We start from the raw sequence: 113,857 nt of genomic DNA, 5'->3' as shown, positions 1-113,857 counted from the left end.
ACAAGTATACAGGGGACATTATACAGGAGGTCAGTATACAGGAGATCAGTATACAGGAGATCAGTATACAGGGGGTCAGTATACAGGAGGTCAGTATACAGGGGATCAGTATACAGGGGCTCAGTATACAGAGATCAGTATACAGGGGATCAGTATACAGGAGATCAGTATACAGGGGGACATTATACAGGAGGTCAGTATACAGGAGATCAGTATACAGGGGGTCATTATACAGGAGGTCAGTATACAGAAGATCGGTATACAGGGCATCAGTATACAGGGCACAAGTATACAGGGGGACATTATACAGGAGGTCAGTATACAGAGGATCAGTATACAGGAGATCAGTATACAGGGGGTCATTATACAGGAGGTCAGTATACAGGGGATCAGTATACAGGAGATCAGTATACAGGGGGTCATTATACAGGAGGTCAGTATACAGAGGATCAGTATACAGGAGATCAGTATACAGGGGGTCATTATACAGGAGGTCAGTATACAGGGCATCAGTATACAGGGCACCAGTATACAGGGGGACATTATACAGGAGGTCAGTATACAGGAGATCAGTATACAGGGGGTCAGTATACAGGTGATCAGTATACATGGGCTCCGTATACAGGGGCTCAGTATACAGAGATCAGTATACAGGGGATCAGTATAGTGGAGATCAGTATACATGAGGTCATTATACAGGAGGTCAGTATACAGGGGATCAGTATACAGGGGCTCAGTATACAGGGGATCAGTATACAGGAGATCAGTATACAGGGGATCAGCATACAGGAGAACAGTATACAAGAGACCAGTATACAGGAGATCAATATACACAGGATCAGTATACAGGAGATCAGTCTACAGGAAAGCAGTATACAGGGGGTCATTATATAGGAGATAAGTATACAGGAGATCAGTAAACAGGGGATCAGTATACACAGGATCAGTATACAGGGGGTCAGTATACACAGGATCAGTATACAGGGGATCAGTATACAGGGGCTCAGTATACAGGGGATCAGCATACAGGAGATCCGTATACAGGAGACCAGTATACAGGAGATCAGTATACAGAAAATCAGTATACACCGGATCAGTATACAGGAGATAAGTATACAGGAGATCAGTATACAGGAGATCAGTATACACAGGATCAGTATACAGGGGGTCAGTATACAAGGGATCAGTATACAGGGGATCAGTATACAGAGGTTAGTATACAAGGGATCAGTATACAGGAGATGAGTATACAGGGGATCAGTATACAGGAGACCAGTATACAGGGATCAGTATACAGGAGATCAGTATACAGGAGACCAGTATACAGGGGATCAGTATACAGGAGATCAGTATACACAGGATTAGTATACAGGGGATGAGTATACAGGAGACCAGTATACAGGGGATCAGTATATAGGAGATCAGTATACAGGAGATCAGTATACAGGGGATCAGTATACAGGGGATCAGTATACAGAGGGTCAGTATCCAGGGGGTCATTATATAGGAGATAAGTATACAGGAGATCAGTATACAGAGGATCAGTATACAGGAAAGCAGTATACAGGAGATCAGTATACAGCAAATTAGTATACAAGGGATCGGTATACAGAGGGTCAGAAGCCAGCAAATCAGTATACAAGGGTCAGTATACAAGGGGTCATTATACAAGGGGTCAGTATACAGGGGATCAGTATACAGGCAATCAGTATACAGGGGATTAGTATACATGAGATCAGTATACAGGGGATTAGTATACAGGAGATCAGTAAACAGGGGATAAGTATGTAGAAGTATCAGTATCCAGGGGTCTATAATGTATAGTGTATGATCAACATTGTATCAAACCAATCCAGTAAAGAAGGATGTGACTTTATGTGGTGGAAATTGTAAAAGTTCTGGTCATAAGAGGCTGAAGACATAAGGTAACACAATCTGTAACCTTCCCTGATGTGACAGTATTGTCATCATTTGGAAAGGTGCAAGTTGAGTCTACAACAAATTAGTAAAAAATTAACACACAGTTTAATGATTTGTAATAAATCATTATTACTTAGTGTAGTTGAGAGCCAACAGCTCCTCATGGTCAGGAATAACTACTACTGTATAATACTTCCCTTATGTACAAGAATATAACTATTATAATACTGCCTCTATGTACAAGAATGTAACTGCTATAATACTGCCTCCTATGTACAAGAATATAACTACTATAATACTGCCCCCTATGTACAAGAATATAACTACTATAATACTGCCCCCTATGTACAAGAATATAACTACTATAATACTGCCCCTATGTACAAGAATATAACTACTATAATACTGTCTCCTATGTACAAGAATATAACTACTATAATACTGCCTCTATGTACAAGAATATAACTACTATAATACTGCCTCTATGTACAAGAATATAACTACTATAATACTGCCCCCTATGTACAAGAATATAACTACTATAACACTGCCCCTATGTACAAGAATATAACTACTATAATACTGTCTCCTATGTACAAGAATATAACTACTATAATACTGCCTCTATGTACAAGAATATAACTACTATAATACTGCCTCTATGTACAAGAATATAACTACTATAATACTGCTCCCTATGTACAAGAATATAACTACTATAATACTGTCCCCTATGTACAAGAATATAACTACTATAATACTGCCCCTATGTATAATAATATACTACTATAATACTGCCCCCAAAGTATAAGAATATAGCTGCTATAATACTGCCCCCTATGTACAAGAATATAACTACTATAATACTGCCCCCTATGTACAAGAATATAACTACTATAATACTGCCGCCTATGTACAAGAATATAACTACTATAACACTGCCCCTATGTACAAGAATATAACTACTATAATACTGTCTCCTATGTACAAGAATATAACTACTATAATACTGTCCCCTATGTACAAGAATATAACTACTATAATACTGCCCCTATGTATAATAATATACTACTATAATACTGCCCCCAAAGTATAAGAATATAGCTGCTATAATACTGCCCCCTATGTACAAGAATATAACTACTATAATACTGCCCCCTATGTACAAGAATATAACTACTATAATACTGCCGCCTATGTACAAGAATATAACTACTATAACACTGCCCCTATGTACAAGAATATAACTACTATAATACTGTCTCCTATGTACAAGAATATAACTACTATAATACTGTCCCCTATGTACAAGAATATAACTACTATAATACTGCCTCTATGTATAATAATATACTACTATAATACTGCCCCCAAAGTATAAGAATATAGCTGCTATAATACTGCCCCCTATGTACAAGAATATAACTACTATAATACTGCCCCCTATGTACAAGAATATAACTACTATAATACTGCCGCCTATGTACAAGAATATAACTACTATAATACTGTCCCCTATGTACAAGAATATAACTACTATAATACTGCCCCTATGTATAATAATATACTACTATAATACTGCCCCCAAAGTATAAGAATATAGCTACTATAATACTGCCCACTATGTACAAGAATATAACTACTTTAATACTACCCCTATGAGCAATAATATAACTAGTATAATACTGCCCCTATGTACAAAAATATAAGTACTATAATACTGCCCCCAATTTATAAGAATATAACTACTATAATACTGCCCGCTATGTACAAGAATATAACTACTATACTACTGCCCCCTATGTATAATAATATAACTACTAAAATGCTGCCCCCAATGTACAAGAATATAACTACTATAATATTGCCCCTATGTACAAAAATATAACTACTATAATACTGCCCCTATGTACAAAAATATAACTACTATAATACTGCCCCCAATATACAAGAATATAATTACTAGAATACTGCCCCTATGTACAAGAATATAACTACTAGAATACTGCCCCTATGTACAAGAATATAACTACTATAATACTGCCTCTATGTACAAGAATATAACTACTCTAATACTGCCCCCTATGTACAAGAATATAACTACTATAATACTTCCCCCAATGTATAAGAATATAACTACTATAATACTTCCCCTATGTATAATATAACTACTAAAATGCTGCCCCCAATTGTACAAGAATATAACTGCTATAATACTGCCCCCTATGTACAAGAATATAAATACTATACTACTGCCCCCATGTATAATAATATAACTACTAAAATGCTGCCCCCAATGTACAAGAATATAACTACTATAATATTGCCCCTATGTACAAAAATATAACTGCTATAATACTGCCCCTATGTACAAAAATATAACTGCTATAATACTGCCCCCTATGTACAAGAATATAACTACTATAATACTGCCTCTATGTTCAATAATATAACTACTATAATACTGCCCCTATGAACAAGAATATACTATAATACTGCCCCCTATGTACAAGAATATAACTACTATAATACTGCCTCTATGTACAAAAATATAACTACTATAATACTGCCCCAATGTACAAGAATATAACTACTATAATACTGTCCCTAAGTACAAGAATATAACTATTATAATACTACCCCAATGTACAAGAATATAGCTACTAGAATACTGCCTCCTATGTATAAAAATATAACTATTATAATGCTGCCCCTATGTACAAGAATATAAGTACTATAATACTGTCCCATGTATACAAGAATATAACTACTATAATACTACCCCCTATTTACAAGAATATAACTATTATAATACTGCCCCCTATATACAAGAATATAACTACCAGGGCCGCCATCAGGGCATTACTGCCCTTACTGGCATTCGGGGCCCGGTGAGCAGTGGGGCTCCAGTGGCAGGATTCTGCCGGTTCAGTTATCTGTGAACACACGCTCGCTTAAAATCTATTGCCACATGGGAAGCTTCACACATGGCAATAGCTAACAGCCGCCAGCCAATCACAGGCCGGCAGCTGACGGCAGCACGCACGTTGCTGGTGTGTGTCATCACTGTCATGCGCCAGTGCTGCCGGTGATGGGACAGCCCGGCGCTACTGGGGTGCTGCAAGGTAAGAAGATTTTTTTTTTTTTAAGGCCGCACTATTGGGGCAAGATGGGGAGACGTGGGGGGAAGAATGGAAACATGGGGGCAGAATGGAGAGACATTGGGGGCAGAATGGGAGACATTGGGGGCAGAATGGAAACATGGGGGCAGAATGGGAGACATTGGGAGCAGAATGGAAACATGGGGGCATGATAGAGAGACATGGGGGGCAGGATGGAGAGACATTGGGGGCAGAATGGAAACATAGAGGCAAAATGGGAGACATTGGGGCAGAATGGGAGACATTAGCGGGAGAATGGGAGACATTGCGGGCAGAATGGAAACATGGGGGCATGATAGAGAGACATAGGGGCAGGATGGAGAGACACTGGGGGCAGAATGTAAACATAGAGGCAGAATGGGAGACATTGGGGGCAGGATGGAGACATTGGGGGCAGAAGGGAGACAAATTGAGACATTGGGGCAGAATGGAGACATGGGGCAGGTCGGAGACAAATGGAGGCAGAATAGAGACATTGGGGGCAGAATGGAGACATTGGGGCAGAATAGACACATCGGGACAGAATGGGGGCAGGATGGAGACATGGGGGCAGGGTGTGGGACATTATTAGTGTATGGGCTTACTAAAGGATATTATAACTGCTGTTATGTATTTTATTTTTGAGGATACTGTTTTCAGTGAGGGGGGTCTGTTACTGTGCAGGGCGGCACTATGCTGCTCATTTTTCTTCATCTAGTGTAGTGTAGAAGTTAGGGAAAAATTGGGGAATGTGCTCTGGAAGCGGAGCTCTAGATAACTGTGTTATTTTATGCAGAGACAAGTCCTGGCTGGAAGAAGTGATGGCGGTCTGTGCTGGATGAACAAGAAAAGCGAAGATGCAGGACTTCAACTAGAGACGTCACCGGTGAGTCAGTGTGTTACCTGTACACTGACACTATACACTGTATACTATGTACAGAGATCCTGTGTATAATGGCACTTATGGTTATATTGGTATTCTTTTTTTATTATCAGTATCGAAGTATTCGGACACTATGTGGTGGTAATATGTGATCTGGTCACGGTGTGGCGGTATTTGTCCCTTGTATGTGGTATTATTCGGTCACTATGTGGTGGTAATATGTGATCTGGTCACGGTGTGGTGGTATTTGCCCTGTATGTGGTATTATTCAGTCACTATGTGGTGGTAATATGTGATCTGGTCACGGTGTGGTGCTATTTGTTCCTTATATGTGATATTATTGTTTATTTTAAAAAATGTATGTGACACATTCCCACAAATAAAAATATCCCTAAAAAGAGTATTGGGTATTATAAGAAATGTTTAATAGGTTAGAGTAGAGTAGGGTCCGGCCAAAAGAGTCTACCTTGTTGTGGTGGCGGCTTAAAAAATCTTTTGGCCAAGACAAAAGCTGCTGGCTGTGTATGTGATATGGTGTTCGATGGGAGTGTGATTGGTGAAGACGTGGTGCAGAAAGTTTTTCCAAGAGTGGGCAGTGGGACAGTGAAAGGTTTGAGAGCGATGGAGGCGGAGCTGGGGTGGAGCCTAGGTGGAGTGTTAAGGGGGTCCAGTATGGGGACCCGAAATTCCTGGTGGCAGCCCTGATAACTACTATAATACTGCACTTATGTACAAGAATATAACTATTATAATACTGCCCTCTATGCACAAGAATATAACTACTATAATGCTCCCTCTATGTACAAGAATATAACTACTATAATGCATCCCCTATGTATAATAATATAACTACTATAATACTTCCCCCAATGTACAAGAAAATAACTATTATAATACTGCCCTCTATGAACAAGAATATACTATACTACCCACTATGTACAAGAATATAACTACTATAATGCAACCTCTATGTACAAAAATATAACTACTATAATATTGCCCTATTTACAAGAATATAACTACTATAATACTGTCCCTAAGTACAAGAATATAACTAGTATAACACTGCCCCCTAAGTACAAGAATATAACTACTATAATACTGCCCCCATGTACAAGAATATAACTATTATAATACTACCCCAATGTACAAGAATATAACTACTAGAATAATGCCTCCTATGTACAAAAATATAATTATTATAATACTGTCCCTAAGTACAAGAATATAACTATTATAATACTGCCCCCTAAATGCAAGAATATAACTACCAGGGCCGCCATCAGGGCATTACTGCCCTTACTGGTGTACGGGGCCCGGTGAGCAGAGGGACCTCAGCGGCAGGATTCTGCCGGTTTAGTTATCTATGAACACACGCTCACTTGGAAATCTATTGCCACGCGGGAAGCTTTACTCAGGGCAATAGTTAACAGCTGCCAGCCGATCACAGGCCAGCAGCTGACGTCAGCGCGGACTTTCCTGGCGTATGTCATCACTGTCATGCGCCAGCGACCAGTGATGGGACAGCCCGGCGCCGCTGGAGCGCTACAAGGTAAGGAGAAACTTTTTTTTTTTAAAGCCACATTATGGGGGCAAGATGGGGAGATGTGGGGGCAGAATGGAGAGACATTGGGGGCAGAATGGGAGACATTGGAGGCAGAGTGGAAACATGGGGGCAGAATGGGAGACATTGGGGGCAGAATGGGAAACATAGGGGCAGAATGGAAACATGGAGGCAGGATGGAGAGACATAGTGGGCAAGATGGAGAGACATCGGGAGCAGGATGGAAACATAGGGGCAAGATAGAGAGACATGGGGGGCAGGATGGAGAGACTTTGGGGGCAGAATGGAAACATAGAGGCAGAATGGGAGACATTGGGGGCAGAATGGAAACAGGGAGGCAGGATGGAGAGACATAGGGGGCAAGATGAAGAGACATGGGGAGCAGGATGGAGAGACATTGGGGGCAGGATGGAAAGACATTGGGGGCAGAATGCAAACATGGGGGCAAGATAGAGAGACATGGGGGCAGGATGGAGAGACATTGTGGGCAGAATAGAAACATAGAGGCAGAAGGGGAGACATTGAGGGCAGAATGGAGACATTGGGGGCAGAATGGGAAACATTGGGGCAGAATGGAAACATGGAGGCAGAATGGGAGACATGGGGGCAGGATGGAGAGACATGGGGGGCAGGATGGAGAGACATGGGGCAGGATGGAGAGACATGGGGGGCAGGATAGAGAGACATGAGGGGCAGGATGGAGAGACATTGGGGGCAGAGAAAACATGGGGGCAGGATGGAGAGACATGGGGGCAGGATGGAGAGACAAGGGGGCAGTATGGAGAGACATGCGGTGCAGGATAGAGAGACATGGGGGGCAGGATGGAGAGACATTGGGGCAGAATGGAAACATAGAGGCAGAATGGGAGACATTGGTGGCAGAATGGAGACATTGGGGCAGAATGGGAGACATTAGTGGCAGAATGGAAATATGGAGGCAGAATGGGAGACATGGGGACAGGATGGAGCGATATGGGGGGCAGGATGGAGAGACATGGGGGGCAGGATAGAGAGACATGGGGGGAAAGATGGAGAGACATTGGGGGGCAGAGAAAAACATGGAGGCAGAATTGGAGACATTGGGGGCAGAATGGAAACATGGGGGCAGGATGGAGAGACATTGGGAGCAGGATATAGAGATATTGGGAGTAGAATGGAAACATGGAGGCAGAATGGAGACATGGGGGCCGGATGGAGAGACATAGGGTTCCGGAGCAGAATGGAGACATTGGGGGCAGGGTGGAGACATTGGGGGCAGAATGGAGACAAATTGAGACATTGGTGCAGAATGGAGACAAATGGAGACATGGGGCTGAAAGGAGGCAAATTGGGGCAGGATGAAGACAATTGGAGACATGGGGGCAGAATGGAGACAGAATGGAGACATTGGGGGCAGAATGGGAGACATTGGGGGCAGAATGGAAACATGGAGGCAGAATAGGAGACATTAGGGGCAGAATGGAAACATGGGGGCAGGATGGAGAGACATAGGGGGCAGGATGGAGACATTGGGAGCAGAATGGAGACATTGGGGGCAGAATGGAGATATTGGGGCAGAATGGAGACAAATTGAGACATTGGGGGCAGAATGGAGATAAATGGAGACATGGGGCAGGATAGAGGCAAATGGGGGCAGGCTGGAGACAAATGGAGACATGGGGGAAGAATGGAGCCAAATTGAGGCAGATTGGAGATATTAGGGGCAGAATGGAGACTTTGGGGGCAGAATGGAGACATTGGAGCAGAATGGGGGCAGGATGTGGGACATTATTACTGTAGGAGCTAATTAAAGGATATAATTACTCCTGTGATGTATTTTATTTTTGAGGATACTGTTTTCAGTGATATGGGTGTCCTGTTACTGTGCAGGGCGGCACTATGTCGCTCTTTTTTATTCATCTGGTGTAGTGTAGAAGTTGGGGAAAAATTTGAGAATGTGCTCTGGAAGCGGAGCTCTAGATAACTGAGTTATTTTATGCAGGGACGAGTTCTGGCTGGAAGAAGTGATGGCGGTCTGCCCTGGATAAAGAAGAAAAGCGAAGATGCAGGATTTCAACTAGAGACGTCATCGTTGAGTCAGTGTGTTACCTGTACACTGACACTATACACTGTATACTATGTACAGAGATCCTGTGTATAATGGCGCTTATGGTAATATTAGTACTGTTTTTTATTACTGATCAGTATTGTAGTATTCGGTCACTATGTGGTGGTAATGTGTGATCTGGTTACGGTGTGGCGGTATTTTTCCCTTGTATGTGGTATTATTCAGTCACTATGTGGTGGTAATATGTGATCTGGTCACGGTGTGGCAGTATTTGTCCCTTGTATGTGGTATTATTCAGTCACTATGTGGTGGTAATATGTGATCTGGTCACGGTGTGGCGGTATTTGTCCCTTGTATGTGGTATTATTCGGTCACTATGTGGTGGTATTATGTGATCTGGTCATGGTGTGGTGGTATTTGTCCCTTGTATGTGGTATTATTGGTCATTTTAAAAAATGTATGTGACACATTCTCATAAATAAAAATATACATAAAAAGGTATTGGGTATTATAAAAAATGTTTAATAGATTAGTGTGAGTAGGGCTCGGCCAAAAGAGTCTACCTTGTTGGTGGTGGCAGCTTAAAAAATCTTTTGGCCAAAACAAAAGCTGCTGGCTATGTATGTGATAATGTGTGATTGATGAAGACGTGGTGCAGAAAGTAGAGTTTTTCCAAGAGTGGGCGGTGGAACTGTGGAAGGTACGAGGGATGGAGGCGGAGCTGGGGTGGAGCCTGGGAAGAGTCTCAAGGGGGACCTAAAATTTTTCCTGTATGGGGACCCAAAATTCCTGGTGGCAGCCCTGATAACTACTATAATACTGCACTTATGTACAAGAATATAGCTATTATAATACTGCCCTCTATGCACAAGAATATAACTACTATAATACTGCCCCTATGTACAAGAATATAACTACTATAATACTGCTCCCTATGTATAAGAAAATAACTACTATAATACTGCCACCTGTGTACAAGAATATAACTACTATAATACTGCCCCTATGTACAAGAATATAACTACTATAATACTGCCCTCTATGCACAAGAATATAACTACTATAATACTGCCCCTATGTACAAGAATATAACTACTATAATACTGCCCCAATGTACAAGAATATAACTACTATAATACTGCCTCCTATGTACAGCAATATAACTACTATAATACTGCCCCCTATATACAGGAATATAACTACTATAATACTGCCCCTATATGCAAGAATATAACTGCTATAATGCTGCCTCCTATGTACAAGAATATAACTACTATAATACTGCCCCCTATGTATAAGAATATAACTACAATAATACTGCCTCCTATGTACAAGAATATAACTACTATAATACTGCCCATATGTACAAGAATATAACTACTATAATACTGTCTCCTATGTACAAGAATATAACTACTATAATACTGCTCTCTATGTACAAGAATATAACTACTATAATACTGCTCCTATGTACAAGAATATAACTACTATAATACTGCCCTCTATGTACAAGAATATAACTACTATAATACTGCTCCTATGTACAAGAATATAACTACTATAATACTGCCTCCTATGTACAAGAATATAACTACTATAATACTGCCCCCTATGTACAAGAATATAACTACTATAATACTGCCTCCGATGTATAAGAATATAACTACTATAATACTTCCCTTTATAAAAGAATATAACTACCATAATACTGCCCCCTATATACTGGAATATAACTACTATAATACTGCCCCCTATATACAGGAATATAACTACTATAATACTGTTCCCTATATACAGGAATATAACTACTACAGTGGGTACAGAAAGTATTCAGACCCCTTTACATTTTTCACTCTTTGTTTCATTGCAGCCATTTGGTAAATTCTAAAAAGTTCATTTTTTTTCTCATTAAAGTACACTCTGCACCCCATCTTGATAGAAAAAAAAAACAGAAATGTAGAAATTTTTGCAAATTTATTAAAAAAGAAAAACTGAAATATCACATGGTCATAAGTATTCCGACCCTTTGCTCAGACACTCATATTTAAGTCACATGCTGTCCATTTCCTTGTGATCCTCCTTGAGATGGTTCTACTCCTTCATTGGAGTCCAGCTGTGTTTAATTAAACTGATAGGACTTGATTTGGAAAGGCACACACCTGTCTATATAAGACCACACAGCTCACAGTGCATGTCAGACCAAATGAGAATCATGAGCTCAAAGGAACTGCCCAAGAAGCTCAGAGACATAATTGTGGCAAGGCACAGATCTGGCCAAGGTTACAAAAGAATTTCTGCATTACTCAAGGTTCCTAAGAGCACAGTGGCCTCCATAATCCTTACATGGAAGAAGTTTGGGACCACCAGAAGTCTTCCTAGACCTGACCGTCCAGCCAAACTGAGCAATCGTGGGAGAAGAGCCTTGGTGAGAGAGGTAAAGAAGAACCCCAAGATCACTGTGGCTGAGCTCCAGAGATGCAGTAGTGAGATGGGAGAAAGTTCCACAAAGTCAACTATCACTGCAGCCCTCCACCAGTCGGGCCTTTATGGCAGAGTAGCCCGACGGAAGCCTCTCCTCAGTGCAAGACATATGAAAGCCCACATAGAGTTTGCTCAAAAACACATGAAGGACTCCCAGACTATGAGAAATAAGATTCTCTGATGAGACGAAGATAGAACTTTTTGGTGATAATTCTAAACGGTATGTGTGGAGAAAACCAGGCACTGCTCATCACCTGCCCAATACAATCCCAACAGTGAAACATGGTGGTGGCAGCATCATGCTATGGGGGTGTTTTTCAGCTGTAGGGACAGGACGACTGGTTGCAATTGAAGGAAACATGAATGTGGCCAAGTACAGAGATATCCTGGATGAAAACCTGTTCCAGAGTTCTCTGGACCTCAGACTTGGCTGAAGGTTCACCTTCCAACAAGACAATGATCCTAAGCACACAGCTAAAATAACAAAGGAGTGGCTTCAGAATAACTCTGTTGACTGGCCCAGGCAGAGCCCTGACCTAAACACTATTGAGCATCTCTGGAGAGACCTGAAAATGGCTGTCCACCAACGTTCACCATCCAACCTGACGGAACTGGAGAGGATCTGCAAGGAAGAATGGCAGCGGATCCCCAAATCCAGGTGTGAAAAACTTGTTGCATCATTCCCAAGAAGACTCATGGCTCTACTAGCTCAAAAGGGGGCTTCTACTCAATACTGAGCAGAGGGTCTGAATACTTATGACCATGTGATATTTCAGTTTTAAAAAATTTGCAAAAATTTCTACATTCCTGTTTTTTTCAGTCAACATGGGGTGCAGAGTGCACTTTAATGAGAAAAAAATGAACTTTTTAGAATTTACCAAATGGCTGCAATGAAACAAAGAGTGAAATATTTAAAGGGGTCTGAATACTTTCTGTACCCACTATATATAACTTTTCTTTCTGGCTTTCAGTACCTTGGACAGTGACCACTCTTCATCTAAGTAAATTTCTCCTGATTATGTAAATTTTCTTATTTAAAGGGAAGTGCCATTTCCACAGTCATAAGTTGGGTTCTCCAAAAGCTAATTACCGAGTAATTTGTTCATCTTTCTAACTAATGCTAATTTCCCCAGATGTTGCATTTCCCTAATTTCCCTCAGTGCTGTGGTGGGGGGATCCTACTTTGTTTCCCCCAATATTTCCAATTAATGTTGTTTTGGATCGAAAGCACTTAATATAGAATGTATAATGTCCCAAAGGAGGAAGCAAAATATCTAGCTCTATATCTTTATGGTGAACTTGATATGGCAATGGCGCTTTTATTGTATTTATTTGTTGCTGTAATTGTATCCAGTCTTTTCAATTCTTTCTCCCCTAACCACATCAGTAGCCCAATATCTCTCCTGTCCTGATTATTTCCCACATTGGATCAGTGCAGGGGAAATATGAAATGTTTCACAGTCTGGAAACAATTGTAGCAAACTCTCAGATGTAAGAAGTATTAGGTCTATATGGAAAGTGTTCATCCTCTTTATTAAAATAAAATGTTACCATGTACTCACAGAATGCAGAGATCTTCAAGAATATAAACAAGCAAAACACAAAGTATATTATATTTATTGCCTTTATTTATACAATATGGACTATATTATATTATGACACATAAAAAATGTCTTAAAATGTAAACTTCTAGAAAGATTTATTCATTTTACAACAGAGCTCCATCTGCTGGTCAAGGCTTATTATTACACCTACATGATGCCATATGTCTGACTGCACTTCCTAAATCTTACCACAAGGTGGCAGCATCTTCTTGTACTTTATGGAGTTTTTATTCTTAGGGGATACCCATGGAAGAAGTGTTAATATCCTAAAAACGGCTGAACATTTTTATCAAGCAGTAAATTGCAAAATTCAAATGAGCTTTATTGGCAGGACCAAATACACAATCACCCCATTGGCAACTTTTGGACCTGGGGACTCCCTACACCTCACCAACTTGTGCTCAGATACCAGAGCTATGCAGCCCCCTTTAAGCCTCCATGTATTAATAATAATAACCCCTTCTGTGTCTCCATGTAATAATAATCCAGTCGGTGTCTCAATGTAATATTGTTCCTTACGGTGCCTCCCTATAAGCATAAATCTCTGCCTGGCTCCATATGATAATAATGCCCCCTTTGTACTTCCATATATTAATAGAGCCCAATTCTGTGCCTGCACATATTAATAATGGCCCCCATCTGTGCCTTCATGTATTAATAATGCGCCCCATCTGTGCCTCCATATTTTAATAATGTTCTCCTTTTATGCCTCTATATGTTAATAATGACCCTGCTGTGCCTCCACGAACACCTGACCTTTAGTAGCCCACAAGCCTAAATCAGTTTGTGACTTTCTTGAGTAAGTGACAGGAGAGGGAGATAATGGTGTCCTTTGTACGCATATACATGTTGAGGGCAGGGCCTGCCTGAAAATCTGGGCAAGCCCCCTTTTCTTCCGAGTCGTAGTCGCATCTTCTGAAACTGTGTTCATTACACCACGAGATAGAGAGAGAGAAGTCTACACCCCCCTTAAAAAGCCATGTTTTTGTCATGTAAAAAAATCATGCCAAAAAGAATAATTTCAGAACTTTTTCCACCTTTAATGTCACCCATAATCTGCACAAATCCATTGAGAAACAAACTGAAATCATTTGAGGTGGGGAAATAAAAATAGCAACGCTAAAATATTGTGGTTGCATAAGGTTGAACACCCGCTTATCATTGGGCATGTGGTTGTGGTCAGAATTATCCAATCACATTTAAACTCATGTTATATAGTAGTCAGAACACAGCTGCAATCATTTACGGTGATTCGGACTAACCCCATATAAAGTTTAGCTGTTTCTAGTAGGATTTTCCTGACATTTTCTTAGTTGCATTCAACAGCAAAAGCCATGTTCCGTAAACAGCTTACAACCCAGCAAAGGGATCTCCTTGCTGAAAGTTATCAGTCAGGAAAAGGGTACAAAAAAAACTTCTAACGCATTATGGGACATGGCTGGGGTGTCGCTGGTGGTCAAAGATCTGGGGTTCTGGCCCCGAACATCAGCCAGAGCCCCGGATCTCCTGCCAGACGGCAGTGGGGGAGACAGCCAGTCAGGTGAAAGTTATTTTGTCTGTACACTGACCGCTTCCGCCCCACTGTCATGATCCCTACCTCTCAGGCCTGTGGTTTACCTTATCTCGCTGTGGGGGAGAGGTGCCTGGCTACTCTGAAGAGAGGAGGATGCCTTGTGTGCATTGCAGCCTCCTGTGTCAGTGATCACAGCAGCCTCTAGTGTTGGCTCAGTAGGAGGAGGGTGGAAGTCACAGGACAGGGGAGAGCAGAGGGAATACTGCAGGATGACACAGGAGGCTGTGATCTGACCAGTGTGACAGGTCTGATTTAGGAGGTGAGAGTTTGTGTAACTTTGAGTGTGTTTTTCTGTGTATGCGTGTGTTTCTATGTGTAAGTGTGTAGATTTATGGTAGGGAGACCCCACTACGTTTTTTTAAATTATTAATTTCAATAATTTAAAAAAAAACAGCAAAGGGACCCATCTATCTTTGATAACCAGCCAATATAAACCAGACAGCTGTCAGCTTTACCTGCGCTTGTTATCAAAACTAGGAGACCGCACGTCTTTTTTTTTTTTTTTTACATATTGCGCCGGCCAATTACCCAATCACAGCCATGCCAATACTTAACATGGCTGTGGTGGGGCCGGAAGTGTCCACACCAGAAAAGCGTGTTGATTGGCTGCGCTGCAACCTTTCAACAAGTTTTGCTTGTGCTGCCGAACCAAAACAGTAACACGGACTTCCGGGAGAAGTCCTCGTTCAGGTTACCTGAACGGACACTAGGTGTTCGGTACGGACCCTGAACTTTACCGTTCGGGTTCGCCCATTGCTAGTTCTAAGCTCTATGTAGAAACAGAAGGTCAGTTTTCCCTGTATGACTTATGAGTCACTGCAAAAGTCCCTGGCGGGGGAGGGGAGAAGCTGGGTAAGGAGTTGAATGGAATGACAAATGTAGGGACAAGAGACATCCTGTTTCTACATAGAGCAGAGAAAAGAGAAGAATTATCTGGGTAGAAAGGCAAAATGAGCAATTGTAAGTACGCATTGCTTAATAATATAATGACTGCAATATATTAAGAGGATAAAAGCTTTGATGGGAGGAGGACTGCTTCTTTAACTCATTCATTGGCCAGCAATAGATAATGCAACAAAGCGACTATAGGAGGCAAAATGTTGAATGACACCCAGTTGCAACAATAATTTTTAGCCCAAAATACGTGAATTTAAAGTGTTGTTCTCAAGTTGTCTCTTGAGCAGCTCATGGCTCTGCAGTCTCCTTACTTCCTGGTTTCTGGGATTGGCTCTCCTCCTTGAGTGACAGTTCTGGTGATTAGCTCAGCAAAAGTTCTGCTGTAAAACATTCAGTGGTTTGTTCTCATTCTACCCTCTTATCACTGTCCTTGCATATAGAGATAACAGAGCATTTGAACAAGCACACGGCAGGGGATAGTGAGAACCATAATGCTGGGTGCCAGGGATTGTGATTCTACAGGATTTTTCAAGAGCTGAGAGGAAGGGGAGCAGCTAACTGCTGTATAGAAATCAGTGGGCTGGTTGAAAAGAGCTGACTTGAATGTTAGGAGTTAATTCCTCTCTAGGAATGTAACTACTGGGCATGCACTGGTAATCAAGTTCCATGGAAACCAACTGTACACTATGAAAGATAAAAGCTGTCACAGCAGGTGAATGTCAGCAGCTAGAAAAAGCTAGTAAATTCATAACTTGCTTATTTTCATGCTGTCTAACTAATCAAAGCAATGTAATAACTTGAGAAAACTCATTTAAGAAAAAAAAGGAAAATTGTTCTCAAAGGTGACAACCCCTTTAAATGTCAGTTGTGAGCATGTGAATGTTAACTTGACAAAAAGGACTTTTATGCTCAGAAATGCATTGGTTTATTAAGTTTTAAAACTGTACAAGACAAGAGGATTTCTGTTATTTTTGGATTACTGTGCCACTGAGGGTCTTCTTTATTGGGGGTCTCCAAACTCGGTGACCGTCTTCTCTGCATTCCGTCCCTAGCAAGGTCAAGTCTAAAGGGATCAGAGTACAGGCAGCATTATCCTCTTAGACCTTATTTAATAGTGTTGTGCCATCCGCAGCAAAAACGATCAAGGTGAGCAGCGAGGAAAAACATGTGGCGCCTTTGTTCTTCTTCCTTCCTTTTTTCCTTTATATCTTTTCTTGTCCTCCTGTGTATCCTCGTACAGATTAAGGAAGGAGCTGCGGACTGAGGGGGAGGTTTCAAAGAAGGAGAGAGTTAAACATGGATAGGTTCGCTTTAAAAAAAGGGAGAAGAAATGGGTTGGAAGGGTATAGGGTTTTTAAGAGAACCTGACAGATACATGCTGCCGTGCCATAGACATGTATCAGATACTGGTGGTATGATTTCTGCCATGTCTATTTGACTCTTAAACGCTGCAGCGTTTCAGAGAAAGACATACTTTAACAGGTGTCTGCTTCACCCCGCCTCCACCCCTTGACTGACGGGTCTCTCCCTGCATGTGTGAATAGGGAGAGACCTGTCAGTCACTGGCAGTGAGAAGTCGCAGGGGATCCGCCTTTCCAACTAGTCTCCTGGGTGGCTCGGTACCCTGCAGCCTTTAAAGCATATTCTTCTCTGAAGTGCCGCAGCATAGTATGTATCACCTGTCAGAAGACACAAGACACTCACCTTCAGGCAGCTTGAATTGAAATGTAGCGGACATCCTCAAAGGTAGCCAGAACCTAGCAGCTCATCTTCTGTCATGTTCACACTTTCAGCACTTCTGTAAGCTTTATCCATCAGCAGATGTAGAGGAAGCCTGGTGATCTTATGGGATCTGGTGGGGAAGCTCTTGTGCGGTGGATTCAGAATTCGGCGGCTGGTAGCACATGGAGGTGCCATGGTAATGGTCAGGCTGAGTGGTTAGTTGGTGCCGGGGGGAGAGTTAGCAGCAATGAAGGGATATTTTTAAAGGGCACTTCTGATTTCCTAGTTTGGTTATGTTCCTCTCGGTGACTCGGCAAGTACGGTTCACAAATCCTTGTCTGCTTCATATTTTTTTGTTACAGGGGACCTTACTAAACATTTTGTGGTAAGACAGACACTAAAAGGTTGATGGAAGGAGAGAGCCGTGTTAGACTCCAGACGTCCTACACCAGGGGTCCTCAAACTACGGCCCGCGGGCCACATGCGGCCCGCGGAGGATTTTTATCCGGCCCGCCGGGCTGTGGGCGGAGGAGAGCGGTCTCAGCGCCCGCTCCCTCCCGCTTGCTCAGGGCCTCGGCTGCCGGATACTTACCTCTCCCCGTGCCTCTGCAGATCCGCTGTCTTCCTGCTGTGCGCTCCCTGTGAAGTCTCAGGTCAGAGGGTGCGGTGACGTCTTTCCACCGCGCGCTCCCCTGAGCCGTCACAGGCAGCGCAGAGCGGGAAGACTCCGGCGACGCTGGAGTGCGGACCCGAGCAGCGGCAGCATTTGAGGAGGAGTGAGGTGAGTATTTATTTTTTTTTAATGTATGGAGGCATAATATTAGGGGTGATATCCTGCATGGGGCATAATATGGGGCGGTGACATCCTGCATTGGGCATTATATGGGGGAGTGACATGCTGCATGGGGCATTATATGGGGGAGTGACATGCTGCATGGGGCATTATAAAGAGAGGGGGGTGATATCCTGCATGGTGCATTATAATGACAGGGGAGTGATATCCTGCATGGGGCATTATATGGGGGGGTGACATCCTGAATGAGGCATTATAACGACAGGGGAGTGATATCCTGCATGGGGCATTATATGGGGGGGTGACATCCTGAATGGGGCATTATATGGGGGGATGACATGCTGCATGGGGCATTATATGGGGGGTGACATCCAGCATGGGGCATTATATGGGGGGAGGGTGACATCCTGAATGGGGCATTATAAAGACAGGGGAGTGATATCCTGCATGGGGGATTATATGGGGGGGTGACATCCAGCATGGGGCATTATATGGGGGGGGGGTGACATCCTGAATGGGGCATTATAAAGACAGGGGAGTGATATCCTGCATGGGGCATTATATGAGGGGGTGACATCCTGCATGGGGCATTATATGGGGGGTGACACTCCCTCATGGGGCATTATATGGGGGGGGGTGACATCCTGCACGGGGCATTATAAAAACAGGGGAGTGATATCTTGCATGGGGCATTATATGGTGGGAGAAAGGACATCCTGCATGGGGCATTATATGGGTGGTGACATCCTGCATGGGGCATTATAAGGGGGGAACAGCCTGCATAGGGCATTATAAGGGGGAAACAGCCTGCCTATTGAGGACCTATGATGCCTATTGGGGACATTTACCTGCCCATTGAGGACCTATGCTGCCTATTGGGGACATTTACCTCCCCATTGAGGACCTATGCTGCCTATTGGGGACATTTACCTGCCTATTGGGGACATTTACCTGCCTATTGGGGACCTATGCTGCCTATTGGGGACATTTATCTGCCTATTGGGAACCTATGCTGCCTATTGGGGACGTTTACCTGCCTATTGGGGACCTATGCTGCCTATAGGGGATATTTACCTGCCTATTGGGGACATTTACCTGCCTATTGGGGATATTTACCTGCCTATTGAGGACCGATGCTGCCTATTGGGGACATTTACCTGCCTATTGGGGATATTTACTTGCCTATTGAGGACCGATGCTGCCTATTGGGGACATTTACCTGCCTATTGAGGACCGATGCTGCCTATTGGGGACATTTACCTGCCTATTGAGGACCGATGCTGCCTATTGGGGACATTTACCTGCCTATTGAGGACCGATGCTGCCTATTGGGGATATTTACCTGCCTATTGGGGACCTTTGTTGCCTATTGGGTACAATTACCTACCTATTGAAATACCGGTTGATTTAACTTTACTTGTTCTTCATTTTAAATATTGTATTTGTTCCTGTATTGTTTTTTTACCTCAAAATAAGATATGTGCAGTGTGCATAGGAATTTGTTCATAGTTTTTAAAAAAAAATTATATTCCGGCCCTCTAATGGTCTGAGGGACAGTGAACTGGCCCCCTGTTTAAAAAGTTTGAGGACCCCTGTCCTATATCCTTCCTATCGCGGTTACGTCTGATAAACTGGTGGTGGATTGTGCGGATTCTTAGGAAGTCAGGTTCCTCAGAGCGGCTTTTTCAGTTGCTTTCAATGTTACGACATTGGTGAAGTGGTGGCACCAGGCAGTGGGGGATTGATGTTAAGGGATGTGGTCGGTTTGGAGAATTTAGTAAAGATCTGCAAAAAAAAAAAAGTGTAAGTCAGATTCGAGCATATTCGGCAGTGGTACGGGGTTGTGGGCACAATCTCTGGAGTAGCAGTGGTGCCGGGTACGTCTAGTGAGGGATATTGTACGGTGAGAGGAGAAAGGGGCCCTTTTACTTACACATCTGGGTTGTCCTTGCCTAGATTCAAGTTTATGGCTCTCCTGAAAGCCTCATTAAGGAGTTAGGGATGAATGAGTCAACGTTTGGGTCCCAGTCTTTCTGCAGGGCCTTCTTGGATTCTTGGATATTCGGTCTTCTTCTTGGTATTGTACAGTAGATGAGAAGGGTAAACAGGCTCGTTGTCGATCAGCGTGGGGTCTGTTCCGGATGCGGTCCATCGTGGGTATAGGTTGCCATTTAGCCCAGTCTTACTCAGTGATCTCAGGGCGGAAGCAGCACAACAGTCCTGCACACGAGTCCTCCCACAATTCGTCAGTGTTACAGGAGGGAAATGTAAGTGATAACTGCAGGAGTGTGAATGACCTTCTACAGCTGTCAGTAATAGAGGGGGTTCCTGATGGGAGACCCCTGCTGTTACCTCTATTTGTGCTAATACAGCAGGAATAAAAGGGATCATGCAAAGCTTTGTTTTTACCTTGGTGGTTTTATGCCTCCTCTGCTGCTTCTGCTCCGGGAGAAAGACTTATTAATAAATTCACTATGTGAGAAAAAGTAGAGGCAATTCTAGACAACAACTCCCCCCATCCTCCTTCACACTTGGAGCACTTTAGGATAACACAGATAATTAGGATCCTTCTTTCTGTCGCCACTAGAGGGCGCTCACTGCAAACTGATTTACTATACAGTGCAATGGGAGCTGTACATATCCCTCTGCAGTGAGCATCCTCTAGTGGCAGATAAGCCGTCACATGTACTGCTCCTTGTGTCTCAGACACTTTGGTGTCCACCACCTGCGTCTTTTCCTAAGAGAGAAATTCAGGTAGATGAGATTAGTGATGAGCGGAGGACATTCCCCAGGATCAGTCCTTACAATACTCTGGGATCGTGTCATGTTCAGTGGCCAATGATTGGTGCAAAAGGAAAGTATGTGACCCCCGGGACTCCAGCAGTGTAATAGACATTTGACCTCATGTCCCAACGTCTAAGCTCTGACATCACTGCGTGGACGGTGATCCTATCACTTTTTATCCCGATGTAGCAAATGTTAGATACAATGAGAAACGTTCCATCAGCAGGTCAGGAATATTCTCATCATATACATGATATAATCTGACATCGCTCCATGTATTCATGGTAACGGCCAATCAGACTTCTGGGTTTATTAATGGGATTGTTTAAGTGTGTGGCCCAGTAATGATATAAAGGTGCAAGGAGGCAGAGTAGAGGGTCAGAGACATCTCCATAATCAGTATTGCTCCTAATCACAGGGAGATTATTAGAGCATTATATAAGATATAATATGGGGGGACAGGGACAAAAGTGCAGAACAAACACTACGATCGCTGCTCTCATTATTCTAAAATCAATTGGAACATTGTACATTGTTCAAATTAATGTATACAAATTCTCAGTGATATCCATCTCTTTCTCCACCACCTCCTTCTCTTCCTCAATGTTATCCATCTCTTTCTCCACCACCTCCTTCTCTTCCTTGATGTTATCCATCTTTCTCCACCACCTCCTTGTCTTCCTCGATGTTATCCATCTCTTTCTCCACCACCTCCTTCTCTTCCTCGTTGTTATCCTCCTCTTTGTGCTCCACCTCCTCCTCAAAGTCATCCATCTCTTTCTCTACCTCCTCCACCTCAATGTTATCCCCCTCTTTTTCCTCCACGTTCTCCTCGTCAGTGTTATCCTCATCTTTCTCCTCAGCCTCCTTCTCCGCCCCAATGTTATCCTCCTCTTTGTCCTTCACCTCCTTCTCCTCCTCAGTGTTATCTGGCTCTTTCTCCACAGGCTCCACTTCAATGTTATGCTCCTCTTTCTCTTCCACATCCCTTTCTGTCTCATTGTTATCCTCCTCTTTCTCCTCCACCTCCTTCTCCTCTTCGATGTTATCCTCCTCTTTTTCCTCCTTCTCCTCCTCAATGTTCTCCTCCTCTTTCTCTTCCACATCCTTTTCCGCCTTGATGTTATCATCCTCTTTGTCCTTCACCACCTTCTCCTCCTCAATGTTATCCTCCTCTTTGTCCTCCACCTCCTCTTTGATGTTATCCTCCTCTTTTTCCTCCATCTCCTTCTGCTCCTTGATGTTATACTCTTCTATATTCTCCACCTCCTCCTCAATGTTATCCTCCTCTTTGTCCTCCACCTCCTTCTCCTCCTCGATGTTATCTTCCTCTTTTTCCTCCACCTGCTTCTGCTACTTGATGTTGTACTCCTCTATATTCTCTGCGTCCTCCTCAATGTTATCTTCCTCTATGTCCGCCACCTTTTCCTTGATGTTATCTTCCGCTTTCTCCTCCACCTCCTCCTCGATGTTTTCCTTCTCTGATTCCTCCAACTCCTTCTCCTCTCCGATGTTATTCTCCTCCACCTCACATGCTCCATATTTCCAATAAAAGAAAAGCAATGCAGGCACCACGGCTGGAGAGAAGAAAACATGATAGAAGAGAATGAAGGACACAACAATAGGTGAACATAGCACAAAACTATACTCCACCATATAACTGGAGATGTGTTTTTCTGCCTGAAGCCTCCGGTGCCTTCGCAGTGTGGCGCCGGAGTCAGCGCATGCACACACCCCACTATAGTGCTATTTTATTGAAGACTCTGTGTGCGCGAATTCGCAGACGCACTGTCTTCAAGAAAATGGCATCGGACATCGCGGGATGTGCACGCGTTGACTCTGGTGCCATTTTATTAAAGAATTCAAATACATTGCTTTTCCAAATGTACCTGTGAGCGGCGCTATCGCTGTCCGCTCATCCCTACCACGTGACCCCTAGCTGCTGCCACCAAGGTATTTGAAGAAAGCCTTATTACCAAGGTTTAAATCGATCTGCTCACTACACATTGTAGTGGACAAACTCTATTAGCTAAAAATGGTACTGGAGTTAGTGAGAACACATACCCGTGCTATCTGCTGTAATTTTTTTAAGACACTGTGTCTGCGAATTTGCATATACAGTGTCTTCAATAAAATGGCGCTGGATATCGCGGTATGCGCATGTGCTGACTCCGACGCAATTTTATTGAAGTAATGTACTATAACGTCAACATAGCAGTGCACATGCACCAGACTTCGCCATTATCTATAGCTGATGCATACGCTCTGCTATGTTGATGTTGTAGTAGAATTTTAAAAAAAAATGGCACTGGAGTCAACGTGTGCGCATCCCGCGACATCTGGCGCCACCTATTATCCTGAAAAACCTGGTCCTGAGTGTCCGGAGGCCACTCGTAGAAGGGGGAGTACTATCACGGGTGTGTCAGATGTAACAGACAGTCACTCTGGATCTGGCTGCAGAAAGTCAGTGCGTTTGGCATTGCAGACACCCTCTTAATCCTTCTGACTTTTGGACCCAGCGGCAACCTCCCTCCTGCTCTAATTGACACACCCTAGTTTGGGTGTTTATAAACTCTCAGCTTCAGGGAATCGCCGGTGATATTCTCATTTTCCCTTGTGAAGGCTTGGAGCAACTGCAGTCGGATAAAATTCCTCTCTGGTGCCCTTGGAGGACGTTTAGTGTTATCTCTCTGGTGTTTGTGCAAGCTAAGTTTTCCCCCCTTTGTTTGTCTCCCTTTTTGTCTTTAGTTTATTCTGGGGACTGGCCAGTGCTCACCACCCCCCCCCCTCCCCCGCATCTAGGACCTAGCTCTAGGGATATACAGGGATTAGGTTTCCTGTTCGGCGATAGGTGCGGAACCTATATAGGGAAGGTAGGACAGGAAGGGTGATATTAGATCTACCTAGGGGTCTCCACTCCCCCTTTCCCTAGCGTTTGGGCTACCCTCCCCTCATCCCTTCGTGTTGTACTTAGTCTTTCCAACACTTTGCGTGACATATACACTATATATACAGCATGAGCCCCCACATAGCCCCCTATATACAGTATGAGCCCCCACATAACCCCCTATATACAGTATGAGCCCCCACATAGCCTCTCTGTATACAATGTGAGCACGCACATAGCCCCCTATATACAGTATGAGCCCCCTCCTATATACAGGCACACATCACATTATATATATATATATATATATATATATATATATATACACATATACTAATTCTATATATATACTAATACACACTCACCTCGCTCCCGTTCCCCTGGCGCTTTGTCCCGGTATCCAGTGCACTGACTCTCCACACAGCAGACACGGTGTAGTGATGTCATCGCCTCTGTTGTCTCAGTCGCACATGCTGATTGGTGGAAGAAGGAGCCGCCAGCACTGTCCTCAACCAATGTATTCACTGCTGTCTGCATGTCTGCATTTTAAGCATGCAGATAGTGGTGATATTGGGAAGTGGGCAGCGTGGATATGGAGATAACGCTGGAAATGTGAGAAGTCAAATGTGTATTTGTTGTAATCTCTGCAGCTGAGTTGTGGCTGTAAGAAGTGGTCATAGAGGTCTGGACCAGATGGAAAAGTCAGGAAAAATTAATGATTCCATCAAAAAGAACGTCAGCTGTAAGTCACCATCTATAACTGAACTGTAATCACGTGTATGTTCTGCTGGACCGGTATCTACCAATATACGGTTACTGTAAGGTGGTAATATTGCTCTTTTTAGTAGAGTTTTTTTCCTTTTTTTTTCTTTAGTAACAGTTTAATGTATTTCAGTCATTATGTAGTACAAGGTGTATGGTGGTATCATTGGTCTTTGTATAGAGTGTTTTGTTATGTAGAGGTTATGGTGATATTATAATATGTGTGAGGACACAGCTTCTAATCTTAATTAGCCAGGCATCTAAATTCGTTAGGCCAGGAGAAATACACTACTATCTTTATGTTGACTTTTGAAGTTATGTATGTTTCTTTGGTGGGTCAAGAACGACAGACTAGTATTTGTATAAAGCTGAATGTTGACATTTAAGTTGATATTTACTGCAACTCATTGTATGAAGGACAGCGACTCAGTGTTTGGGAACAACAATGCTTGTTAATATGCTAATTACATATTTTACTAAGCCAGCTAGTTGTTGATTTACAGAGCAGGGAGATACCAACTATGCAAATTGATTAAATGCTCAAACAATGTGACATGAACCCTGCACCTTCCCTCCTTGACCTGAGGATGTGTGCGTGAAAGGACAGTTGTGAACTATTTAAGGGACATATGCCTCTGTAGCAGGGAGACCTCACAAAGACAGACTCAGAGAGACTCTTCAGGACAGCAGCTTGGTAGCATAGCTCCATCCCGAGGGACACAGATTTTGGATTCTACAGGATGCCAGCCTAAGGGAACACTGCCCTGGCTGGAGGGATACAGATCTGCTCCATTGACCATCACTGACCCTATGGAGACATTTAGGGAAACCAGGATTGTGACCCTCTGGTCACTTGGATCCATGGATAAGTTCGGAGAAAGCCGGGGTGGGATCTTCGGGTCTCCTGGTCACGTGCCTCAATGAACTGTCAGCTTCCTAAGCTTGCCACTACCTCCTCTCTGTGGGTGCCCACCAAAAGCGGGGGGGGGGGGGGGGGGCTTGAGGTAGTTGGCCCTGGAAGTCCCAAAGTCGCACTTGCTCTATTCCCGGCGGGCCAGTGAAAGGGTGTGACTGTGTAACTTTGGGTATTTGTTGGGACTGTTCTATATGTTATTGTCTGTTTGGTGTTTCCATAAAGTATTGTCACACTGTTTAACCCTCACCCTGTGTTGTTTGAGTAGTATTATGCCCACAAAAGACCCCGTATCTTCACATTATGCATTCGCTGTGCAGTGGTAATGGTAGTGGGCATTGTGTAGTCGTATTGTTTTGGCCTCGTATATGTTTATATCCTCTTTTAAATGACTGAAAGGGGTCGTATGGGGAGACATGCACTTTGGGGCTTGTGCACCTGATCTTTTAGGACCCTAGCAATGCCCCTGGGACACGGTGAAGATGGTCATCAAGAAATGGCTTAATTTACATACAGTGACAATGGTTAAAAAAACAGTAAGAAAATTGTTCCTGGAGGCTGCCAAGAGGCCAACAACAATATTAAAGGAGCTGCAGGAATTTCTTTCAAGTAGTGGTTATGTAACAACAATCTCCCGTATTCTTCATATGTGTGGCCTGTTTGGTAGGGTGGCAAAATGAAAGCGTTTTCTTACAAATAAAAATATCCAAACATGGCTATGTTTTACCAAAACCTACGTCAAGTCTGTCAAAAGCATGTGGGAAAGCATGTTATGATCTGATGAGACCAAGATTGAACTTTTTGAACATAATGCCAAAAATTATGTTTGGTGCAAAGCCAATATTGACATCATTAAAAGAACACGATACCCACCGTGAAGCATGGTGAAAGCCACATTATGTTTCGGTGCTTATTTTCCGCAGCTGGAACTGGCGCTTTATTAAAGGTGGAGAGAATTATGAAAAGTTACAAATATCAGTCAGTTTTGCAACAACACATCCAGGCCTTAGCTAAAAAGCTGAAAAAGAGGAATTTCATCTTTCAGCTTAACGAGTTTAAGCATACCTCCAAATCAGGGACATACATAGAAATCATGGGGCCCTATAGCAGAAGTCCTAATTTGGCCTCCTTAAAAAAAATAATATTCAGCGGGGTAACAGAAGAGCATATCTCACATCTTTGCAGCCCTTACATAGTAATTTTTCTCCTGCTGAAGGCCTTTAGTGTTACCACACACAAATAAACCCCCTTTATAGCCCCCATAAAGTATGGTCAAACAAAAATGCCCTACAAACACAGTATGATACCCCCACAGTGAATTTCACCACTGGACTCTCCACATGCGCTGTATGACCAGACAGTATCCCCCCACAAATTATGATACCACCACAATGAATTCAACACAATATCTTCACTCCTCAGTGACCCCAACACAACATAATGCCCCCCACAGTCCCCTCCACACACAATATGATAGCACCGACACAGACCTCCATACAATATAATGGCTGTCAAATAAGTATAATGGCCCTTATATCTCTTCACATAGTATGATGGCCCCACACACAACCCTCCATACAGTATAATGGACCCCACACAACCCTTCACAGTGTATAATGGCTCACACACAGTATAATCACCCCTCATATAGCCCTCTAAACAGTATACTGGCCACCAACATAGCAATCCAAATAGTATAAAATGGCCCGCACATAGCCCTGCAAATAGTATAATGGCCCCCAACCAGGGTTGCCAACTGTCCAGAAATCCCAGGGACAGTCCGTAAAAATAGGGTACTTTTTTTTGACATGTCCGTAAAAATAAATACAATTTTCAAAGCCCTCCAAATAGTATAATGGATCCCAACATAGCCATCTAAACAGTATAATGGCCGCCACAATGTACTCATTGATTTAAAAAGAAAAAAAAACTCTCTTCGTTCCCCCTCTGATCCGGTCTCTCCAAAGCTTTGCACAGCGGGCATGATGTAGTAATGATGTCATCATGCCCATTGTGGTGAGACGTTAGAGCTCAGACACACAGGAAGAGTGATGGAGGAGCTCTGCTCCATCATTGTTTTCAACTGTATCTGCATCCAGGTTGGGCAGGGGAGGGGTGAGGTGTAGGCGATGGCACCGGGCCCCCGACTCATGGAGCTCCATAGCGGCTGCGTGGTCTGCCACCATTAGCGGTTCCAAATCTACAAAATAATGAATTCGCCAGAAGAAGATAAAAGTTTTGGAATGTCCCAGGCAGAGTCCAGATGTGAATCCAGTTGAAAATCTGTAAATTGACTTGAAGAGGGCACTGTATACTTTGCAATCTGACAGATTTGGAACTCTAGTGCAAAGGAGCATGAGCAAAGATTGACAATTCTAGATATGCCATGCTGATAGACTCCTACCCAAAAAGACTGAATGCTGTCATAAGTTCAAAGGGTGCTTCAACACAGTTTAAGGATGCACCTATTTATGCAACCACTTTATTTTAATTCTTTTTTTTTCTTTCTGTCCTTTACGACTAGTGCACAGTGCAGGTCGGTCACCGGCAGCTGGTCAAACATATATGGCTGTGATCGTACAGCCACTGGCTGAACATGCTGCCCACGGTTTGGGCAGCAAGTATCACTTGTTAGGTTCCCTTTAAATATATGAAATTTGAACTGTATTACTGCTATAAGAATTTACTTATAAAATGATGTTAGGTTTAGGGTCCCATCAAAGGAAGGTCACCTTGTCGCAGCTGGTGGGCTCCTATGAATTGACCAATTTATGCGCTGAGTACCTTAATTTTATAAGTATATTCTATATAGCAGTATTGCGGCTTGTCTTGTCATATAATCAACGTTTGCATACATCTTAGGACTTACACGTTGCTGCTGTATCCTTTTGATAGTATGCCGTCATCGCAGCTTGCACTTGTTCACACTTGCTTTATTCTGTTTGGAGGTCCTGGTCAGTTTTTTTTTGTAGATAAATAGATAGCATTTGAATGCTGAATGAGTGTGCTATACGGAAAAGCTACTAAAGTGGAATGTGTAACAATTTATTTTAAATGCTTGGACTTTATGTTAAAAAGTTAATTTATAAATGTATAATATTATATGGTGTAATGTTTTAATAACTTTTTCACTTAGTATCTGGGGAATGCAGTTTTATTTGCTGGTGAATAAGTCTCAGAGCATGACACAAACCACAAATGCGTGAACTGAGGACGTGTCCAATTCATAGCTGTAGGTGGAGCCCGGCGCCATTTTATTATAGCCCAGCTCTGCACTGGTTTACCGTTTCCCTGTCGTCTGTAATTGCTGTGATCTGAGCAGAGCTGTCATGTCATTGCGGCGCTTAGATCACAGTAGTGATTAGAGAGCACAGGTCCGTGCACCAGTACTGCGGCGCTGATCCTTTCCAGCAGTGAGTACATGTCACTGAATGAAATCACCGCCGCAGACCTGGCGACCACTCTCCGCTCATTACTGTGATCTGTACACCGCAATCACATGACGGTACCGTCCAGATCATAGCAATTGTTCTCTAAGCCATTCATCTAATGCTGTCTTCTGTTATACAGTCCGCAGAGCTGTATATCTAATCCTATCATATGTGATACAGTCTGCAAAACCATGTATCTAATCCTATCATGCGTGATAGTCTGCTGAACCTTGTATCTATTCCTATTATGTGTGATACAGACATCTGAGTTGTGTGTCTAATCCTATCATGTGTTATACAGTCTGCAAGGTCATGTATCTAATCTTATCATGTGATAGCATCAGCTGAGCTGTGTATCTAATCCTATCATATGTGATACAGTCCACATAGCCATGTATCTAATCATATGTGTGATACAGTTCACATAGCCATGTATCTAATCTTGTTATGTGTGATACAGTTCGCAGAGCCATGTATCCAATCCTGTTATGTGTGATACATTCCACATAGCCATGTATCTAATCCTGTTATGTGTGATACAGTTCGCAGAGCCATGTATCTAATCATGTTATGTGTGATACAGCTGTGATCTTGTGCTGTAATGTCTGTATACTCTTTTGCTTCCTCCCCTGCCCAGGAGCTGTGGTATGATCAGACCATGTTCCTGTACGGTCAGACACAGCCATTACACAGTACACAGCAGGGGCACATTTATAAGATTATCTCAGTACAGGGACATTTTATTTAAACACATCCAATTGTGGAATTTATTATTATTCCAAGATCTATTGATTAAAATGAACTTTCATTCGTTCGTGGGAAAACCCCTTTAAGTGTTGAGTCAGACCTGGAGAACTCAGGGCGTTCACCACGTGTGTGCAGCAGGTAGAGACGTGACAAGGAGCCCAGGAGGAGATGATGTAACCTGCTGTAATGCTCCAGGTAATGATGAAAGAGATGGGAAAAGTAACCGCAGCAGTAATAGCAGCCACAGCTGCAGACTCGCTGCCTCCCTCCACTACTGAATCATCATCCTCATCATATACAGAAATAGATGAACTATATAACAATATGTGAGGAGTGGGTGAGATCTGCAGATGCCCATCAGGATCCTAGAAAAGCTGGATGACATCTATGGGAGCTATACTGGCAGCCATAAAGGCCTAGGATCTCTCATAGGATTCCATTACCTGCACATAGAAGGGTTAAAATATGCAAGTATACTTCTGGGTAAGTAGACCACCTTGAGTCAGCACCCCTGGGTGAAGCACTGCCTCACCAGACCTCACAAGATGTGATCTTGTCTCCCTAGCTGCATTGCCTTCACATTATTGGGAGTTGGTACAGAAATCCTCTATCTATATTTTTTTCTAAATTTGATCTCATACAATCTATTGCTCCCTGTTATCAGCCATTCCTAGCTGAGAATACTCTGTGGCAGTAGTGGTCTGCAGTAGGGATGAGTGACAGGTGGTCCAGGAAACTCCCCTCCCATCATGGTCACTACTTACCTCACTCAATTTCCCCCTGTCATGATTGGCCCTCTGCTTTGGAGGTCCGCTGGAATATGGAATCAAAAGAGGGGTTAATAAAGAGCAAAAATCCAACTCCCAGAATCCAGTGTGTAACGGGTCTGGGAGGTGGAAACTCTGAGCAACGATACAAAGGGGCAGTCCTTGTAAGATAGCGGTTGACACCCAGGGAAGGCGGGCAGGTAGTCACGGCAAGTGACGGGGACAGTCTCTGGGTAGAAGGGCAGGAGGTCACGGCAAGTGACGGGGACAGTCTCTGGGTAGAAGGGCAGGAGGTCACGGCAAGTGACGGGAACAGTCTCTTGACAGGCAGGTGGTCACGGCAAGTGACGGCTAAGCCTCCAGGTAGACTAGCAGGCAGGTAGCAGGTGGACGCTCCCAGGTGAGCGGGCAAGAGTCTCTGGACAGGCAGGTGGTCACAGCAGGTGACGGCAGAGCCTCCAGGTAGGCTAGCAGGCAGGTAGCAGGCGGACGCTCCCAGGTGAGCGGGTAAGAGTCTCTGGACAGGCAGGTGGTCACAGCACGTGACGGCAGAGCCTCCAGGTAGGCTAGCAGGCAGGTAGCAGGCGGACGCTCCCAGGTGAGCGGGTAAGAGTCTCTGGACAGGCAGGTGGTCACAGCACGTGACGGCAGAGCCTCCAGGTAGGCTAGCAGGCAGGTAGCAGATGAGCGCTCCCAGGTGAGCAGGTAAGAGTCTCTGGACAGGCAGGTGGTCACAGCACGTGACGGCAGAGCCTCCAGGTAGGCTAGCAGGCAGGTAGCAGATGAGCGCTCCCAGGTGAGCGGGCAATCAGATCCATAGACAGACTGGCAGGGCTGGTAGGCAGACTGTCGGACCGCAGGAATGCAAGTAGATAGACAAGTATCAGGCAGGTATCAAGCAGGAATCTGGCAGGTAACTGGCAGGCAACTGGCAGGTATCTGGTAACGGGACCTGAGGGCTGAAGCAGAGTGATAGGCTATGCAACAACATTGCTCGGGCACCTCCATTTTGGAGGAGGTGCCTTATATATGGTGAGGTCCTCCGGCCATTGGCCGGGGACTCCTTAGGACGGCGCGCGCGGCCCCTTTAAGAGAGGGGGAGCGCGCGCGCCCTAAGCACAGTGGCCGGGAAGCAGCGCGCGCTGCCAGCAGAGCGGGAGGAAGACGCCGGGCACGGAGCGGAGAGGTGAGGGGAACAGCGTCCCTGCCTAGCAGGAGGCAGGGACGCCGACGCTACAGTACCCCCCCCTTTAGGCCCCCCCTTTTTTAGGCCAGACAGAAATTTATCAAGGATGAGAGGGGCATGGATGTTCTCCCGGGGCTCCCACGTTCTCTCCTCAGGACCAAACCCCTTCCAATCCACTAGAAAAAAGGTCTTTCCTATTACCCTTTTGGTGGCCAGAATGTTCTCTACCTCAAACTCGTTTTCAGCGGAAACCGGAGCAGGAGGCATACCTGTAGACTTGGAAAAAGAGTTAAGTACCACGGGTTTGAGGAGAGATACATGGAAGGAGTTAGGGATCCGCAAGTTGGCCGGGAGTTTCAATTTATAGGCCACTCGGTTGATTTGTTTGATAACTTCCAGTGGACCGATGAACCGAGGCCCTAACTTGTAGGAAGGAATCTTGAGCCGGACATACTTGGACGAGAGCCAGACTTTATCTCCAGGACGGAATTGTGGAGGATCCAGGCGTTTTTTGTCAGCGTGTCTTTTCATCCGCTCGGACGACTGAAGGAGTGCGGATCGGGTACTCTCCCAAATGGAGGAGAATTCGCTAACGAGAGATTCCGCAGCCGGATTGTCCACCGAGGTGGAGACGGGAAATGGGATCCGAGGATGCTGACCGAAGACTACAAAAAACGGGGATTTGGAGGAAGATTCGCTCTCGTGATTATTGTAAGAGAACTCGGCCCATGGTAGGAGATCCACCCAGTCCGAATGGTGGGCATTAACGAAGTGCCGGAGGTAACTGGTCAGGATCTGATTGATCCGCTCCACTTGACCATTGGACTGTGGGTGGTAGGCGGAGGAGAAGTCCAGGGTGACGTCCAGCAGCTTACATGTGGCTCTCCAGAAGCGTGAGGTGAACTGAACCCGACGATCCGACACGATGTGGAGGGGCAGGCCATGGAGACGGAAGATGTGGCGGATAAAGTCTTTAGCCAGCTCGGGTGCAGACGGGAGGCCCGGCAGGGGAATGAAGTGAGCCATCTTGGAAAAGCGGTCAGCGACCACCCAAATGACCGTACAACCGGCAGAGACAGGGAGATCCGTTATAAAGTCCATAGCTATATGCTGCCACGAGGCAGCAGGTACTGGAAGAGGATGGAGGCGACCGGCTGGCAGATGTCTCGGAACCTTGTTGCGGGCGCAGGACACACAGGCTGAAACAAAGTCTATTACGTCCTTGTGCAGGGTAGGCCACCAGTAATGCCGGGTAATAAGCTGGAGGGTCTTTTTCTGACCGGCGTGGCCAGCTAGCTTAGACGAGTGACCCCAGTGTAGGATCTTCTTCCGATCAGGTACTGTTACGAACATCTTACCGGGAGGGAGACGATTTAGATTCACGGGGGCCACCTGCATTACTCTGGCGGGATCAATGATGTGCTTAGGCTCCTCCTCTAGATCAGACACCAGGAAGGATCGGGACAAGGCGTCAGCTTTGATGTTTTTGTCTGCCGGGCGAAAATGAAGAACGAAATCAAAGCGGGCAAAAAACAAGGACCACCGGGCTTGGCGCGGGTTAAGTCTCTGGGCGCTCTGGAGGTAAGCCAAGTTCTTGTGGTCCGTGTAAATAATTACTGGGTGAAGAGCCCCTCGAGCAGGTAACGCCACTCCTCCAGTGCCAGCTTAATGGCCAATAACTCTCGGTCTCCTATAGAATAATTGCGCTCAAAAGGGGAGAAGAGTTTGGAGAAGAAGCCGCAAGTTACCATTCTTCCGGAAGACGACTTTTGGGTAAGTACCGCTCCGGCTCCAGAGAAGGAGGCGTCCACTTCCAGGAAGAATTGTTTGTTGCCGTCCGGACGATGCAGCACCGGGGCGGAAGAGAAAGCCTGTTTTAAGTTAAGAAAGGCTTCCTCTGCTTCGGGCGGCCATTCTCTGGGATTAGTGCCCTGACGGGTGAGCGCAGAGATTGGGGCAGTCCGGGAAGAGAAGTGCGGTATGAAGAGGCGGTAGTAGTTGGCGAAGCCCAGGAACCGCTGAATAGCCTTCAACCCCTCTGGTCGGGGCCACTTCTGGATGGCAGACAGTTTCTCAGGATCCATTCGTAGGCCGGTCTGAGAGATTATGTAGCCCAAGAACGGAAGCGAGGTCTGCTCAAAGAGGCACTTCTCATATTTAGCGTAGAGGTGGTTCTGCCTAAGCCTGAGCAGGACCTGACGAACATCCCTCCGGTGAGTGAGAAGATCCGGAGAGAAGACCAAGATGTCGTCCAGGTACACCACTATGCAGGAGTAGAGAAGGTCCCGGAAGATGTCATTGACCAACTCTTGAAAGACGGCGGGAGCGTTACAGAGACCGAAGGGCATTACCAGGTATTCATAGTGGCCGTCCCGGGTGTTGAATGCCGTCTTCCATTCATCCTCCTGACGGATACGGACCAGGTTATACGCCCCACGGAGGTCCAGCTTGGTGAAGATTCTAGCCCCCCTCAGACGGTCAAATAATTCCGGAATGAGCGGAAGGGGGTATTTATTCTTCACCGTGATCTGGTTAAGGCCTCTATAGTCTATACAGGGACGGAGTGAGCCGTCCTTCTTTTTGACGAAGAAGAAGCCTGCTCCCGCCGGGGAGGTCGATTTCCGGATAAATCCCCGGGCCAGATTCTCCTCAATATATTCAGACATGGACCGGGTCTCAGCAGCGGACAAAGGGTAAATACGCCCATGGGGAGGAGTAGCGCCGGGCATCAGGTCGATTGGGCAGTCGTATGGTCTATGAGGGGGTAATGTCTCTGCCTCCTTTTTATTAAAGACGTCCGCATAAGACCAATAGGGAACCGGAAGACCAGGTAGATTGGCTGGGGTAGGAGAAGGACGGACAGGATGGACGGGAACTAAACAAGTCTTATGGCAGTCCTGTCCCCAGCGAAGGACTTCTCCGGTCTGCCAATCAAGCACGGGTGCATGTTTCTGAAGCCAAGGTAGGCCTAGCAAGAGGGCGTGAGAGAGTCCAGGCAGAACATGAAAGAAGATGCTCTCTGAGTGCAGCATTCCCACCTGCAGGGTTATGGATTCGGTGATGAGTTGGATGGGATGTGGTAAGAGGCCCCCATCTACGGCAGCGACAGGCAAGGGTACAGCTAGAGGTTTGGTGGGAATGCGGTATTTCTCTACCAGGGACTGAGAAATGAGATTTCCGGCAGCTCCAGAGTCAAGTTGGGCTAGTTCAAAATAACGGTTCTCCCCGCAGATGATAGAGACCGACAGCAACAGAGATGGAGAGGGTTTACTCTTTTCTAGGACGACCTCTCTGAGCGATCCTAGACACAGGCGTTTCCCGACCTCTCCGGGCAGGAACGGATCCGGTGCTCCTTACTGCCACAGTAGAAGCAGCTTCCCTCGGCTCGGCGTAACTCTTGACGGGTCTTGACCATCTTGGTCTGGTCGACCTGCATAGGCTTGGGTGAGTGCGCCTGGGGAGTAACGGGAGAAGTGACGGGTTTCTGGAAGGTAGGGGCTAGACGTGGAAACCTCCTCTCATGGGTGACCTCTTTGGCGCGCTCCTGGAACCGGATGTCTATCCGGGTGGCAAGAGTTATTAAGTCGTCGAGAGTGGTAGCAATGTCCCGACCGGCGAGTTCATCTTTAATACGGCCGGACAGACCCTCCCAAAAGACAGACACCAGGGCGTCGTTATCCCAGGCCAGCTCCGAAGCAAGGGTACGGAACCGTATGGCATATTGGCCCACGGTGAGATTTCCTTGACGGAGGCGTAGCAGAGATGATGCAGATGAGGTCTTCCGTCCTGGTTCGTCGAAGACTTTCCGGAAGACCGTGAGAAAGGCTGGCAGGTTGGACACTAGGGGGTCTCCTCTCTCCCATGGAGGATTTAGCCAAGCCAGTGCCTCTCCCGTGAGATGGGACATGATGAAGGCTACTTTGGCTCGGTCGGTGGAAAACTGGTGTGCCAACAGTTCGAAGTGCAGAGTGCACTGGTTAATGAAGCCCCGTGCCTGGCTGGGATCTCCGCCAAAACGAGGAGGAGCGGAGAGGCGGGGACCGGGAAGAGATGCCATGGTGTTGATGGGCTGCGGCGGTGCCAGGGTAGTAAGTGTGCGTGTGGAGGCTGCTCCCGAAGAGGTAGACAATGTGTCCAGGCGGGAGTTAACACTACGCAGATGACTCAGGATGGACTCCTGTTGGGACCTCTGACAGGGAAAGTTCATGACACAAGTCCGAGAGCGAGGGAGCTTGGGTGCCACCGGGTTCCATGGCCCGAGCAAACTGTAACGGGTCTGGGAGGTGGAACCTCTGAGCAACGATACAAAGGGGCAGTCCTTGTAAGGAAGCGGGTGGCTCCCAGGGTAGGCGGGCAGGTAGTCACGGCAAGTGACGGGGACAGTCTCTGGGTAGAAGGGCAGGAGGTCACGGCAAGTGACGGGGACAGTCTCTGGGTAGAAGGGCAGGAGGTCACGGCAAGTGACGGGGACAGTCTCTGGGTAGAAGGGCAGGAGGTCACGGCAAGTGACGGGGACAGTCTCTGGGTAGAAGGGCAGGAGGTCACGGCAAGTGACGGGAACAGTCTCTTGACAGGCGGGTGGTCACGGCAAGTGACGGCTAAGCCTCCAGATAGGCTAGCAGGCAGGTAGCAGATGAGCGCTCCCAGGTGAGCGGGCAATCAGATCCATAGACAGACTGGCAGGGCTGGTAGGCAGACTGTCGGACCGCAGGAATGCAAGTAGATAGACAAGTATCAGGCAGGTATCAAGCAGGAATCTGGCAGGTAACTGGCAGGCAACTGGCAGGTATCTGGTAACGGGACCTGAGGGCTGAAGCAGAGTGATAGGCTATGCAACAACATTGCTCGGGCACCTCCATTTTGGAGGAGGTGCCTTATATATGGTGAGGTCCTCCGGCCATTGGCCGGGGACTCCTTAGGACGGCGCGCGCGGCCCCTTTAAGAGAGGGGGAGCGCGCACGCTCGCGCCCTAAGCACAGTGGCCGGGAAGCAGCGCGCGCTGCCAGCAGAGCGGGAGGAAGACGCCGGGCACGGAGCGGAGAGGTGAGGGGAACAGCGTCCCTGCCTAGCAGGAGGCAGGGACGCCGATGCTACACAGTGAGCTGTAAAAGGCTTTTTCTTTAATTCTGCGGAATCCAACGCGTTTCAGTTCACTTATGATCCTTCTTCATGGCATAACGAAGGATCATAAGTGATTCGAAATGCGTTTCATATTCTGTTCTTGTGTTGGTCTCTTTCCATGGAATTTTTTAATAAAGCCTTTTACAGTTCACTGGATCACAGGAGCCGGTTTTTTCTTTGCTCTTTACTATTACTACACACAGGTCATGTGCTCCTTGCCCCTTGATCTGATAAGGGGTTGTCCGAATTTTATAGGGGTTGTCAAACTTTCAACAATTCCACTTCTGATTTTCAGGTCATTCCCACAATAAAGCATTGGACTCATCAGTGAGTGTCCATGAATTGTAGGGATAAAGGGCAACTAGGAAACCTGGTAGTCCAAATCCAACCAAGAACAACATCTGCATTGACATTTTGTGTTCTCCATGGGTTTGGGCTGGTTTTCCTCTGGGTCCTCCACTGTCTTCCCACATTCCAAAAATATACTAAGAAGCTAAATGACCCTGGAGAGTGTGTGCGCGTGCGTATGCGCGTATCTAATCTAGATTGTGAGCCCCATTGGGAACCGGGATTAATGTGAACTGGGCAATCTCTGTACTGAGCTACAGACTATGTTTAGGCTTTATAAATATAATACAGGGAATGAATTGTACATTTCCTGGTGGTCTAAGGTAGTAAAAGTGTGAGGCTATGTGCCCACGTTGCGGACCTGAAGCATATTTTTTACGCTTCTCCCTGGCGGGAAAATCGCATGCGGATATTACATGCGGTTTTCCCGCCAGGTAGAAGCGTTTGTGAGGCGTCTTTGCATGCATTTCCGCATGCGGGTTATCAAGCACTTCTCCAAGCATCACTTGGAAAAGTGCTTGACAACTTGTTCAGAATGGTAAAAAATAAAAAAATAAACTTTATACTCACCTTCTGATGCATTCTCTGCCCCATCCGGAGTCTTGAGCGGCTCACACTGTTGTGTGCAGGACCTGCGGTGACGTCATTGAGTCATGTGGTGGGTCACATGACTCAATGACGTGGCAGGTCCTTCAGACAACAGCGCGACGGAGGGAAAACATCAGAAGATAAGTATAAACTTTATTTTTTTCTTTTTTTTACAGGTTCTTTGGTACCCAGGTCTGGATGAGTCTCCTCTCCTCCAGACTTGGGTACCATCCGCACATTGATTCCGCTGCGCTTCCGCAAAATTAATGAACATGCTGCGGATTTTTGACCGCAGCATATACGCTGCGGAAAAATCCGCAGCATGGGCATTGACATTGCGGAATGCCATTGGGGACCATGGGGTGCGGATATACATGCGTTTTTCAAGCGTTTACGCTGCGGAAATTCCGCAGCATATACGCTTGAAAAACGCTACGTGGGCACACAGCCTTATTATTGCACTCCCTGGTGCTCAAGGGTAGTGACAAGGTTGATTGTTCACTCCCTGGTGGTCTAGGGGAGTGAAAGGTTTAAGGCTGTGTGCCCACGTAGCGTTTTTCAAGCGTATATGCTGCGGAATTTCCGCAGCGTAAACGCTTGAAAAACGCATGTATATCTGCACCCCATGGTCCCCAATGGCATTCCGCAATGTCAATGCCCATGCTGCGGATTTTTCCGCAGCGTATATGCTGCGGTCAAAAATCCGCAGCATGTTCATTAATTTTGCGGAAGCGCAGCGGAATCAATGTGCGGATGGTACCCAAGTCTGGAGGAGAGGAGACTCTCATCCAGACCTGGGTACCAAAGAACCTGTAAAAAAAAGAAAAAAATAAAGTTTATACTTATCTTCTGATGTTTTCCCTCCGTCGCGCTGTTGTCTGAAGGACCTGCCACGTCATTAAGTCATGTGACCCACCACATGACTCAATGACGTCACCGCAGGTCCTGCACACAACAGCGTGAGCCGCTCAAGACTCCGGACGGGGCAGAGAATGCATCAGAAGGTGAGTATAAAGTTTATTTTTTTATTTTTTACCATTCTGAACAAGTTGTCAAGCACTTTTCCAAGTGATGCTTGGAGAAATGCTTGATAACCCGCATGCGGAAATGCATGCAAAGACGCCTCACAAACGCTTCTACCTGGCGGGAAAACCGCATGTAATATCCGCATGCGATTTTCCCGCCAGGGAGAAGCGTAAAAAATATGCTTCAGGTCCGCAACGTGGGCACATAGCCTAATAGCACATTCTCTAGTCCGGAATAGTGAAAGGGGTTGTTGTAAATTCCCTGGTTCTATATAGTGGTAAAAATGTTAATCGCCTGGTAGTCTGGAATAGTAAAAGGGAGGGTTAAATGTACATTCCCTGGTGGTCTAGGGGAGTGAAAGGTTTAATAGTACATTCTCTAGTTGTCCAGAATAGTGAAAGGGGTTGTTGTAAATACCCTGGTTCCATAAGGTAGTAAAAATGTTAATCGCCTGATGGTCTGGAATAGTAAAATGGGAGTTAATTATACGTTTCCTGGTGGTCTAGGGGAGTGAAAGTTTTACTAGCACATTCTCTATTTGTCCTTAATAATAAAAGGGGTTGTTGTAAATTCCCTGGTTCTATATAACTGTAAAAATGTTAATTGCCTGGTGATCTAGAATAGTAAAATGGGGGTTAATTGTACGCTTCCTAGTGGTCTAAGGGAGTGAAAGGTTTAATAGCACATTCTCTAGCTGTCTAGAATAGTGAAAGGGGTTGTTGTAAATACTCTGGTTCTATATAGTAGTAAAAATGTTAATCGCCTGATGGTCTGGAATAGTGAATTAGGGGTTAATTGTAGGTTCCCTGGTGGTCTAGGGTTGTGAAATTGTACATTCCCATTCCCTGATGGTCTGGGGTAGGGAAAATGGCTTAATTAAACTGTCTGGTGGTCTAGGGTAGTGAAAGGGGGGTTAATTGTACATTCAGTCTGCAGTAGTAAAAGGTAAATTGTACAGTTATATGAAAAAGTTTGGGCACCCCTATTAATCTTAAGCTTAATGTTTTATAAAAATTGGTGTTTTTGCAACAGCTATTTCAGTTTGATATATGTAATAACTGTTGGACACAGTAATGTTTCTGCCTTGAAATGAGGTTTATTGTACTAACAGAAAATGTGCAATCTGCATTCAAACAAAATTTGACAGGTGCATAAGTATGGGCACCTCACCAGAAAAGTGACATTAATATTTAGTAGATCCTCCTTTTGCAAAAATAACAGCCTCTAGTTGCTTCCTGTAGCTTTTAATGAGTTCCTGGATCCTGGATGAAGGTATTTTTGACCATTCCTCTTTACAAAACAATTCCAGTTCAGTTAAGTTTGATGGTCGCCGAGCATGGACAGCCATCTTCAAATGATCCCACAGATGTTCAATGATATTCAGGTCTGGGGACTGGGATGGCCATTCCAGAACATTGTAATTGTTCCTCTGCATGAATGCCTGAGTAGATTTGGAGCGATGTTTTGGATCATTGTCTTGCTGAAAGATCCATCCCCTGCGTAACTTCAACTTTGTCACTGATTCTTGAACATTATTGTCCAGAATCTGCTGATACTGAGTGGAATCCATGTGTCACTCAACTTTAACAAGATTCCCGGTGCCGGCATTGGCCACACAGCCCCAAAGCATGATGGAACCTTCACCAAATTTTACTGTGGGTAGCAAGTGTTTTTCTTGGAATGCTGTGTTTTTTTGCTGCCATGCATAACGCCTTTTTGCATGACCAAACAACTCAATCTTGGTTTCATCAGTCCACAGGACCTTCTTCCAAAAAGAAATTGGCTTCTCCAAATGTGCTTTTGCATACCTCAGCCGACTCTGTTTGTGGCGTGCTTGCAGAAATGGCTTCTTTCGCATCACTCTCCCATACAGCTTCTCCTTGTGCAAAGTGCGTTGTATAGTTGACCGATGCACAGTGACACCATCTGCAGCAAGCTGATGCTGCAGCTCTCTGGAGGTGGTCTGAGGATTGTCCTTGACTGATCTCACCATTCTTCTTCTCTGCCTTTCTGATGTTTTTCTTGGCCTGCCACTTCTGGCCTTAACAAGAACTGTCCCTGTGTTCTTCCATTTCCTTACTATGTTCCTCACAGTGGAAACTGACAGGTTAAATCTCTGAGACAGCTTTTTGTATCCTTCCCCTGAACAACTATGTTGAATAATCTTTGTTTTCAGATCATTTGACAGTTGTTTTGAGGAGCCCATGATGCCACTCTTCAGAGAAGATTCAAACAGGAGAACAACTTGGAAGTGGCCACTTTAAGTAGCTTTTCTCATGATTGCATACACCTGGCTATGAAGTTCAAAGCTCAATGAGGTTACAAAACCAAAAAAAGTGCTTTAGTAAGTCAGTAAAAAGTAGGTAGGAGTATTTAAAACAAGAAAATGATAAGGGTGCCCATACTTATGCACCTGTCAAATTTTGTCTGAATGCAGATTGCACATTTTCTGTTAGTACAATAAACCTCATTTCAAGGCAGAAACATTACTGTGTCCAACAGTTATTACATATATCAAACTGAAATAGCTGTTGCAAAAACACCAATTTTTATAAAACATTAAGCTTAAGATTAATAGGGGTGCCCAAACTTTTTCATATAACTGTATGTTCCCTGGTGGCCTAGGGTGATGAAGGACTTTGTTGTAAATTTCTTGGTGGTCTAGAGTGGTAAACCGAACAATAATAAATTCATATTGCTCCTGGGGTGTCCAGTCGTCAGGGGTCTTCTAAGAAATTGCCATTTTTGCCTCCTTCCTCCTAAAACAAGCCATAACTTATCAGCGTTTTTTCGGAATCTGCTGTATGGTCAGAGGATCCATTGAACACCAAAACAAAATTGATCAACAGGGCCTAATTATACAAGATAAACCAAAAAGAAATTAGACCCCTAAAATATAACCTTTATTTAATGTTTTATATAAAACAGAGGGGATTCAACCTTTAAACACAAAAAACAATAAAATATAGGGACTAACAGGAATGGATAGTACACCATCCAGGAAAGATTATGAACCATTTTCTGGCAACTGTGCCAGTGTTGTGATTTAACTGTGTAGCTTGGCAACTGTGGGCGGTCTTATGTGTTACCGCTATGACCAATCCTGTGCGCCCACAGGGTGTGCGGTTCACCGGCTTTCAGCCTGCGTTCCGGTGACCGCACTTCCTGTATGTGCTATTGGGGACTGGCACAGGCATATTGGCGTCACTTCCGGTTTGTGCTCCATCGTCTTGGCGTGCTCTCCAGTGACCTCATGTCCGGCATAGACTGTGATTGACCGGTGAGGACATGTGGACGTCCGTCTCATGTGTGCTGGGTGCGCTCCATGCTGTGTACTGCATGCACGCCGGACTTAGAGTGACATATTTGAAAATGGGCGCCTAATCAAAGGTATGGTACACACCTGAGGGCGGTATGTGGCTATATATACATGGGTTATCGTTTCAACCCCCTCATATGCAGCTGACTGAGCATCTGGAGACAGAGATTAATGCTCTCCCCAGGTCCCCTGATGAACCTTGGTTAACCCCATGAAGACACACATTGGGACATGATCTATGGGACCACTAATGGATAAGTGCTACTCCCTATTTCTTTCATATAATATTAGGCTGTTGATTTATCTACGATATGAGTATCTATGTTAAGTGGTAAATCCCTGAGATATACAGTATTTATAAGGGACCACCAATGAGAAGTGCTACTCCCCAACTCTCTACACTAAGTCAGTTTGTTTGATTCATTTGGGATATATTTTTGATAAGTGTAGTGGAATATATTTATGCAACAGTCCTTGCTACATTCTTTCTCTGATGACTCAGATTGTTTTACAAAAATATCATCCAAATGATACCCATCTGTGGGCATTTTTTCTGAGAGTTTTTTTGATATCTAACATGGCCAGTTGGATGGATCATTGTTGTTAACTATATGCTGAAAATTTAGTACTTCATCTTTTCAATGAGTACACTAATCTAGTTATCCGGAGACAAAGGTTGTTACTAACATTCCCCAGTGTTGTATTTTTTCAGCCATAATACACAGACTTGGTGGATTTTGTGAATAGCTACGATTAAACTGTTGTTCTCTATCTGTGTGTTCACTCTTTTCCTACCTTTCTCACAATTGTGTTTTTTTTTAACAAAGAGGAGAGTGACATACTAGGGACATCAGGGACACCGATGTTGAGCGGGGGCGCTACGGAGCAAAAATTAGGGTGCCAACCTCCGCTGCCAGGAAGGAAGAGAATTCAGGGATATATTAGGGACAGAAATAGTTCTTAATCTTTCCTGGATGGTGTACTATCCATTCCTGTTAGTCCCTATATTTTATTGGTTGTTGTTGTTAGAGGTTGAATCCCCTCTGTTTTACATAAAAATAATAAATAAAGGTTATATTTCAGAGGATCACCCCATAAAGCCTTTTTCAGACCTTTTCGGTGACATATGTGCACAGGGCTCCATTTTCTGCTGACCGTTAACAGGAAAAGCCGGAGCAGATGTTCAGTGAGTGCGGCAGCCAGCAATCTAGTTCAACCAGAGGGAGGAGGAGGTTAATATCCTCCTCCAGTTACCTCCATCATAGACTGAGCCAGGACAGGACAAGTCAGGACATACCCTGATAATCCAGCAAAATGACCCAGACTTTCTAGGAGATGGGGGGGGGGTTGAAGCCTTTCATAAATGATGGGGAAAAAGAGGGACCAAGGTTTCTCAAAATGTTTTGGTGTAAGGGGGCCTGGGTCCTACGTATGTGTCCACATTCCAGCCTGATACACTGTAACAGCATACAGCTGTGGGAATGTAGAATCAGGTCGGGAGGGATTTTCAGCCTTCAGATGTTTCTATTCACTAACCACAAGTAGAAATCTTGAAAATGGTATAAAAAATACCTATATAGCGCATTACAAACTTACTTTATCCAGCATGTACTTATTTATTGTGTGTCCTATTGTACAAATGAATGTATCAATTTTATGTTACATTTACAATATTTAGGTTCCATTACTTTTTTCCATTCATCCTTTGCGCTAGTTCAATTAGTTGTAATTCTACTTATAACCTGTAAGTGGTGCTGTTTCAGAATTTATACTGAAGAGTCACTTAGTCACTGACTGAGAGTTAGCTGCTCACAGTCTGACAGACATGGTCATACATTACATGGATCAGCATTTAGTCAGTATTTGGTCAGTATTCGGTCAGTATTTTTTCTCAGGAGTGGGAGACAAAACCAGGTAAGGAACAATCAGAGAAAAGGTATAATAGAAACATGTCACCAATTCTGTATTGGTGTATCACCCACTCACTGTATCACCCACTGTATCACCCACTCCTGGTTTTGGCTCTCACTCCTGTGAAAAAATACTGACCAAATACTGATAGTGGGGATGTGGCCTTAGGGTCCCTATAACAGAAATGCCTCTTAAAGGGGTATTCCCATCTCCAAGATCCTATCCCAATATGTAGGAGGTGTAGTAGTAATAATAATAGTACTAATATTAACAAAGACCTCCAATTAGAAATGTAGTATAGTTTTTCTGAATTGCTATGTCTATTTCCTCATATGCAGGCATTGCAGAACCTTAGGTATCCATTTTTACGACCACTAGCAACTAGCTAACTAAGGCCACGGCCCCACTATTTGGTCAGTATTCGGTCAGTATTTTTTCTCAGGAGTGGGAGATAAATGCAGAATTGGTGACTTGTTTCTATTATACCTTTTCTCTGATTGTTCCTCACCTGGTTTTGGCTCCCACTCCTGAGATATAACACTGATAGTGGGGCCGTGGCCTAAATGTCACTATATCGTAACCATGGATACCTAAGGTCCTGCGATGCCTGCACATGAGGTAAGAGAGATAGCGAATCAGAAAAACTATACATTTCTAATTGGAGGTATTTGCTACTATTATTATTATTACACCTACTACATATTGGGATAGGATCTTGGAGATGGGAATACCCCTTTAATTGTCCACTTAACATTTAATAATATCCCCTGAGTCCCCACATAAACAGTTATACATCACCCACGTACAATAATAATGTCTCAAGTCCTCCCTATACAACTCCCTATACACAATATAATGCCCCCACAGTTCCCTATATATAATATGATAGCCCTCAAAGCCCACCTACAAACAGTAAATTCCCCTCACTACTGTATGATGGCCCCAACAGTAGTCTTCATACAGTATAATGCCCCACGCTCCTTATACACAATATAATACTCCAACTTCCCCCTATACACAGTATAATGCCTTCAACAGTAATCCTCACACAGTATAATGCCCCCAAAGCCCCCCTATAAACATTATAATAACCAAATGCCACTGTACATATAGCATATTGCCCCTCACACTGTATAGTGGCCCCAACAATAGTTCTCACACAGTATAATGTCCCATAGCCCCCTATACACAGTATGATACCACCACAGTCCCCCTACAAGCACTATTATATGGGTTGTCTAGTCTAGTTGAGAAAGTCTGCGGTCATTCTATGTGACTGAGACTTCTGAATCCTCACAGCACTCACGCCACAGGCTATGAGATTCTCCGGTGTTGCTTGCGAGAGTGGTAGGTGGTCACGTGACTGCTAGTATGCAATTTGCACACTTCCGCCACATTCCAAATAGTTGTGCTCGGCCTTGCTCCATTCACTGGTATTGAGCTAGGACAAGCACATCTATTTGGCATGTGAACACATTTATGCAGATCACATACTTGCAGTCACGTGACTGTCTGCTCTCACTGGCAGAGCTGTAAAATCCTGACAGTGTGCAGTGCGCGAGCTGTAAGGATTCAGAAGTCTGCAGTCACATAGATTGACTTCAGACTTTCATCAGAAAAATAAACATTATATGCTCACCTAAACCCAAATTCGGGCGTGTCCAACATGTTGATGTCATCTCACCGGGGAACACACAGGAGGTCAGAATCCAGGTGACAGGTGTGATTACACCATCACATCACTTTACCCCCACTTCACCCCTTATCCAGTAAGACATCCTGCCATTCTGTAGACCGAAGCCCTATAGCAACCTGGGGTCTATAGAATGGAGAGAGGTAGTAGACCATGTCTCTATGCTCTAGCATAGAATTTAGCTCTATCGGCAAGCTGTACACACTGGTATAGTTATGAGTTACGGTTGCTCCAGATGGGCCCCTTCAAGTAAGGGGCCTGGGGCAAGCTCGCTCTCTGCTTCCTTCAATCCCTGGTAGCTACACTATTGGCTTTACCATATCACACAGAGAAAGATGATAAGCTTCTCTGGGGGAGTTTTATTTTTCCCCCTGCATGACGCAGCCCGCTTATGATTGGTCAATGTCATGCAGATGAAAAAGTAAAGGTCCTCAGAGGAGAAGCTATGCAAACGCCCTCTTAGAACTTAAACTTTACTAGCTGGTATCTCTGCAATGGAGATGAGAAATAAAAAAAAATAAAACATGCAGTTTATTCAGATGTTCAGCCACTTCATCATGCTGTGGCCAGTTTAGCATCGAAATTGTAGTGAAAAGTACTTTTTAAAGAATATGGACTCCATCTGGAAGAATTTATTTTTCTTAAATGCATGTATTTTGGATTAAAAATATGTTTTCAGTTGGATTCCATTACAAATATTACAGCACTTGGCTTTCCCTGCCCTTGCTGCAGAATGAGTTAACTGAGAATTCATCAGTGAACTTGTTCTAACTGAAAATTTGCAACTCTTTTATTTCTAATTTTTCTGTACTTCTCTGTGCAAATTTATGATTACATCAAAGTTGAGCTAAACTTCAATGTGGTTGTAAAGCAGCAGAGGGGAGCTCATATAAGACAGATAAAAGAGTTAGAAGCTCCTATCAGTGCAAGTGGACTGACTGACTGGATTTCTGCAACCAGTGTAGAGAAGCAAAGAGCATGTAAAAGCAAACAAGGACAAATTTTTAATGAAACTCAACTACAAAATTAATTTTACCCCAAAATATATGCATTAAAAAAATTGCCTCTGAAAAGTGTCCAGAACTCTCTTTTGAACTGATGCAGTACCAGTCACCAACTGTAGATGGAGCGGATAGCAATGGTTATGAAGGCTAACCTGAGGAGGCCAAATTTTTCAAATCTGACATGTCACTTTATTTGGTAACAAATCTGGAATGTTTCATCATATCCCAGTGATTTTGAGACTGTTTTTGTGACATATTATACTTTATGTTAACAGTAAATTTAGGTCAATATGTTTTGCGTTTGGAGGGCATTATAATATTTGGAGGGCTATGTGGGGGCCACTATACTATTTGGAAGCCTATGTGGGGGTCATTATACTATTTGAAGGGCTATGTGGGGGTCATTATAATATTTGGAGGGCTATGTGGGAACATTTATACTTTATGAAGGGATATGTGGGGGCCATTATACTGTATGCAAGCAATTACACAGTGTGAAAGTTTGTGCTTGGCCCATTATACTGTTTGGAGGGCTAGTGGGAGCCATTATACAGTGTGGTGAGGTGTGGGGCCATTATACTGTATGTAGGCCCATTATACGGCTTGGAGGGCTGCGTGAAGGTCACAGTTGGTGGATCATACTGTGTTGGTGGTCACCATAATTTGGGGAGTTGAGGTGGGGTACTGTAGGGTCATCATCATACTGTGCGTGTGGAGGCTAATGTGGAATAAATCACTGTGGGGGTATCATACTGTGGGGGCACTTTTGTTGGCATCATACCTTATGGGGGCAATGAAAGAGGAATCTAGGGCTTCAGTTGGGGGAAAATTACTTTGTAAAGGCTGCAAAGTTGTGAGATCTGCTCTTCTGTGACCCCGACAATTTTTTGGGGGAGGGGGTGGGGGAGCCCAATTTGAACTCCTGCTACGGGGCCCCATGATTTCTATGTTCGCCCCTGTCTCAGGGTGCCAACGGGATTAAAGGGGTAGCTCCCACACTCTGTTAGCCATCTGGATGCTGCATCTTGACAACAGCATATGAGAGGTTAAACTGCCATGGTCAGTGCCGACACTGATCATGACTGATGCTGTAGAGTGTCAGCTGTAATGTACTGCATCTTCACCAGTCGGATGATGCCATTCACGTATATCTCAGGTCAGCATAAAGACGTATTGGTGGTCACTAGGGGGTTAAACAATATTAGGTATGCATCTATAACCAACCAGTACTTCAGGGGTAAAGCTGCCTGACATGTAGGAGTCCGACTGTGCTCTCCTCCAGTTTCAGACAGAGAGAGCTGTGCAAAGTATACAAAAGCGTCTCCTATAATCAAAAAAACACCAAAAAACACCTAATAAATTACGTTATGTTTTTATGGTATTTTTCTAACTCAAACTAAAGCTAGGGTTTAGGGCACTAGTGACATAAAATAGTAACCCACAAACAAATTGCCAGAAGCTCTGCTCATTAGCCAGCCAAGTCTCCTGATGTGATCATATATGGAGCAGGTTTTACGTAATGGGTAACTGCTAGGTTTTTTCTGATTGGAGAAGGGACTGCATACATTTAATATGGTGCCCCATTATTTCTACACTCACATGCCTCTGCTTACTGCACTTCAATTTTCCACTATGGGAAAACAAAAGTGCCACCTATCAGCACATACAGTCTGAGCTTGGTTATCATGTAAGGAGTAGAGCTTTGCACTTGGCACAGGGATATGGGACGTTCCTGGTGCAGAACATCAAATACGAACTATGCAGCTCCAATGTAACTCCGAATGAGAGTTCCAGATTCCCAGCCAGGAGACTATATATAGGGAGCAGGTGCACGCTTACTACTGCCACTAATAGGATCTAGTGATTGTAAGAGGCAGCAAAATGCTCATGTCTCGTTATGTAACAGTATCAGCTAACACAAGTTATGATATCCACATGTACAAGTAGTTACATTCTTGTACATAGGGGGCAGTATTATAGTAGTTATATTCATGTACATAGGGGTCAGTATTATAGTAGTTATATTCGTGTACATAGGGGACAGTATTATAGTAGATATATTCCTGTACATAGGGGAAGTATTATAGTAGTTACATTCTTGTACATAGGGGGCAGTATTATAGTAGTTATATTCGTGTACATAGGGGGTAGTATCATAGTAGTTATATTATTATACATAGGGGGCAGTATTATAGTAGTTATATTCTTGTACATAGGGGTAGTATTATAGTAGTTAAATTCCAGTATATAGGGGACAGTATTATAGTAGTTATATTCTTGTATATACTAGCAGTAATATAGTAGTTATATTTTTGTACATAGGTGTCAGTATTATAGTAGTTATATTTTTGTACATAGGGGTAAAAGTATAGCGGTTATAGTCTTATACAAAGGGGACAGTATTATAGTAGTTATATTCTTGTACATAGGGGTAATAGTATAGCGGTTATATTCTTGTACATAGCGGACAGTATTATATTAGTTATATATTGTTATATTGTACATAGAGGCGGGTATTATAGTAGTTATATTCTTGTACATAGGGGCAGTATTATAGTCGTTATATTCTTGTATATAGGGGGCAGTATTATAGTAGTTATATTCTTAGACATAGCGGGCAGCATTATAGAAGTTATATTCTTGTACATAGGGGCAGTATTATTGTAGTTATATTCTTGTACATAGGGGGCATTATTATAGTTGTTATATTCTTGTATATAGGGGGCAGTATTATAGTAGTTATATTCTTGTACATAGCGGGCAGCATTATAGTAGTTATATTCTTGTACATAGGGGCAGTATTATAGTAGTTATAGTTTTTTACACAGAGGGCAGTATTACATTAGTTATATTCCTGTACATAGGGGCAGTATTACAGTAGTTATATTCTTGTACATAGGAGCAGTATTATAGTAGTTATATTCTTGTACATAGGGGGCAGTATTATAGTAGCTATATTCTTGTACATAGGTTCAGTAATATAGTAGTTATATTTTTGTACATAGGGGGCAGTATTATAGTAGTTATATTCTTGTACATAGGGGCAGTATTATAGTAGTTATATTCTTGTACATAGAGGGCAGTATTATAGTAATTATATTCTTGTACATAGGGGGCAGTATTATAGTAGTTACATTCTTGTACATAGGGGGCAGTATTACAGTAGTTATATTCCTGTACATAGGGGCAGTATTATAGTAGCTATATTCTTGTATATAGGGGACAGTATTATAGTAGTTATATTCTTGTATATAGGGGTCAGCAATATAGTAGTTATATTCTTGTACATAGGGGGCAGTATTATAGTCGTTATATTCTTGTACATAGAGGGCAGTATTATAGTAGTTACATTCTTGTACATAGGGGGCAGTATTACAGTTGTTTTTTTCCTGTACACAGAGGCAGTATTATAATAGTTATATTCTTCTATATAGGGGACAGTATTATAGTAGTTATATTCTTTTATATAGGGGGCAGTATTATAGTAGCTATATTCTTGTATATATGGGACAGTATTATAGTAGTTATATTCTTGTATATAGGGGGCAGTGTTATAGTAGTTATATTCTTGTATATAGGGGGTAGTGTTATAGTAGTTATATTCTTGTACATAGGGGGCAGTAATATAGTAGTTATATTCTTGTACATAGGGGGCAGTATTATAGTCGTTATATTCTTGTACATAGAGGGCAGTATTATAGTAGTTATATTCTTGTACATAGGGGGCAGTAATATAGTAGTTATATTCTTGTACATAGGGAGCAGTATTATAGTTGTTATATTCTTGTACATAGAGGGCAGTATTATAGTAGTTACATTCTTGTACATAGGGGGCAGTATTACAGTAGTTATATTCCTGTACATAGGGGCAGTATTATAGTAGCTATATTCTTGTATATAGGGGACAGTATTATAGTAGTTATATTCTTGTATATAGGGGGCAGTAATATAGTAGTTATATTCTTGTACATAGGGGGCAGTATTATAGTCGTTATATTCTTGTACATAGAGGGCAGTATTATAGTAGTTACATTCTTGTACATAGGGGGCAGTATTACAGTAGTTATATTCCTGTACACAGAGGCAGTATTATAATAGTTATATTCTTCTATATAGGGGACAGTATTATAGTAGTTATATTCTTGTATATAGGGGGCAGTATTATAGTAGCTATATTCTTGTATATAGGGGACAGTATTATAGTAGGTATATTCTTGTATATAGGGGGTAGTATTATAGTAGTTATATTCTTGTATATAGGGGTCAGTAATATAGTAGTTATATTCTTGTACATAGGGGGCAGTATTATAGTCGTTATATTCTTGTACATAGAGGGCAGTATTATAGTAGTTACATTCTTGTACATAGGGGGCAGTATTACAGTTGTTTTTTTCCTGTACACAGAGGCAGTATTATAATAGTTATATTCTTCTATATAGGGGACAGTATTATAGTAGTTATATTCTTGTATATAGGGGGCAGTATTATAGTAGCTATATTCTTGTATATACGGGACAGTATTATAGTAGTTATATTCTTGTATATAGGGGGCAGTGTTATAGTAGTTATATTCTTGTATATAGGGGGTAGTGTTATAGTAGTTATATTCTTGTACATAGGGGGCAGTAATATAGTAGTTATATTCTTGTACATAGGGGGCAGTATTATAGTCATTATATTCTTGTACATAGAGGGCAGTATTATAGTAGTTATATTCTTGTACATAGGGGGCAGTAATATAGTAGTTATATTCTTGTACATAGGGAGCAGTATTATAGTTGTTATATTCTTGTACATAGAGGGCAGTATTATAGTAGTTACATTCTTGTACATAGGGGGCAGTATTACAGTAGTTATATTCCTGTACATAGGGGCAGTATTATAGTAGCTATATTCTTGTATATAGGGGACAGTATTATAGTAGTTATATTCTTGTATATAGGGGGCAGTAATATAGTAGTTATATTCTTGTACATAGGGGGCAGTATTATAGTCGTTATATTCTTGTACATAGAGGGCAGTATTATAGTAGTTACATTCTTGTACATAGGGGGCAGTATTACAGTAGTTATATTCCTGTACACAGAGGCAGTATTATAATAGTTATATTCTTCTATATAGGGGACAGTATTATAGTAGTTATATTCTTGTATATAGGGGGCAGTATTATAGTAGCTATATTCTTGTATATAGGGGACAGTATTATAGTAGTTATATTCTTGTATATAGGGGGTAGTGTTATAGTAGTTATATTCTTGTACATAGGGGGCAGTAATATAGTAGTTATATTCTTGTACATAGGGGGCAGTATTATAGTCGTTATATTCTTGTACATAGAGGGCAGTATTATAGTAGTTATATTCTTGTACATAGGGGGCAGTATTATAGTAGTTATATTCTTGTACATAGGAGGCAGTATCATAGTAGTTATATTCTTATACATAGGGGGCAGTATTATAGTCGCTATATACTTGTACACAGGGGCAGTATTATAGTAGTTATATTCTTGTACATAGGAGGCAGTAATATAGTAGTTATATTCTACATAGAGGCAGTATTATAGTAGTTATATTCTTGTATATAGGGGGCAGTGTTATAGTAGTTATATTCTTGTATATAGGGGGTAGTGTTATAGTAGTTATATTCTTGTACATAGGGGGCAGTAATATAGTAGTTATATTCTTGTACATAGGGGGCAGTATTATAGTCGTTATATTCTTGTACATAGAGGGCAGTATCATAGTAGTTATATTCTTGTACATAGGGGGCAGTAATATAGTAGTTATATTCTTGTACATAGGGAGCAGTATTATAGTTGTTATATTCTTGTACATAGAGGGCAGTATTATAGTAGTTACATTCTTGTACATAGGGGGCAGTATTACAGTAGTTATATTCCTGTACATAGGGGCAGTATTATAGTAGCTATATTCTTGTATATAGGGGACAGTATTATAGTAGTTATATTCTTGTATATAGGGGGCAGTAATATAGTAGTTATATTCTTGTACATAGGGGGCAGTATTATAGTCGTTATATTCTTGTACATAGAGGGCAGTATTATAGTAGTTACATTCTTGTACATAGGGGGCAGTATTACAGTAGTTATATTCCTGTACACAGAGGCAGTATTATAATAGTTATATTCTTCTATATAGGGGACAGTATTATAGTAGTTATATTCTTGTATATAGGGGGCAGTATTATAGTAGCTATATTCTTGTATATAGGGGACAGTATTATAGTAGGTATATTCTTGTATATAGGGGGTAGTATTATAGTAGTTATATTCTTGTATATAGGGGTCAGTAATATAGTAGTTATATTCTTGTACATAGGGGGCAGTATTATAGTCGTTATATTCTTGTACATAGAGGGCAGTATTATAGTAGTTACATTCTTGTACATAGGGGGCAGTATTACAGTTGTTTTTTTCCTGTACACAGAGGCAGTATTATAATAGTTATATTCTTCTATATAGGGGACAGTATTATAGTAGCTATATTCTTGTATATATGGGACAGTATTATAGTAGTTATATTCTTGTATATAGGGGGCAGTGTTATAGTAGTTATATTCTTGTATATAGGGGGTAGTGTTATAGTAGTTATATTCTTGTACATAGGGGGCAGTAATATAGTAGTTATATTCTTGTACATAGGGGGCAGTATTATAGTCGTTATATTCTTGTACATAGAGGGCAGTATTATAGTAGTTATATTCTTGTGCATAGGGGGCAGTAATATAGTAGTTATATTCTTGTACATAGGGAGCAGTATTATAGTTGTTATATTCTTGTACATAGAGGGCAGTATTATAGTAGTTACATTCTTGTACATAGGGGGCAGTATTACAGTAGTTATATTCCTGTACATAGGGGCAGTATTATAGTAGCTATATTCTTGTATATAGGGGACAGTATTATAGTAGTTATATTCTTGTATATAGGGGGCAGTAATATAGTAGTTATATTCTTGTACATAGGGGGCAGTATTATAGTCGTTATATTCTTGTACATAGAGGGCAGTATTATAGTAGTTACATTCTTGTACATAGGGGGCAGTATTACAGTAGTTATATTCCTGTACACAGAGGCAGTATTATAATAGTTATATTCTTCTATATAGGGGACAGTATTATAGTAGTTATATTCTTGTATATAGGGGGCAGTATTATAGTAGCTATATTCTTGTATATAGGGGACAGTATTATAGTAGTTATATTCTTGTATATAGGGGGTAGTGTTATAGTAGTTATATTCTTGTACATAGGGGGCAGTAATATAGTAGTTATATTCTTGTACATAGGGGGCAGTATTATAGTCGTTATATTCTTGTACAAAGAGGGCAGTGTTATAGTAGTTATATTCTTGTACATAGGGGGCAGTAATATAGTAGTTATATTCTTGTACATAGGGGGCAGTATTATAGTCGTTATATTCTTGTACATAGAGGGCAGTATTATAGTAGTTACATTCTTGTACATAGGGGGCAGTATTACAGTAGTTATATTCCTGTACACAGAGGCAGTATTATAATAGTTATATTCTTCTATATAGGGGACAGTATTATAGTAGTTATATTCTTGTATATAGGGGGCAGTATTATAGTAGCTATATTCTTGTATATAGGGGACAGTATTATAGTAGGTATATTCTTGTATATAGGGGGTAGTATTATAGTAGTTATATTCTTGTATATAGGGGTCAGTAATATAGTAGTTATATTCTTGTACATAGGGGGCAGTATTATAGTCGTTATATTCTTGTACATAGAGGGCAGTATTATAGTAGTTACATTCTTGTACATAGGGGGCAGTATTACAGTTGTTTTTTTCCTGTACACAGAGGCAGTATTATAATAGTTATATTCTTCTATATAGGGGACAGTATTATAGTAGCTATATTCTTGTATATATGGGACAGTATTATAGTAGTTATATTCTTGTATATAGGGGGCAGTGTTATAGTAGTTATATTCTTGTATATAGGGGGTAGTGTTATAGTAGTTATATTCTTGTACATAGGGGGCAGTAATATAGTAGTTATATTCTTGTACATAGGGGGCAGTATTATAGTCGTTATATTCTTGTACATAGAGGGCAGTATTATAGTAGTTATATTCTTGTACATAGGGGGCAGTAATATAGTAGTTATATTCTTGTACATAGGGAGCAGTATTATAGTTGTTATATTCTTGTACATAGAGGGCAGTATTATAGTAGTTACATTCTTGTACATAGGGGGCAGTATTACAGTAGTTATATTCCTGTACATAGGGGCAGTATTATAGTAGCTATATTCTTGTATATAGGGGACAGTATTATAGTAGTTATATTCTTGTATATAGGGGGCAGTAATATAGTAGTTATATTCTTGTACATAGGGGGCAGTATTATAGTCGTTATATTCTTGTACATAGAGGGCAGTATTATAGTAGTTACATTCTTGTACATAGGGGGCAGTATTACAGTAGTTATATTCCTGTACACAGAGGCAGTATTATAATAGTTATATTCTTCTATATAGGGGACAGTATTATAGTAGTTATATTCTTGTATATAGGGGGCAGTATTATAGTAGCTATATTCTTGTATATAGGGGACAGTATTATAGTAGTTATATTCTTGTATATAGGGGGTAGTGTTATAGTAGTTATATTCTTGTACATAGGGGGCAGTAATATAGTAGTTATATTCTTGTACATAGGGGGCAGTATTATAGTCGTTATATTCTTGTACAAAGAGGGCAGTGTTATAGTAGTTATATTCTTGTACATAGGGGGCAGTAATATAGTAGTTATATTCTTGTACATAGGGGGCAGTATTATAGTCGTTATATTCTTGTACATAGAGGGCAGTATTATAGTAGTTATATTCTTGTACATAGGGGGCAGTATTATAGTAGTTATATTCTTGTACATAGGAGGCAGTATCATAGTAGTTATATTCTTATACATAGGGGGCAGTATTATAGTCGCTATATACTTGTACACAGGGGCAGTATTATAGTAGTTATATTCTTGTACATAGGAGGCAGTATTGGGGTAGTTATATTCTTGTACATAGGGGGCAGTAATATAGTAGTTATATTCTTGTACATAGGAGGCAGTATCATAGTATTTATATTCTTATACATAGGGGGCAGTATTATAGTCATTATATTCTTGTACATAGAGGCAGTATTATAGTAGTTATATTCTTGTACATAGGGGGCAGTATTATAGTAGTTATATTCTTGTACATAGGGGGCAGTATTATAGTCGCTATATACTTGTACACAGGGGCAGTAATATAGTAGCTATTTTTTGTACTCCTCAGAATGTATTATAAGGAGCCATTTGTCTGTCTCATGTGCCATGAATGTGCTCTGCTGTCTGACAGTCACAATGATTGTATTGTGTAAACAGTATTTGATAGACAATGTCATTATATGGAACAGAACAGTTTGTTTTTAGAAGTCTGCATGTAACAATAGTCAGAATTAATTACAATGGCTGAAAGTAGGTGAAAGGTTACATCTGCTTTCTGAGTGGTAATGTTGTCACTTCTCCTTCCTAAGGTGTGAATGTAGGACTAGCAAAAACTCTGACAATGATTAAATAAAAGAATTTGTAATGTCGTTTTCATCAGTTTTTGGCACTAACATAGAAAGGCTTAGATATAAGGGAGTAAAATAAATGCTACAGGTAGGGCTGTGATACTAGGAGGATTTGCACTGGGTCATCACAGCTGTGAGGTTTAACATTGATAAAGCTGCATTTACACTGAAAGGTTATTGTGTGTTCCTAAGAAGGCTGGCTCCACTATAATTGTGCTGCTGTGTAATCAGGCTGCCGATCACGCCACAAACAAGCAAAATGCAAGCTGTTTAGGACAAATGTTAAAAATCATCATTCTCATCAGCACGTCGTACCGAACTCACGCTGCCGAGAACCATGGCAGCCTATGCGCACTGGACGATTTATTATAGATCATTTTTTTGCGCATCATCTACCTGTGTAAACTGGGTCTTATCAGAACGTGGCCCTGTGACATTATTCATAAAGTGTTTCTGAAAATTAATCGAGTAATCTTACATGATGGGGGGTGTAGTACATGGGGGTGTAATCTTACATTATTGGTGGTGTAGTACATGGGGGTGTAATCTTACATGATGGGGGGTGTAGTACTTACATGGGGGTGTAATCTTACATCATTGATGGTGAAGTACATGGGGGTGTAATCTTACATGCTGGGGATGTAGTACTTGGGGTGTAATATTGTTGGGGGTGTAGTACAAGGGGGTGTTATCTTACTTGTTTGGCGTGTAGTACATGGGGGTGTAATCTTACATGTTGGGGGTGTGGTACAAGGGGGTGTAATCTTACATGTTGGGGGTGTAGTACAAGGAGGTGTAATCTTACATGATGGAGGGTGTAGTACATGGGGTGTAAATCTTACATGCTGGGGGTGTAGTACTTGGGGTGTAATATTGTTGGGGGTGTAGTACAAGGGGGTGTAATCTTACTTGTTGGGGGTGTAGTACATGGGGGTGGATTCTAACATGATGGAGGGTGTAGTACATGGGGTGTAATCTTACATGTTGGGGGTGTAGTACTAGGGGGTGTTATCTTACTTGTTTGGCGTGTAGTACATGGGGGTGTAATCTTGCATTTTGGTGGTGTAGTACAAGGGGGTGTAATCTTACTTGTTGGGGGTGTAGTACAAGGAGGTGTAATCTTACATGATGAAGGGTGTAGTACATGGGGTGTAATCTTACATGTTGGGGGTGTAGTACATGGGGTGTAATCTTACATGTTGGGGGTGTAGTACATGGGGTGTAATCTTACATGTTGGGGGTGTAGTACATGAGGTGTAATCTTACTTGTTGGGGGTGTAGTACAAGGGGGTGTAATCTTACATGATGGGGAATGTAGTATATGGGATATAATTTTACATGATGGGGGTGTAGTACATGTTGGGGTCTTAGGGTGCTTTCACTCTGCTTTCAGGCACCCGTTCAGTGGCTCAGGTCGTGGCTTATGTCCGAACTCCCTGCAAAACAGGATTCGGATGTATGCACTGAATGTGCGCTCTGCCGTGCATCATTTTCGGGAGTATACGCCTCCTGGAGACAGATGCAGTCTACTACGTCTGAGTGTCCACCTGCAGTAGGTAAACATGCCTGAAAATGATGCATGGCAGAGTGCATGTTTGCTCTGTCGGCACCAATATAGTTTATGGCCTTGTCAGCGCATACGTCCAAATCCCATTTTTCGGGGGGTTCGGACTTAAGTGTGGACGGGGCCACTGAACGGGTGCCTAAACGCAGTGTGAAAGCACCTTTCCATGATGGGGGCTGCAGTCATCTGTGCATCACTGAAGGTGTATCACAAATGAGGGGCTCAGATACATTAGTTTAGCAGCAGAGTCTCACACATGACAGATGTAGATACATTGGCTCAGTAGACAGTATCACATAATAGACTTAGATACAGTGTTTTTTCACACATAATAGACTTAGATACAGTGTTTTTTTCACAGGCCACCGGGCTCAGTATAGTCTGAGTAGGAGCCTGGTGCTGATTGTGGTAACACGGAGCATTGAGCCACCATCCTGTGAGGACGGAGATAAAAACAGGTTTGGCTCCAGTAGAGCATGTGGCCAATGGTCCATGTATGGTGCTTGTTGGAGTTACAGTTGGCCGGGGAGACAAACAGGACTGAAGATCGTCCACCTGGGAGGATTGTACTGGGCTGATTGCCAGGAGGCTGGAACATTGGGTTCGATGGAGGACTGGAGACTGGCAGCAACTTGCCCATTCAGATAAATACCAGTGAAAAGGAACATTGAAGATATGACACGGGTCTGAGGAGGGTCACCATGTGCACTCAGGGGAGTTGCTGGAGGGAGCAGTTTGCTTTTCTAAGCAATGACTGGTTTTTACTGGAGTGGACAAGCTAACAGTTACTACATGTTAGTTTATAGCTAGGGAGGGGGTCCATAGAACAGGGTGTCTGAGTGTGGTGTCAGCCAGGGTGGGGTCAGCTCTGGGGAATCTGCTGTGTCTGTGGAGATAATATCAGCCAAGAGAGAACCAATAAGGATGAGCAGAGCTAAGCTCAAACCATGGGAAGGGTCTGCTGGGTTCATTCAGGGTTGAAACAGAAGACAGCTCAGTGGGGACTAGTGAAGGGCTGTAATGGAGGCATGGATACCTGGAAGCCCAAGGTATCCTCAGTTGTGAGGTGTTTTGGACTTAATGAAATTGCCCCTTTAAGGGATGGGTTGACTGGATCTCTCGGAAGTAATCCCAATGGTCTTGGGAGTAGAGACAGGATTGGCAGAAACAATGTTCTGAAGGATGGGACTTGGGGATTTGGTCTACGAGAAGTATCCACCTGGGATTCGAGAGAAGGGGAATTGGCACTTGAGAACTGTGTGAAGTAACACGGTCCTGGGGTGTAGAAGACCTGGGGTGGAAGGTCACACAAATGTTCAGATCTAGATTTTATTCATTTACTTTTTGTCCCTTTATATGAAGCAAAAGTGTAACTTTTTAAAATTAAATTGGTCTGTGATTGTCTTCTGTAAAATCCACCATACAACCCACTAATCACAAGTCAGACAACACGGTATATTGTGTGCAGTATTTGGCACCAATGCACAAGAAGACAGGTTTCCTTCCAGTTTTATAAAACAGCTGTCCTCAGGCACAGTATGAAAAAACAAACAACCTATTGCTTACTCACCCTCCCCAGGTCCAGCGCTGAGTCCCTTCTGCTGCTCCCGGTGTCTGTCTACAGCACGGATGTCACTCTTGGAGAACTTTCTTGAGTGCAATGATTTGACAGGTTGGGGGCACTAGATTTCTGGACATTTCTTTTACTCGCTTATCAATTTCCACAGCGCTTTTCAGACATCATTTATGACCAAGATTCACCATTTGTGGGTTTTTTTCAGTCACTTTTCTTTTTTTTTTATTTATAGTATTTGTAGAGACGGTTCATGAATTTTGCATAGATTCAACAATGGTCTTTCATTTTTTTAGTTTTTGACCTTTTTTGTGTGACTTTTTTTGGTGAAAAATGATGCACTTTTTGCAAAATAGAGCAAAAATTTACTCCAAAATACTTGCCATACATAAAATCACTCTAAGGAAGACCGGAGAAGATTTGCGACAAATTTTGCAACTTTTCAAGAAGTCGCAAATCATGAATCCGGCAAAAACATCTGGAAAGAGAAACCCAAAAGAAGTATTCAAAAAAAGGGAAAACAAATATATATATATATATATATATATATATATATATATATATATAAAATAATCACTTTATTAGGTACATAAACTACATATAAAAACAACATAAAGACAAGGATAACTTCTGGAAACCATAAAGTCTTCCCGCTGTTGGCGCAAACAAACAAGGCACAAAACTCTAAGGCTCTAATTAATCTTTTCTGGGTTTTTTTTTAGTCACCTTTCTTTTTTTGTCTTGTGGTTTTTGTTGCCATATTTTTGTGCTAAAATCTTCAACATGGTGAACACAGCTCATCAATTTTGCATAGTGCCAAATGGTGCAGAAATTGTGCCAAAGTAAGTGGTGGTAAAATATAAAATCCCTCCAAGGCGGGGAGACTAAAGTGCACTTGTACAAAAATATTGTGACTTCTTAAAAAATTGCAATGAATGAATCAGACAAATACAAGAAAACATCTGGAAACCTTAAACTCTACCCAAAATGACATACATGCCCAAAAAACCCCACAGGCGAACACATATAAAATAGACACAAAAAAAGGCAAAGAAAAGCAGAACACTAAAAACTTGCCAAAAAAAAGCAGTCGCAAATACACTAATGAATCGGAGTCTATGTGTCCGTATACGTATCGCACATGATAGGCTTAGATACCTGGGCCCAGTAGACAGTGCCGTGCACAACAGACGGGTTTGGTGGACAATATGATACATGATAGGTGCAGATATTTTGGCTCAGCACAAGATCTATGGCCATTTAATGGTGCATGGCTTAGATACATGTGCTCAGCAGCTGTATCGCACATAATCAGCCCCTTCTGCCAGTCACAGAGCCCCATTGTCCATGCCCTTCTCCGCCCCTGGGCTGCTGTGCCCTCCCACCGCCCTATATAACCCGGCTCCATGTCTGCTTTGGCAGCATAACTTCAGTGATCAAATCTCTGGTCGTGGAGACAAGTCCCAGCTGCTCCTTCTCAAATGGGCCCCGTCGCCTAGCGTCTAACCCCTAGAGCCAGGCTCCTGAGGACATATCCAGTCGGAATACAGGTAGTTGTGGATGGGGGAACATGGCGGCGTGTGTACAGGGTCTTTGTTCTTTTTTGTCTTCTATGTATATTAATATTGTCCACATATACACTGTAATATTCAGCATTTTTCTATCTTCTTGTTAACACGGTACAAAAGGTATATGTTTCTTGTCGTATATTCTTTTAGGTTCTGTACTAAACCGTCTAACCTGCTATTGTACACCGCTATAGAATATGCTGGTGCCATATAAAACAATAATTATAACTTATTGATAGTCAAGAAGCAGCCGTCAGACACAAATCAGAGCGTAAGCTGTTGGAGTTTTGACTTTTTTTTTCTGTATTTATGGTTGAATTGATAACAAGAGTTTCTATATGAAAGATTTTGGATACATTGTGGAGGAGCAGCAAGTAAAGGAGGGGGCAGACAGGAGCCTCGAGGGTTAATCTGGCTGATACATTGTTGTGACAGTCTTGTTTATGTCCTGTAGTAAGGAAATGGGCAATGTTTTCCTTCCTCACCAACTAGGGAGGAAGGAGAACATCACAAATGGATACCTTCACTGATGATAGGGGTGGTGATGATGATGGTAGTGATTGTATTGATGACATGATTGGATTTGATTTCATGGGGAAATTGTAGCAAAAATAATAAAACAATGGTTACTTTATCAGCCCAAAAAACCATGGAGGATAAATGGTCCAACCACAACATCATTGGCCGGGGATATGCCGGTTATACATACAATTATCAGTCGTATTGTTTAAATTTGCCCCCACAATCACTTGTCTCTATCCTAGCCCCCTTATTATACGGGCTAAGATACGTTCTCATATGCTCAGGTATCAGTAATCATTGAATAATGGTGCACAACGACCTTTCTTCTTGTCTTAGATTGTCAGCTCTTGAGACAAATGGAGTAGCTCTGTTGACTTGTGAGGATGAGTTTCAGCAGCTGAGCCTTTGTTCTGTCTTCATGCAGTTTGTTTTTCCCATCCCCACAGCAGAGAACTGTTCTTATGGGGGAGGAGGAAGGCGCAGGGGTGGGGGGAGAGGAGGTGGATGTGGTTTAGCCAGTTCAGACCAGTTTCTTAACAGTAGAGAGACTTAATCATCCCCTAACCCTTTCCTGCCAGAAACCGTCTCCTAATTTAAGTGCATAGATGTAGTAGAGCTGAATTCATTATGTCAATTTGCAGATAATATAGTAGATTAATCTGCAGTCCTATGCAAAACTACTTAATCTACTATACCTGACAAACTGGACTTTATAATGTGGTATGCATGAAAAGTATAAGAGCATGATCACACTGTTCATTTAACAGACAAACCCTAAGATAGAAGAAAAATGAGCATATACCCTGCTGTAAGTAAAAAGCAATATAGCATATGTTTTTGATCATAAAAGCCATCCCACCAGCGCCAAGGTGTACCCAACCCGGATGGTCCTATCCTCTAATATTAAAACCTCACCTAGGGTCAGCTAAGGTTTTGTCTGCATCTGATCTTTGTCAAATGTCATCTAAGATATGGAACATGCAAATAGATTGCAAGCTCTGCCGTACAGGCTGTGATAATTCAGGTCTAGCATATACTCATATAGTGCGTTAAGACCAAGGCTGCTAGAACTTCCCATACAACCACCTGTGGCTGCAGTGGACGTCTTATCATATAATCCCCTTATGTATATCAGGAGTAATAGGTGACCTGTTATGTAACTGGACATTGTGACTGGGCATTGTGTGCAGGTATTAGGCAGCCAGGTGACTGCTCATCCCGCTGCCCATATGTCCACTCATTGTAATCGCAGTGTGAGTTTAAGTCTTTCTAAGCCACAAAACAATGGTCTAAGGTAGGTGACATCTAATGAGAACTCCTATGGCAATCTGCCTTGGGCTAGGGCAAACAAGACCTCACCAAAAAGTCCTTGAATCTCAAACATAAGATGATCCTTCATGGTGAGAAAATTTGGAGACATCTAAGAACCAGGGCACCAGATGTCCTCCTTTTAGGTAACCTTATTGGTACAGAAAAATCAGAAAGTTTCGGACGTACGGGGACTTTTTTTATGGCTTGATAAAGGCCCTCCGTGGCCAAAACATTGTGATTTTTCTGTACCAATAAAGTTACCAAAAGGAGGACGTCTGGTGCCCTGTTTCCTGGTTGTGCGACACTCCTCTTTTGCAACTATGGTGAGAAAATTTACTCTGATCAGAGGTCTCTTATCTGCTCATTGTATGGCCCAGAACAGACTAGAAACATGAGACCGTGATTGGAAATCCATGAATCTGCTGTCCATAGTCAATGGGTAGAGGAGAAGCATGGGGACAGAATAAAAAATCTCACTATGGCATGATTGATGTACATGGAAGCGATATGGTCCCAACAATGAGGAACAATCAGAAAAAAGGTATAATCGAAACGAGTCACCAATTCTGCATTTATCACCCACTCCTGGTTTTGACTCCGACTCCTAAGAAAAAATACTGACCGAATCCTGATCGTGGGGCCGTGGCCTGAACCTCAGACCAGGACTGGTCATCTTATGTTGTCGTTACGTCATTTAAGGAAATGTTCTTCTGACCTGAATTAATTGGGCTTCAATGTAGGGAAGAAGGACCATTGAGTCCAAGGATGCAGATGTGACACTGCCATGTTGTTCAAGTCAACAGACAACATTACGGCGTCACATCACCTCCAGAAAAATGTGCAACTGGCGACCCTAACATAACTGAACCAGAGATGAGCAAGATATTTGGGGTGAAACTGGGCAAAATCGGTTGTGTTTGTCAGAGCAACGTAACTATGAGATGGAAACCATTCCAGATTGTTCACTTGGTCTTGGAGAAATGACTGAAAATGGAAATCTCTGGCATTGCAGCTTAGTTGTAGGTGAATAGTGCTGATCTGTAATACCACTCATAACCTGTAGACAAGGGTGGTGCTGTTTTTCTAATTCTGAAGTCCCTTTTAAGAGCTTTTTCATATGTCCTGATAACGGCTTGTTTATTTTTTTGCTATAATCCTTTCAAATTTTTGAGGTGTCTGAAAAATCATGGGAAGACCATGACGTTACCGCGTCATTTGAATGAATCCTACGATGCTTACAATAGAGGGGGTTTCCATGAGGAGAAACATTGCTGCTTTACTTTCATAAACCGCACCACTCCTGACCAGGGGTTGGTTCTAGTCTTGTAACTGTCCACTATTGATGTAAATGGAACTGAGCTGCAATACAATGTTCAACCCATGACCAGAGGTGGCGCTGTTTTCTGAAAGCAGCAATGTATTTCTTAACTTTTTTTTTTTTGACCATGATCAAAACTGCAGTAGAAAATGCATCACAACTCGTGACAACTCACAGTAAACCCTCTGTTTTTGAGTTTTTTGCCACTGCAGCCAGAAAGACCTTTGTAGGTTTTCCATACATAACACTTTGACTTACACCCACGTTAAAGGAATAGTACATTTAAAGAACTGCTTAGGCCCCGATTACATCATGTTCTACTTTCAGTAGAGTTCAATGCATGCTTTTGCTCTCTGGTGTCAGCCCACACTGACCAGCTTGATCAGGAGGCCTGGGTTTGTGAATACACAGCCCCCCATCTCTGTAGTTAGCGGTGGAGGAAGAGTGGACCCTCCTGTACAGATTGGCAGTCTCTTCCATTCTGACATGTGTTATGTGATTTGTTCCTCTCCACCTCCCAGGCTGCATTTTTCCTCCACAACCCCCACCTCTCCCTTGACTATGAACCCAAGGACCTACTTTTTTTTTTTTTGTAGTTCCAATGCTTATTTTGGCACTTGAGGGTTAACCCTGTCCTCACCATATTAATGCACATGTGTTCTCAGTCAGCACTGATTCCTCTATGAGAAACATTAGGGAACAGACAGGACTTTCTTGCGAGGATTTGTCTTTGGTGCGTGAACTTGGGGCTGGTAAAAATAGACCCTCCATGTGAGCTGCAATACTAGCTATGAGCCTGATCTACGATCTTGTATGAGCTATATTGGGTGGCTGAAGCTGTAGTGGTGGTACTCACCCCTGAGCCATGGGCTCCACCAAGGGCACCTACTAAAAACCATGGTGTTTCCACAAATGGGATGTAGAGTTTTGGAGACCATAAACTTTTTTTTTTTTTTTTTCTTTTTCTTTCATGGCCGTAAGTCTGAGCAGTGGTTTGTCTATCACTTTAATCTTAATCGCTCTTCTCATTGTTTTGCAGGGTTTACATCATCTTAAGTCAAGCAAGGTTTGAAACATGGCAGCCATTCCATCCAGCGGTTCATTGGTCGCAACCCATGATTATTATCGCAGTAAGTATCCTCCCATGAAGCTTTATAACTGGAGTCTCTGCAAAGGGTGTTTATGAGCCGGAATCCTACAGCTATTGAGGTGTTCTATGCTCCAGTTCCATCCAAAGCTTAGGTTAGTATCTTAGTAATAATGTGGTGAGGGTCTACAACCAGTTTCCTATCTTTGTTTTTGGGTCACGTGTTACAAAAAAATATAGATTAAGGATGAGACCCACTCCCAAAACCATGCGGCCGTTGGCCACCACTCTCAGCGGTTCTTGTCCTAACCAGACTATTTATATAGGCACAGCTTTGGATGAGACTGGAGTAAGACTCATTGTTAATGTTTTCTGTAGAGAATAATCTGGATTAATGATAGAAGTCAGGCTATGCTTAAAAGGCAGTGGATACAATGACCCCGATGTGCCAGGAATCTGACAAGAACACTTTGAAAAGTTGCAAAAACTTCGCTACTTTTGTTGTTTTTCAAACCAGTTCCACTTGATGATCTTCAAAAGTTGTGCTATTTCAGTGGCGCAGGTTGCTCCAGTTCCTGACTGGAGAAAAGTTGCTGATGATGTGCACGCCAGTGATAAGTGCCGCATCTTGCTCCTGCACCCCCCACTTCATTAAAAGGGTTGTCCAGGTTTGAGGTTAAAGTCTGTGTGTGACGGTGGACTTCTGAATCCTCACAGGATTCAGCAGTCAGTGACTTCAGACTTTAACCTCAAGCCTGGGTAACACTTTAAGAACACTGTGCACAACGACAGAGTTAATGAATCTGACCCACTGATTTTAATGAAAGTCCAGTTTGAGCCTGGATTTGACATGTCTACTGGGTTTACCTTTGAATCTGTAGCCCCACTTATATATGTCCTGCACATCTTGGCTCACTGATTCCCAGTCACTTATTAACCAGGGCTGGGTATAATATCACCTGTTGCCTTATGAGGTCTAGGTCGTTGGTAAATATTATTGTGAAGCTGATTTTTTGGCTTCTAACAGGACGCCTGGGATCCACCTCAAGTAGCAGCTCATGTGGGAGTGTGGACTACTCTGGAGAGGTCATCCCTCACCACCCAGGTACGTTTCCTTGACCTGCTCCATTACCTGCTGATGACCTCTGCTCATGAGCCTTATACAAGTCTTTGTGTAACCATTCACCTGATATAGGGCTTTGGGTAGTAGCATTTACTACTTTTATGGCCAGGTGCAGTTATCTAACTTATTTACATCTGCAAAACATGAACCTTCAGGCTTCAATCTTGCAAAACAATTCTATATTCTGGCAAGTTGTCTTGGGTAACTGTCCCTTGCTGGACCACTATGGACCTCCTCAAAATAGACCCTTTTATATCCCCCCCCCCCCCCCCCCCAACTTTTTGAATCCATGGTTTCTCCTTGGGTAGGAAGTATGGACATGCCCTATATTGATCTGTTATGGTAGTCCTCCTTTCTCTCATCCTTTAATTATGACTAGAGGCATACACTGACCTTTCAATCGCCCCCTCCCCTCAAAACTTGTACAGTGGCCATGATGTCTATTATCAAGGTCCTTCATGAACATTTACTAAACTATCATTCTGAAGGTTCGATGTTTTTTGTGCTTTTATGAGAAGTCTTAATAAGTACTGCTTGTCCCACAGGTCTTCCGAAGTCAGATCCTGGTCACTGGTGGGCCAGCTTCTTCTTCGGTAAACCAGCTCATCCCGTCATGACCACTGTTTCGGAATCACCCGAGAAGTGAGTATCTTGTAACAACTTGTTCCTAGGTATTAGTAATCTCCATACATGTAAGCTGATGACATCTATGACGCTGTGGACTTCCTGTTGTGTGACGGGTCCACTCACGTTTCCTGCATTATCTTTATATGATAATTGGGTGACAGTGCCTCTTGCATGTCACTAGTGATGTAGTGTTGGAAATTACCTGTCAGTAATCTTGTGTACAAACTGGTTCCTTGTGGCCAATTTGTGCGGTGAGATATTTAATAGTGCCAGCTGTATGTTGGCTCTGGAGCACATGACTGTAAACTCTTCTACTCTATAGCTTAACCCATAAATTCATAGGTAAATGGATTCTGGCTTTATTGTCCATTCACCCATCCAAATAAGATTAAGTGACTGTCTAACTTCTTCCCCCTCCTCAATGGTGAGAATAGGAAACCTTGTAATATCAGAAATGTGCGTCTCTCCTCCTCTATTGATGATTTATTCTCAATTCATGGGTAAAACTGGTCTTCAGTCAATGATGTCCTCCATTTGTGAGATGAGTTGGTGTTTATAAAGTTCTATGGAGAATTGTAACTTGTTTATGGAGAACGTGCAGCTGAATATCTGTCTATAGCTCCTCTCTGTAACGGGGAACAAATGTCTTCACTGAATACAAACTTTACAAATCTTACCCATGAATTGGGAGTGATGACTCAAGTCAAGGAGGAGACAGAAGCAGATTTCTCTGATAAGATATATTACTAAGGTGCCTATTTTCACATGTGCAATTTGATATATAAAATAAAAATTAAAACTGGTTTACGCCTAGAGAAGACTATACTGGAGTATATCACCATTTTGTTAGAGATGTGGGATCTCTGTACCATCCTTTCTATCAGGATGACTGTTACTTGGGTTACATGTGAAGATAGTCTTGAGTTCTGACCAATAATCTTAGCCAATCTTGGGTTTTGAATGTCCCTTGTCTTTCTGACATCTTAAAAGGAAACCTTAAAGGGGGCCACATACATTAAACCTCATGTCATCCAAACCTAGAGATCTTGACTCGATCGTCCTACCATCTAATGTGTACTATGGTTTAGCCCAACATTGTTTGAGGTATGTTGGCCCTAGTTAAACTAATACTGAAGGTGATTACCAAGTTGGTTGACATACAAAAATGAAGTAAGTGGTGATCCAGTGTTGTGACTAAAGGCGGTTTGACCACACCATTGACCCCTGTAATTTGATTATTCAGATCACATTTGTTGAGTTATTGAGAAGACCTTAGTCTGCTAGGATTGGGTAGAGTATCCAGACTTTGTACCATTGCCTTCATTTTGGATTATAAGGCCACATTAATGCGTTCAGTATTTGGTTAATGTTTTACAGGAAAAGTATAATAGAAACGCATGCACCATCCTTTTTTTTTTTTTTTTTTTTTGTCTGTTTTTTTAATATATCCACTCCTGATTTTGGCTTGCAAATGCTGAATGTGGCCTTGGGTCTCTCTTCATAAGCGCAAAAATTGGTTTGCAAATTAAGTAATCTTGTGACTAGTTCCCAATCAGATGTGGGTAGCAGGCGGGGAATCTTTCCATAATGAAATGTATCAAGTTGTTAATTTGCCAAATTCCCCCTAACACTTTTCTCTCTCCTCCTTTTTTTTTTTTATAGCTCAGGAAGCTTCCGCATGACCAATGGCCTTTTCCCCTGCGGCCTGGCTCAGGAGCCGGTGAGGAAGAACAATGATAGTGAGTCCAAGACTGACTCCAGCGCCTAAGCCTGATCCCTCCATGCATTCCCCTCCTCACCGGGAAGACGCTGGGTGGCGGAGCCCAGACCCCCCCACCCCACAGGCTGCCCTTCCCATAGTATTAGACACCAGTCCTTTTGGTTTTTAATGTCAACATTTTTTAATGACTTTTTATTACATTTGTTAACACTGAAACATTCTTAATTGTTTGATTCCCTGCCTTATAATGTCATGGTTTTTATTTGTACTTGTGTAATAATAAAGATGGGTGGCCTATGAAGCAAAGTGTGGTGGTTTGGTTTTATTACTCTAAAGTTTAGCAACAGCTAGAAACTGGTGCTCTTAAGGGGGTAACCCAGCCCAGGAACTTCTGGAGCTGGCAGATAATGCCTGCCACTGAGGCATGTCGCCTGGCAGATGGCTGTAGACATGATGTCATGGCCCCCTCTGCTTCAATACAGAAGCGAGCAGGGCAGGATTACATAAAATTCCTAGTGTGCCCTGATATGTATATGCTGCGGTCAGGGCAGTGGTGTAATTAGTTATATGGACCAGAGCACCTACACACACCACTGCTCACTGTTTGGGCCCCAGTGGCATTAGTGGTCTGTTAGCCCCATAACAAAGTAATACAAGATATAAATCTGACGCAACATGCCAAGAAGTCCAGTATACAAAGAAAAATGATACCACCACACCCTTGACTTTGGTAATATTCACACTGTGTAGTAGTTGTACATACGGTGCAGTAAAATTGCGATGTGAAGCCAGTGTGCTCTGCAGATACACTACAGCCACATGCCTATAGGGCAGTAAGTGCAGGGCAGGGAGCCAGTGGCTCTCTGCTCCGCAATGGTTTTCCACTGTATGCACATCTGAGGATGCAAATCTAGAAAATGGTGCTGGGCCCCAATGTTTGGTCAGTCACATCCCCCGAGACCACTATCATTACGCTAGTCAGAGTATACTAGGAATTGTAGTTTTACTGGAGCTCAAGAGCAATAGGTTGGAGATCACTGCTTTTCAGGTCATCCAAATTTCTCCCTCCCCCATGACAGCACCATGGAGAGAGGGGATCCACCCTTCAAGGACAAACCACCTTTTTTATCTGTAGGTTTTATCTCTCCCGCATCAGTTGATTTCCTGTCCTTGACTGGGAACCTTCAGTGTAGAGTGGTACCTGAAGAAAAGATTCCAAGACGTCCCAGGCCTGGCCAGTCCGATCCAGGCAGCGGGGACCCCCTGCCTCGGCTGGTGCAGCGCACTGAAGCCCCACTGCTGGGTCTGGTGGGCCTTCAGAGTGGGAGTAGGAGCGCAGCTGCTGCACCATGCTGTAGTGCTGGGCATCCAACTGCGCGGGGACGTACTTCCTAATGACATGGACGGAGGGGCACATGATTGGAAGTAACCCGGTGCAGGAGGCTGGTAAACGCTGGGAGGACGCCAGGGATAACGCCCTGAGCAGTTCTCCGGCGGTCCTCTATGAGAATCGGGTTGAACAGAGAAGAGCTGTCCCAGGAACAACTGAGCCCACTGGATGAGCAGAGCCCGGATCCAGATCCACCACTGCAGCGGCAGAAAAGGAGGCAACAGGACGCACGGCAGCATGAGGTTTCCCAGCACCATGGTCATGGAAGTGGGCATTCTACAAAATCCACCAGGCACAGCAAAGATTCCACCGTGAAGTCCCCATCCAGCAAAGGGAAATTCACGGTGGATGTGATCCCTTCTCCTGTACCGGTACCCCTGTTCGTGTTGGATTGGTAAGTGATCTCTGTGAAAGTTCAGATTATAATTAGCCCCTTTCCCGCTCATTTTTTTAGATGGGAAAAAGTGCTAGCAAGACCAAGCATACAATCTGTGCGCTCTGCAGTGAAGATTTACCCGTTACATGTGTGAAGAGGCTCTGCAGTTCATGCATACAGCCGACAGTCTGTGAAGAAACCCCTAGATTTGCCTCTGAACTGCAATCAATACGTAAATCACAGGTGGAGAGTAACTAAGGGTATGTGCCCACGATGCAGAAATGAAGCAAAATTTCTGCAGCGTTTATGCATGTAAAAAACGCTTGCGGATTTTACACGCGTTTTTACATGCAGATTTGACTTGCGTTTTTCAAATACATTGGGACCTCAAATCCGCATGCAGAAACGCACAAATAATGGACATGCTGTGGATTTTTCCACAAGGAAAATCCGCTGCATAAAATTCCGCCACATGGGCACAGAACATGCAAATTTTCATTGGGGATCATGGGGCATGGATTACCAAGCATTTTGCAAGCGTTTACGGGGCGGAAAATCCGCATCAAAAAACACTTGATAAAAGCATAGTGGGCACACAGCCTAAGTCCTTGCGGAGTAGGGATAAAAGACCTAAGAGGTCTAGAGATTTTTCCCTGGAATCTGGGTCTGATACTGCAGAGGGGGAACAATCTGATGCAGATTCCTCCTCCTCCTCTCCTCATCCCCAAAGGAAGGCAGAGGTCGTAGTTGTTTCCCCATAGAGGAAACAGCCTGGTCAAGGCGGTTAGATCCACTATGGGGTTAGTTGACCCTAGGCCAGAAAAAAACGTTCAGGACATAATGTTTGGGAGGCTGGATCTGAAAAAGCGTAGGTCTTTCCCGCTTAATGACAAGATTCAATCTCTAAGAGGGAATGGAAAAGACCTGAGAGGAAAAGTATATCTGTTCCAAAAAGATAGTGTCCTTTTAATGATCCAGTCTGTTCATTCTGGGAAAAAAAACTGAAACTAGACGTAGCCATTGCTAAAGCGTCCAAAAAATTTGCCCTTCCCTTTGAAGATATGGGAGTACTAAAAGACCCTTTAGAAAAAAAAGCTGACACTTTCCTAAAAGGATCCTGGGAAGCTGCAGGGTGGGGATAAAACCCGCTGTTGCTGCAACTTGCACCGCTAGGTCTATGATGGTCTGGTTGAGTCGGTTGGAAACTCAACTTCAGAATAAAGTATCTAGGGAAAAAATTCTAGACACCATTCACTTAAAGGAAATCTGTCACCCCCTGGGAATTGTCAGACTGCTAATATGGGCATACAGGTAATAGAAATGTGAATCCATACTTACCTGTATGGCCCATATTAGCGGTCTGGTTCCTGTGTAATAGCTTTTTATTAAATTATTTCTGCCAAGCTTCGCGTCCTCCAGACGCCAAGAAATGCTAGCCTACTAGCCCTATTTCCATACTCACCCCACCTCCCCTGCACAGGGCCCTGAGACGTGCAGTTCCCGGCCGGATCCCGCGCCTGCGCTGTTTCCCCTGTATGGACGGCGCTCTTCTCCCTGCAGTCTGTATAGCCTTGTGGAGCAGGGAACTTCTGCGCAGGCGTCGGTGAGTCACTCTGCCTTCCCAGCGCCTGCGCACAAGTTCCCTGCTGCACAACACTACACTGATGGCAGGGAGAAGAGCCAACCTGCTTTAACAAGCTGAGCATGTAGCCTTATGAGGCCAAGTTCACATGTTCAGTATTTGATCAGTATTTTACCTCCGTATTTGTAAGCCAAAACCAGGAGTGGAACAATCAGAGGAAAAGTATAATAGAAACACGTCACCACTTCTGGATTTATCACCCACTCCTGGTTTTGATTTACAAATGCTGAAGGTGGGAACGTGACCTAATAAGCAGGAAGGTGGGTATAGAACAGTTATCACAAGCTTATAATATAGTGTGAGCCTCTGCAGTCTGCACCCTGCCTGTCCAATAAATGTTAACTTCCTAATACCCTTGACCTCACCTCACACTCATAGACTTTTGGCTGATTTTTTTCCCTTATTTGCATAGTTAATCTCAAAATGGATCATGTTTACGAATATGGGAAAAAGTTGCCCTTGGCGGCTACTGATAACTCTAAGCGCTCGACCTTCAAGAGACACTTCATTGGATGTCCTTAGGCCTACCACATGGCATCTTCATAAGGCTTGATGGGTTACGGTATGTATTAAGTTAGGGTTACATGACAACTTTGTCCACAACAGCCCTCGCGTGACTGAAGGTTGCTTGGTATCGCGGAGTTATAAAAGTGTGACCACGAAAATCAAGTTGCAAAAAATCCAAGTCTAAATTTTTAGACTTGCTTGTTGAGGTTGTGTAGGTGTCACAACGGGACCCCATTCCCTTCTATAGCATGCAGCTAACTTTGGTTGCGTCACGACTGTCTCGGCAAATGTCACTGTGTAGCCCTAGCGTAGATTGTCCCATAAAAAAAGGCCTTCCAGAAATGTTTGGCTCCAATTGGAATTTTCTTTGGAGGCAATTATTGGATTAGTCGGACAATATGTCTGCTGTGGATCCTGTCCAGATGACTACTGTACTGACACGTTTTGATACTCATGACCAAGCATAATGGATGTGGCGATATTAGATGTTTAAGGCTGTTTGCTGGAATAGGCCAGAGATTTTCCTTTATTCCTAAGTCAAGTACCCATCTACTTAAAGAAGTTAGTATGGGTACCACCTTGGAGACATTGTAATGAACCCCCAGATGTACCACTATAGCACTGGTGGACAGCATTCCTCCATAGTGTCTGCTGTAGAAGCCAGCACAAGGTTGGGCTTACCCTTTGCGATGACTACTCAGCGGGCAGCACAGTGGCTCAGTGGTTATCACTGTTGCTGGGGTCATGGGTTCAAATCCCACCAAGGACATCTGCAAGGAATTTGTATGTTCTCCTCGTGTTTGCAGGGGTTTCCTCTGGGTTCTCCAGTTTCCTCCCACACTCCAAAGATTGTGAGCCCCATAAGGGACAGTGATGATAATCTATGTAAAGCGCTGCGGAATATGTTAGGGCTATTTAAGTAATCTATAATAATTCAAAATTTGCAGCTCTGCTCCATTCCTCTCTCTAAAGAAGTCATCTGACGTCAATGAACGACATACCTGGTGGGCCATGTGCACGATGAGAATGTGTCCTATTCGAATAAATATGTCAGATGCACGATGCCTGCAGATTGTGTAGGTGTTTTCCAGATGTGGCGCCAGACAACATCTTTAATCTTCACTATGTTTTGATAGCCCAAGTGGTCTAACCTTATAAAAGATTAGGATTTTCTAGATTGTTTGCCACTAGCCCACCAGTGAACTCAGTAAACCCACATAATGTCCATATGGGTCACATGACCGTTTTCTCTCTATCCGAAAAATATGGTCAGATTATTCTGTTCAGAGTTTGATCAGAGGAAAAGTTTGGACTTGTGCATAGCCCCATAGAATATCATGGGTCGTGTGCACGAGCCCTAAAAGGGCAAACTCCTTTAGAAGAAAGTGAGATAACCCCTTCCCTGATTTGTGCTGGTTGCTGCCAAATTTCTCTGGAGCCGTCGCCCTTTTGGTCCCACAATTCAGGACTGTGCTATGTGCTTATGACGTTTGGCAATACTCGTTATATTTCAGGATCCTTTATAATGTTCTGCAGGGTTAACACATTTTGGCTGGCACTACACTAGGGACTCCGATCCCAGACTCTGTTCTATGTCTCTTTCTAAAGCAAAGCGTGCCCACGAAAGTGGGATTCTACCAATCTCTACAGCACAAAACATACAACATTTTATCAAAGTGAATGAAAATCTTGATGCAGATGTGGCACCCTGCTGTTCACAGGTACCACAGGACCCAAAAGGGTGCATGGATGGACTTCTCCACAAGAGGCCCTCATTACATGCAGACACCTCCAACCTTCCACCTCATACCACCAGAGGGAGCCCTGTTAGGGATATATATAGGGAGGGTGGAGCCAGTCAGAGAGTTCAGAGAGTGTGCTGCCACTGAGAGCAGTGAAGACGCAGCACGTCTGCTGTTGAATTGAGGGCCCCGAGTGTGGCCGGAGGCAGTAAGAAGAGGAGAGAGGAGTTGAGGGGGCAGAGGAGCATCATAGGCTCGTCCCAAGACACAAACCGGACACTAGGTCGGCGCCTACAGGGTCCTCTATACCCAGTAGGGACTACCAGCATACCAGAAGGATTACAGATCCCTGGTCGACCTGAAACTACCAGCAATAACTGGACTAGGAATGACGAAGGCCCCGGCGTCCAGGGATAGTGGTTGCCAAAGAAAGGTCCTACTACCAAGCGGTCAGGTGAGAGAGCAACACAACACAGAAGCTAGGCTAAGTTTCAGGCTGGCTAGAAGCTTAGAGAGAGGGAGACACGGATCAGGAGGCCTTATACCCGCTCACTGGGGAGAAGTCCTGAAGTGCACCCTTCCTAGCAAGTACCCTGGACCATACCTGCCGTTACACCAGTAAAGATACTGAAGCGAATCCCCTGTGTGAGTGTCCGTCATTCCCCCTGACCTGGCCATCTTTCACCTGCATCCTTTCATCAACTCTGCCCCGGGGGTCCGCTCCACCTGTGGGGAGCAGAAACATCCCAGTTGCCATTTTATCAACCCCGGAGGTCTGCAGCAGTGGCGGTAACCATTACCGGAAACCACACGTGGCGTCACGAAACAAACTATACACTAAAAACCCCTTTTTCAAGAGAGACCCCAGAGTACGGGCCCGGGAGCCGACTGCCGTGACATCCTAAGCAAGGTAAAAGGCCCGGGTACTGAGTCCCCTATATCCCCCTGGGTGACACACAGACATTATGTATATATTACATACATATATATAGGGGTACGGACCCATGGTGGTTGCCACATGCGACCAAACTTAATGTAGTAGCCAATAACCACAAGATTTGGTAGGGAACGTGTCAGTTTTATTGGCAAACTCCTATGGCTATCCACCATCGCATGTGGGCACGGTTTGCGGCTGTCCTTGCATGTTTCTCCACCATAATACCTTCCAAAGTGTCCACACCAAGCTTTCCCTGTGTCCTCAATAGAAAATCTGCCTAGTAATATGGTAGATAGTACATGGGAAAAGGTGGGTGACAACCAATGTGTTTGAGATCAGCTCCCATTTGGGTTTTCTTCTCTTCTCACCCAATATTTCATCTTTTCTCAGTTTCCATTGTGCCTAAATCCAATATTAATATAATAGTGAAGACCCCGATGTCGTCATGTCAAACTCAATGACCTCTGTGGAGCTGATCCTGCAGCTGCCGCTGTTTCCTGGCAGATCCCCAAATGTGTTCTCCCCTTCCAGCTATGACTTGCTTGTCTCTATATATATAACAGGTCCAGGCGTTGTACACGCATCTCCACATGCTGCCTCCAGCCTGAGTTATGGAATCCAGCGGTGTCCAACTTGTGGCCTTCCCAGTGCTACAAAACTACAACTCTCAGCATGCTAAGAGATGTCATTTTGCAATAGACAATTTGCAGAAGACTAGTTTTGCATAGGAATCCCGATGTGGGTACCCTCACATGATTACCTGTATGGGTCATTAAAAGAGGTTAGAACCAGGGGTTAGAAATCTGGTATACCCATTTTTCAATAGGTTTCAAGGAATTGACCCCAGGAACAACCTGACATTGGAGTATATAATCACATATTCTTTGTACGGACCGCCATGTTAGGACTGGCCGCAGGTCTCCTATGCTTTTGAGGCTGTTGAGTTTGGGTCAGGAGACCTGTGGTCCATACTCAGATGCAGGTTCCTGATATAAATAGGGTCGGCCAACAGTCTGATGTGTATGGGGGCATCTCCACTCTCCCCTGACAGATAATGCCGGAGGAGAGAAGGACCTGTCCATTGGAGTCCATCAGCTGCGCTCTCATAGAGAACACTGGATGTTCGGCCAACAGATATCGAACACTTCTGATAGGCCGTGTGAAAGAGATGGGTATTTATCAGCTTTGCTCTTTAATGCACGATTAATGTGAATTACTGCTAACGCTTATTTCCTCATAACTATGCATTGCAAACAGGCTGCCGATCATCCTACGAATGAGTATAACTCTTGTTCGTAAGGTGAAATGATCTTTTTCTTTCTTAACCTCATAGTCCTGTATAAATAGGATCTGTGCTGTCGAAAGCAATGTCAGACTATGCTCACAGAATGATCTATTATAGATGAACCAATATGCATCTGAAGTCAGTTCTGCCTGGGCAAACAGGCAATTAAACAATCGAAACAAGTAGTTGATCAGTTATTGCTTAGTGCCACAGATCGTGTAATGTCACATAGTGTAACTGCACTTTAAAACGAATCTGTCAGTAGGGTACCACACCCCACATGTAGCTCTTTCAAAGCAATACTATATCATTTGAACTGATATGCAAATGAGGCTGAAGTGCTATTTTGTAGATCTGAAGCCTCTGTCACTCCAGCTCTATACCCCGCCCAGAGCCGCCTCCTCCTGCTTGACTGGCAGCCTATATGCAGTGTGACTTCTGGTGAAGAAGCTGTCAGTCAAGCAGAAGGAGGTGGCCCTGAGCGGTGAATAGAGCTGGAGTGACAGAGGCTTCAGATCTTCCATAGTTCTTTAGCCTCATTTGCATATCAATTCAACCGCTGATTTCTCAGTAATGGAAGAACGGACTGGCCATGTAAAGGTATTGCTGGAATTGTCTTTGAAAAAGCTACATGCTCATATAAATACTTTGGGGGGTGAAATCCTGCTGATCGATTCTCTATAAGGTAACTTTTTATTACCTGTCATGTTTGTATATATTATGTTATTTGAATCCTGCTATAATTATCAGTTTTCCCCTCTGCGGTCTCCAGTCACTAGAAGCCTCAGCTGTTCTCTTTGTGAACACTGCTTCTGTCTCCCTCCAGCGTCTTCTCCCCTCCATAGAATTCTAGAGGCAGCAGAACTGTAGACAGATTTGAGCAGCTTTTGAGAGTGAATGATCAGTGCAGGAAAGCAGTGACAGATTGGTGGAGAAAGATGTACATTTCTTTAAGAAGATGAATTGCAAAGTTTCTTATTTTCATTTCTAACGATTCATAGGAAAATTAAGTTTGGTTACCTTTTAAGCACAGCAACAAAAATTATGTGAATAAAGAAATTTTAAAGTCGAAATTGCATCAAACCAATATACAGGTATAATGTCCAAATGGGCAACTAAAGTCAATTTCCCACATCTGTGTATGTAGTAGGGACCTCCTGACCTAAAGGCAATTGTCCCATAGGTGTACATGAGACTGCTGAGTTCAGATCATGAGACATGAGCAACTTTAAGCTCGTGGGCCCCAATACAAAACCCCCAATTATCACAGATCTTTATAAATAATAGTCTTACGGGCCAAATGGACCTTTTGGGCCCCCTAGTCTTCAGTGCCCGAATGCGATTGCAGCCCCTCTACCTATAATTATACTAATAAATATATTATTATTATATATATTATAAATATAATATAATTACGCCCCTGTGCAGAAACCATGCAGACATTCTGCGCCCCCCTATTTGTCACTGCTGGGGCCCCAAGCACAGGGCCCAATATTAAGCGTCAGTATATTATAAAGTGTCACCACTCTTGGCATCGTGATGATATCCTCAGTAATAAGTCTGCATTCGCCCGCCTGCACCCCCTGTCTGCACTGATGTTTTGCGCTTCTTGGAAATGTTTGAAAACAAAATGTACAATTCCCTCCCGAACCTCCTGTTGGATGTTAATAAGTAACTAGGCCTGGATAAACAATGGCAGCATGCTTAGTTGACACAGGCCCTAGGTGCAGCCTGTCCTTGGCTGGCACTGAGAACGGATGAACTTTGTCCTAGTTCCTATTCTGAGTCCCCATATGCAGGTTAGAACCGGGCGAGGCTGGGAAGTCATGACAGGCGGAGGTTGTGTGATATTTCGGGATGACAGAGGGTGACTGTAACGCAGTGAAAGAACATCTAGAACATAAGTTTTGCATAGCGGCAGAGCCTGGGATACCGGCCAGAGTCCTTTCCTAGTTTAACTTTAAGGATCTAATTACAGATTTTCCATTCTGGGATATCGCTGGGATTTCTGTATGGATGTTTCTATAAAGCAAACAGAAGATCCACTTATTGGGTTTCTTTGGAAATGTTTCACCCTTTTCTTTTTTTTTTTGGATTTACCTTCAACCTACAATCTTTTCCTACTTTCCTGGGATACTGCCACTGGCGGACACAGACAGAAAATGGCCCCTGTATAAAAGAATATATTGACCTTTTACAGCCCAATAGCTCATGATAATGCACAATTCCACCTGCTTTGAAGGTGGTAGTGGCCCCTGTACCTCTTAGGCCTCTGTGCGGCGGTACAGGTTGTACTAATGATATGTCTGCCCCTGGACACTGCGATAAAGTCCTGACTTCTCAGTTCCCATTTGCTTCTGCAATTCTCTTCTCTGGTGTCTCCCACCAAAGTGAATAGCACAACTCCAAACCATATTGTATGACCAGCACTAATTATGAGCAAATAAGAGTCACGTGTGCACAGTCCTCCAGGAGTTATTAATGGTGGTGCGCAACTTACAGTAATCAACTCACCAAAAAGAAAAAAAAAAAGCCGTAGCACTCATGAATTTGGCTTTTTCCCTTTTTGGACAACTCCAACCCACGCCCAGCTGATCCTCTTCTGTAGGCCCTGCTTTTGTGTCAGTGCCTCCATTGGTCATCTACTACCAAGCAATTATTCTACAATATAGTAATAATCTCAATAGTTTTGTAAAACCTCTATACATATGTTCACCCTCTGAAAATACTAACCCAAGTGTGACCTCCAAGACCCTCAACTCTCTTCTCCGTCAATCACACCTTCATAGTATCCAGAACTTCAACTTTGCCTCTCTCCTTCTTACCACAACCCATCCACCGGTTTTCTGTTTTGACAACCTTTAAACCTATTTTTACTTTAAGCCAATTTTTTTTTTGTTCAAAAAGAATGTGAAGACTGCAGCCAATCATCGGTCCCTGATTGACTGCAGCAGTCATGTCACTTCCCCTCTAGAGTGGTACCAGTAGGGGAAATCCCCTTTAACTCACTCCATAAATTGACATTGGCCATCTCTGGTGGCTTCTTCAATGGCAGCTTTTATCAAACAAGGCCAGTTGCAAGGTACCAAAGATTTATATTGGGAGGCTCTGTGTACGGGGATATAAGGCTGTGGAGGGTGTAATATTCCACTGGTGTTATTGGAATGAGACATGATGTATAATATGCTCTCCACACTGAATATTTATGTGATCTTAATACCCACACCGCAACTGATTGCTATGCAATGCTGAATTTAGGATGGGACTCTTACTACATAACTGCTTGGTACCCACATTCACTATGTCGATATGTAGGAGCTTTTATGTGTATATGGATATGCTGTCCATTGGTTGCTGTGTGGTCCAATTTATGTGGCTTCCATTTATAGGCTCATCTGAGTACACTCTAAATGGTGTTTTGAACTGACATCTGAGATATAGTATTTGTTATAACCATTACTTCTGTTTTCCCTCCCTTTGATTTACTTGCCCTAGATAAGAGCTGCACCATTATGTATCCAGCTGTGCACATTGTGTAAATGACATATACATCTCCTCCTATGCTCTTGGCATCTAATATGTTTGCTCACCTCCCACCCCCCCCCCTCGTTTCTTCCTCACCCCCCTTTACTCCCCTCTCTTTTGTAAATGCTGTGAGCGCACGTGATATAGGCCCCTAGGGTACCTGCTTGTTCAGTCCTGTTGAAGTGGGGTGGGGGCACGCACCCTTGGCTTTTGGAGTGCTTGCTTTCCCCGTTCTGCTTGTGCTGCGTGCGCGCTTGCCCTGCCGCTCCGATGCGCGCATCTGGGGGGTGTCTCTTTGGACGGCGCTCTGGTGACGCGATCCGATCCCTACCCAATTGGACGCTGTGGTCGGGCCGCTTCATCAGATTGCCTCCCTTGACGCGACCCTTGGATGCGCCCCTCTGGGCAGGCGGGTGGACGCGCGCCTCTCTGGGCGCAGGCAGGAATGTACCTGGGCGATATTTTAGGGACATGTTCACATAGGGATGCGTAATTTGAATGGTGATGCCACCCAGTGGGAATATAACGTGAGGGGGCCATGGGGTATGGCTATATGGGGGTAGGTACTAGGTATGACGACGCCCCCTAGTAGAGAAACACTGTGGGGAAATCTATAAGTATGGCTGTACATAGAGGGATGTTTAACATACATGGTTACGCCTTCCAACCCTCCGGTATGAGTGAGTATGGTATGTGTCTGGTGTGTGCATCTGAGCTGATTGGCTGAAGAGAATTATTTAATGAGACCCAGTCTGAGTGTGGCAGTACCCCGGGAGAAGGCTAAGTGAGCCGAAACGTGCGTAGGGTATGTGACGCCCTCTAACCCAAAGCAGGTAATTTGTCGTTATAAGCAATACGTAGATTGGCGTGGTGAGCAATAGAGTTGTGAGTATGTACACACCACACTACTCGGGTTATGCGCATACACAGCAATAGGTTACATAGTGGTGTGGTGTCTACAGGTTACACCTGGGCTGACTAACTACTGTTGTGGGTAATGGTGCCACCTGGTGGCTTTTCCCATTTTTTTATGTCGTGTGTTTTTTAATATGAATATTTTTTCAATAAAGATTGGTTATTTATACGTTTGGTTGTGATGTACACTACTTTTCTATATGATATCGTCAGACTCTGTGTATTGAACTACATATTATATCCATGTAGAACTCTAGGCATACAAGGAGAACTTCTGTGTCATAATGCCGTGTGAGTGGACAGTCTTAAGGTACCAAAGATCGCAGCTTCTAGATTTTACTTATTACTATGCTGATATAGCAGTAACGTATTCTACGATGCTGTCTCCAGGGGGTCTCAATATGTCTTCGGACCTTCAGGAGCAATCTATGAATCTTAGATAAACAGGCTAGGCCCAATAGCAGTGGTCAACTTCTTTAGTGAGTTCAATAGACCTTTAGGTCCAATGTTCGAATCCTGTGTCTAGAGCAATAATATAATCTGCTGCTATGGAGGGTTCTGTAGACATCTGGGTCTACACTCTACGCCCCATAGAGGCGTCGGAGTTTTCTCCTATTATGGGATCTATAGACTTTTAGGTCCAATGATTGAGCATAAAACATGTTATAGGGCCATGATGGTGCCCATCGAATGGGTTTGTGAGGAGATTATATTTCTGCTCCATCTTCAAGTATTTGACCATCCATGAACTAAGAAAGTAACTCGTTGTCCTATATTCTCTTTTCTGTGAATGGTCCAATAGTTAAAATCCTCACAATATTTCAATTCCATCATTCCACACATCTCTGGGAAAACCCAGTAAAAAAAGTTATACCAGCCAGTCCTATGTAAGAAATGATGATCTAAGTGACTGCATTCCTAGCAAGTGACTGAAATCTATGATCAATGGATCGTTCACAGATTGGTATCATAATAATAACTTGGGATGGATCAAGATCTGTAAACACTCCTGGGAGAATGACGATTAGGGAAACAGGCAAACTGAGAGTAATACCGCCATAATACTTTTCAAATAATAGTGCCCTATTGTGCCTAAGAAACTCCCCATAGATCATCAAATTGCCATATAATATCCACATAATTCTACCATAGGATGCCTATAAAACAGTGCCAAACAGTGCATAAATAATAGTGAGATACAGTGGACACATGACATGACCATGGCCATAAAGTGAATAGGTAATAGTGACATACAACCAACACTTACCATGGTCATACAAGAAACTCATAGCATGACAGTACAATGAACACATAACAGTGCCATACACTCCATAGATAATAGTGACATACAGTGGACACATGATATGGCCATACAGTCAATAGATAATAGTGACATACAGTGGCACATGATATGGCCATACAGTGTATAGATAATAGTGACATAAAGTGGACATATACTATGGTCATACAGAAAATACATAACATGACGGTACAATGAACATATAATAGTGCCATACAGTGCATAGATAATAGTGACATACAGTTGACACATGATATGGGCATACAGTCAATAGATAATAGTGACATTCAGTGGACACATGATATGGCCATACAGTGAATAGATAATAGTGACATACAGTGGACACATACTATGGTCATACAGGAAACACATAACATTCCGGTACAATGAACAAATAACAGTGCCATACACTCCATAGATAATAGTGACATACAGTGGACACATGATATGGCCATACAGTCAATAGATAATAGTGACATACAGTGGCACATGATATGGCCATACAGTGTATAGATAATAGTGACATACAGTGGACACATACTATGGTCATACAGAAAATACATAACATGACGGTACAATGAACACATAACAGTGCCATACACTCCATAGATAATAGTGACATACAGTGGCACATGATATGGCCATACAGTGTATAGATAATAGTGACATAAAGTGGACACATACTATGGTCATACAGAAAATACATAACATGACGGTACAATGAACATATAATAGTGCCATACAGTGCATAGATAATAGTGACATACAGTTGACACATGATATGGGCATACAGTCAATAGATAATAGTGACATTCAGTGGACACATGATATGGCCATACAGTGCATAGATAATAGTGACATACAGTGGACACATACTATGGTCATACAGGAAACACATAACATTCCGGTACAATGAACAAATAACAGTGCCATACACTCCATAGATAATAGTGACATACAGTGGCACATGATATGGCCATACAGTGCATAGATAATAGTGACATAAAGTGGACACATACTATGGTCATACAGAAAATACATAACATGACGGTACAATGAACATATAATAGTGCCATACAGTGCATAGATAATAGTGACATACAGTTGACACATGATATGGCCATACAGTGCATAGATAATAGTGACATACGGTGGACACATGTTATGGCCATACAGTGCATAGATAATAGTGACATTCAGTGGACACATGATATGGCCATACAGTGCATAGATAATAGTGACATACGGTGGACACATACTATGGTCATACAGGAAACACATAACATTCCGGTACAATGAACAAATAACAGTGCCATACACTCCATAGATAATACTGCCATACAGTGAACACATAACTTGTCATCCATACATAACGAAGATTTTTGCTATAAAACTAAACCATCTCAAGTACAATTATTTTTCAATACAGAAGCTTTATTGGCAAATGACAAACTACATAAAAAATGTATATACACAGATTTAGCTCTACAGCCGTAAATACTGAGCACAAACAGAAGTAACAGAAGCGGACAAGGTCATGCTAAATATCCGAAATATTGGGAGTGGGAAGAAGTGCTTCAGCACCCTATATATTTAGTCAGGATTCTTTAATAGAGTCAAAAATAAGTGAAATTGATGTCCTAAGTGCTGCCAAGACTCCTTGTACCCACAATCTAATGTGTATCCATCTTTGATAGTTTTGGATGAGCTCCATTCATTCCGCACTGCTAAAACCCAACTTCTGGCCACAAACTTGGTGACAAAAGATGGACCTTAGTGGATCTTTGTAACATAGGACAAGTGAAAACTGAGATAAACAATAAAAGATACAGTCCAGAGAACGACTAGATTCATTCCACAGTTCATCTAGGAGTTTGCTTTACTCCATGGACTGGAATAGAATAGAGGAAGCCCATTGTCGAGGTCGATCTCCTCAAGAACATGTCAATGTCAATAGACTTTCCTTCTACCGTGGCCTTGTGCTATGAGATACAATAGTGCGACTGCTGACATCAGGAATGTAAAAGTTTGCTGCACGTTGGTTATAAGTTATAGTCTGCATCGTTCAAGGCCTGATGTCTCCTACCGCTGCATTGTTGTAGGCACAAGGCTCATTACTTAATCGGCTTTTTCAGCTTGGAGATCCATCCCTTAGCTTTAGAAGGAGGCTTGATTGCATCCTCGGAGGGCTCATAGTGTACCAGGTTGTCTATAGAGATCTTCAGGTCACTAAACGTCGGCCTTTTATGTGGATTTTCTTGCCAACAATCCAACATAACTTTGTAAATTTTATCGGAGCAGTTTTGTGGAGCTCCCAAGCGGTTCCCTTGTTTGAGGTATCTAAGCAATTCTGAGTTGTTGATACCTACAGAAAAAAAATAACATTAGCATTGCTACTAATGAGGAATCAGCTGTACATGTACAATTATATACAGAAGATGCCCAGGTTATACCAGCATGCTCCATATCACTATATACAATAAGATATATAACTTATACCAGCTGTACATATATAATTATATACAAAATATACCCAGGTTATACCAGCATGCTCCATATCACTATATACAGAATATATATAACTTATACCAGCTGTACATATATATTTATATACAGAATATACCCAGGTTATACCAGCATGCTCCATATCACTATATACAATAAGATATATAACTTATACCAGCTGTACATATATAATTATACACAGAAGATACCCATGTTATACCAGCATGCTCCATATCACTGTATACAGAAGATGTATAACTTATACCAGCTGTACATATATAATTATATACAGAATACACCCAGGTTATACCAGCATGCACCATATCACTATATACAGAATACAGTTATATGAAAAAGTTTGGGCACCCCTATTAATCTTAAGCTTAATGTTTTTTAAAAATTGGTGTTTTTGCAACAGCTATTTCAGTTTGATATATGTAATGACTGTTGGACACAGTAATGTTTCTGCCTTGAAATAAGGTTTATTGTACTAACAGAAAATGTGCAATCTGCATTCAAACAAAATTTGACAGGTGCATAAGTATGGGCACCTCACCAGAAAAGTGACATTAATATTTAGTAGATCTTCCTTTTGCAAAAATAACAGCCTCTAGTCTCTTCCTGTAGCTTTTAATGAGTTCCTGGATCCTGGATGAAGGTATTTTTGACCATTCCTCTTTACAAAACAATCCAGTTCAGTTAAGTTTGATGGTCGCCGAGCATGGACAGCCCTCTTCAAATGATCCCACAGATGTTCAATGATATTCAGGTCTGGGGACTGGAATGGCCATTCCAGAACATTGTAATTGTTCCTCTGCATGAATGCCTGAGTAGATTTGGAGCGGTGTTTTGGATCATTGCCTTGCTGAAAGATCCATCCCCTGCGTAACTTCAACTTTATCACTGATTCTTGAACATTATTGTCAAGAATCTGCTGATACTGAGTGGAATCCATGCGTCCCTCAACTTTAACAAGATTCTCGGTGCCGGCATTGGCCACACAGCCCCAAAGCATGATGGAACCTCCACCAAATTTTACTGTGGGTAGCAAGTGTTTTTCTTGGAATGCTGTGTTTTTTTGCCGCCATGCATAATGCCTTTTTGTATGACCAAACAACTCAATCTTGGTTTCATCAGTCCACAGTCCACAGGACCTTCTTCCAAAAAGAAATTGGCTTCTCCAAATGTGCTTTTGCATACCTCAGCCGACTCTGTTTGTGGCTTGCTTGCAGAAACGGCTTCTTTCGCATCACTCTCCCATACAGCTTCTCCTTGTGCAAAGTGCGTTGTATAGTTGACCGATGCACAGTGACACCATCTGCAGCAAGTTGATGCTGCAGCTCTCTGGAGGTGGTCTGAGGATTGTCATTGACTGATCTCACCATTCTTCTCTGCCTTTCTGATGTTTTTCTTGGCCTGCCACTTCTGGCCTTAACAAGAACTGTCCCTGTGTTCTTCCATTTCCTTACTATGTTCCTCACAGTGGAAACTGACAGGTTAAATCTCTGAGACAGCTTTTTGTATCCTTCCCCTGAACAACTATGTTGAATAATCTTTGTTTTCAGATCATTTGACAGTTGTTTTGAGGAGCCCATGATGCCACTCTTCAGAGGAGATTCAAACAGGAGAACAACTTGCAAGTGGCCACTTTAAGTAGCTTTTCTCATGATTGCATACACCTGGCTATGAAGTTCAAAGCTCAATGAGGTTACAAAACCAAAAAAAGTGCTTTAGTACGTCAGTAAAAAGTAGGAGTATTTAAAACAAGAAAATGATAAGGGTGCCCATACTTATGCACCTGTCAAATTTTGTTTGAATGCAGATTGCACATTTTCTGTTAGTACAATAAACCTCATTTCAAGGCAGAAACATTACTGTGTCCAACAGTTATTACATATATCAAACTGAAATAGCTGTTGCAAAAACACCAACTTTTAAAAAACATTAAGCTTAAGATTAATAGGGGTGCCCAAACTTTTTCATATAACTGTATGTATAACTTATACCAGCTGTACATATATAATTATATACAGAATACACCCAGGTTATACTAGCATGCTCCATATCACTATATACAATAAGATGTATAACTTATACAAGGTGTACATATATAATTATATACAGAGGATGCCCAGGTTATACCAGCATGCTCTATACAGAATATGCATAACTTATACCAGCTGTACATATATAATTATATACAGGAGATGCCCAGGTTATATCAGCATGCTCCATATCACTGTATACAGAAGATATATAACTTATACCAGCTGTACATATATAATTATAGACAGAATATACCCAGGTTATACCAGCATGCTCCATATCACTATTTACGGAATATGTATAACGTATACCAGCTGTACATATAGAATTATATACAGAATATACCCAAGTTATACCAGCATGCTCCATATCAGTATATACAGAATATGTATAACTTATACCAGCTGTACATATAGAATTATATACAGAATATACCCAAGTTATACCAGCATGCTCCATATCAGTATATACAGAAGATATACAACTTATACCAGCTGTACATATATAATTACACACAGGAGATGCCCAGGTTATATCAGCATGCATCATATCACTATATACAGAATATGTATAATTTATACCAGCTGTACATATATAATTATATACAGAATATACCCAGGTTATACCAGCATGCTCCATATCATTATATACAGAAGATGTATAACTTATACCAGCTGTACATATATAATTATATACAGAAGATACCCAGGTTATACCGGCATGGTCCTTATTACAACATACATGAAGATAGGATATCAGAAACATATCAATGCCCCAATTACCTATATATGGGATTACTCCCTTGGACATGATTTCATATAATAAAACTCCATAGGACCAAACATCTGACTTGAGGGTGTACCGGCCGTAGGCCAATGCCTCTGGTGCTGTCCATCTATAAGGTACTTCCTTAGAGTGGGATACGTACATTTCATCCTGAGAAGAAACAATTACTAATTACAACTATATCACTCCAAATCTCCTGTTTTCTTTCATATAATGATAATTAAATGTGCCCGTGGCCATCACTAGGTGGCGCTCACTGCATTTAGGTTTATACTCCTTCCATTTAACTCTTTGATATCTGTATAAAGCTGCATGTAGCGAGCTGTAGTGTAGTGAGCTCCCCCTATTGGCAGCTACAGGTAAACATATTTTTTAGTTATTCCTTTATTGGCCACTGAAAAATGAGGCCAGCTTTTAGTGTTCATCGTTTCTTACCTTAATAAATCTTGCCAAGCCAAAGTCTGCGATCTTGCAAATGTTATTTTGTCCAATGAGGATATTTCTGGCGGCTAAATCACGATGGACACAATTTTTGGTCTCCAGGTAATGCATTCCGTCCACTATCTGCCCCACTATATCCAGTAGCCCGTCAATATTTAACTGGTTGCCTTCATTACCTGCAAAAACATTCAAGAAATAATGGTAAGATGCAAAAAAAGGGATCCTCCTAAAGAGTTCATCTTAGATGCCAGAAATATGTATTTTTTTTCCTACTTGGTGCAATTGCCGCTGTTCTCCCGAATCCGGCGTTGTTTTTCTTTTGTCCCTAGGCCATTCCTTTGCTGAGATATGGTCCCTTCTTCCCTATTGGTAGATCTAAACCTTTTAAACAAGTGGGTGTATCCCTATGTGTGACCATATCCAGTTGGCTAAAAAGACTACACTTGTATACTGAGAAGAAGAGGCCATATCTCAGGAATAGAGAGGCCCAGGGACAAAAGAAAAACAACGCCGGATTCAGGAGAACAGCGGCGTTTACACCAGTTTAAAAAATGACATATTTATGGCAAGTGACAGATTCTCCTTAAAGGGAATTTCCACCTCATCACTATATGTCAATCAGCGTTTCATGCATCTTAGTGATAGAGCTGCACTTTATACTTCAGAGCAGCATTGTAAAAGCTGAAAAATTGAACAATAAATAGCAGGGAGCAGCCATGGCATGTGCATGCACCTATGAGCCTTTTCTTTGGTCACCACAAGCATACGTTTCCCTCCTTACAAGTTTCATCCCTACTTTCTCTGATTGAGTACATGGGTATAGATACTCCAACATTGAAGTATAAGCACCCAAATGACAACCCACAGACACCCAAGGAGCTTGAAATGCTAATTTATACATTCATTTACTTTGGCTATTCTGCCTCCTGGTAAACAAGGACGCATAATAATATCCATAATTGGCAACACTCACCTCTCAGAAAGTTAAGCAGGTCCCCCTTGGTCAGAAGCTCAGTGATTATATAAAAGGGGTTTCCTACTGAGCATACGGCATAGAGGGATAACAGGTTACGATGCCGGAGGGTCTTCAGAAACGACGTTTCCCTGATGAAGGTTTCCTGAGTGGTCACATCTGAAGATATTGATGAGAAGGAAAAGAATTACATAAAAAATAACTTGCGCTGTTGCATTGATAGTGATCACAGTGGTGGACAGGGGTACTGCAAGTGCAGAGGCGCACATGGAGGAAAGGGGGCCCGTCATGGTGCATGGTTTGTCACCAAACACAGATGGGTTTAGCATTTATTCTCCTTTTTTCCCATTCCATGGACTTTATAGAACTCTTTGAGAATGAATGGAGCTGTGTTCGGGCATCCATCCTGCCGCTCCATTTTTTTTAATGGGGGTAAAAGTGCCCTGTTGAGGATAAAAATTCCCATGTCTGTCGATCAGTGCGGGTCAGGGCGCTTGGACCACCACCGATCAGTCATCATAGGACAACCCCTTTACGTTCTACACAGTTAGGGCTCGGGCAGACGTTCATGGATCTCGGTCCGATTTTGGACTGCAATGCACGGACTGACCGACAGCTCTCCCGACCCAAGCATGCCCCCCTCCTAGAAATACATGAAGCTGTCACGCTCAAGTCAGAAGACTCGTGGCCAGTCCGTGCATTAGCGGTCCTATTTACGAGGACATCTGAATGAGCCTTAATATTGCAGTATGATTTTCTGAAATTTTTTAAAATTGTTTTTGACACCAGAGGGTGCAATTATTTTTGCACAAGTAACATTATATAAGGCAGATAAAATAGTGACACGTCTCCTTTAAGAGCTACAATGCATTATTTATATATTCCGCTCACGCTACATTTGGTTTATTGTCGTCTGGGCAGTTGAGCGGTTTAACCTGAATATTCACTCAGTGCTCCACATACTAAGGTCATGACAACACGCCAAGCTTAAGACGTTATTTGTGTATATGCTGCCACCTAGTGGTCAGTTGTTGAAATTAATTGGATCAGCAGAGGGGAGATGAACAGTAATGACCTGTACCTGTAGGAGGCAACTAGATTAAACACTGACTCCAAACAAACTATAGCTTGAGTTATATGTAGAAAGAAAATTTCAGCAAGTAGTCACCTGAAAGTAAACGTCCCCTTTAAATCTTCCAAGACTATCTCTCACCTTGATTAATTGTCTTAATTGCCACTTGGACTCTTCCAAGCCAGCATCCCTCAAAGACCTGAGAAAAGTTCCCCGATCCCAGCTTCCGTGCCAGTTGGAATTCTTCCCGGGGTCTCTCCCACTCGTCAGCTGGAAGTAGGCTCAACTCAGTATTTGTGGGCTCATCCTACACAGAAAGTGGAAAAAAAAGTGCCAAATTAGTTGTAGTTGGCTGCCTCTTGTTTTTTACTACCATAAAAGGTCCAAAAAGTGTGTCCAAGTAATGCTGCAAAACAATGTCCAAACAGCAATGGAGTAAAAGGTAAAGTCCCTGGTGGTTTGGAGCAATATAAAAAGTATAGAGAGTAATAAGTCCTTTATGTTCGAGAGCAATCAACGGTAAAATATAAAGTCTCTTGTGATCTAGAACAATGAAGGAGTAAATAGCAGAGACCCATATGGCTAGAGACCAACAAATAGGTAAATGGTAAAGTCCCTGGTGGTCTAGAGCAATGAAGGGTTAAATAGCAAAGTCTCTGATAGTTTAGGGCAATGAAGGGGTAAATGGTAATGTCCCTGGTGGTCCAGAGCAATGAAAGAGTAAGCGGTAATATCTCTGCTGCTCTAGAGCAGGGTTCCCCAACTCCAGTCGTCAAGGCCCACCAACAGGTCTTGTTTTCAGGATTTCCTTAGTATTGCATAGGAGATAATTCCATCACCTGTGTAATAGTAAGGAAATCCTGAAAACATGATCTGTTGGTGGGCCTTGAGGACTGGAGTTGGGGAACACTGGTATAGAGCAATAAAGCGTTAAATGGTAAAGTCCCTGATGGTCCACAGAAATGAAGGGGTAAATGGTAATGTTCCTGGTGGTCCAGAAGAACAATGAAGGGGTAAATAGTAAAGACCCTGGTGGTCTAGAATAATGAAAGAGTAAGTGGTAACATCCCTGGTGGTCTAGAGCAATGAAGCGTTAAATGGTGATGTCCCTGGTGGTCTAGAGCACTGAAGGGTTAAATGATAAAGTCTCTGGTAGTCTAGAGCAATGGAGGGTTAAAGGTAAAGTCCCTGTTGGTCCAGAGCAATGGCGGGGTAAATGGTAAAGTTCCTGGTGGTCTAGAGCAATGACTGGGTAAATGGTGAAGTCCCTGGTGGTCCAGAGCAATGACGGGGTAAATGGTGAAGTCCCTGGTGGTCTAGAGCAATGACGGGGTAAATGGTGAAGTCCCTGGTGGTCTAGAGCAATGACGGGGTAAATGGTGAAGTCCCTGGTGGTCCAGAGCAATGACGGGGTAAATGGTGAAGTCCCTGGTGGTCTAGAGCAATGACGGGGTAAATGGTGAAGTCCCTGGTGGTCTAGAGCAATGACGGGGTAAATGGTGAAGTCCCTGGTGGTCTAGAGCAATGACTGGGTAAATGGTGAAGTCCCTGTTGGTCCAGAGCAATGACGGGGTAAATGGTGAAATTCCTGGTGGTCTAGAGCAATGACTGGGTAAATGGTGAAATCCCTGGTGGTCCAGAGCAATGGTGGAGTAAATGGTGAAGTCCCTGGTGGTCCAGAGCAATGACGGGGTAAATGGTGAAGTCCCTGGTGGTCTAGAGCAATGACTGGGTAAATGGTGAAGTCCCTGTTGGTCCAGAGCAATGACGGGGTAAATGGTGAAATTCCTGGTGGTCTAGAGCAATGACTGGGTAAATGGTGAAATCCCTGGTGGTCCAGAGCAATGGTGGGGTAAATGGTGAAGTCCCTGGTGGTCCAGAGCAATGACGGGGTAAATGGTGAAGTCCCTGGTGGTCTAGAGCAATGACGGGGTAAATGGTGAAGTCCCTGGTGGTCTAGAGCAATGACGGGGTAAATGGTGAAGTCCCTGTTGGTCCAGAGCAATGACGGGGTAAATGGTGAAGTCCCTGGTGGTCTAGACCAATGACTGGGTAAATGGTGAAGTCCCTGTTGGTCCAGAGCAATGACGGGGTAAATGGTGAAGTCCCTGGTGGTCTAGAGCAATGACGGGGTAAATGGTGAAGTCCCTGGTGGTCTAGAGCAATGACGGGGTAAATGGTGAAGTCCCTGTTGGTCCAGAGCAATGACGGGGTAAATGGTGAAGTCCCTGGTGGTCTAGACCAATGACTGGGTAAATGGTGAAGTCCCTGTTGGTCCAGAGCAATGACGGGGTAAATGGTGAAATTCCTGGTAGTCTAGAGCAATGACGGGGTAAATGGTGAAGTCCCTGGTGGTCTAGAGCAATGACTGGGTAAATGGTGAAGTCCCTGTTGGTCTAGAGCAATGACGGGGTAAATGGTGAAGTCCCTGTTGGTCTAGAGCAATGACGGGGTAAATGGTGAAGTCCCTGTTGGTCTAGAGCAATGACGGGGTAAATGGTGAAGTCCCTGGTGGTCCAGAGCAATGACGGGGTAAATGGTGAAGTCCCTGGTGGTCTAGAGCAATGACGGGGTAAATGGTGAAGTCCCTGGTGGTCCAGAGCAATGACGGGGTAAATGGTGAAGTCCCTGGTGGTCTAGAGCAATGACGGGGTAAATGGTGAAGTCCCTGGTGGTCTAGAGCAATGACGGGGTAAATGGTGAAGTCCCTGGTGGTCCAGAGCAATGACGGGGTAAATGGTGAAGTCCCTGGTGGTCTAGAGCAATGACGGGGTAAATGGTGAAGTCCCTGGTGGTCTAGAGCAATGACGGGGTAAATGGTGAAGTCCCTGGTGGTCTAGAGCAATGACTGGGTAAATGGTGAAGTCCCTGTTGGTCCAGAGCAATGACGGGGTAAATGGTGAAATTCCTGGTGGTCTAGAGCAATGACTGGGTAAATGGTGAAATCCCTGGTGGTCCAGAGCAATGGTGGAGTAAATGGTGAAGTCCCTGGTGGTCCAGAGCAATGACGGGGTAAATGGTGAAGTCCCTGGTGGTCTAGAGCAATGACTGGGTAAATGGTGAAGTCCCTGTTGGTCCAGAGCAATGACGGGGTAAATGGTGAAATTCCTGGTGGTCTAGAGCAATGACTGGGTAAATGGTGAAATCCCTGGTGGTCCAGAGCAATGGTGGGGTAAATGGTGAAGTCCCTGGTGGTCCAGAGCAATGACGGGGTAAATGGTGAAGTCCCTGGTGGTCTAGAGCAATGACGGGGTAAATGGTGAAGTCCCTGGTGGTCTAGAGCAATGACGGGGTAAATGGTGAAGTCCCTGTTGGTCCAGAGCAATGACGGGGTAAATGGTGAAGTCCCTGGTGGTCTAGACCAATGACTGGGTAAATGGTGAAGTCCCTGTTGGTCCAGAGCAATGACGGGGTAAATGGTGAAGTCCCTGGTGGTCTAGAGCAATGACGGGGTAAATGGTGAAGTCCCTGGTGGTCTAGAGCAATGACGGGGTAAATGGTGAAGTCCCTGTTGGTCCAGAGCAATGACGGGGTAAATGGTGAAGTCCCTGGTGGTCTAGACCAATGACTGGGTAAATGGTGAAGTCCCTGTTGGTCCAGAGCAATGACGGGGTAAATGGTGAAATTCCTGGTAGTCTAGAGCAATGACGGGGTAAATGGTGAAGTCCCTGGTGGTCTAGAGCAATGACGGGGTAAATGGTGAAGTCCCTGGTGGTCTAGAGCAATGACGGGGTAAATGGTGAAGTCCCTGTTGGTCCAGAGCAATGACGGGGTAAATGGTGAAGTCCCTGGTGGTCTAGACCAATGACTGGGTAAATGGTGAAGTCCCTGTTGGTCCAGAGCAATGACGGGGTAAATGGTGAAATTCCTGGTAGTCTAGAGCAATGACGGGGTAAATGGTGAAGTCCCTGGTGGTCTAGAGCAATGACTGGGTAAATGGTGAAGTCCCTGTTGGTCTAGAGCAATGACGGGGTAAATGGTGAAGTCCCTGTTGGTCTAGAGCAATGACGGGGTAAATGGTGAAGTCCCTGTTGGTCTAGAGCAATGACGGGGTAAATGGTGAAGTCCCTGGTGGTCCAGAGCAATGACGGGGTAAATGGTGAAGTCCCTGGTGGTCTAGAGCAATGACGGGGTAAATGGTGAAGTCCCTGTTTGTCCAGAGCAATGACGGGGTAAATGGTGAAGTCCCTGGTGGTCTACATTCCTTTTTAGGGAATCTCTAATGGTGAATAGCCCGACGCCTCTAATACGGTGGGCAGTTAGTCCACTCTCTTGGGTTACAGGTAACTCGTGGTGGTCTCATTCTTCCGTTGTTGAACTGTTTCAGTATTGGGTTCTCAGAATACATCGGCTTATGGCCCTTGCACCAGCCCGGAGCCGGCCCCCATTGTTATTCCTGCAGCTCAGTAGGTGAGCACCAATGGTGGCTGCAAACATCGGGCATTTTGCTATTATATATTTTTCTTAATGTCGAGTAGGTCACATATTTTCCATACGCCTCGGACTCGTAAAGGAGCGGCCGCTGCGTACGAATGCACAGAGAGATGTCGCAGGCTACTTGCTTTGTCTCGTGGCATTGTGACGACTATAACTCCATTACTGAAAAGAAGCAAATCCGGATATTGAGGCTCAAAGGTTCCCTTCCAAAATATTGCGCCACCTCCTGGCCACTCACCTTCAGACAAGGGGATGTCAGCAGCAGACCCTTCGCTAATGACTTCACTTTGTAGTGTTCAATTAGTTTATTCAGATCTGGGAAGAAGCTGGAGGCGTTCACGTGATATTCCCCCTGCTCGTCCTGAAGGATCTTGAAGTGTCTTACAGTGGTCTGATCCCGCACTGGAACGTAAAGATTCCCAGTTACTTTATGTACATCGCATTGCGGGGGGTTGCAGAAAGAATTTGGTCCACAAAGCTGACTCAGTGTACAATACATCATTTGGGTGGATCCTACATTACAGCTTCTATGCTACTCCAGAGCTGCATTCACAATTCTGATGATTTTCAATAAAATCAGCAAGGTTTTCACCATATAAGATCGTAACAATTCTAGTCTGGGTCCTATAATACAGAGGGCAATTATATCCTCCTGTATCAGATGAGTGCACAGTATCTGGTGTAAAGGTGATACTTCCCAAAATGTAAGCCATAAGTGCAATAAGTAGAAAATGCTGGAAGATTTCAGCTCTGACATCAGCAGAATAGTGAATGCAGCTCTGGAGTATAATACAAGATATAACTCAGGATCAGTACAGGATAAGTAATGTAATGTATGTACACAGTGACTCCACCAGCAGAATAGTGAGTGCAGCTCTGGAGTATAATACAGGATGTAACTCAGGATCAGTACATGATAAGTAATGTAATGTATGTACACAGTGATATCACCAGCAGAATAGTGAGTGCAGCTCTGGAGTATAATACAGGATGTAACTCAGGATCAGTACAGGATCAGTAATGTAATGTATGTACACCGTGACTCCACCAGCAGAATAGTGAGTGCAGCTCTGGAGTATAATACAGGATGTAACTCAGGATCAGTACAGGATAAGTAATGTAATGTATGTACACAGTGACTCCACCAACAGAATACTGAGCACAGCTCTGGAGTATAATACAGGATGTAACTCAGGATCAGTACAGGATAAGTAATGTAATGTATGTACACAGTGACTCCACCAGCACAATAGTGAGTGCAGCTCTGGAGTATAATACAGGATGTAACTCAGGATCAGTACAGGGTAAGTAATGTAATGTATGTACATAGTGACCCCACCAGCAGAATAGCGAGTGCAGCTCTGGAGTATAATACAGGATGTAACTCAGGATCTTTACAGGATAAGTAATGTAATGTATGTACACAGTGACTCCACCAGCAGAATAGTGAGTGCAGCTCTGGAGTATAATACAGGATGTAACTCAGGATCAGTACAGGATAAGTAATGTAATGTATGTACACAGTGACTCCACCAGCAGAATAGTGATTGCAGCTCTGAAGTATAATACAGGATGGAACTCAGGATCAGTACAGGATAAGTAATGTAATGTATGTACACAGTGACTCCACCAGCAGAATAGTGAGTGCAGCTCTGGAGTATAATACAGGATGTAACTCAGGATCTGTACAGGATCAGTAATGTAATGTATGTACACAGTGACTCCACCAGTAGAATAGTGAGTGAAGCTCTGGAGTATAATACAGGATGTAACTCAGGATCAGTACAGGATAAGTAATGTAATGTATGTACACAGTGATATCACCAGCAGAATAGTGAGTGCAGCTCTGGAGTATAATACAGGATGTAACTCAGGATCTTTACAGGATAAGTAATGTAATGTATGTACACAGTGCCTTCACAAGCAGAATAGTGAGTGCAGCTCTGGAATATAATACAGGATGTAACTCAGGATCGGTACAGGATAAGTAATGTAATGTATGTACACAGTGACTGCACCAGCAGAATAGTGAGTGCAGCTCTGGAGTGTAATACAGCATGAAACTCAGGATCAGTACAGGATAAGTAATATAATGTATGTACACAGTGACTCCATCACCAGAATAGTGAGTGTACCTCTGGAGTATAATACAGGATGTAACTCAGGATCAGTACAGGATAAGTAATGTAATGTATGTACACAGTGACTCCACCAGCAGAATAGTGAGTGCAGCTCTGAAGTATAATACAGGATGTAACTCAGGATCAGTACAGGATAAGAAAAGTAATGTGTGTACACAGTGACTCCACCAGCAGAATAGTGAGTGCAGCTCTGAAGTATAATACAGGATGTAACTCAGGATCAGTACAGGATAAGTAATATAATGTATGTACACAGTGACTCCATCACCAGAATAGTGAGTGTACCTCTGGAGTATAATACAGGATGTAACTCAAAGCTGACTCAGTGTACAATACATCATTTGGGTGGATCCTACATTACAGCTTCTATGCTACTCCAGAGCTGCATTCACAATTCTGATGATTTTCAATAAAATCAGCAAGGTTTTCACCATATAAGATCGTAACAATTCTAGTCTGGGTCCTATAATACAGAGGGCAATTATATCCTCCTGTATCAGATGAGTGCACAGTATCTGGTGTAAAGGTGATACTTCCCAAAATGTAAGCCATAAGTGCAATAAGTAGAAAATGCTGGAAGATTTCAGCTCTGACATCAGCAGAATAGTGAATGCAGCTCTGGAGTATAATACAAGATATAACTCAGGATCAGTACAGGATAAGTAATGTAATGTATGTACACAGTGACTCCACCAGCAGAATAGTGAGTGCAGCTCTGGAGTATAATACAGGATGTAACTCAGGATCAGTACATGATAAGTAATGTAATGTATGTACACAGTGATATCACCAGCAGAATAGTGAGTGCAGCTCTGGAGTATAATACAGGATGTAACTCAGGATCAGTACAGGATCAGTAATGTAATGTATGTACACCGTGACTCCACCAGCAGAATAGTGAGTGCAGCTCTGGAGTATAATACAGGATGTAACTCAGGATCAGTACAGGATAAGTAATGTAATGTATGTACACAGTGACTCCACCAACAGAATAGTGAGTGCAGCTCTGGAGTATAATACAGGATGTAACTCAGGATCAGTACAGGATAAGTAATGTAATGTATGTACACAGTGACTCCACCAGCACAATAGTGAGTGCAGCTCTGGAGTATAATACAGGATGTAACTCAGGATCAGTACAGGGTAAGTAATGTAATGTATGTACATAGTGACCCCACCAGCAGAATAGCGAGTGCAGCTCTGGAGTATAATACAGGATGTAACTCAGGATCTTTACAGGATAAGTAATGTAATGTATGTACACAGTGACTCCACCAGCAGAATAGTGAGTGCAGCTCTGGAGTATAATACAGGATGTAACTCAGGATCAGTACAGGATAAGTAATGTAATGTATGTACACAGTGACTCCACCAGCAGAATAGTGATTGCAGCTCTGAAGTATAATACAGGATGGAACTCAGGATCAGTACAGGATAAGTAATGTAATGTATGTACACAGTGACTCCACCAGCAGAATAGTGAGTGCAGCTCTGGAGTATAATACAGGATGTAACTCAGGATCTGTACAGGATCAGTAATGTAATGTATGTACACAGTGACTCCACCAGTAGAATAGTGAGTGAAGCTCTGGAGTATAATACAGGATGTAACTCAGGATCAGTACAGGATAAGTAATGTAATGTATGTACACAGTGATATCACCAGCAGAATAGTGAGTGCAGCTCTGGAGTATAATACAGGATGTAACTCAGGATCTTTACAGGATAAGTAATGTAATGTATGTACACAGTGCCTTCACAAGCAGAATAGTGAGTGCAGCTCTGGAATATAATACAGGATGTAACTCAGGATCGGTACAGGATAAGTAATGTAATGTATGTACACAGTGACTGCACCAGCAGAATAGTGAGTGCAGCTCTGGAGTGTAATACAGCATGAAACTCAGGATCAGTACAGGATAAGTAATATAATGTATGTACACAGTGACTCCACCAGCAGAATAGTGAGTGTACCTCTGGAGTATAATACAGGATGTAACTCAGGATCAGTACAGGATAAGTAATGTAATGTATGTACACAGTGACTCCACCAGCAGAATAGTGAGTGCAGCTCTGAAGTATAATACAGGATGTAACTCAGGATCAGTACAGGATAAGTAAAGTAATGTGTGTACACAGTGACTCCACCAGCAGAATAGTGAGTGCAGCTCTGAAGTATAATACAGGATGTAACTCAGGATCAGTACAGGATAAGTAATATAATGTATGTACACAGTGACTCCATCACCAGAATAGTGAGTGTACCTCTGGAGTATAATACAGGATGTAACTCAGGATCAGTACAGGATAAGTAATGTAATGTATGTACACAGTGACTCCACCAGCAGAATAGTGAGTGCAGCTCTGAAGTATAATACAGGATGTAACTCAGGATCAGTACAGGATAAGTAAAGTAATGTGTGTACACAGTGACTCCATCACCAGAATAGTGAGTGTACCTCTGGAGTATAATACAGGATGTAACTCAGGATCAGTACAGGATAAGTAATGTAATGTATGTACACAGTGATATCACCAGCAGAATAGTGAGTGCAGCTCTGGAGTATAATACAGGATGTAATTCAGGATCAGTACAGGAAAAGTAATGTAATGTATGTACACAGTGACTCCACCAGCAGAATAGTGAGTGCAGCTCTGGAGTGTAATACAGGATATAACTCAGGATCAGTACAGGATATGTAATGTAATGTATGTACACAGTGACTCCACCAGCAGAATTGAGAGTGCAGCTCTGGAGTATAATACAGGATGTAACTCAGGATCAGTACAGGATAAGTAATGTAATGTATGTACACAGTGACTCAATCAGCAGAATAGTGAGTGCAGCTCTGGAGTATAGTACAGGATGTAACTCAGGATCAGTACAGGATGAGTAATGTATGATGTATCTAAATATATTTGCCATTAAAGATTGTATTAAAGGTGATTGACAGCCACTATCAAAGCTATAATGTAAGAAGCCTCTAACATTTCAAAAGTTCATTTACCTGATACAGCGTATGAGAAGCCTTGCTTGTCACTAACACGAACCAGGAAGGATCCGATTGTATTTCCTCCTTTCTTAAGGAGAGAAACAGCCTCTGTCCTTGACAGGTCTCCGAAAAACCATCTGTAGGGACCATTAGTAGAGTTAGAAGTTGATTCTGGGACCATAATATTGCCCTGGTGACGTCAAGCTGCAATATATGATGACATCACACTGCATAGGATCCATATGTAGCACCCTGAGGACTCGGCTGCTACAGGGGTATTGCACCTCAAGCCAGAGGTGTGGTATTCCACTCCCGGGTAAGGATGGAGTGTGGAACTGAGCTCAGTTAGCTGCATACACTACATACATCCCATTTCCGGGGGACAGATCGACGGTACTCCCACCAGTATATGTGCAGGTACGACAGTGTCTGTCCCTGGCTGGAGTGGGAGGGGGGTGGAACATCCCAGTAGTGTAGGGGCAGATAGGGGGAGCAGTCTGGGTAAGGCTAGGAGCTCATTGGGTGCTGGTCACCTGAGCTCACACATAGAGGGAGTATATAAGGTGGGCACCATCTTAGATCAGGGTCAGTCTGTCAGAGTTTAGCCTGAGGAGCAGAGCAGAGAAGCTCAGTCAGAAGGGCTGACAGGGAGTTGTGGTTCCGGCTGGGCCCAGCTCCAAGGCCAAGTCTGAGAGAGAGAGAGGAGTCAGAAGGACCCAGAGAGAAGAAGAAGGAACCCCAAGACCCCAGAATACAAACAGCAGGGTGAAGGGTTGGCACCCAGGGTACCGGATCCCAAGCTGGCAGAGGCCAAAGCACACCTTAGCCAGGAACCGGAGGTCGTGGGCAGGATCTGCCACGACCCTCACCAAATCCACTAGAAAGGCATACCAAGCATAGGGTCAGGGAGCCCAGAGGAGGCTCGACCAACAAGAGACCCGAGGGAGCCGGACATAAGTGGATCCCTGGTGGGAACGGCCAGTAGAAAGGACAGTCAGAAAGGAGCTCAGGACCACGCTCCAGAATTGCTTGGGGGTTGGCCGAGTCCAGGACCTGGTGGACGCAGCACGGCTCGGGTGGTCGCTTCAGGCCAGAGTGACCATAAGAACACCCGTAAGTAAAAACCCCTGAACTGCACAGCCCGACTCTGAGTCTTCTTGCTTGATCATCCTGCACCTTCACAACCACCATCCTCTACATCTGACCCCCTGAGGCTATACCCCTCCCGTTGGGGGTTATACTACCACAGCTGCACATATACCACCAGCCTCAGCGGACCCTGCTGCAGCGGCGGCCTTTTGACCGCAAATCAACGGGTGGCGTAGTCGACACTAAGAACAACTAATAACATCTGTAAAGACTGCACACACTGAGTTTGACACCCTGGGCACGGACCGGGTCGCCGCCACTCGGAGACTACAACCCCCATCTGATCCGGCTCCGGGTAATCCCCAAACAGCACTGGCCCAGGGGGCGCGTCAACTTTGGCGTAGTCGGCAGGATTTCGTGCCCGCAACCACCGGGTACTGCGTGCCTGAAGAAAAGTTCAAATTTACCTCAAGAAGAAGTCTCCCGCCGGTTCCAGAGGGTCCCCGCCATGGGACGCCATCACGGATCGTTTCCCGCCGGTTGCCCGCCATCTGCAGCTTTTTCCCGCCATCCACGGAGTTTCCCGCCACTGTGAGACGATTCCCGCCATTTCCAGAAGATTTCCCGCCTTGGAAGAGCGGACGCCATTATGGGCGTGCCAGAGGGTGGCAAGAGGTCACCTCCCATCGTGGGCCAGGTCAAGGAATGGCGCCAAAAGCGGAAACTGCCCCCACCAGCAGAGACTGTGATGCTAGAGATGTCCATCAGCGTGAGAGAACTACCCCTGGAACTGACAATCACAAAGTTGCCCCAGGACCACCCCCAATGTGGGCGGAGACAGAACAAGAGAGCGAAGATGGGTGCAGCCTGGAGGAGTCTGGAGAGAGCGCACCCGGAGACAAGAAGTCTGGAGAGGACTCCGGAGAAGTCGTACCCGGAGATGGAAGGAGAGTCAGGCAGCACCGACCCTGTGGTCAGGAGCCTGCTGCAAGCAACAACCCCACTAGGCTTAGTGGAGATCCTGGCACAGCTCCCCCGAGACCGGGAGTGTGCGCAGACCGCGCTGGAGCGCCTCGCATGGAGGATGGCCCAGGTGCAGCGAGAGACGCTGACGGAGTGGAGCCGAGAGATGGCCCTGCAGACAAGAACCCGCCAGCGAAGCACGCCACCCGAGACGAGGAGACAGACCGCCTCTGAGGATGGTGCAGGAGGAGTGAAGGCCGGAGACGGCGCCGAGAAGGGAGCTGGACAGATGGAGGCAGGTAAAGGGGACGTCACTACCCCGAGCCGAGAAACCGCGTGCCTGCCCCAGCTCCCCATCGCAGAGCCCGAAATTCCCCCTGCCGTGCCCGTCGCTGCATCGTCACCGCTCCAGACAAGGCCTCAAGCAGAAGCCGCGGCCGCGACCCCTGTGACGTCACGTGCCTCAACCCTGAGCGCGGCAAAGCAGGAAACACCACCGGCCTGGTCGCTGGGCCAAGTAACCCCGGGCGCCGCCGTCTTCACGGTGCCCTTTACGTTCAGGGTACCCCAGGCCTGGTCGCAAGGCCTGGCGAACCCGGGCGCCGCTTCCACCACCGCGCCCTCAACATCCACAGCGCCACACCTGGGTGAAGACCTATTTGCCCAGCATACGTGCCCGGATGGGCAGCCCTTTATATGGCCACCGGAGTATTACCAACTGGAACTCCAAAAAGCAAGGCCCCTGTGCGAGCCCCTGATTCCGGCTCCGAAGCCCGTTAAGAGGACCCCGCTCCCGCTGGAAGAAGCGCAGTTCGAGTGGGACCCCACCGGAGGAGACCTCATGGGGTTCACTCAGGAAACTCGGGCAGCCGCAGCTGAGCGTGCGGAGTGCTGCCGCCAGCAGTTGGCAGTCTTCGAGCAAGAACGGAGAGAGAGGTGGGTCCGTGAGCAGCGGCTGCAGGAACAGAGCGCAGGGCAGAAGAGCAGGACCAGGAGAGACCCCCGTGCAGCTCATGGTCCCCGTGCCACCGGGACTGTGATTAAATTCCAACTGCAGCACGGTTGGGGTTTCATCAGGGATCACCACACCCCCGGCGACGTCTTTGTGACCAGAAGAGACGTGGAGTCCCATCTGCCGGAGGGACACAGAGGTCGTGACCTATATGTAGGGGACGAGGTCACGTTCACCCGGCACAAGTGTGCCAAAGGACCCTACGCCCTCCATGTACACCGGCTGACGGAGGAGGAGCTACGGTGTGAAGAGTAGCAAGAGGATCCGGACGGGTCTGAAGGAGGAGCAGGAGTACGCCGTCATTAAAGTACGGTAAAGAGACTATACATAGTTACCCGTCAGGGTATAAGAACTGTTACTGCTGCTAGTTAAAATATAGTCCCCGTTGGGACCAGCAAATTGAACTGAAACCCGTGTGTCCCTATTCCCACTGACCGAGGACTGAGAGCGGTCATTCCTTTCCTAATACCTGGCCGAGGACTGAGAGCGGCCATATTTCCCCTTGTATATAGTTGCGCTTTTTAAGGCGCCCCCTACTGGTTTTATAGGAAAGCTGTGTTTTTCTTTCCAGGAGAGACTGTCGCACTTTACCCGGTCACAAGTTGCACCGTGGCCGGAAGAACAAAAATATTTATGTGAAAAGTTTACTGATGATAATGTTTTATATGTTTATGTTTTATGAAAAAAAAATTGTATGTTTGTGGATGTTTTTATTCTTTTACAGCCCGAGGACGTGCTGTGATTTACCAGGGGGGAATGTAGCACCCTGAGGACTTGGCTGCTACAGGGATATTGCACCTCAAGCCAGAGGTGTGGTATTCCACTCCCGGGTAAGGATGGAGTGTGGAACTGAGCTCAGTTAGCTGCATACACTACATACATCCCATTTCCGGGGGACAGATCGACGGTACTCCCACCAGTATATGTGCAGGTACGACAGTGTCTGTCCCTGGCTGGAGTGGGAGGGGGGTGGAACATCCCAGTAGTGTAGGGGCAGATAGGGGGAGCAGTCTGGGTAAGGCTAGGAGCTCATTGGGTGCTGGTCACCTGAGCTCACACATAGAGGGAGTATATAAGGTGGGCACCATCTTAGATCAGGGTCAGTCTGTCAGAGTTTAGCCTGAGGAGCAGAGCAGAGAAGCTCAGTCAGAAGGGCTGACAGGGAGTTGTGGTTCCGGCTGGGCCCAGCTCCAAGGCCAAGTCTGAGAGAGAGAGAGGAGTCAGAAGGACCCAGAGAGAAGATGAAGGAACCCCAAGACCCCAGAATACAAACAGCAGGGTGAAGGGTTGGCACCCAGGGTACCGGATCCCAAGCTGGCAGAGGCCAAAGCACACCTTAGCCAGGAACCGGAGGTCGTGGGCAGGATCTGCCACGACCCTCACCAAATCCACTAGAAAGGCATACCAAGCATAGGGTCAGGGAGCCCAGAGGAGGCTCGACCAACAAGAGACCCGAGGGAGCCGGACATAAGTGGATCCCTGGTGGGAACGGCCAGTAGAAAGGACAGTCAGAAAGGAGCTCAGGACCACGCTCCAGAATTGCTTGGGGGTTGGCCGAGTCCAGGACCTGGTGGACGCAGCACGGCTCGGGTGGTCGCTTCAGGCCAGAGTGACCATAAGAACACCCGTAAGTAAAAACCCCTGAACTGCACAGCCCGACTCTGAGTCTTCTTGCTTGATCATCCTGCACCTTCACAACCACCATCCTCTACATCTGACCCCCTGAGGCTATACCCCTCCCGTTGGGGGTTATACTACCACAGCTGCACATATACCACCAGCCTCAGCGGACCCTGCTGCAGCGGCGGCCTTTTGACCGCAAATCAACGGGTGGCGTAGTCGACACTAAGAACAACTAATAACATCTGTAAAGACTGCACACACTGAGTTTGACACCCTGGGCACGGACCGGGTCGCCGCCACTCGGAGACTACAACCCCCATCTGATCCGGCTCCGGGTAATCCCCAAACAGCACTGGCCCAGGGGGCGCGTCACATACACTGTGCAAGAGCGCCATCTAGGGTCAGTTTATCATTGTACAATAATTTGACGTACAAACATAATCACAACCAATGTATATTTAGAGAAAGGTCAAACTTGAAGTTCCCCGACGCCAAAGCAAAAAATGGTCCCGAGGTCATCTGACAAAGGTTTTTACAGTCTAAGAACAGGAAGAATTCTTATTATTCGTTCACACCTGGTTTCTTTCCCCTATTTTAAGTTGCATCTCACATCCTTAAACCCAGCTGTATACACCTGCTTAATACAATACATAGATCATCCGAATAATATGCTTAAGTTTTGTCACAGTAGTCTACCATTACAGTGAAATAATCAGCCCCATCACGTGATAGCAATTATCGGCTGAAAAGAAGGAAACCAGATCTAAAACTCACTGTATAAATTATACCCTTAATAATGTGTCTGAGCCCTGCCTATAGGGGGCAGATGAATATATTATGGGCAAAAGAGAAAATTTCCTCCATCATCTGGAGACCTCACCAACCATCTCCACCACGACTGTGGAGTTCACTGTTGTGATGGATCCACCCAGACGTAGACCTCAGTTGTGGTCCTGGTTGGAAATACAAATAACTAGATCCTAGACAGGGTTTTTGTTACCAAACTGCATTGAAGCACAATCCTTCCACCACTTGTGTTACCTTCAGACATGACCGAAATGAGACTTTATAGTATTTTGGATGCGTTATGAGAAGACCCCATTCATCAGAGAAGGCAACAATCGACAATGAAGAGCAAGTGGGCAACTGAAAGAGAAAGAATGGCAACAAGATGGACTGAGACAAGCAAGGAACCTGAAAGAGATGGGACTCTATGGAGGAACCATGTCCTTGTGGTCAACTGAGGCAGAAGTGGCTTTGACCAATATTAATTACAGAGCTATAAAACTGCCGGAACTTTCCCTCTAGCTGCAACGTGACCTGTAAAACTGAGATACGTGAGCAAAGTTCAAAATGAATATGCTCAGTCAGCCAGAAATTCACCAGAAATTCTTCTGTAGTGGCCGCTCAGCTCATGGGTGTATCAGTGTAGAGAACATTCGCTAGAGTCAGGGGTGGGGGAGAAGAACACGCATGCACCAACACTATGTGAGCGCCGCCGAGCTGTAAGGCGAGATTTAGTTAAAGAGTTTTTCCCACAAACAAAAGTTAATTTTAATCAATAGATCTTGGAATAATAATAATTTCCACAATTGGATGTGTTTAAATAAAATGTTCCTGTGCTGAGATAATCTTATAAATGTGCCCCTGCTGTGTACTGTGTAATGGCTGTGTCTGACCGTACAGGGACATGGTGTGATCATACCACATCTCCTGGGCAGGGGAGGACGCAAAAGAGTATACAGACATTACAGCATGGGATCACAGCTGTAATACAATGCCCTGTGACATAGTGAATCAGAAGAACTATAATTCATTTCTAATTGGGCGTATTTGCTAATATTATTATTATTACTGCACCTACTACATATTGGGAGAGGATCTTGGTGATGGGAATAACCCTTTAACCATAACAGAATAGTGTCTATAACAGAAGTTGCAAAATTCTTCAGTTCAAATCAGTGGCGTACCGCCAATGGCGGCAGGCCACACGACTGCTATGGGGCCCGTGAGCTGGGGGGCCCGATAGTAGTCGCCCCCCTTCTGTAACCCCCGCTCCGCTGTTTGATTGCCGCCGCCGCCCACCGCCACTGTGTTCAGACATTGCCATGCGCTGTGCGGCTGTGTCTTGTAGTAATGACGGCAGGGGCGGCCGCGACACTGCGCCTTTAATTGTGCTTGTGTCGCCCCTGCTGCGTCATTACTAGCAGACACAGCCGCACAGTGCACTGCGCGCGGCCATGTCTGAAATCAGTGTCGACGGGCGGCGGCAATCAAACAGCGGAGCGGGGGTTGCAGTAGGGGGGCCCTGTTTAAGGGAGGCCCCGATGGAGGGGGGGCCCTGTTTACGGGAGGCCCCGATGGAGGGGGGGACCTGATGAAGTGGCGGCAATTAAGCAGCGCCGGCGGAGCAGAGGGTGCAGGAGGGGGGCCCCGATTAAGTGCTGGCAATCAAACTCTGCCGGAGGTCATCTCTGTGGACATGCTGGGGGAGCGATCTGGGCCCCGACAGCGAGTGGGCCCCTCTGATGGTCCAGAGCCGTGATGGCCATCAGACATGCCGGCGGCCCTACACAGCTGGACCGGACACAGGACAAGGGGCAGGTAAGTGAGTCTTGCCACCAGATTCCCCAGTCCCCATATTAAATATATTTCTAATGTGTATTGTGTGTATGCCTGTGTATATATATATTTATGTCTGTTTTATGTGTTTTTAAGAATGTGTTCAAATATGTACGTATCTGTGTATGTGCTTGTCTGCATATGTATGTGTGCATATCTGTGTACCATCTGCATGTCTGTGTACCGTGTACGAGCATGTCTGCGTTCTGTGTGCATGCGTGCATGTGTGCGTACTGTGTGTGTGCAAGCATGTCTGTGTACTGTGTGTGTGCATGTCTGCGTGCTGTGTGCGTGCATGTTTGCATATGTGAAGCGTGAGGGGGCAGCCTTTGCCCTGTGTTGTATACCTACATTTCTCCGCTGTATCTGTGCATCATGAATGCTGTATGTATTAAAGGGGCCACTGAGACTCTTTCGCCCGGGGCCCACGAAAACCTGGAGCCGGCCATGGTTGATAGCAATGATGGAGGAGGGAACGTCATGTGACACTCCATCTCCCTCATTACTCCTCCGCTTCTGACGCAGTGGGGTGATGACGCTCCACGCTCTGTCAGACAGTGGAGCTGGCAGCTGCTGAGGTGATGACAGAGACTGAAGCAGCGGGGAACGAGGAGCGGTGAGTATGTAGTTATTTATTTTTGTAAATCAGTGAGTATTGATAGTACTGGAGGACTGGGGCTTCATTTTACCCTATGGTGGGGGCTGCCTTTTACCCTATGGGGGGCTGCATTATACTGCATACAGAACCATGGGGAGTTCATTATACTGTGTACAGGACGATGGGGAGCGCATTATACTATGTGGAGGACCATGGGGAGTTCATTATACTGTGTGGAGGACCATGGGGAGAGTATTATGAGGTTCTGCAACAGCGGAGGAGTATTATGAGGTTCTGCAGCAGCTGAGGTGTATAATAATGTTCTGCAGCAGCTGAGATGTATTATGAGGTTCTGCAGCAGCTGAGGTGTATGATGAGGTTCTGCAGCAGCTTAGGTGTTTTATCAGGGTCTGCAGTAGCTGAGGTGTATTATGAGGGTCTGCAGCAGCTGAGGTGTATGATGAGGGTCTGCAGCAGCTGAGGTGTATGATGAGGTTCTGCAACAGCTGAGGTGTATGATGAGGGTCTGCAGCAGCTGAGATGTATTATGAGGTTCTGCAGCAGCTGAGGTGTATCATGAGGTGGAGTGTGTATGTATCGTCATATACATGTATTACCAGTAGCATTGCGGAGGAAAAGTGGCACAAAAACACAGGGCTGTGGAGTCTGTAAGCCAAACCTCCGACTCCTCGATTTCTATGACTCCGACTCCCTCATAGATGGCTCATGTTTAGTGATAAATTTACTGTAGCACAGATTCATCTCAGCTAAAAGTCCAGACCCTTAGATCAGGAATAGGACAGACATTTATAGGACATTTCATAACTTTCCCAAATTCTAATGAAAATATTCCCCACAAACTGCATGGAACTACTGTACCCAATTTATTATATATTTTAGGAGTCGGTCCATTTTATACCGACTCCCACTCCACAGCCCTGACAGTAGGGTCATTTCACTGTGCATGTAGAGGCTAATGAGGAGGAATGCACCATGGGGGTATCATACTGTGTTAAGGGGGGGGACACTTTTGTTGGCATCACATTTTATGGGGCAATGAAAGAGTTGTGAGATCTGCTCTTCTGTGCCCCCAACAATTATTTACATTTTTTTTTTTTGGGGGGGGGCCCAATTAGAACTTCTGCTATGGGGCCCCATGATTCCTATGTACGCCCCTGGTTCAAATGTATGAGTCCCAGGGGTGTAGATACATGGGGTAACAGTACCACCTAGGCTGTGGCATGTGATGGGGTCAGAATGACCCTCGGTCTTATAAGATGACACCAGTATTATATATGGTACACAGTTCTTCAAGTTATGCCTCTGTTGAGTTTCCTAATTATAAAAGGAAGCCCAATATGTTGAATAGTCACGAAACCTATAAAACTTTTGGGTAACTTTGGGACCCATTATACCATTTTGCCCAGCTGTGCCATTTTTAGTATCTATTATAAATACTTGCAGCAGAATTTTAGTAAAAGACAAGATGTTAGTCAAGGTTGGTGATAATTAAAAGGGCTCGTCTGGTTTAGAAAATCCATTTTCTAATACCTGGTGAGGGAATTCTGGATTAATAGAGGGTGTCCGTCATTCATAACCTTTGTCAATTGGGTGGAGCAGAGAAGAGCCACAAAGAGCATCTCTGTGTCTCTGGAGGGCCCAGTCTGTCCATGCATTATATTGATGTCACGTAATGCTCAATTCCTCCTGCGGTGGCGCTGAAGGAGATTTGCACAACTGCTGTCAGCTTCCTGAACAGCTTCTTATAATTTTTCTTTTTAAAATTAAATGCATATATTTTTTGGCCAAAAATCATCTTTGTCAAAAATTTTGTATTGTTTGACCTTTGTAGCCTCTGTTTTGGATTGTCTATTGCTGGCTGTAGAATGAGTTAACTGAGAATCTATCAGTGAGCTCATTCTGAGAATTTAATTGTAAAGTTTCTAACTCTTTTATGTCTTTTTCTGAGCTCCTCTCAGCTGATTCATGACGACAGACGACATCAAAGTTGAATGTGCAAAGAAGCAAAGAGTCTGTAAAAGTCAAACGATGCAAATTTTTTAATGAAGTGAATTGAAAATATTATTTTTTATCCACAAATGCACATATTAAAGTAAAAACAATGTTCCTGGGGTGGTCAGCAAATTTACTAATTAGTATTATATATAGATTTAAATAGTGAAATCCGGTTGATAACGGGGGAAAACTATAATATACAACCTGAATACATATTCTCCTATTTGCAATCACAATCGCAGGAGGATCACTAAACAAATGAATTTGACTAGAGCTGTGTCTGAGTTGTCGAGTTCCTCATAGCATCAACATATGGCTTCAGATTGCAGGGAAAGACCCATAAGGCAGACTTGGGTTTAATTTCATGCTACATCCTTGTTGATGGGGAAAATATTATCTGAAGGCAACTCCTCAATCTAGTAAGGTATGGTGTAATTGGAATCTTTCACCCCCACCTCCCCACAGCCCCATCCATTACGTCTTATACAATACTCAAAAATCCCCTGGAAGTTAGAGGGCCAAAGGGAGACAACCATGTTCCTCTTGATGGTCTTCAGAAAATTGTTCTCAATGGTCCAAAAAGTCCAGCACCAAAGGAAAGTAGTTAACACTTAGCCTTTAATCATACAGAATAAAAAAATGTGGAGAATGTGCACATATTAAAAAAACATAATGCTTACGTGTTTTGGGTAGAAAGGCCTTTAAATCCTATCAGAAAAGTGTGACCAGACTGATAGTCTGGAAAAATCCAGCTTATGGGAAAGATAATTGTGTTTGGATGGTATGAAGAGTGAAGTGTAAGAAGGCAGCGGATCCTCTCAAAACTGGTGGATAATGGGGTTTTCCATTCCTTGACCAACTAATCAGCTGTTCTTGCTCCAGTAGTGATGCCGTAGGGTCTCTAAAACATTGCACATGCATGAACGATCATACACATTATTTATATCTCAGCTGGACCCACCAATTTGGGCAGATCTTGACTTTCATCTAATGTATATGGTGGGCTCTTGACTGTCCCTCAATGACAGATGTCAGGGAAGACCAGGATTGAGCAGGTGGATTTAAACTCCCCAACCCTTTGGCCACCAGATGAGTCTGTCAGTTGCCCGATCTCATCTTCCAGCATGTCAGTCACACAACCTCCTCTCCGCTCTGGCTTGGAGACAGTTGTCATATTTGGAGGACCCTCGTTTATTATTTCTATACTCCCTATTTGGGAGTAATTGCTCATGTGTTCACCAAAGTCATAAAACCTATAGCCCCAAATGATGACCTCTCCCAATGATAGAGCTGATCTTCAATCATTACTTGAAGGTGTTTTCCTTACTTTTAGAACACTGTGGGACAACTAGGAAGATCTTCACCCAGGTATGTCCCATTAGATGTTGTGTATGGAGGAGCTTTATAAGGTATGTGCCCATGAGTTGTTTGAAGAGTTTAAGCAAAAAAAAGCTTAAAAAACACTTAAAACACTCTTCCTGTTCATTTCTTTTGTGAGACATTGTTGTTTTTCATATGTTCAATGTTTTGATTATATTTTTTTCCTATTTTGAAAAACTGGTGGAAAAAAAGTGCATGTCATTCCTTTGAATTGGTTCCTCTCTCAACTAGGCATTGTTCAGTCAAAAGGCTTCAAGAAAATCCCAAAAATGCTTCAAAAAGCTAAAAACTCCTCCACTACAAACCTTACGCCATTTTTAAGATGCTCCTGAGTCATTGACTCCAAACCTCTGGTGAATGCTGGTCTTGATGAATCGGGGTCCATATATTTTAAAGTATGGAGCAAAGATGCTTCATCAAAACAACCAGTGTTTTTGCCTTGGAAAACTCAGTGTTTCCGCTGGCGCCTTAAAGACACCGTGTGCATGTACCCCAAAGGAGCATTTTCTGAAGAGGTTTCCACCAGAAAACTCATAGTTTCTGAACACCTAAAATAAAAACACACACCCTAGAAGTCTAATTTTGACCTCCAATCTCAAGGCTAAAAAAACGTCTTGGATATCGACAGATATAGATAATGAGTTTGGGTAGTCCATTGGGAAAAACAGCTGAAAGATTGGAGTCCAAAGTTCAGAAGATGACTATTTATTTACCCAAGCAAAACGTATCTCCATTTGTGTAACCAATCTCTGAGGTCTCCACTCATTTAGGGTTCATTCAGACGTCAGTATTTTCCACGTACGAGAAAAACAGACCCATTTTTTTGATCAGACTTTGATCAGAGTGTGGGATCGAATGCTGTCAGATTTTTTGAAGGACCCATAGACCTGCATTACTGTTTTGATCTGACCCTTGGATCAATATTGGACATGTCTACGATTTTGCATGGACCACTGGATCCGACGATAAAAATTTGATATGTGAACAGCCCCATAGACTATCACAGGTACGAGGGCTAGCTGTGAAAAAAAACGGATAACACTCGTACGTGAAAAACTGACATCTGAATGAGGCCTTAGGCTCACAGTTAAGACGACCTTTAATCTAATGGAACTGGTCAGGTTATTTACACTCCCCTACAATGTACTACGGGTTCATTGGCCACATGTAAACAGATGCATTATCAATGTGAAATCTTGGAAGTTTTGTACAGATATAGCAGAGCTGAATTTGTCTTGCATCTATTTTTTCCTATCCAACATGTAAATTCAATAATCTCAGCTCATCTGTAGCGTAGCAATAAAAATGTGGAAAGGGGAAAGTTAAAAAAAATGAAGGGAAATTTGGAAGCCAGCTTTGTTGTTGGTTACATTGCTATTATTTATGCCAAACTTATCAGAGTGTTGCACAATGTTTGATACATTTGGCACATCTTCAGATAGGTCACCTCCGTCCAGAGCTGTTTTTCCGCTTTTTACTCTACCCCCTACTAAAGTGAGAATTGCGCAATTTTTGTGTCTTTTAAAAAATTTGCAAATAATGAGTCTATATTAGACCTTATTTTGCATAGATAACATGCTAACATGGCCAGAGCAGTGTAACATAGCAAAAAGTTGCATATTTTAGCTCAAGAACAGTGTGTGACAAAAAACCCCAAACCTTGATAATTTCCCCTTGTATCAAGCTAAGTGTGAGCGTAATTGCTCTAAGATGCCACTTGTATGGCAATATTGAACTACTTACGGCTGTTCTTCCACCGTTCCTTCTTCTGCCATGTAATTATATGGTACGAAGCCCTTCTCGCCAGTCTTGGTGCCATCTGCTCTCAGCTTCTCCACCATCCACCAGTCTCCACTTCTGTCCAGAGCTTGGAAACGATCTCCAGCTTTGAAGCTCAGCTCCTGACGGCCAGCACTTTTAAAGTCCCATTGACTTACGTATCTATTGGTCAGTTGGTTGAGGTCGCCCATGTTATACAGTGGGCTCAACAACCTCACATGTACTCAGCCCAAGTCAGAAGTAACTGTTTACCAGCCAAGACGTTCCGATCAGGGAAGTTTTATAAGGTGGGTGTGCAGGCTTAAGAATCGCAGAAGAAAGAAGGTCGGATGAAATATGTAAATGCCTCCGGTCACAATGTGCAGTGATTGCTGCGTCCAGGCATTGGAATTATTACCTTTTACTTCCTCATTGCTTTACTATTAGCATTGGCACACCTTTGTCACAAGGGAGGAGACAGGTGAGGGAAATTCACCTGCTCTTATATAAGAGGAAGGAAATCCCCAAGAATCAGCACTTAATATGAATCTTTCACATTACCTTTAAGATTAGCATTCAGTAATATAAATCTACAAGTTGTCCTCTTGCATCAAGTTATAAGAAGTAGAATTCAGACTCTTCTGTGTTTGGTAATTGCTTG

General features: G+C 43.6%; 2 protein-coding genes, 1 long non-coding RNA gene and 1 pseudogene across 5 annotated transcripts; 1 reads left to right on the top strand and 3 right to left on the bottom strand.

Moving 5' to 3' along the window:
- Positions 1-17,113: 17,113 nt before the first annotated feature.
- LOC141270945 (uncharacterized) lies at positions 17,114-21,229 on the bottom strand. The gene is made up of 3 exons (XR_012321777.1): positions 20,558-21,229; positions 17,814-20,409; positions 17,114-17,369 (listed from the first exon to the last, which is right to left on the bottom strand). It is a non-coding gene; the product is annotated as an uncharacterized lncRNA (long non-coding RNA).
- Positions 21,230-21,804: 575 nt separating this feature from the next.
- LOC141270944 (uncharacterized) lies at positions 21,805-80,973 on the bottom strand (annotated as a pseudogene).
- Positions 61,233-69,428, top strand: PPDPF (pancreatic progenitor cell differentiation and proliferation factor). Of its 2 annotated transcripts, none has more exons than XM_073682918.1 (5): positions 61,233-61,399; positions 65,605-65,695; positions 66,680-66,757; positions 67,321-67,417; positions 69,065-69,428. In XM_073682918.1, the coding sequence occupies exons 2-5, from the start codon at positions 65,641-65,643 to the stop codon at positions 69,168-69,170; spliced, it is 336 nt and encodes a 111-aa protein (XP_073539019.1). In that variant the 5' UTR covers positions 61,233-61,399; positions 65,605-65,640; the 3' UTR covers positions 69,171-69,428. The 2 variants fall into 2 exon arrangements, with proteins under 2 accessions (XP_073539019.1, XP_073539018.1); XM_073682917.1 differs by having other exon boundaries at positions 61,235-61,396.
- A 3,181-nt stretch (positions 80,974-84,154) lies between the features above and the next one.
- PTK6 (protein tyrosine kinase 6) lies at positions 84,155-113,641 on the bottom strand. 2 transcript variants are annotated; one of them, XM_073682915.1, is made up of 8 exons: positions 113,182-113,641; positions 100,151-100,272; positions 95,240-95,403; positions 90,706-90,871; positions 89,493-89,651; positions 88,514-88,695; positions 88,075-88,228; positions 84,155-85,106 (listed from the first exon to the last, which is right to left on the bottom strand). In XM_073682915.1, the coding sequence occupies exons 1-8, from the start codon at positions 113,406-113,408 to the stop codon at positions 84,856-84,858; spliced, it is 1,425 nt and encodes a 474-aa protein (XP_073539016.1). In that variant the 5' UTR covers positions 113,409-113,641; the 3' UTR covers positions 84,155-84,855. The 2 variants fall into 2 exon arrangements, with proteins under 2 accessions (XP_073539016.1, XP_073539017.1); XM_073682916.1 differs by lacking the exon at positions 100,151-100,272 and having other exon boundaries at positions 113,182-113,395.
- Positions 113,642-113,857: the final 216 nt, after the last annotated feature.

This window comes from Phyllobates terribilis, unplaced genomic scaffold (assembly GCF_046119375.1).
Source record: "Phyllobates terribilis strain yellow unplaced genomic scaffold, ASM4611937v1 Scaffold_5__5_contigs__length_657084704, whole genome shotgun sequence".
NCBI lineage: Eukaryota > Metazoa > Chordata > Amphibia > Anura > Dendrobatidae > Phyllobates > Phyllobates terribilis.
This window is presented reverse-complemented; position numbering and strand designations above follow the sequence as displayed.

Excerpts from the sequence above, each read along its gene's own strand:
- PPDPF (XM_073682918.1), top strand. The coding sequence starts at position 65,641 with ATGGCAGCCATTCCATCCAGCGGTTCATTGGTCGCAACCCATGATTAT. Across the intron at positions 65,696-66,679 it reads AACCCATGATTATTATCGCA|GACGCCTGGGATCCACCTCA; the intron begins GTAAGTATCCTC and ends GGCTTCTAACAG. Across the intron at positions 66,758-67,320 it reads GGTCATCCCTCACCACCCAG|GTCTTCCGAAGTCAGATCCT; the intron begins GTACGTTTCCTT and ends CTTGTCCCACAG.
- PTK6 (XM_073682915.1), bottom strand. The coding sequence starts at position 113,408 with ATGGGCGACCTCAACCAACTGACCAATAGATACGTAAGTCAATGGGAC. Across the intron at positions 90,872-95,239 it reads TGACATCCCCTTGTCTGAAG|GATGAGCCCACAAATACTGA; the intron begins GTGAGTGGCCAG and ends CTTTCTGTGTAG. Across the intron at positions 85,107-88,074 it reads GGGAGTAATCCCATATATAG|GTATCAACAACTCAGAATTG; the intron begins GTAATTGGGGCA and ends TTTTTTCTGTAG.